The sequence below is a fragment of the Neolamprologus brichardi genome, chromosome 5, assembly GCF_056152115.1.
Source record: "Neolamprologus brichardi isolate AB-2024 chromosome 5, ASM5615211v1, whole genome shotgun sequence".
In the NCBI taxonomy this organism is placed as follows: Eukaryota; Metazoa; Chordata; class Actinopteri; order Cichliformes; family Cichlidae; genus Neolamprologus; species Neolamprologus brichardi.
In genome coordinates this window covers 26,938,531-27,050,854 of record NC_142108.1, presented here as the reverse complement: position 1 = coordinate 27,050,854, position 112,324 = coordinate 26,938,531, and the positions used below count along the sequence as shown (strand labels likewise).

The 112,324-nt window shown below is 39.5% G+C and overlaps 6 protein-coding genes across 8 annotated transcripts in view; 2 read left to right on the top strand and 4 right to left on the bottom strand.

Moving 5' to 3' along the window:
• The first annotated feature begins 702 nt into the window (after positions 1-702).
• On the top strand, positions 703-11,501 carry nudt3b (nudix (nucleoside diphosphate linked moiety X)-type motif 3b). 2 transcript variants are annotated; one of them, XM_006782859.3, is made up of 5 exons: positions 703-1,057; positions 2,292-2,402; positions 6,842-6,886; positions 6,979-7,063; positions 7,378-11,501. In XM_006782859.3, the coding sequence occupies exons 1-5, from the start codon at positions 959-961 to the stop codon at positions 7,572-7,574; spliced, it is 537 nt and encodes a 178-aa protein (XP_006782922.1). In that variant the 5' UTR covers positions 703-958; the 3' UTR covers positions 7,575-11,501. The 2 variants fall into 2 exon arrangements, with proteins under 2 accessions (XP_006782922.1, XP_035760468.1); XM_035904575.2 differs by lacking the exon at positions 703-1,057 and adding an exon at positions 1,703-1,735.
• A 1,010-nt stretch (positions 11,502-12,511) lies between these two features.
• rps10 (ribosomal protein S10) lies at positions 12,512-17,017 on the bottom strand. Its single transcript, XM_006782861.2, has 6 exons — positions 16,904-17,017; positions 16,292-16,441; positions 14,659-14,833; positions 13,941-14,018; positions 12,859-12,914; positions 12,512-12,597 (listed from the first exon to the last, which is right to left on the bottom strand). Exons 2-6 carry the CDS (start codon positions 16,439-16,441, stop codon positions 12,556-12,558), a joined length of 501 nt encoding a protein of 166 aa, XP_006782924.1. The 5' UTR covers positions 16,904-17,017; the 3' UTR covers positions 12,512-12,555.
• A 1,049-nt stretch (positions 17,018-18,066) lies between these two features.
• On the top strand, positions 18,067-59,968 carry pacsin1b (protein kinase C and casein kinase substrate in neurons 1b). The gene is made up of 10 exons (XM_087840954.1): positions 18,067-18,229; positions 37,424-37,549; positions 49,060-49,216; positions 50,887-51,122; positions 51,218-51,373; positions 52,944-53,119; positions 53,207-53,327; positions 55,822-55,940; positions 56,038-56,234; positions 56,394-59,968. Exons 2-10 carry the CDS (start codon positions 37,490-37,492, stop codon positions 56,501-56,503), a joined length of 1,332 nt encoding a protein of 443 aa, XP_087697080.1. The 5' UTR covers positions 18,067-18,229; positions 37,424-37,489; the 3' UTR covers positions 56,504-59,968.
• Positions 53,332-55,796, bottom strand: LOC148102806 (uncharacterized). The gene is made up of 5 exons (XM_087841180.1): positions 55,786-55,796; positions 54,825-55,097; positions 54,457-54,739; positions 53,895-54,365; positions 53,332-53,343 (listed from the first exon to the last, which is right to left on the bottom strand). The coding sequence occupies exons 1-5, from the start codon at positions 55,794-55,796 to the stop codon at positions 53,332-53,334; spliced, it is 1,050 nt and encodes a 349-aa protein (XP_087697306.1).
• A 5,994-nt stretch (positions 59,969-65,962) lies between the features above and the next one.
• On the bottom strand, positions 65,963-75,036 carry spdef (SAM pointed domain containing ets transcription factor). Of its 2 annotated transcripts, none has more exons than XM_006782863.3 (6): positions 74,700-75,036; positions 69,246-69,698; positions 68,350-68,547; positions 68,111-68,158; positions 67,718-67,852; positions 65,963-66,931 (listed from the first exon to the last, which is right to left on the bottom strand). In XM_006782863.3, exons 2-6 carry the CDS (start codon positions 69,688-69,690, stop codon positions 66,753-66,755), a joined length of 1,005 nt encoding a protein of 334 aa, XP_006782926.1. In that variant the 5' UTR covers positions 69,691-69,698; positions 74,700-75,036; the 3' UTR covers positions 65,963-66,752. The 2 variants fall into 2 exon arrangements, with proteins under 2 accessions (XP_006782926.1, XP_035760514.1); XM_035904621.2 differs by lacking the exon at positions 74,700-75,036 and adding an exon at positions 69,953-70,163.
• A 27,952-nt stretch (positions 75,037-102,988) lies between these two features.
• ilrun (inflammation and lipid regulator with UBA-like and NBR1-like domains) overlaps positions 102,989-112,324 on the bottom strand; it is an 11,520-nt gene continuing 2,184 nt past the window's right edge. Inside the window, exons 2-5 of the mRNA XM_006782864.3 lie at positions 111,694-111,848; positions 111,373-111,570; positions 109,354-109,658; positions 102,989-106,560 (exon numbers count right to left, since the gene is read on the bottom strand). Coding sequence (XP_006782927.1) covers positions 106,534-106,560; positions 109,354-109,658; positions 111,373-111,570; positions 111,694-111,848 — 685 coding nt within the window. The 3' untranslated portion in view covers positions 102,989-106,533. The remainder of the gene's footprint in view (positions 106,561-109,353; positions 109,659-111,372; positions 111,571-111,693; positions 111,849-112,324) is intronic.

Here is a 112,324-nt window from a genome sequence, read left to right as displayed (position 1 = left end):
GCATTAGATAGTACTAGATGAAGAATAAAAGAAGATTAGTGGAGGACTTTCAAATGTATTTTTTTAACCTGTATAAAACGTCTAGAGAGACCCAAGGCCATTACAGTGTGTAATTATAGTTTATAATGTATTATTAGAAAATGTGTTTTGACAAGCATCTGAGCAATTAAATACTAAAATTCCCATGTAGGGATAACAAGGTTGAAAATCAACATGGTAGTAGACTATCCACCTTAATTAAAATATAATTTTATTATAGGTCAATCCAGTTTTACTCTTTATAATTTATTAACAATTTCTATTATTTAGGCATTTTTGCAGCTATTTTCCATTTGAAGTATAGTAGGATTTGACAAAAATACATTTGAAGACTTAGTTGAATTTTGTGTTTGCCTAAAAACAGCTTTTCTCACGTTATATGCTTACATTGTCGGATCTATTTTGAGGGCCATTCCTGCGCTGTCCATTACCTGCGGTGCTGAAACTGATGAATTAACCTGGTGTCTCTTTTTCTAATGTGAGCAGCAAACTAATTTGATTACGCTAAATACGATGTTTCCCCAAATAAAAAGTCATATAAATTAATATCGGCATCAGATAAGTAGACCGGGCCATCTAGTTGGAGCCTCAAGTGCCAGTTCCCTTTACCGGCTCACTCCAGTCAGAGCGTGGTGCTGCGTTTTCCCCCACGCTTCGTTGCCCTAATTCTTCAACCCCTGGTAGGTACATTTCTTACGCTCGCCAAGCTACTAATGGTTAAACTACGTCGTGGGCGTAGCGGCTCCTTGTAATGGCGACCGTGCCGTAGATGTTCCCAGGTTTGTGAAAATGAAGCGAAGAAGAAGTTATTTCTTTTAAGTAAAACGCCGAGGTTCCCCGCAGGAGGACTTTGCGTCTACAATCATCGTCTTTATAAGTGGCAAATATAGCTGTACTTTTGAACTTTTACGCTCCCGAAATGATGAAGCTCAAGTCAAACCAAACCCGGACGTACGACGGCGATGGCTACAAGAAGCGGGCCGCTTGCCTGTGCTTCAGGAGCGAGAGCGAGGAGGAGGTGAGTTCGGTGATGTGAACTGTCTGGAGGGCCAAGCTAATATTAGCATCCGTAGGTTTTATCCAGCCTTTTCTGTTGTGTGTAGATCGAGACGTTTATCAGCACGGCTTTGGTTTTATCCCAGCTGGTAAATGATTTCTTTTATTCTCGTGTCGACTCCCGACGTTTTGATTATTCACTATTTTTCAGCTGGTACTTACCCGAGTGTTATGTAAGCCTCTTTAGCAGTGCAGATAGCAGCCTCGGTTATGACCAGACTTACTAGCTCCGCGCTAATGCTAACGCTAACGTTAGCTTGCTAACTACCCGGGTTGCTGCCGTGGGCAGCCGGCTATCGGCCAGCAACCACAGCCCACAGTACAGGCTGTGGTGAGTGCTGACTCTATCATTACCAGCTGTCGGATGGACAGAGAATATTTAGTATTTAAAGCGACAGCTAAGATATGTATCTGCTCGCGTTACAGATAGTTTGGCGAGCTAAGTGTATTGTGTTAATGCAACTGGTATTACTAGCCAAACATTGTACTGCTATGTAGCTAGTAGCTATCCTAGTTTAAGCCAGAAGATGACTCTGGCAGTGATAGCCGGCTTGTATCACTTGTGTATTTTGATTAGTTTGTTTGCGAAATTGACACTGTTGATATTTGGAGCACCAGCTTAATGGAAGCGTCGAGCCCTGTGCGCACATTTTACAATATCGCTTATTAATGCTATTTGTGTATTTATCGCTCTTATCTAGCCGTATCAGAAAAAGCGAAAACGTGTTGTGGATTACTTGAGCTCAGTCGCGATTTGGGGCGCTCACGTACAGTCAAAAGGAGACACAAAGATGTCTTTGTACTTACAACATTTTACTAGGGGAGGAGATGGGACCAAACCAATTCCTCATTTTGGTTAAAGTAAAGGCCAGACTGTGTAGACAGGGGTTGTTGATTACAGGAAACGTATCAGCATTACCAGCACCAAAGTGGAAACCTTTACCTAAAACTGTAGTTTATCTGACTGGCAGCCAGGGGTTCCACAGCTCATCTCCACTAAGAACCCAACATCTAAACTAGTTCACTAGCTATGATTTATTGACAGTAATAAAAGCACTAGTTATTTTAAACCCAATGGGTTATCATTTTCATTTTTCTTGAAGTTGTATTTTTCGATGTCCCAGTTGATATTATGTGAACAGTAACTCAGAGTTGGACTGTCATACCTGACCAGTATTGTATGGGGTGTTTTGCAGGTGCTACTGGTGAGCAGTAGTCGACATCCTGACAAGTGGATAGTTCCTGGAGGGGGAATGGAGCCCGAAGAGGAGCCCAATGTTGCAGCAGCTCGAGAAGTGTGTGAAGAGGTTGGTTGTGTCACTCAATATTGTTATATCTTTTTTAAGCCTGTAGTATGATGGCCTTTTCTCTTTGGTTTTCCAAGTGACAGATGTTGTCTCTATGTATACTGCGTACTGGGAACCTTAACGTGATCCTTTTCAGAAATGTCAGTAGCTGGAAATATAATTCTCAGAAAGTGTGGCAAATTTGTTTGAGTATAGACTCATAAGATGTATTGTATTACAGTTCTGTTAACTTGTCTGTATTTAACACTGAGCCTGATACCTTGTTCTCAAAATCCATTTTGTCAATGCAGTCATCCTGTTTGCATGGACAGTAAGAGAGAGAGCCTAGCAACATGTAAGCTGTATCATAGCATCATGTTACAAAGCAGTCTTTAGGTGTCAAAGGAGGTCACACAGAGATTGAACACTGGCTGCACAGCAGTTTGACTGCAGTACAGTCAAGTAACACAAACGCAGAAAATGACAACAATTGAGTTGTCATGTTCTCATAGCTATATATATTAGTATACAGTAGTGGTCACATTACAAGGGCAGCTTGGAGGACACAACATGTTGTTTATTGGGGTGGATGGGTAGTAATTAGTAAACAGTTCTGAAGCTAATTGGAAATCAATATCCTACTTATGCTGCCTACGCCTGTTTGTTAAATCAGGTATTCTTCCACTCTGCATGCTGTTCATCCTTTGGATATTTTGATCAGAACGGACACAGGGCACATAAGACACTGAATCTCACCCAGCGGTTGGCTCCTAGTGGGCTGCTGACCTTATAAAGCCTATCCTCTCTGTGTGATCCGTCACACTGATGGATGCTGATATCATCCCTTATCCTGGCTCCTGCTGATTGGTAGCTTTGGTGGTTGCAGGACACTTAGGCCTGCCAGCAAATTTCCACAGGGTCAAAAGCAATGTCACATCACTGCTCAGGCTCCTTATGTGCTAAAAGGCTACATTCAGAAACTCTGTGGTGACTGAGTGCTGCTTGATACATCACCAACTACAATGGCTTTCTTAGCCTTTTATTGGACGTTGGTGTAGCAGGACATATCCTAATCCTGGTGAGCCTGTTCTGATCACCGTATGAGTGATGAGTGATTGCTTATGCTTATTGGTTTGGAGTCTCTCCAGGGATGAGAGTGAAGACAAGGCATGCAGTAGCAAGCCAAAATTTACAGAGGGTTTCTTTGTTAAACTGTTCACTATCTTTGTTAATCCTTGTATCTTGGAGATGCACCCCGACCCTGCAACCTGAAGACGCATTGCATAACTGGTAACGAAGTCTCAGCTGTACATCCTCTTCCCAAGTGTTGCCCAGTAGTCTTGTGTTACATGAATGCCAGAGCTGGGAGACTTTTTACATCTCATAAAAACAAACAGGTTGACTTTTGGCCTATTACTTAATCCCTGGCTCGTCTTTGGAGTTTCTAGTGGTGTGCCTGCTCTTTACCATATGATCAAGCTGAAGGCCTTAGGAGTGCAATACCGAGGCATTGGTACAGTGTGTGGAGTCAACATTTATTTATAGAGTGAAACTGGAAACTGAGGAAGAAGCTGCAGAGATGTCAGTGAGAGGCCTGGTGCTGTATCAAAACCTGACCTACTGTTCACCTCTGGGAGTTAAAATCTTGGAGATGATTTTTGGTGTTAAAATTTTCTCAACAATATTAAGCTCTCAGAGACCTTAAAGTTTCTCTATGACAGAAAGGTTGTGACATTTATATGGCTCTGAGTTTAGGATTGTGAGAAAAGGTATAATAACTTGCAAAGTTTTTATTCATCTGCTTTTTTTCCTGACCTTTTACATGACGAAACTAAAAACTATTTTGAGAGAGAGGCTGTCAAAAAGTGCCAAAAGTTGAGAGAGGGTTATTTTTCAGATGTATAAGTCAATTTTAAAAATCAGTTGATCAGTAAATCAGGAACCTTTTTCCCCACTAATCTGGCACTTTGCGAGAAAACTGTGGCTTCAGCCTCTGAAAAATGTTTTACTGTTTTTGTTGAATATTATGTTTTATGAAGTTTAGTTTTTTGACTAGTAGTTGGACATCTGAGACTGGGCTCTGAGAGATTGTGAATTTGTTTTTCCTCACTATATTATTGTTTTGTATTTGTTTATTTTGTCAGTTGCTTGATTAATGTTAAACATTTTTGTCAGAAGAAATCAATGACAATTATCAATGCTTTTAATAGTAATTTCATTGCTGTAGAAGTCATTTATGTCCAGTCATTATGAGGGGGGAACCTGACATTGACCTACTTTGTGAATTGATCCCTTTTTTAGGGATGTTAGCTTTTTCAGCTAGGAGAGTGTTTTCCAAGTGGTGCACCAATTCTTTTTGTTTTTGTTTGTGAGGATCATACGTTTTTGCAGTTTAGAACTACAAAAAAAAAAACAAAAAAAAACGAGAGCCAAATCCCTGGCAATTTGCATATATGGGAGCCTAATAGGGGAAAAATATAGTGCTTTGTTTTGTGGGAAAACAAAGTTTACAGTTAAGGGGAGATGGGTGAAAAATACCTGTCATATGACTTCTGCTGGACCAGCAATGTCAACGACTGTTAGCCCAAGTGTGTTATCTGTTGGGCGAAGTTGGGTAATGATAACATGGTATCTAAAGAGAAACTTGGAAACCAATCCCTTCTAGGAAAAAACAAACAAACTGGTTTTGAAGTTGAGGCAGCAAAAACCTTGTTTTTGTTTTGCTTTGTTTTTTTCTCGGCTTTTTTTCTTTTTTTGGCTTGTGTTAAAGCTAAAGGAGGCAAGATATATGCTAGTGGCTCCTGACACTGTTGGACAGCAAATGGGCTGTCAAAAGCATGCTTTACAGTGTAATCAAAAGAAGAACAACATGTCATATGACATACAGTCATATGAAAAGAGTTTTCATCGGACTAAGCAGTCCTGCGATAAACTGAAGTACACTCAGCAATAAGTACACAGCAGCAAGTAATCATTTTCTGTTTGACTTTGTCAGTTTCACATTATTGTCGAGGAATTTGGTCCCACTCTTCTTTACAATGTTTTTTTTCACCTCATTGAGGTTTGCGGGTATTTTCTATGCACAGATCTTTTATGATTCTGTCACGTTGAGGTCCTGACTTCGACTGTTCCATTGCAACACCTTGAGTCCTTTCTTTGTAAATTTGTTGTAGATGTGCTGGTATTCTTTGGATCATTGTCCTGTTGCATGACCCAATTTTGGCCAAGTTTTAGGCGTTGTTAGTGGTATCAGAGGTTTGTGCTGATATCTTGTGTTTGGGTTTTATCCAAATGTGGCGTTTTGTATTATGGTAATAAAAATCTTCACTTTGGTCTCATCTGTTGAAAGGACATTATTCCACAAGTGTGTGGTTTGTTCATATGCAACTTTGCAAACCTAAACCCAAGTTGTGTTGCCATGTTCTTTTTACAGAGATTAATCTTTCTCCTGGCAACCCTTCCAAACAACCCATACATGTTCAAACTTCTTCACACTTGCATACCCACTTAATTAGTAGCACCTGGCTTCTGCTTACCCTCTTAATTCCTTTGGAGGCAGAAAGGGTGTACTTTGGTTTTCACAAGACTCACATGACTGTATTTTGTAGGAATGTGCACAATCAGTTGACTGGACAGTTGAACATTGCTGCCCTGGCTTGTCAGCAGTGAAAATTTCTGTCAGTGAGGCTAATATTTCTTTAATGTGCAACACTCAGCCGTAGCAAAAGACAACGTGCAACACTAGTGCCAGTGGACACTAAAGGGCAATGTGGACTCCCAAGTTTGTGAATGAGATAACTCGAGAACAAAGCAATGTAGGATATTCAAATTGATGCCATAGGTATGTGCTAAAAATCTTGGATGAGATTGAATATGTTACCTTGATCTCAAGGGCAAGGTCATAGGTCAAATTTTCAGAAAATCTTGTAAATGCCATAACTTGAGAAGGAAGTCAAAATGGATATGATAAGTGTATCTACTAAAATCTCTCTTGCCTATTTGGTTAGTGTACAAGAACATCCCCAATTGTTTTTGTTTTACAGCCCTAAATAATGTGCCTCGTTGCAGGAAAGTGCATGCAGAACATGACTTCAGTCTTTGTATATGCTGTATATTGTTTTTATTTTGTGGACTCAAAAACCACAATCCAGGATTTAGATGGAGTGAATGTGTGGGGATAAACACAATCTTATGATGTAATGTAATCCAGTGCACAACAAACACCATTTCCAATTACCGTACAAATTAAATCAGCTCTATTTGAAACTATTTCAACTAAACACTATAAGGTTCAAATGGGTGTTTATTGTTAGGCTGTTGGAGTGCATTAAATTATACAAGTGTTTTTGCGTAGACCTCAATCTCTTCATATTGAACGAAAAGCCTTTAATCGTCTGTTGTGACTTCATCCTGTGACAGTATTTACTGAGCATTTCATCATTTTTTCATTCATTTTACAGGCTGGTGTGAAGGGGACTTTAGGTCGCTTGGTGGGAATATTTGAGGTGAGCCGCTATGTGTTGACTTTTTTGGAGGGGGGGTGTCTTCAAGTGTCACCTTACTGTTTGGTTAATTATGCAAATGTTTTCTTCCACAGAACCAGGAGAGGAAACACAGGACCTATGTGTATGTTCTTATTGTAACGGAGGTGCTGGAGGACTGGGAGGACTCAGTCAACATTGGTAAAGCACTGTTTGTTTACTTGTCAGAATGGGGATCATACGGACAAAGTTCTCAGGCAGTCACATGCTTGACTGTAGCTTTTTTTTTTTGTTTGCCTGGCCTTAGTGATATTACAGTTTTTAGTGTATGTTTACTGGGGAAGATTATAAAACCAGCTTTGTTCCTGCCCTTGTGATTTTCACTTTAGCTGTGTGTACAGTACTAATAATCAGTCAAAACCCATTTTTCATAATGACTTTTTTCACCCCGTGTGTTGTTGTTTTTTTCTTGCATGTTAACCTTCTCCACAATGCTTTCTTTTTCTGCAAAACAGGGAGAAAAAGGGAATGGTTTAAAATAGACGATGCCATACAAGTGTTGCAGTGTCACAAGCCTGTGCAGGCCACCTACTTTGAGGCTCTCCAGGAGAGTTGTCTGACCAGTAATGGAACTCCACTGGTGACCACGATAGGTGGGGACCTCTCCCCTACCTACAGCATCAATCAGAGCTCTGTTTCTGGGATCAGATAACTAAAACCACAACTCTGAAGGAGCTTTCGCCACCACCTGCGCTCTTACTTGTGTTATTTCTCTTCTCTTCTCTTCTCTTCTCTTCTCTTCTCTTCTCTTCTCTTCTCTTCTCTTCTCTCAGTAACATGGTTTGCCTTGCCAACTCCTTTGTGCCAGAAATATGGCGCAGACTCAACAAGTGTTGGATAAATAGTCCAAAACACTTTGTAAATGTAATTTTTGACCCCTCTTCTTTTTTGTTTTTCTTTTTACTGACAACTGCATGAAGTGTCTCCTCATTCCCTTTTCCTTAACACACCCTTAGCGTGGTGTTTATTGAATGCAAGAACTACTTTTTACTGTTGTAATGTAAAAGTGTATACTTAGTGCTTAAGCTGAAGGCTTTTGGTGGTCTTTTTAATGTCTCCATCTTTTTTTTGTTTGTTTGTTTATTTTTCTGTGAATGAATGTGCCCATAATAAGTGTACTCCCTCCCCTGTTTTAAGGATAGGAAAAATTGTATCTGAACGAAAAGAATTGTGGGAAGTGACTTGTCTTGCATGAGCGCTATTGTTGTTGCGTTTCACTCACTCGAGTGACCTGATGCTGACTGTGTGACAGACAGGGTAAGGTCTTTTGGCTTTTCTTCACTCTTCTCCCTGTTGTAGTTGTTCTTGTTATGTTTTTTTTGTGGTTTTGTTTTGTTGTGTTTTTTTTAACCTGAAGGATACAGCCCCTTAATTTCAATATTCTTTCCATTTCTGTTTTCAGCTGTGTTTCTTTCCTATTTGGGAAGCTAGCCAAGCACTACAGGTTTCAATTTCAAAGCATGCATATATGTATATATGTATATGCGCTGCACAGTGACTGAAAGAATGTCAGCAGACAATGTAAAAACCATCTTTGTCCTCACTCTTCTCTTTTTGATCCCTTTTTGTTTTCTTTGTTAAAACGCTTTCATGTGACTGACTACAGAGTCTTCCTCCAAACACTGAGAGGGTGGAAATGGTAGATTTCAGAATCATGGACTTGTGTAATTTCAAAGTGCAGCACATATCACTTAAGTTATTAAAACAATTTCCATATTTTACTCCTCACATTCAGTTTGGTTAAAAGCAATTGTTTACATTGTGTTTGTAACATAGTACAGGTGAATTTAGCGGGCACTTTTCATTATGGTCATGACCTTTTTTTTTTTTTTTTTTTTTTAAACCTTCCCTCCTTAGTATTTATTCTGCATCCCCTAAAATACTCAAAACACCTGCTTGACATTAAACTGATGTCAAACTGATTTTGGCAAGATGCAGAACAAACAAGCCTTGTACAGTTTGAGACCTTGTTTTTAACATGTAAAATGCTTTTTGGATACTATTTTTTTTTGTTTTGTTTTGTTTTTTTTCTCCTCTCTAACGTTTGGCAAAAGTCTCTTTAGCTCAGCTGCGTCACTTGGCTGCGATGTGGCGTGAAGCAGCTGGCTCAATACTGTGAAACTGGAGGCGCTGTAGATAGCATGTAAGAGGTTTTTATTGTAAATTGTTTATTTCTGTATAGATCAAAGATGAGAATACAAATGACAAAACACCTCTTACACATCTGTGAGTGCTACATGTCATTTCAGTTGAGGCTGGAAAACCTGATTGAACTCACTGCGTTGGCTTTAAAGCTGTGGGGAATTTTCTCTTGAGATAGCATTCAGTACATCAGAGGCTAAAGAACAAGGAATGTGGCTGTGGGTGAGATGAAAGAGCCTATTTATAATAGAAAATTGTAACAACCTTAATGTTTTTGTTTTAGACCAAAATTAATTGGTAATTTTTTTTCTTTCTTTGTTTATCGTCTTTAGTCAAACTATGAAATGAAGTATAACTGCATCCTGAGTTGGAAAGCCTGAAGTCTTTTCCTCCTCTGTACCACTAGGTTTAATCAGTGAATTTTCCCCTAGAGGGTTTCTTTCATTGATCTCTCCACTTTGGTGTTCTGCCTTTTTTTTCCACATTGATAAATTTGGAAAAATTTGCACAAGCAAATCTGATACATTTCACCTTCCAAGTTTATAGGACACAAAATTTGCACATCCAACAGATAAAAACATTTGCATTTGTTTGGAGTTGTCTTTTTCTAACTGGTGAATTTCATTCAGTTGTGTTTTTCCTTTTATTAATCTTTTGTTTGCTCTCCCTTATCTCTTTCTGACTAGTTTATAACCCCGCCACTACTTTCACCAGCTGGCTGTTTACTCTGTTTTTGCTAAGCAGCTGCAGCTGAAAACTATGCTACAACAATATAAATGCAGGCAATGTGGGACTGCAGGCTGGAAAACCACAAGAAGGAGCTAAAAGATGCTGAATAATAGTGTAAAGTTGAGTTTGAGTACATAGGCAAAAGGTCTTTGATTCTTGCATAAGAGAGACACAGTTTACATTAAAAAAAAATCATGTTAACAAAAAACTGATTATAGCCACATTAAAAAAGTATTTGATGCCCATAGATTTAAAAAGATTTCATTAGGGTTTGTTGGGAAAGACTTGGCAGTACTTATGTATTTAACAATGAATATGCACAGAAAACTCCAGTCTAATGATTCACAATCTGATGAGAAACCCTTTAATAGGAAATGAGAACTGAAAGCAAGCAGAGCAAAGTTTATCTAGACAAAGAGCAGGGTGGCTTTTAGTGGTGGACTGAGTCTTTTCTTCCATGTTTATGATTATGGTGGAAATCACCACATGCTAGCACAGCTGCTAACACTGCCCTGCGATAATCCAGGAATTCAGATCTCTTCCGAATGACAGTTAAGGTGAAAAGGGTCTAAAGTCTCCTCCAGCCTGAGACTTTGGACTGTTTTTACTGCTGTTTTAGAAAGGTGTGGTGGTCAAAGTCTTGCTTTATGATGCTCTACCTGGCACTTGAAATGAGATTTTGTGTTGATTAGACTTTTTAGTCATCATCTAAAGGTACAATTAAATAGAAATGGGATGAAACTACATATGGCAGAAAACAAAAGCCTAATAAACTAATGATTAAAATGGCTCTCTAGTTTGATGTGGGTGACAGGTACTGTCAAAATGAATGTGAGGAGGATTTCCACAAGTAAACAGCCAGTCATTTTTAATTATTAATAACCACTTATTCCTTATCCTGTTTTTTTTTTTTTTTTTTTTTTTTTGTCTTTCTTCTCTTGTTACTGACAACCTGATGTCGTGTATATAGGTAACACAGCAATCTGATAGCCAGAGAATGCACTCTGGCTTTGGTCCTAAAGGATTATTGTAATTTTTTTTTTTAACCCTTACTAAAATTTAAACAGTTTCTGTCACAAATTGACTTATTTAGGTTGGAGTGCTAGTGGGAAATTTGGAAGTAAAGGTTTTCACTTGAATTCCACATTAGACTGATGGTATCATTAGATGGTACAAACACATTCACCCTTTCTTGGACTTCTTGGCTATAAAATTGCTTCTTTAAAATAATGACGCTTCCTAACTTGAAACCGCTGGAGCTTAAGATAAAGTCACTTCATTTAATTTACCAAAGCGGTTTATTAATGTGTTGCCATGTCAGTTAGTTGGGCCCCATCTTGTGGCCAAAGCAAAAGAATAAAAGAAAGCACATCACTTAGCAGCTGAGGATTTGTAACATTCAATTTTCCTTTAGCACAATGATGACCGTTTCACCTGCTAAATGACTGGAAAAATATGTTAATTAAAAAAAAAAAAGACAGCTGCCATCTCTGAAAAACAACCAAACAAACTCTGAATTTGATAACTTTACTTTTGAACTGTTGACCTCAGCCTTGAAGTTACATATCTGTATTTGTGTTCAAGGTCTATGTGTCACTGGAATTTTTTTTTTTCCTCTTTTGTCATTTGGGACTGTGGAATAAGACCAGTGTGAGAAGACTGAAGATTGTAATATAAATGTGCCAACAAATAAACACCAGTATTTCACATTCAGGCTGGTGTCTGTGTGTTCAATACGTCTCCAAGTGTGCTCTCTGTAGAGTATGTAGGTATTTACAACAACTGGAATATTGTAACTCTGTAGCTAACTCACCCATCAGTTTGTTTTAACTCTTGAGGTTCATGTGCAAAAAGAGTTGTTAGGTCTACTTTCAAGATGTCAGCAGCAGGACATCTCAGGACTGTCAAGACACTTTCTTTCATTAGATAAATCTGCTTCTAAGCAGATTTGTCAAGTCAGATTTGTGTTGAAACATCGTAGAAATGCCAGATAAAATTAAAAGAAACTGGTTAACATTTTGTGAGTCTTCAGTTGCAGCTACAACCTAATTGGGTTTCTCATGGTCAAGTATAGTTCCTGACATATTCAGTAGTATCAGGGTAGATTGACATCCTTTCCAGGGTTGGTAGTACTTTTTGTCAACATAGGAAAATCAATCCATCCATTTTCTTCCACTTATCCAATTTAGGGTCGCACTACACCCTGGATAGGGTACCAGTCCATCACACACAAGAGCCCAGATCCATCTTTGCTTTCAAGAAAACTATGAGTCAATGTTAAAAACTTTAAAAATAAATTTTCCCCAGTGTAAAAAGGTTCTGTTGGGTTAATTATAACTTTGGCAAAAAGGCCTAATTTAGTATGCAGGTGAGTCATCGAGTCCTAGATCATTTCAACTTGACGTTACCATAACCACCTAATGTTTTCTGTGTGGACTAACAGTGAGGGAGATAACTGTAAAAATGACCCTCCACAAAATTTACCCACCAGACTAACATCCTGCCAAAAACAAAGGCATTTGGGATTTCATTTGACACAATCTCAGTCTCACTGTGGCACCTCTCTTGACACAGTCATTAATTATCAAAGTATTTTAAGACTCAATTAATCCTGAGCTGGTCCACCATCACATTGCTCAAATTTATAACCAACATATGTGGACATTCGCCTGCTCATCTTACAAAATACTTTAAAAAGAAAAGCACAAACAGACCGAGTTGTATTTGGATTTTCTTTATTGTACACAAAGAGAGAGTGAAATTTACTGAGGCTGCTGTCCTCTGCCGCGTCCAAAGCCACCTCTCTGCAACAGAAAAATGTTGTCAGTCGACCAACATGTTCAATACAAGTTTTCCAGCTGCACTGTATAAACCACATTTAGCTTTCTGACATTCCTTTTTAAAACCCATGTAAAACCGCACCCACAAATTTAGGGAGGAGTGCCTTTGTTGTTCTGCTGTAGAAAACAATTCTTATAACAGAAAAACATTAAAGATCAAGACAAGGTTTTTGTTGCCAGCCCATTTCTCAAAATACCCGCATGAAACAAAGGAAATGTACTTACGAACTGGAACTCTGTGGCAGCTCCAGCACCGGCCTCTGCCTTCTTGTCAGCACCAGCTAAAGGAGAAGTTATGAGTTAAGAGGTCAGCCAGTAACTTTCAGAAATGTCAAACTTGTTAAAACTTCATCATAACATGTCAAATATATACCAAAATTAGACCGGGGGGAGGTTGGGGGTAGTAATAATAATTTTTACTGTTGTTTTCTTTGCAGATGTTTTTGATAAACAAGTTTAAAGTTCACACCAGCAAATTGCCTTCTGAACATCAGAATGATGTGATGGGAGTTTCATATGCCTCATTTTTAAAATCCAAATCCTCCACATACATTGATTTTTGTCTTTGTCATATAAGCTCAATCCTTTCAATAATATATATTCGATAACATGTCATTACCCATGTTATGATTTCATCTGAATCATTGTGATCATTTTGTTGTAGAACAGTTTTCTAAAGGAAACATGATTTAGATTCTCACCTAAGAACATATTTAACATGTCATTTGCTTTTGTTTTGGCACAAGCACTACTGGTTTGGAAACAGGTTGTGATTTGGCTTAAAACAAACCATTTTACAACATTACATTTACCATTAACGTTTAACATTTTCCAGGGCATTGGTTTCTACCGCCATCTAAAGGTGACATAGCCAGTGTAAAGTTTTTACATGCAGTGATTCAGACAGCCACTAGAGGTCCTCCAACTTTAACATTTTATACAAATCTACTCAAAGTTTATCAAGGCGCTCAGATGTCTGCAGATGCCTGTAGTTTTTGGAGGCAGGTAATTACAGAGCTTTGTGCGGTTAAAACTATTGATGTTAATATCTGAGTGACCAGCCTATAAGAATTAGGACTGAGGTGCTCATTCAGACAAGAGTAGACAAACTATAGGAACATGTGATGGGTCACATCACTGCATTTTCACATTTCACTCTGAAAAATCAAGACATTTTATTAATGCATAACACCACCGTATGATTTAATGATCCAAAATTACCATTTTAGTTTGCATCATTCATGTAAACATCACAAGACCACAAGAGCAACTCATAATGTGACTAGTGTAGTTGGTGTTATACGTACGGGGTGCAGCAGATCGCCTGTAAGCATCTCTGTCAGCCTCCCCACGGTTAAGGCGGGCGGGCCTCTCTCCTTCCACTCCTGCAGGTAAAAAGATGACAAAACATTAAGCTCCAGTTTTCCTAGCTTTCCAAAAGAGGAAATTCAATAGGCTTTAAAATTCTTTAATTTTAATGCTAACAATTCTCACTAAATATGAGTCTTTGGACTCCGGGGTCCCTCTTTTGAGTTTATTAATGAACTACTTAAATTTGTATGCTTTACAACACCCTCTAACAGCAAGAGGACACCATAACATTTTATGTGGCACTTAATTGCTGAAACCTCTTTTGCATATTTTCATAAGATCCAATTGAAGATGCCAATTGAAACTGCAACTTCAGCTTCAACGAAAGGCAAGGAAATGATGAAATGAGATTGTTATGATGTAGTTCAGAAGTCAATCAAAAAATTTTCATTGATAAAGAGAAAAAAATAAACCTTATTTAGAACAGATCACACTCAGGATCCAGAACTCTAAAACAATGTGCTGAAGTTTAGATTAGCAACTTCGATTTCTGGAAAACTGTGTCTAAGCACCAGATTTTTTCACAATCAGCTTCAATATCATATATAACCTCAGGAAGCATTAACATATTAAATACCTTTACTAGTATTTCTGGCTTCAGGAAATGAAAAATTAAAACTTATTAGAAACAAGCATGTATGATAGATGTTTTACCCTTGGGCCTGGGCCTTGCGGTCTCAGGGCGGGTCTGGCGGCGCAGGGTGGCGGGCACGATCTCAGGGGGAAGATGGAGGAAGTCTCTCAGGTACTGGATGCCCTCATTGGTGAGGTACCAGTAGAAATGGCGCCAGGCAAATTGCTCCTTGACGTACCCACAGGACTTCAGAGACTGCACGGAAAAGCACAATTATTATACTGACTACCACAATAAATCAGTACAAAATCTAGGTTGGTATGGCAGGACTGTGCAGAAAGTATCTTTAGGCTTCTTGCTCAGGTAAGTGCACAGAAAGCAAGTAAGTGCACAGCAGTGCTAACCACCACACACCATACTGCCCTACAATCATTCCAAAAGATAAAAATGAACTCAGATGCAATAAATTCTGAGCCGACACCAACACCCATGTGAAAAATGTCGCAAAAAAAAAAAAAAGTATTTCTCGTTGTCATTTACTCCCCTCATCATGCCATGGAACCAAAATTATCTTCAATTTAAAAAAATAACTCTTTCCATGAGTTTAGGCCTGTCACGCATCTTTGAAAGAGCAAATAATCAGCCACACAGCTTTACGAAACCCGAGAGGGCACAAAAGATACACATCAGTAACATCCTACTGTAAATGCCATTTGCCATGAGTGTGACGGCAGTAAAAATCTGCTAAATGTTACATCTTCTGTGAAAGCCGAAGAAGAAAAATAAAATAAAAAATAAACAGATACATGCTGATTTTTTCCCCACATACAACAGTGGACCAAATCAAACCGTCTATTAAAAACTGGTGGGGCACACAAAGAGGGGACAGGTCCTGACATTTTGTTTCTATTATGGCAGGCACTGCATAAAACACTGGGATGTGAGCGCCATGCACAAGGTGGCGATGGCATCAGCCATTTGTATACATTACACAGTAAACTCTACAAAAGACACACTGCAGAGGTCTAAACCAAGGACTTATAGGTGTACCAGATGACCACATGCCACAGAACTAAATGCAGCAGCCTAGGTTTGCCTTAAAGCCAAGTCCTTTTGCTGCATGCATTCCCTTACTTCCTCTCTTCTTAACGGCTCTATATTATAAATACAAAAAGAAAAGTCTAAATCTGCACTCACTCCCACTCTTCTGGGAGGATAGGAAGAGAGTCCCAAACTAGAGTATCCTGAATTTGCCTCGGGTTTAGCCACCCCAATCTGGACCACGCCTAAACAAAAATCTTCCCGAAGAGGTGTAATAACAACATGCCCAAACCATCTAAATTGGCTCATTTTGATGCAGAGGAGCTTCACTTCAGAATTAATTGCTGAAAAGAAATATAATTCTCATCCCTCAACTTTCTCTAACCCAAACATGTAAGGGGGACATTGTCCAGACAGCATGGTACTGTCAAACTACTAAACAACTTTCACAGGTACACAACCAGGACTTGATATCTGGACTGACAAATGACGTCTTTCCACTTAAAAACACATAAACCCAGAACTCCTAAGTGATGGTCAAAACACATTCATGATCACTTTGTCACATGCCTCCCACTTTCTTCTGCCCACGAGCCCATTTACAGTCACTACATCTCAGTTAATTCTAGTCTTGGTGAGAACTTTACAAGCTGGAGCTTCGTTCTTTCTCACCTGCATCGCTTTCATCACGTGAAGGTTGGGTACATTCTTGTCAGCAAGCTCAGGATGCTTGGCCAGGTGGACGTCTTTCTTGGCCACCATGACTCCCTCCTTGAAGAGGAGCTCGTAGATAGCAATGCGGTTCTTCTTGGGCATCAGCATCTGCATTAAGAGACAACGTGCAAACGTGCATGAGCTCCCTGGAACTCAACCCATACTTACAGCAGCCTCAATAATAGCATGCTAACTGGCTAGCGTGCTAAGACACATCTAGTAATGAAAATCAAATCGCTGAAGAGATAATCAGCGGACGCTTTAATAACTCAACACATCGGGAATGTTTGGACACATTCACATCAACAGCCCCTCTGTTTTATAGAAATTAAAAGCTAATATCTGAAGACCGCGTCACAGGAGAAAAATGGCAACCGTTCGTGAACGCCGAAACCGGGGTTACTTCTCCACTTCTAAGCCGAATATCAACGACTGAGAGGCGTTTAAGGCTAAAATACGCATATGTCTCCATTTATAATTTTAATAACAATGAAAAAACGATTATTTTTATTTCACAAAATCTGAGATGGTGAAGATATATTTGGATTATTACGCTGGGTCTTACTTTACCTTTCCACTTGTTAAGGGACCGGAGCCGGAAGGAAAGTTTCTCTTCGATCAGGAAAGTTTATGCTGTGGCGCGGGCCGGCTGGGAAGGCTCGCCCTCTGCTGGTGTGGAGGGGAAACGTATCCTGTGTTCAATATGTAGCTGCAAAGTTTGGGGACATCCTTTAAAACCAGCTGCACGAGCTGATCAGCGACTTCTTCTTAGTTTAAAAAAGACGTGAGGGGTATTTCAAAACTCAACAAAATCATCCACTAGTGCTCTGTGCTTCTTCTCCTTCTGTATGACTTTGTTTATTTGTATTATTAATATTACAAATAATAAATAAATAAATACGGTAAATTTTTTTACACAGCAGTGATTCAAAGGCTTCAGAAACATGGACCCTGGATAGCAAGATGCAGCTCTCCAAGAAAAGAAAGTTACTCCTGCAGAAAATCTTCATATCTACCTGGAATATTTTTAAATATGCATAAGAGCAGACAGACCTTTGTTTTACTGAAGGGATGTGGCATTTAAAAGAAATGTGTTGTATGCAGTCCATTTATTTGCATGGAAGCTTCTTTCAGAATAAAGAAGTAAAAATTTCGGGGTATTTTCCCAACCTGACTCGAAATACATTTGGTCTGTTTCATACATACATACTTTTCCTTTAAGAGTAAATAGTATTATGGGCTATTTCTACTCCATTTTTACTTTATTTTTACACAGACTACACACAGTCACAGTGTGTTAACACACAGGCAATGAAGTATATTCAGTATAATACATATATAGCAAATAATTAGATTTTTTGTCAGTTCAGTTACATCACAAAGCTTGGTATAAGTGAATGATAATTTTGTGGCAGTCATGTCTGCAAGAGTGAGTAATCAAAGAAGAAATAAAAATAAGATTATCTGGATAACAGCAATTTGCCACTGTCCAAAAATACTTGTTCTTAGTACAGTGAAAATTAGAAAACATGTGCTTTCGGCTTCTCTAATACAAGGATTCCATCTTATACATATTTTGACACAGTTTCCTGGAAACTTTGTAATAATAATAACAACAACAACAACAACAATAACAATAATAATGATAATAATAATGATGATAATAATAATAATAATAGGAAGAAGAAAATTGGGCATTTATTTTGAAAGACCTTCCCGGAAAACAACCCCTCCGTTACGGTTGGTTTGATTTGAGCCGTCTCACCCTCCCCCATCTGGCGGCTCCTCTCAGCGGCGCGTTTACCGGCGACAGAAAGGAGGCAGTCTCGGGTGATGAATGGAATTATTACATTTTGAGAGCTCAAAGGAAGCTGGATTATCAATTCGTATAAATTCGTAAGTTATTCTTGATTTCTTTCATAACCGCGTGTCTGCTATCAACAGCTAGCCACCGGCGGTTGATTTTTGTGATGAAGTAGCTTAATTCAGAGCAAATATTACTGCTGTCGGCGATAACGAGGCAGCAAGCGACCGCGACGATTGCCAACGAGATTCAATTAAAGTCCACAGATTTAAAAGTTATTTTTTTTATAAAAGAAATACAAGTCTGCCTAAGATTTGTTATTATTTGCCTCCCTTATCTGTGCCTAAAACCCGCAGTTTGTATCTAACACCGCTGCTCTGTTCTGCTGCTTCATGACACTTATTCATATAAAGAATGAGCAAAGATCAGCACATTTACAATCTGAGTCCTTAGTAGGAGTTTCTGTGAAGAAAGTGCATGAAGCATTGGAGAGCCGGCCGGCAGCAGCCTGTGCGGGCTACTGCAGAGGGCAGGGAGGGACGTCTGAAGTAAAAAGCTTGTCTCTGGGCAAAAGCCCGTGCTTCCTCCAGACCAGCACATTTCTTTGATTTTTTGCTGGAGATCAGCTGGTGGTAAATCAGGCCAGACAGGGCTGCTGACCTCCCCCTGAGCAGAGGCTCTCATCTCTAAGTGTTAGCGAGCTCTGTCCACGGTTCTGAACTCAGATCTTTGGTAGGCTCTGTACAGACAGACCGCGAGAGATCAGACCACTGGAGACTGTGCATCTGGAATGCAAAAGGGAAAAAGTTGTGTAAGAACCATAGATTAAAATGTGCATCATACATCAATTTAATGTGCAATTAAAAAAGAAACACTCCAAGAACAGTTTTGCCTTTTTTCACTTCCTGTGGTTCTGAAGGCAGCTATTAGAAACCTTCTCAGTTTGATCTTGCAAACTCCAAAGTCTGTCATTTTACCAGGAGGACTAACAGTTACATAAACATGTTCATACTGTAAGGATAAAAGTGCTGTATAAACGTGTGCGTGATTGGCTGAATGAGACTTACCAAAAGTAGAGAAGTGCCCGAATTGAGTAGAAAGGCACTGTGGAAGTACCACTCCATTTACTATGTGCTTTAATATCTGGCTGAATAGTTGTGTATTAAACTGACAACTGGTGTTGCCTGCAGCTCTTCTAATCCATTACCAGAAAGATGTCGAGGGTGTACTGCTAATTTGATTTTGAACTTCCTGAAGTAATTATTTCCCAAAATACTCTTTTAAAGTCACTTTTATTTTATTTTTTACAAAAAAAACCCCACTTCTTCTACATTACAGAAAGCTTACTGTGTACATGTGGGTAGATGTCCTTTGCTATATGTTAAACTGGTCAGTTAATTAACCAATAATTAGGTGACAACAGTGTCAATTATTCATTAATTATTCACATTATTTGTCAATTTGAGGATCTGATGTTTTATCTTCTCCATAATTGTAAACACTTGAGATTTGACAGTTAAAAGTTGGATAAAACACAGCATTTGTGACACTTTTCTGGAGAATTGATGAAATTGTGATTTTTTCTTTATTTTTGTTTTTTACAAATAAACATTTACAGATTAAACCTTAATTATTATCCAAGCACAGTCTTGTTCATCCAGTGGACTGAGCTTTGCTTTGAGTCTATAAGCTTATTCAAAATCCTTTGCCTCTCATGTTGTTTACTATAAGGAAGTCTTTGCAGCTCATTTCTCATCATCAAACTCACCATCCTGCTATGACAAGGCTTAAACAAACACTGCCCTGTCATAACAGGCACCATTTGCATGAGAAAACACTGCAAGCGAGTTGGTACTCTAATTTTTTAATGATGAACTCCTGAAGGAATGTGATCTTTCATTGTGGGTAAAATTTCTTGACACTAAAAAGTGTTATTTATATTTATTTTGTTTTATTCTTTTTTATTTGAAATTACTTTTCTCTTATTAAGATGTGTATTTTGTCCTTTTTTATTCTATTCTTCTAACAGTTGTACCAAGGAAATCTCCCACATTTTGGGTGTATTGTCTATAAACTTATTATGTGAATATTAGGAAGGTTTATTCAGCTACGATGACTGGAGCAGTAATGAAAATACTAAAGACATGATAGCAGCTCAGTCCATTTAGGCATGTAGACACTGGGATTTTTTCACAACCTTTAACTTTAAGCTGAAAGGAGAGCACTTATTATAACCAAGGTATGCAGAAGAGCGTCTCTGAGTGCACGACACATTGAACTTTGAAGCAGATGGGCTGCAACAGCAGAAGACCACGCTAGGTGCCACAGATGTTAGATAAGAACAGCAAACTAAGGTTGTAATTTGCATGGGCTCACCAACATCAGATAACAGAAGACTGGAAAAACCTTGTCTCATCTGATGAGTCTTGATTTTTAGCGTCAGAATTTGGTGTAAACAATATAAAAGCATGGATCCACCCTAGTTTATATCATCAGATTAGGCTGATAGTGCTGGCGAAATGATGTGGGGGGGATTCTCAGCACACTTTGATCCCAACCCTTTAGTACCAATTGAGCATCATTTAAATGTAAATGCCACAGCCTGCCTGAATATTGATGCTGACCATGTATAGCTCTTTATGAGTGTACCTATTTTCTGGTTGCTGCTTCCAGCAGGATAATGTGCCATGTCACAAAGCTCATATCATCTCAAACTGATTTTGAACTTGACGATGAGTTCACTGCAATCAAATGGCCTCCACAGTCACCAGATCTTAATCCAACAGAGCACCTTTGCTATTTGGAGAAATGGAAGATCCTCATTGTCTATTTGCAGCCAACAAAACTGCACGAACTGCGTGATGCTATCATCTCAATATGGATCAAAATGTCTGAGGAATGTTTCCACCACCTTTTTGGATCTATACCAAGAAGAGTTAAGGCAGTTCTGCTGGCAAAATGAGATCCAATTGAGTACTAACAAGGTGTAGTTAATGAAGTTGCCAGCAAGTGTAATATATCATGAATTGATGCTTCACCACAACAGTGAGGTCTGCCCCACAGTTTATGAGGACCACAAACTTAAAGAGGGAGGCCTGAGTGCACACATGTTAAAGAGCTTTCATTTGAGTGCCAGCTTGGATTAGTTTATCTGAAAAATTAGTGACACTCATTTGATTTGCTGCTGGTGGTTCAGCCCCTCTCCATTTTTGTAGGAAGGGTGACAGATGAAGTATCACTGTTAATGTAATCAATTAGACTAAAACCTAGCCCGTCTTTGCTTTTTGTATGAATAATTAGGGATATGTCATTCCCAGTGGGAATAGACACAACAGTTTGCTTCCAGTTGTCATTTGTACTTTCCATGATTGGCACGTCACATCTGGTGCACCCTGCCGATGTTAGACGATTGGAAGAAAGCAATTAAGCTTGAGTATTTCTTTCTATGTGTCCCTTTAGCCTTTGTAACCTAGAATATGGCTTCAGACATCCTAAGCTACTCCATCTATGTCTGGCTTTGGATGAATGCAATTAAAATTTTAATTTCATCTTAGTTGCTCTGAGAATTACCCCGACTTTAAATAGATTGTACATGTAATTGTTCCTGAGTTACATATTTGCTCTCTAGCAAAACAGATGAGTGCTTTTGCTGAATGTTTTGAAAAGTGCTGTGTGTTTGGACAAACTCTCCGGGTAATTATTTCCGTCGCTAAATGGAAGGGATCCACTTATAGCTATCTCAATACATTTTTAGTGGCTCAGGCTTTTAGGTAAACGGTTGAGAGAGCAGGGCCTTCGATTCTGCTGTGAACTAGAAGGTAATTGGTGTCTCTGATAGGATCCTCACAGGGGATCATGAGAGAAAGCAGGGCTGTTTTGCAAACCCTTAAAAGTTTGTATCCTCCATCCTTTAGAGCTGAAGTGACACATGAAATGATTTGTGTTGTTAGCTTCTCCTTAAATACCTGTAGATGAGTTGTGTTGTTTTGTGATCCAGTTGTTTTCGTGTAGTGTGGTTTCAACTAGAAAAAGGGCAGAAAAAGTATAATTTTGCTAGTTTTTTTCTGCTGCTGTTCCAATAGTAAGATGGCTCATGTCTGCTATCTGGATCTCTTTTAAGACTAAGTTTTGAGAGCTTTGGTCAAAACTGACTTTGTTCATGATTTTTCTGTAGACCGACTAATCAGTCAGCAAATCTGTTCAGCTTAATAGATGTTTTAAAGGAAGCATCTGCCTGTACATATGTGGTTTGGTATGAACCTCTCAGATCCCCCTTTAAAGCAAACCAGTAATGAAAGCCAAATCTATTGTATTTATTTACCTGGGTAATATGTTAATGACTCATTTTCTGTTTCAAAATTGCCCAGCCACTGCTTGTGTTTAGGTACTGTCTGACTTCACTGCACTGTGCCTTTAGATTCTTAATCAACACAGTCTGACAGTGACTGTGCAGTGCAGATCAGCTCCTAGCACAATCCAGTCATCACATTTATACTCCTATAAATTCAGTTCTTCAGCTGCTCTTTCATTACCATGAACTAGAAGTGCTTTTAAAACAGACATGTTAGAAGCAAAATATTTTAGACATTACCTTTTCTCAGTTCTGATTTTTTTCCTTTTGTGAGAAAAGGTATTTTAAAGGTAAATGGGTGATTTTATAGGTTTATATTCTGTTTTTTGTGTATGATTTGTTAACTTGACTCAGCCTTTCCCCCCTAGAGGTTTAAAGCGCTACAGACCAAACAGTTAATGGAAAAAAAAATTAACTACATGCAGCCCAAGCCTAACATTTAATTTAAAAAGGCATTGAGGAAAATAATACTTAGTTGCAGTCTTTATGAAAATCTGTATTTCAAACTGGGGCTCAGGGCGCTGAAAGTTGTCCCAAGTTAAATGGATCTAAAAATAATTATAGACAAAAGCAATTATTTTTCTTGCTTTTCCTCAAATTCTAATTCATTTGCAAATTGTTTTTACCCATTAGGGCAGTACAGTCTTTCAGTCAGATGCCTCTGAAATGTAATAATTTCATCAGGCACAGTATTTTTCCCGAGAAGACATTCTTTAGCTGTAGTTTACCACAACTCAGGCTTTTGTGAGTATCAGTGAGAGCTTCACTGAGCAAATGCACTTGGATAAGTTGATGTGATATGTGTCACGTGATGTGCATGCCTCTATTTACTGGAGTGTAATATATCAGTGCGTATCTCTGGGGCATCTTTATTGTAGGTGTTATGTTACAAAAGGAGCTCACAGCTTTAGGGGAACAAGAAGAAGCTATTAGAGGTTGTTGGCTGGAGGTTTGCTTCGGTCCTCTGAGGTTCCAGCCATCAGATTTATAGCATCAGTGAAGAGCTTAAGAGTCAAATGAGAAGGAAGGAAGAGGGCTTGATGTTGCCATAGTGACTGGGTTTGTGAAAGATGGGGTCTGTGTTTGTGTATGAAAATATATGTGTGTTTGTATGGATTAGAACTGCACCAGTTAATTTAATGACTTAAAAAGATACATGTCAGAAGATACATTTACATTAAAAAAAAAATGAAGCCTCTGAATTGGTGTTTTGTCCAAACAATAACACACATTTACATATAATAAACATCCTGTTGTAGTTAACATCATGTAAAATCATCAAAGCAGAACAATAGCTAAGATATTGTCAGATGTTCCAAGGCCAAAAATGAGCTTTAAACTGGCTTACTGAAAGACCCAGAAATACTCAATTCAGTGTTTTTCCAGTGTCAAAAGGGTTTTATGACAGAGAAAGCTTAACAGTAATGAACTGTCTTCTGATAATATTTTTATTAGATTAACTCTAAACCTAAGTGTTTCTTCGGCTTGTGTCAATGGGCTGCACTGTGTGCGTTTGAAAAGGATGTTTCTTTCTTCTGCATGGAAAAAGTTAATTAATTAATTAAACCTACATGTTGTGTTCATAAACCATATGTGCACTGCAGAACCGAATTTGAATATAAAAGATTCCAACTTGACTGCCCCAAAGTTGCCGGTTGAACAGCAGCCTGCATAGTTTGCACTCACCTGATTGTATCACTGATGGTGTATCCTCTGAGTTGCTCTCACTTCTAGCTGCGTGAAACGTTTATTCATGAGATCAACAGCAGAGGCCTGTGTGCATCTCATAGCTTTTAGCAGCTGCACTGAATCAGTAACTTCCATTTTCCTGCCCAGCATCAGCTTTGCTCAGTCCAGGCTTCAGTGTGTGTGTGTGGTTCACACTTTAACCCCAGCAGCTGAACCAGGGATCTTCAATAAAAAGCTCACACTGCCTCTCTGCTGTGGATGATGAAAAAAAAAAGAGTATTCATTGCAAAAAACTGCCATGGAGAGCACTGGGGTCCTCAAAACTTGCCCTGGATTATTGATTGAATTCTTTGAAAGAAAACTGGCTCAGCTCTGAACACTTAATGGCATTTAAAAACCACAAGGTTGGACATAATATTTTTCACCGCTTGTCATCAAAACATTATGCAGAATTAAAGAGGCACTAGCTCGTGAGTATTATAATGAAAGTAAATGTACTGTGACTTTCATTCTAGCCAGACTTTACTAGGCTGCTTTTATGTCTTCAATGAATCAATAAAACCAAAATATTCAAAGAGTTTTACCAGTGCTGCACACACATCCATGCCCCAGCACAATAATAAAAAAGAAATTGTCAAATCACAGCAGGAAAAAAAGACTGCATTACAAGATTGTGTTTTTTGTACAGGGGCATAGAGCCAGACCTCTAGCCCTTTCAGTTTTTATTTGCCAGCACACTGGTGATAAATTACTTTGTGCAATTATGGGATATAACACTGGGGTCAAACAGAGCAGTCGCCCCCTGGGAAAAGCACGAGTAGATGACCCACAGATGGCACGTACAGAGGAGATGAGTGCCTGTCTGTGTGGATAGGCAGTTAGCTTTCTTTGATTCTGGGATCCCTGCATGTTGTTATCTGCTGCTGTTTATGGCTGATGTTGAAGCACGTAAGCACACCTGCTTGCTCTGAGTCCTCTTATTCACAGCATCATGCTAAATCACAGAAGAGCTATTTAGAATTTTCCTAAAATGTGTTGCGGCACTCATTATCATTCAGTTTTTTTCATGCACCATTCTAAAAGAAATGTTATGGCTCAGACTGCAGCGTTCACATCAGCAAATCTGTATTGATTGAGTGGATGCAGCGCAGCTGAAATGTTACCCTGATGTTGACTCATCCCTGTCTGTGCTCCGCAGATCAGACTTTATCTGACCACCCGTGTGACTGTCTCCTCCCTTTGTCCTTTCTGCCCGTTTTAATCCCTGTGACGAGTAATTTTCTGCCTTCCCTCTATCAGTCGGCCTTCCTTTAGATATGCAGTATCAGTTGTGCCTGGTTACAAGGTGCCTTTTAAGGAACGACAGTCTCCACCCTCTCTCGCGTTCAGCTAATTATTGATGGCGTAATGTGTCTTCTCAGGCATACGTCAAAGTTCACTCTTGCAGTGTGTGTTTGTAAAAGGCGTGGTAGACTGCAGGATGTGTCAGAGTTGCAGGTAAACAGACACTGTCTTTCAGTGTCAGGTGTCAGTTCTGTCAGAATTTCTCGAGGCAACGCTGTCGAGGACTGAGAGGCCACAAAGACGATAAACCAGGTTTAGTAGCCACTATGATCTGCACTGATGTGTCTGAATGTCTGCTTTTAGTCTGCCGCGTGTGTGTATTTAATGTGAAATTGCAGTGGAGGGTTTTGTTTTGTGGTTTTTTTATGACTGATCCTGTGCCACACTTTAATTATGAATGGGCATTATTTTGCATGCCTTCAAATACCATTTTATTAGTAGCATTAAAGACCAATGTAACCTGTGACGTTGTCAGACAACAGTTTTAAATAAATGTTCATACTTCATACATTATGCAATTCAACTACCAACATTTTGTTCATACATTTATGTTTATTACTATTTGGTACTTGTGACTAACCTAGGGCCAAAGTGTCTGGTAAGCTGCCTTTTAATGACTGTGTAACTGCTGCAGGTATTTCAGACTCCACACAGTCACCTCTGGATTCACAAAAGTCTCTGCAATTTTTCTGTATAATGCCTGCAGCTAGACTTTGATCTCTAGTGCCACTGTAAGTATTCACAGTGGCTTCTTAGTGATATAACCACAGACAATTTCCATATTAAATTAGGGGAACAGACAGAATAATAGCACAAATAAGGTGTTTCCAGCTACTAAATGAGTCATGTCTGCTTTTGTTTATTTTCTGGCTCTGTTGATGACCATCTGTAGCTATATTTCATTTGTGGATAAGTAACCTTAGAGTTAGTAAACACCTTTTTTCTCCTACTCGTCAATCAGATGTTTAACTGCTAACAATCTGTTTGCATCCTACTGATCATACCTGAAATGTACACCTACTTTTCTTTTCCTTATTTCCTGTGATGTATATTGTTATAAAGGTGGCTTGTCCTATAAAACATGGCTAGATATTTGAATAATGAAACCAAATGCTTAGGCTTTAGGTGGTATGGACCATTCTTTTTCTTCTGCTCAAGGCTCTGTGTGATGTTAGTGTGAATTAACATCCTTAAAATGGTTAATCCTTAATATCTAGGATGCCCCGGTCTGGTTGAGTAGAGGAGCTCTCAAACCTGATGCTCCAATCTTCTGTGTGGGCCAGGGCATCAGTCCGCTGAAAACTGGCTTAAAAGAAAGGTAGCCTTAAAGAGAGTGGAGATAGAACTGCTTGTTTTAGACAGATGCTCAACTGAGGGGCTTCACAAAGAACAGTATGACATACCTATGAATTATTTTCATAAAAATAGTTTGGTGCAGGCCAAGAATTAAACTATAGAAGAAATTAACATAATGCATGTGGCTTCAAAACTAGGCCTAGAAGATTTGAGCTGACAGACTGCCTTGTTCTCGTTAATTTCAAGTTCATTCTTTTAGAACTCTTTAGGTTTGGAGTATGTTTTGCTATGGTATAAACACTGTTTTTGTTTTCCATTTGTTTGACTGAGTAAAGAATTTTTTAACATATTTGTACCGGGGAATGGTAAAACAGTCACACAGGAGAAGTGCCTCTCGTCAAGGCTTATTTTGTTATAACAGCAGCTGTTAAGGGAGGCAAGAGGCATCCAGATTCTCTTTGATCATACACATTTTATTTACTTGCAGACTTCGTGTTTTCAGCTGAGACATCGGCTGTGATTCCAGAGTATTTTGCAGAGCTGGAGTCATGTTGTTTGTAGAGTAAAGTTTGTACTAGGATTCAAATCTAACTTTCTTCAAGATGTAAAATACTTTTACATGTAAATGTTATGTGTAGGCCCGTTGGAGTGCACCTGTATTATATTGATCTCTTTGTCTTTACAGTGATGTGAGATCACAGAGTTTCTCCACGTGAGGTGGGGTTGTTCATCTCGTCTAACTGTTTACACAGCAGTGTGAATAATTGATGAATGTGTTTCTATTTATAGGACTTGAATGTGATGAGGGCAGCATGAACAGGTTGGTTCTGAGGGAAGAAAAAGAGTTGAATTTGAATAATGTGGACTGTACATGAGCTGAGAGGGGCAGAGGATGTGTGTTAGAGCAGCGGTCCCCAATCCCCGTGCCTCAAACCAGTACCGGTCCGTGAGTCGTTTGGTACTGCGAGAGTTGAGGCTCAGGTGTGAAATGTATGGTTTTCAGGGTTTTTATCAGTTTTCAGCGTTATTTTGTTATCGTTTTTATCGTTAACTCGGTTTTCCTGGGTCTTTTCACGTGTGTTATGAATAAATCTTCTTTTTTTCGGTACCGGTACTAGTTTTATTTTGTTGTATTTATCCGTGACACCTTAAAGGCCAGTCCGTGAAAATAATGTCGGGCATAAACCGGTCCGTGGCGCAAAAAAGGTTGGGGACCGCTGTGTTAGAGTGTATTAAAATGTCACATAGTGGACATCATTATTTGATCTTTGTCTAACTGGCTTCATAAGGCAAGGTGCAGTGTTGCTAATCTTTTGTCAGCTTTCTTTCGTTAATTTTGTCAGCTTTTTGTAACAAATCAAGAGTCTCACATATATAGATTGTGAGGAACTGAGTTGTTGGCCTATATTACATATTACACACATATTTTTATATGCATAAAAAATTTAAATGACTACAAAACTTAAAAACTGAGTTTCAGCATCAACAGAAATGAGCTAACAAGACATTCGAGGGGGATCAAGTAAGACTATTGTAAAGAATAACAAAGCAAACAATTAGCAAAAATATGAAGAAGTGAACAAACTGCCCTTCCATCCCCAGTGCCAGAATAACACAGTGCAATCCAATTAACAGCAAACACCAATTAGGCAGCTCTTTTGCAGCTGGGGCTCACTAGCCTGCCATCTCTAACTGTAACCACCCAGCAGCTGATAAACAAAAAAATAATAATTAATGTTCAGTTATATGCTTCAGAGCTTTTGTTCTGAATTCCTTGTTAATTATTAAATATTTTATAGCTGCCTTGTTAGTAGCAGAGGAATGCTCTCTGGCCATCATGCAAATTCCCAACAGCTTACGTCAGTCTATCTCAGGGTCACCTACACACTTAGTATCATTGTAATCTCCCTATGACATAATCAATACTTGCCTTTTACTGCAGTCTACTGAAGGAATTAATGCCGTAATAAAATTAAGCTTTTTTTTTCTTTTTTACTTCTGAAGGATTTGTTTTAAATCTTAAAAATAGTTTGGTCCTTCCTAGTTCTGTAGCTTTTCCTTCTGATCTTCCCTTCCTCCTTTTGTTTAGAAATCAGAACTAACTTTGACGTTGCATCATCTTCTCAGCCTTTGTGTAGCTATGAAGCCTTTGTGTGGGTCGTGGAGCAGTACAGTTAACACTGTGATCACCCATTTTAAATGTCAACAACAGATCACACGGACAATTTATGATTAATGCCTTGCTGAACTAGCGTAGGAGTAGCGTTATGAACTGTGATTTAATCATTTTTTTTAATATAAGTCCATTTATTCAAATACAGAAACAGAAAAACAGCTCTACAAAATGTGACATTGATTCATCTGTAGGTTGCAATTTCATACCTGTTAATCTCTTATCTTGAACACAACTTTATCAGGAATGGGTTGGGTCTGCCTTATAAGTTATAGTGAAGTACTCAAGTAAGAAGCTTCCTTGTACAGACCTTTAATCATCCTGTTTGTTTAGTCGAGCTTTTCAGGTTCCTTGGTATATATTGATCTCCTTCTCTGTCAATTTAGTGTTAGTATACCCTGTATTAATATATGCTTTTAGACTGATTTATAGACGTTGCCTTTTGCCTTACTTCCATTTCTGTGTATGACCACTGTGTGCTCGGATTTTTGACTATGCTTTCCCTCTCCTTGCCCTGTATTTGCATCCTCCCCTTGCAACCTGGTTAGTTAGACACAGGTTTTTCTTACAATTGGACATTGAGAGTCAGTAGCATCACAGTCATAGCAGTTGCACTTTTGCGTACCTGAATCTTTTTTTCTGTTTCTACACTGTGTACAGACTCGCTTAACAACACGATGCTAAAGACCTCCGTAGGTGAACTTTTTTTTTTCTTTTACACAGAAAACTGATCAGAAATCAATAAAGAATCAGACTTGTAGAACTGATAATGGTATTGGTGTCACTGAAATCTTATCCATATACATATATATATATATTCTGGGACAATCTAAACAAGCAAGGCCCACTTAAAGACCCAAGACCTCAACACCACCTGTTGGAACCTGAGAGTAACAGTGTCTGTATTAATGATTAAATCATATATGATTATGATATATATGATTAAAGCATATAGGACTGTGGTGGAGCTTGGTTGCAAAGAGGCTTGCAGATTCACAGCAACTGTTAGCAGGATAAAGCAGCTTAAATACTTTATAATTGTCAGCTGTATGTTCTGAAGGGTTTCAGTTGATGGGGGCTGGTGGGGAGATCACGTGATCTGTCACATTTGCTGTAGAAGTTGACTTTGTAAGCTTCATAAGCTTGACTTATGCCACACTACAAAGCTCCTCCAGTATTGGTCTAAAGAAATGTGACTTTAGGTTTCTGCCTGTACTAAATCTGAAAAAAGTCCAATTATCAACTTCAATAATCATTTTATAGTCATTTCGTGCTTTTATACAATCATATAGATGTCTCTCTTTTGCTGAATAGTCTTATTTTAACATGACCAAAGGTTACCTAAACACTATCTTTGTATGCATTTTATTTAACAATATGATCACTGAACACCTCACACACCAAAGTAAAGCATCCCCAGTGCTCAGCCCTGCAGCCTATCTCCCCCCACCCTGCGTTTTCTCTTCCTCTTCTCTATCCTCTGCTACTCTGTCTGAGCCATTCAGGCACAACACCATAGGATTATCTCTCTCTCAGTGAGGCAGGCACACACGTAAAGTTTGCTGATCATATCAGAGATTTGAGTTCTCGGCTCCTGTTTTCCTGCTATGCAAACTGATGCACCGTGGCTTTGTCAGACAGAGAGGACGGCAGGCAGCACTGAGCAATAATAAACAGATGCGAGGGGTGGAGAGGAGGAGACGGGCTGCCTTCTGGAGAAGCCCACGTGTCTTTTTTTTCTCCTAGCCATTAGCCGCTGTTAATGCAGGACTCGGGGTAAGCTTTTGTTGCTTCTCGGTGGGCTGTGCTTTCTTACTCTTGGGGTCTTTTGACAGCCTTTGTCTGGGGGTTTTACTCTTTTGATGCGTTGATGCCACTGGCTTTTCACCCTGGAAATTGTAATGCTTTTTGATGCTTATGCACTTGCAGTGAAGGGATAGGAATTCCTGATGCTCTTCCTTGTTTTTTGAGGATGCGGATCCAAGATTGCAGGTTATACTTGGGAAAAAGTCAAGAGTTAAACAAAGCAGCGTGATGGTAATTAATTTTGGAGGTTGCCGCCACTCTTTGAGGTTGTATATGCATGTGCGGGTCGGTATGAATGCATTGTTTCTGCTCACAATGAATAACTCACTGCATGATTTTACTTCAATTTAGATACAGTCATATTTATATAATAATGTCTGTGTCGCCTTTATCGCTACTTGACTTTAATGAAAAGTGGGAGAAGCTGGTCAGCGGTTGTTTTCCCGCACTGCGATCTGCCTTTATGCACGCGAAGCAAAGGGCTATCCACAACAAAAGCCCCTCTCGGCATGTAGCTAATGGATTAACCAGGCATGATAAACACCCACTTCTTTACCCCACTCCCCACGCTGCATTGCTGCCCAGTTTCTTTTGCCCCGATTTGCCAGGTTACATCATAGCAGAAATTCCCCTTGATTATTTGTTTATTTATGGAGTAGTAAGCTCTGGGGGTGGGGGTGTCCAACCAATTTCCTCCCTCACTTCATCTCGGCTTTTTATTGTCAAAGGTGTCACTCCATCCTTTTCTCCATGGTTGACCCAAATAACCACGCAGCTTCTGCCCCTCCCCCTGACTTCTTATCAAAACACATCACTGGTGCTTCTCTTTCCATTGTTTCATATTCTTCTCTGAGGCATCAAACATTTTGCTCTTAATAGCTTTTGCATCGTTTTTGTTGTTTAATGCAACAGTAATCTGTCTGCTAATATATTGAGCTTTCCCAAAACAGGTTTTAATTTGGTTTCCATATTCACAGTGTGTGGAACAAAATGATGTAAATAATTTAACATGTCAAGAAAAGTGCTTTTTCTTGCCAATCATTACATGTTGCCACTCTCATTTGTTTGTGGTCAAATTTAGATTTGCATAAACACTGGAAGCAGGTGGAAACAGCCGGCCTGCTCTTTCCAAAACACATTAGCCATCCACATAATATGTCAGGTTTGTGTAATCCTTACAAGACAAAATGTAAATATTACAAGCTGTGGTTTCATGCTGAGTTAGAGGTAGGACTGTTTCTTTGCTTTTTACCTGGCAATCGTACACAGCCCCCTCATGAAACAATAACCTTAAACAAACATAATATAATTTGTTTTAAATGGAGCCAAAGTTAGCTATGGATTTTCCCTTTTGCACTGTTTCGCCCGGTTTCCAATCTACTTCGCAAAGCCAAGTCATTAGCTTCATGTTTAGCAAGAGTCATTAAAGCAGTGTTGATCTATATCCATATAGATCCGTATAGATCTATGTATATATAACTCAGAGAAAGAGAGAAAATGAGAATATTTCTCAAAATGTTCGTTTAACATACAAAGTTTGTCATTCCTGACAGATTCACTGGTCCATTTCTCTGCATTCCTGGTTAGTCCCTACAAAATACATGTAAAAATAAATTGCTCCATATTTAACAGCCAGTGCATCAATACAGTGTCACAGAGGAAATTAGAGTCTCTGACTGTAACATGACTTGTCGGTTGATGTTTTGTCTTCCCACAGTGGCTGTAGATGACATTTTACTTGCATTTCATGTTCATATCATTTGCGTTTTATCTTGATCAGCATTCCAAATATTGTGGTTTGTTTGTAAATGTTGTTTGTTGGTCTTGTTTCATATGCAGACATTCACATCTTGCTACATATATTTATTAAAAAGGAAGCCCCTGTGTCTCTGATGCTTGCAAATATCTAAAGAAAATTAAGTTTGGAATGTTTTGATCAATATGCAGTGGAACAAACTAGCAGCCTATGCCTACGCAAGCAGTCTGGTTTCTCCCAGAGGAGATTATCCTGCAGTTATTGCTACAACGGCTAATCCAGGATTCTGTTTTATGTGCTTCCTTTTGTCCAGACTGAAGTGTTTTAAACGATTGTCTGTAAAACTGAAATTGACCAAATTCCCAACCCTATGCGGTTACAATTACAAGAAGGCTAAAAGAGTGCCAATCAGGACTGATGAGTTTGTGTTTGGCAACCTACCCAAAAAAACAGCAAAGCGATATCATTTTTGTTGGTACCTTCTCAAACATGGGAATTTCTCATTACACAGGCTGTCAGTTAGTGTACAAGTGTAGAAGTGTAGAAGTATTGCAAAAGTAAACTGAGTAGTTTTCAGGCACATTTATTGAAATATTAAAGATATATTTCCAAAACGAGATAGAGGAGCTGCTGCAAAACACTCTAATTAACCTAATAAATGCCTCAAACCTTCAGTTTAACAACAAAACAACAAGTTCCTTTGACCATCAAATAGTCATGTTTTTAGTTTGCATGATAGGAAGTGTGTTCATTGTCTTTTAATTTCCTAAAAGTATTGTCTTTCATATTTTTTGACTAATAAAAGTGGATATTCTTTAAATGTGCTGCAGTAGTCATACACCACAGTGCAACATAGGAAACTACAGTAAACACAAAAAAAATTACAAAGCACTGAAACAACAACAATGTAGCATAAAAATATATGTACAGTTTAAACAGTGTGTATACATCATGCCCTGTTAGAGTTTTTTGTCGTCAAGCCTTTTTTGCACTTTAGCTGGGGAGTAATTAATGTTCATGCCACAACCAGATGCACTCTCCTGCATCTCCCTGTGTTCTGTTTTCTTGCCCCTTTCAACATGTCACCACACATCGACACTCCTTTCCCCGTTTCATAGGCAGTCTCTTGCACCCACAAAATGTCTATCTGAGCATTTTAAATACATTTCACATTACTCATATCATGACTTACACCTGTAGGCTCTCCAGATTTTGCAGACTAGATGGCCGGTTCTGCTTGTGCACAATGAAAAAAGCACTTTCTGTCGTGTAGAAGTGACAAAACATTGTAGATAAAAGCCATAAGTCTTAATCCAACTGATAATCTGAAATATGTGTTTCTGGCTGAAATTGATCTATAACCTTAGTATGGTTCATTACCTGAAGCCATAGATTCTCAGAGTTTTTCTCAAAATCCTCACATCCCATACGAAAGTGACCAAGATCAGATTTGAAAATATCAGATTTGTGCCGTTCACACTGTCATACCATGATCGGATATGGGTCACATAGGGTCGAAAAAGTCGGATTTGATGCGCTTTCGCCTGCAGTGTGAACATAGCCCTATTATCGGGGGATATTGAAGTTTTCCCTACTCAGTAGAGAGAGGTAATCTCTCTCTAATCTATGCGTTGGTATTTTGTTGTGAAACACTTGATGTTTTTTTGTTTTTTTCTTGAAAGGTGCTATAGAAGTTGATTTTATTTACTTACTTATATTGCTGGTTTACGACTTTAATTCCATCCGGTGGTATGCTGTGTGGCAGTTTGACAGTGTAGTCTTTCTGAAACTGCAATTTGTATTGTGTACTGAACCTGGTGGGCGTGAGGCATGAGCTTAAATACTGTTAGGCAGTCTGTGTGCTTAGTAATTATGCTGAGGGTTTGTAATCTGGTGAATATAGATATAAATATTAGCTATTTTCAGACAAATAGAAAATCTTGTGCCATCACTAGTAGCCACAACTGATTAACTTCTGCAGCAGGTGTTCCAGTAAGGCCGTGGGATAATATTAACTGACCATAATGAGTGAAGATTACCCTGCAATTTTACAGCAGTGTTCTGATAATAGCCGCCTGAGTCTATGCCACTGAAAATTAATAGCTAGTCATTAAATCTATTGACAGAGTAATCTCACGAGAGCAGGTAGAAAATAGCTGGAAGCATTCAGGCTATAAGGGTAAGACTGCATTTAAGTTCACCTGATATCAGCATGTATAAAGTAACCTGCTTGATTGACTAACCTTTGATGTCCCTTGATGCCAATCTCTATTTTCCTTTGGTTTGTACATTGTAATAAAGTTTATTAGCATATTATTGTAGTTTTTGTGGCAGCACTTTTTATTACAGTAGTAGTGGAGTAACAAAGCAGAAAAAATTACATAATAATGTGGTAATTTCAGAGTTATTACAATGCAATTACAAAGTAATAACAGTTAATATCAAGCAATATCATTGTAGCAACAGTGGTTACAGTTGAGTAATATTACACTCAAACTAGGGCTGGGCGATATGGCCAATTATATCGCGATATAATTTGAAGCACGTGCGGTAACAATATATATCGCGATATATTCTTTTCTTCTGTATAACATATTTTTGACACTATAAGGCACACTTAAAATCCTTTAATTTTCTCAAAAATCGAGAGTGTGCCTTATGTATGAATTCTGGTTGTGCTTACTGACCTCAAACCAATTTTGGCGTGCAGAAATCTGCTAAAAAATGTTTTAGTACAACTTTGGTAAGCCGCACTGCTCGATGGATTGTCAGAGCATTACGGCTGCCATAGTGAGGAGCTTTGCGGAGTAATCTGGGTCCAAAACTTCGTCCCCTTCAGGTCCCAAAGTCAAACAAACACTAAGAGTTAAAAACTGTCTAAATTCTTTCATCTTTAATAAAATCATCAGCGTTGCTGCTTTACCAGGTGTAACAATTAAGTTTAACATCCAGGCATCCATGAAAACAGAATCTATTAAATTTAACGGAGTTAGAAGTTAACAGGAAGTTAGCTCGCTGGTTTCCACCTAAACATGACAGGTCAGGGACAAATGCAATCGCATAGCAGGATGCTATACACGGGGCAAACTTCAGTCAGGAGAACAACTGAGATTATTCATCCACAATACGAGGTTAGTTATTAATATACTGCAACAACATGGGAACAGAACAGCTGCAAGAGAATTCAACATTAATGAATCAATGTTACGGAAGTGGAGGAAGCGCAGTTTTTGGCTTTCCCCATATTTCAAAAGTGCTTCATCTCTTTGCTATGACTGTTGCCCGGCATAATTTGCAAATGATAATGGTTGTAGCCGCTGCGACGCTTTCGGCCAAAACAGGCGCAGCTTGATGACATCATCAACGTGCGCTATCGCGGTAGAGCAGTATAGTCAAAATCTCTATTGTTGGCCAAATTTATCTCGTTTCTATTGTATATCATTTATATCTCCCACCCCTAACTCAAACTGATGTAACTGGATAATAAGGGGGGTAATAATGTGGAAATAAAGGCATCCCAGTGATAGTAATAGTATAGTAATAGTAATTAGTAATAGTAGGATAATACCTTGGTAACAACATGATAACCTGCTAGAAATAAGAAGGTAATCTTCACATTTTTATACAGAGTTTAAATTGTAATAACCTCATAATAATAATGTAATTTTGACCATTTTTTTTACCATATTGGATAGTATTACTATATTATATTCATTGAATTTATTATACCATAGATTTCCAACACCCTGCTGGTTTTAAAAGCAATAATGTAAATATTATGCTGCAAAATTCAAACCCACCTGTTTCTATTTAGTAACATATTAGTAACCATGTTAACAACCTTTTAAAACAAACGAACAGGACCACCTTTCACAGCATATTTTATATCTGGATGACAACACGTAACATGGTAAAAATATTTCAGGTAGGAAGGAAAGTGATCATGGAATGCATATTTCAAATGTCCAGTATACAAAAATAGGATCTCATCCATGTTCTCCCGCTTATCCAATTCAGGTTTGTAGGGGGGCTGCGCCGTCTTCTTCACTGATCTCTAACCGTCCAAAGATCCAGCCTCTCTTGCAGCAAGTAGCACCAGACTGCCCACTTGCATACTGTAAATGAGAAGTTTTGAAAGAAGAATAATGTTAAAGCAAGCATGATGTAATTGGCAGTTCTTTGAGCAACCATTTCAGAGATACTGATTGCCTTATTAAAAAGAAAAAAAAGAAAAAATCCACTATTATAATTTGTGTATACAGTAAAATAATTAACTTATCTTTTTTTCTTTTCTTCCCAAAATAGTATATTGGAACACATTTGAATATTTAATGTGTATTATTAGAAATAAACCACAGCAAAATTCACTAGGGATGGATAGCTATATTCTGAGTTCACCACACCTCTAACACTCTCACCTAAACTGTTGAAACTGGAGTGCTTACTTTTTGGGTGAATACTTTAAATAACAGTATAACTAACCACATCTAGTTCTTTGTCAGTATTTTCAATAATTGTCAGCTATTTTGAGAAACCTTACTTTTATGCAACCTTAGTTTTTATTCTGTTAGTCAAATAAGCTAATAGGATATGGTTTAAGTTAATAAGTACACGGTCCCAAATATAACTATAACTCTTAAATCACCGACATTACCTTCTTATTTCTAGCAGGTTATCATATTGTTACCAAGGTATTATGCTACTATTACTAATTGGTTTTGCTTTAAACAATGTTTTTCAGTGAATCTCACTGCAGATGCTGGATTTGTTCTAATCGGATTTATAAATTCTAAAAGAGTTTTGAACTGAGTTTTTATGTGTCTCACACATCAGAGGGTTTTACATTCCTCTGCGCTTGTCTTGTCTTACAGTGCATAAGGAGAGTTATTTTGCTGCAGACTACCACAGCCTAAAGCCACCCTGCCAAATCGGGGACCATGTCTGGAGCCTACGACGAGTCCGCCAGTCTGGAGGAGACCACAGACAGTTTCTGGGAGGTGAGACAGCTAGGAGCAACATTTGACAGATTAAACTTAACTGGGAAGTGACACGACCTAGTAATGAACTCTCAGTAAACCTACTTTATCTGAGAGAAAGATACAGGGCCTCATTTGTCAGCCGTTTGGAGATTTGCACGTAAATCAGTCAAGTACTTGCCACTGCGCATAGCAACAGATTTATCGACCGGGCTGGATCACTGAGCTGCGGGTGCCTCAAACTCAGATCAGAAAATGACGCACACATTTCCTCAGCATGACAAATTACTCTATGTTGGTGCCATTATTTCTGATTGACTCGATTTATCAAGCCACATCTTGTATTATGGCACAGTTAAAATGAAAGGAAAAACAGAAATATTTCATTGTTGGCCCAACCTGTGCTCTCAAAGTGTAAGAATTAAGAACTCCTCACCAGTAGTCCTTTGTTTTGTCCTGTGTATCTTTGTGGACAAGTCACCTTAAACAGCTGTTCCTCAGGAGGTAGACCAAGTCCGCCTTTAATCAGGTGTTTCAAACCCAACTCCTCCACTGTGCACGCGGGAGTGCTCTTGAACCACTTCAAGTGGTCCATTAGACTAGAAAAGTGGTGCATAAATGCCAGCCCATTTACCCGTTTGATTGCCAAACTGTGATCCTGATGAGACATCAAGCTGAAATGTGTCACCATATATTAAAATGCTCATCAGAAAATGAAGGAAAAGAAATACAAATAAAATCAGCACAAGAACTAAAATAAAAATGCTTAGCTTATAAACCCAATGTGTCTTTAGCTGCCTTTTAAAACAATCCACAGAAAGAGCAAAACCTCCGGGGTTTGATCAAAGGTTTGATCAGCCCAGGCACTTAGGGCATGAGGGGACAGTTTGTTGAGTTGTGGTTATCTTTGTTAAATGGAAAATAAATGGGCCTGTTTCACATGAAACATAGCAAGAGCATGTACACACAGTAATGAATGAGTACCTACCTACACTGACTCTTTGGACTAATAAACACAAATTAAAGGTAAATACAGTTCACTTTACCATAAAATGTTGCAAACAAGAGCAATGAAGGGGTTAGATGAGGGGTGAAAAGATAAAAGCTCCCTGGCACTGTACATTAATCTTGGACGACCTGTCAATGCAAGTGGAATTTGACCAGCATATTTATAAAAAAAAGGAAAGAGGAAAAGGTGAGCCAGTGGGTGTGGGATATCAGATGAACAGGAAAGATGGGACAAACTGGGGTTAATGCAGGGCAGAATCGGAAATAACAGGAGGGTTACGCTGGGTTCAGAAAACACTATTTCTAAATGGTAGCATTCCAAGCTGTGATTGGCTCATTGTCCATGTCTCTCAGCCAAGTCAGAGTGAGATTTTATAATCTCTGAATTTGGCACCAGTATAGACTAGAGATGGACCGATCCGATATTACCTATCGGTATCGGTCTGATACTGACCTAAATTACTGGATCGGATATAAAAGAGAAATAAAAAATGTAAGTCAATCCATTACATATCAAAAAAGCACCTCACAAAACTTGCGACATGGCGTAACTCGGCTCATAACCATAGCACATCGCAGCAGTATGCGTCACGTGATAGAACGGCTGTGTGTATTTGTAGCCTTGCTACCAATCCGGCATTTCATCTCCGAGGAAGTTATCCCAGAGAGAAGTAAAGCAAGTGTGTAAGTTCATCTCTGAATGTTTGTAAAGCATTCCCGCGTTAAGCTTAACAACCAATAATAATAATAATGGATTGGATTTATATAGCGCTTTTCAAGGCACCCAAAGCGCTTTACAATGCCACTATTCATTCACTCTCGCATTCACACACTGGTGGAGGCAGCTACGGTTGTAGCCACAGCTTCCCTGGGGCAGACTGACAGAAGCGAGGCTGCCATATCGCGCCATCAGCCCCTCTGGCCAACACCAGTAGGCGGTAGGGTAAAGTGTCTTGCCCAAGGACACAACGACCAGGACAGAGAGCCCGGGGATCGAACCGGCGATCTTCCGGTTACAGATAGGCCAACCCCCTGAGCCACGGTATATGGAGCGACTGCCTCTTCTCTCCCCCTCCCTCTCCTGCCGCTACTTCAATCATGAAACTGATCAATGATCAGCTGATCGGCTTTTCTGTCGTGAGTCCGTCTCTGTTGTTTGTTTATCACCCACTTTGCGCCAGAAAGAGGAAACCAGCGGCTGAACAACAGCAGCACGTTTAAGCTTGATCAGCTGTTGTTAGAATTCATTTAATATTACTTTCTACACCAGGATCTTTTTCTACGTAGCTGACGGCTGGTAACTGTGCAGGGGCGGATCTAGCAAAGGGGGGCCGATAGGGCATTAACAGGGAAAAGGGGGCACAAAGACATACTTTTCTTTCTTATTCTCATTTAAAATGTCTAGCTTTTAATAAATAATTATCCGAATCTTACACCCAAAGTTTTAATCTGATGTAAAACGTATAGAAGTCCATTACTGTATATAGTAACTATTAAGTCTAATATACCCTAGTAAGCTATACTACTTTTTCCTTTGGGAAGGTACCATCTGTGCAATCTGCAGTTCTGCTGAAGAAAGATGTTGAATCTATTTAATTATTTTTGAAAAATAATTTATTTCTGGGCATTTTTTTCACACTGCATCAAATTGAAGTTGACTACGTCAAGTAAGCATCATGAGGTGGAGGGTGGGTCCTTTTTTTTTTTTTTTTTTTTTGCTGGGAGTTTTAGAACCCTATTAGTTAGGTTGCTTAGTCTTTAAAATACCAGAATAGGGAGGATGGAGTAGGTTTAAGTTTATTAGATTGATCAGTATTGCGGAACTATGAAATATTTTGGGTGCAGTGTATTTTTTGCATACAGGTATAACAGAATAGCTTTAGTGTTTGTTTGTTTTTTAACTTCCCATGATGCACTGAGTGTTTCTTCTGTCCCTGTGGTCTCCTGTCCTGTCGGTGGCGCTGTCACTTGGTGTTCGCTCGCTCTGTGGTATAGTATCGCTTCCTGTTCCTGCTCAAACACAGTGGTGTTTCTGAGTAGCTTATTTGCTTAGCAGTTTAATTAACAACTTTTAAATACATTCTTTTTTTTCCCACAGTATAATCTTCACGTGCTTCATCCGAAGCACACTTTCTGTGTACTCACTACCTAATTTATAGCCAAAGTATTCACTCACTGTCTCTGTACTGTTTCGCTAGCTTAGCTCGTAGCCGAACCGTTAGCACCATGGCTACTTCACCTGTCCCTTCTGCACTTTCTTGCTCATTGTGTCAGATGTTTAGTTACTCCTCGGCCTCCTTTAGCAGTAATGATATCTGTAACAAATGTAGCATATTTGCAGCTCTGGAGGCCAGGATTACTGATCTGGAGACTCGGCTTTGCACCCTTCTCTCACCCTTAGCTAGCCAGGCCCCTGTAGCTGGTGCAGCCGAAGATAGCGTAGGCCCCGCTAGCTGTTCCCCGGCAAATCCCAAGCAGCTGCGGAAAGAAGGCGGCTGGGTAACGGTGAGGAGGAAGCATAGTCCTAAACAGAAGCCCCAGGTACACCACCAACCTGTTCATGTGTCTAACCGTTTTTCCCCACTCGGTGACACACCCGCTGGGGGTCAAACTCTGGTAATTGGTGATTCTGTTCTCAGACATGTGAAGCTAGAGACACCGGCAACCATAGTCAATTGTCTTCCAGGGGCCAGAGCAGGCGACATTGAAGGAAATTTAAAACTGCTGGCTAAGGGTAAACGTAAATTCAATAAAATCATAATTCACGTCGGCAGTAATGACACCCGGTTACGCCAATCGGAGGTCACTAAAATCAATATTGAATCGGTGTGTAACTTTGCCAAAACAATGTCGGACTCTGTAGTTTTCTCTGGTCCCCTCCCCAATCAGACCAGGAGTGACATGTTTAGCCGCATGTTCTCCTTAAATTGCTGGCTGTCTGAGTGGTGTCCCAGAAATGATGTGGGCTTCATAGATAATTGGCAAACCTTCTGGAGGAAACCTGGTCTTGTTAGGAGAGATGGCATCCATCCCACTTTGGATGGAGCAGCTCTCATTTCTAGAAATATCGACAAATTTATTAAACCCCTCAAAATATGACTATCCAGAGTTGGGACCAGGAAGCAGAGTTGCAGTCTTACACGCCTCTCTGCAGCTTCCCTCCTCCTGCTACCCCCCCAAAAACCCATCTCCATAGAGACTGTGTCTGCTTCCAAAAAGACAAAAAACAAACTAAAAACCAGCAACAAACAACTTAAACATTTACAAAGAAAGAACAATACAGTATCCACATCTGAACCAAAGAGTAAAACAGTGAAATGTGGATTATTAAATATTAGGTCTCTCTCCTCCAAGTCTCTGTTAGTACATGACTTAATAATTGATCAACAAATTGATTTACTCTGCCTTACAGAAACCTGGTTGCAGCAGGATGATTATGTTAGTTTAAATGAATCAACACCCCCGAGTCATTCTAACTACCAGAAATCTCGAAGCACAGGTCGAGGGGGCGGTTTGGCAGCAATTTTTCACACCAGTCTATTAATTAATGAAAGACCAAGACAGACTTTTAATTCATTTGAAAGCCTGATGCTTAACATTGTCCACCCCAGCTGTGAAACTCAGAAACCAGTCTTACTTGTTATCATCTATCGTCCACCTGGGCCTTACACAGAGTTTCTGTCTGATTTCTCAGACTTTATATCTAATTTAGTTCTGAGCTCAGATAAAATAATTATTGTGGGTGATTTTAACATCCATGTTGATGCTAAAAATGACAGCCTCAACATGGCATTTAATCTGTTGTTAGACTCAATTGGTTTCTCTCAAAATGTAAAAGAACCCACCCACCACTTTAATCACACTCTAGATCTTGTTTTAACATATGGCATAGAAACTGAACATTTAACAGTGTTTCCTGAAAACCCTCTCCTGTCTGATCATTTCTTGATAACATTTACATTTACAATAATTGATTACGCAGCAGTGGAGAGTGGACTTTATCAAAGTAGATGTCTTTCTGAAAGCGCTGTAACTAAGTTTAAGAATATAATCCAGCCACTGTTATCATCGTCAATGCCCTGTACCAACACAGAGCAGAGCAGCTATCTGAACGCTACCCCAACAGAGGTCGATTATCTTGTTAATAATTTCACCTCCTCACTACGTACGACTCTGGATACTGTAGCTCCGGTGAAAACTAAGGCCTCTAATCAGAAGTACCTGACTCCGTGGTATAATTCTCAAACACGTACCCTAAAGCAGATGACTCGTAATCTGGAGAGGAAATGGCGTGTCACAAATTTAGAGGATCATCATTTAGCCTGGAGAAATAGTTTGTTGCTTTATAAGAAAGCCCTCCGCAAAGCCAGAACAGCTTACTACTCATCACTGATTGAAGAAAATAAGAACAACCCCAGGTTTCTCTTCAGCACTGTAGCCAGGCTGACAAAAAGTCAGAGCTCTTTTGAGCCAACCATCCCTTTAACGTTAACTAGTGATGACTTCATGAACTTCTTCACAAATAAAATTTTTATCATTAGAGAAAAAATTACCAATAATCATCCCACAGATGTAATATTATCTATAGCTACTCTTAGTTCCATTGATGTTAAGTTAGACTCTTTTTCTCCAATCGATCTTTCTGAGTTAACTTCAATAATTACTTCCTCCAAACCATCAACGTGTCTTTTAGACCCCATTCCTACAAAACTGCTCAAAGAAGTCCTGCCATTGATTAATTCTTCGATCTTATATATGATCAACCTATCTCTAATAATCGGCTATGTACCACAGGCCTTCAAGGTGGCTGCAGTTAAACCTTTACTCAAAAAGCCATCTCTAGACCCAGCAGTCTTAGCTAATTATAGGCCAATCTCCAACCTTCCTTTCATATCAAAAATCCTTGAAAGAGTAGTTGTCAAACAGCTAACAGATCATCTGCAGAGGAATGGTTTATTTGAAGAGTTTCAGTCAGGTTTCAGAGTTCATCACAGCACAGAAACAGCTTTAGTGAAGGTTACAAATGATCTTCTTATGGCCTCTGACAGTGGACTCATCTCTGTGCTTGTCCTTCTTGACCTTAGTGCAGCATTCGATACTGTTGACCATAATATCCTGTTAGAGCGATTAGAACATGCTGTAGGTATTACAGGTATTGCACTGCATTGGTTTGTATCATATCTATCTAATAGACTCCAATTTGTGCATGTAAATGGAGAGTCCTCTTCACACACTGAGGTTAATTATGGAGTTCCACAGGGTTCAGTGCTAGGACCAATTCTGTTTACATTATACATGCTTCCCCTAGGCAGCATCATTAGATGACATAGCATACATTTTCACTGCTATGCAGATGACACCCAGCTCTATCTGTCCATAAAGCCAGATAACACACACCAATTAGTTAAACTGCAGGAATGTCTTAAAGACATAAAGACTTGGATGGCCACTAACTTTCTGCTTCTTAACTCAGATAAAACTGAGGTTATTGTACTCGGCGCTGAAAAGCTTAGAAATATGGTATCTAACCAGATTCTTACTCTGGATGGCATTACCTTGGCCTCCAGTAACACTGTGAGGAACCTTGGAGTCATTTTTGACCAGGATATGTCCTTCAACGCACATATTAAACAGATATGTAAGACTGCGTTCTTCCATTTGCGCAACATCTCTAAAATTAGAAATATCCTGTCTCAGAGTGATGCTGAAAAACTAGTTCATGCATTTATTACTTCCAGGCTGGACTACTGCAATTCATTATTATCAGGATGTCCAAAAAACTCACTGAAAAGCCTTCAGTTAATCCAAAATGCTGCAGCAAGAGTACTGACAGGGACTAGAAAGAGAGAGCATATTTCTCCTGTTTTGGCTTCCCTTCATTGGCTTCCTGTTAAATCCAGAATTGAATTCAAAATCCTGCTCCTCACATACAAGGTCTTAAATAATCAGGCCCCATCTTATCTTAATGACCTTGTAGTACCATATTACCCTATTAGAGCACTTCGCTCCCGCTCTGCAGGCCTACTTGTTGTTCCTAGAGTATTTAAAAGTAGAATGGGAGGGAGAGCCTTCAGTTTTCAGGCCCCTCTTCTGTGGAACCAGCTTCCAGTTTGGATTCGGGAGACAGATACTATCTCTACTTTTAAGATTAGGCTTAAAACTTTCCTTTTTTCTAAAGCATATAGTTAGGGCTGGACCAGGTGACCCTGAATCCTCCCTTAGTTATGCTGCAATAGATGTAGGCTGCCGGGGGATTCCCATGATGCATTGAGTTTTTCCTTTCCAGTCACCTTTCTCACTCACTATGTGTTAATAGACCTCTCTGTATTGAATCATATCTGTTATTAATCTCTGTCTCTCTTCCACAGCATGTCTTTTATCCTGTCTTCCTTCTCTCACCCCAACCGGTCGCAGCAGATGGCCGCCCCTCCCTGAGCCTGGTTCTGCCAGAGGTTTCTTCCTGTTAAAAGGGAGTTTTTCCTTCCCACTGTCGCCAAAGTGCTTGCTCATAGGGGGTCATATGATTGTTGGGCTTTTCTCTGTATCTATGAAGCGCCTTGAGGCGACATTTGTTGTGATTTGGCGCTATATAAATAAAATTGAATTGAATTGAATTGAATTAACTTGAGTATGAACTAATACAAAAGCAGCAAAATATTAAAAAAACATTTTTATTGATTAAAAAACACACTATATTGGATTCATATCGGTATCGGCCAATATCCAAATTTATGATATCGGTATCGGTATCGGACATAAAAAAGTGGTATTGTGCCATCTCTAGTATAGACAAAGGCAGTCCAAACGATGGATTAATAGAGATGGGATGAGGATGAGTTATCTATGGGACAAATCACCTTATTCCAGATCATCCCAGTGAAAAAGGTACTGTGTTTGGTCCCAACAGGTTGATAGTTTATCACTGTAGATCAGTCTTACTTTGTTTGATTAATCTGTTGTTTTCTGTATATGAAAAATAGGAAAACAACTTCCTATGGTTTCTTTGTTGCTTATTTCATCTGTCTGTCAGATCAAAGATTTTCAGTGTACCATCTGCTAAGTTGAAGGATTGCACCATTTTGTCAAAACTGAAATGCTGGAAGTAGGCGATTTTCTGCATAGAATGGCGTAAATATTAATGGTTCATCAAGGATTAAATTTCTGCTTGTCTGTTGTTTCAATTGCAGTTTGTTGCTCTGGGTTTTTCCCACAAGATTACATCAGCTGCAACCTCTCCTGAGCAAAAACAGCCCTGAGTAATTTGAGATACAAGCCAATACATGCCAAGAAGCTCATTTATTATATATGAGAGGTGCTGACTCAGGTGAGGTGGTGAGGTAGCAATTTGCTGTTGAAATTATTCACCTCATCAGTACAGACTGTCCTGTTGCTTTATGTTCAGATGCAGGAGTTTGTTTGATGAATGTACTCAGAAGGTGCTTTAGACAGAAGACTTCATACATTCGGGTTTTATAATCGATCTCCTCTCAGACTCGGTTCAGTCTTATCCTCATCATGTCTCTTCATGTTCGGGAGTCAGGTGGAGGAGCAGAGGTATTTGCTTCCAGCACATAGTCACTTCATCACAGTCAGCCACTGCATTACTGCTGTGGAGCTGCTGCAGTGCTGCCTGCTGATCGCTGACTCAGCTCACTGCTGCTCCAGCAGAAGCCTGGTGTGGAATGCAATCATTTGCTCCCCCCAGCTGCTTTCATTTAGTTCCGATCTGAGGCTTGTTGGATGTTACTTTCAAGGTGTATTACAGTTTTTTCTGAATGCTTAAACCCTAACTGTGATTCTTATAGCACAATTCCTAAAACTATTAATACTTATAGCAAAACCACTCACTGAGTTTGCAAATCTAAAAGCACAAACACTGCTTTGCACTCAGTTTGCAATTTTGTAACACACACTTTGCAAAACTGTAGGCACAACTCACTGCTTACACTCAATTACCAAATTTCCAACACACTCCTAGCAAAATTATACACATGTATGGCTATCATTAACACTATTTTGCCAACTGTCTGGCACACTTTCACTTGTGAAAACTTTTTTAGATAATTAGTTCACTTTGCAATCAGCCTAAGCACTATAATACAGGTAAGCTCTGTGTGTGGAGTACAATGGAGGGAGCAGGAAGAGTGAGAAGTAGAGGAGGCCGAGGAAGAGGACGTGGAGGTGAAGAAGTAGGATGAAGAGGACGACAAGGACAAGGAGGAGCAAGAGGAGGATGAGAAGGGGGGAGAGGAGGACGAGGAGGGGGGAGAGGAAGGGTAAGAAGAGTAAGAAATAGAATTGCTGATGACATCAGAGCTACAATAGTGGACCATGTAATCAACCGTGGAATGACCCTGAGGGAAGCTGGCCAACGGGTTCAGCCTAACTCGAGCCACTACTCTGTAGCAAGCATCATAAGGACATTTTGAAATGAGAATCAGTTAGTACAGTCACTTTGCACTAAGATTTGTAGCACAACAATACCATAGATGTAAAAATACTGAAATTGTTACTTTACAGAATTGCTAGACGACCAGATGCTGGGGGCAGAGGAAGCATGTTCACTGCAGAACAAGAAACCCATATAGTCAATATGGCGATTGCAAATAATCCTATACTTGGAAATAAACACTTATGTTTGTTTTGATGTGTGTGAATAATAGTACTTGAAGTTAACTGACATAGCCTACCTTGTGCACAGAGAAAGCAAAAGCCAGATGTGTTTTTTATTCATACCATCAGTGTGCAGTTAGCGCATTGTGTGCTTAGTAGATGATGGCTTGTGTGTACTGTTTGATACGAAAACACCATTTTTACGAAGGTGTGAAGAGTTAATCTAGCTGTGTTCGCTTTTGCAAGAGAACTACAATGTTTTGATAATTGGGTGACAGGTTTTCTTATTTGTGTGTAGAGTTTTGCAAAAATAGCCAATAGTTACAAAAAATGTGCTTAAGCAATCAGAAAAAACTGTAAGTGTAAACATCTAGTGCCTGTTCAGCAAAGATGCAGTCCTGCTAAAAGTGTAAAATGAAGCCAGTAAACTGGGGTTCAGCTTCTGTGTAGCTCTCTCTCTCTCTCTCAGGGGCTCTGTCTCTCAGCAGAGCTCTCCATGAGGTTGCTGCTCCTGCATCCATGGAGAGTTGTACATTATATGACATTAACCCATCCCCTGCTTTCATTGCATAACTTTGCACAGCAGCAGCAGCCATTTCCCTGCTGATCCTCCTGCTTCACCGACAGGCTTTTGGGGTTTTTTTTCAAGGTGCACCAAATAACAGTAGAAGTACACAGGTCATTTAAATCCATTATCACTGTAATACCAATCCTTTATATAGCTGTAGCTAGAACCAGAAAAGACCCATATTTTAGGAGATAGTCTGAGACAATTTTTGTAATATATATATATATATATATATATATATATATATATTTAGGCATTTATTCAAATGTGTAGAGTTGACATGACAGCAAATAACCGTGTGACATTGGTCCACAGTTGCAAGTAGTTTTAGTGAAACTTGTTTTTACAAACAAAGGGGGTATCTGAAAACTGTCTGAAATCACAGAGTATGGGTCCTAATAACCCAGTGATACTCTGCTATGGGAATTCTGATGTCTTGATTTGAACATTTTAGGACACATTTAAGTTTAAGGAGACCTATTGTGCAAATTTTCAAACACGTTTTTATTCTTGGACCCTACCAGAGTGACTTTGCATGAAATGCAGTTTAGAATAATCTTTATTTATCATATACTCGGCCTTTGTGCAGCCCTTCAGTTCACCTTGTGACTGAAACAAGCTATTTTAGCTCCCCTCCCTTTAAGTTAACTTTTATCCGATTGGCTGGGACATGTGTGTGGGGTTGCAATGCTCAAGGCCACTGAACCATCCTTGTTCAGCTCCACTTCAGCATCCACTTCAGGCTCACTTCAGATTGAATCCACCCATCATTTGTTTGTGGTACGAGTCTTTCTGCCAGTTCTTCACTTTCTCAAAGTGAAGAACTGTGAACCAAATGAGTAAACTAAAGAGCACTGAGGTGGACTGAGGATGTTTTAAGCCAGCAAACAGTTTGTGTCACTTGCTATGCGGTTAACTGACAAGTTTGTGTAAAAAGGATTATTGGACTAACAGTCTATTTATTGTGATACCTAAAAGATGTCTGCAGCCTTTTTTGACTAGCAGCTTTTCATAGAAAGCTGTTGGTCTGAACTGATTATAAATTAACTACATCTCACAGCTTAAAGCCTTAGGTGATGAATTTTCTTCCAAGAACACAAATATTTTAAGAACATAATCATTAGTGATCCCCACAGCAGATGGCGGTCCCTCCCCGAGCCCACTTCTGCCGGGGGATTCTTCCTGTTAAAAAAAGAGTTTTTCCTTCCCACTGCCACCAAGTACTTGCTCTGTTATAACAAAATTAAATGCCATCAGGCAACAGTTGGGATTTGGTTGTGTATAAATACAACTGGGTGAGTAACCTGAATGTCACTGTGATGTTTATTTGTTTTTATATAAGGTTGGGAACTACAAACGCACGGTGAAGCGGATTGATGATGGTCATCGGCTCTGCAATGATCTGATGAACTGCATCCAAGAGCGTGCCAAAATTGAGAAATCCTACGCACAGCAACTGACCGAGTGGTCCAAGAGATGGAAGCAGCTGGTAGACAAAGGTGAGAGATCATTTTACCCAATTCCAAAAAACATTGGATACTTTGTAAAAATAAAAACAGAATGCAAAGATTTGCAGTTCTGATAAACCCATATTTTATTTAAGACAGAGCACAGAAAACGTATCAAGTGTTTAAATTGATAAAATGTGCATTTTGATGATATCTGATTTTATATAAAATGATGTTGTAAACGGGAGATATTCAAAATCTTTGCAATTTTATGTTGAGGGCCATTATTCTGACGTTGTTTCATAATTTGTGAATGTAGTTTTTTGCAAACTGATGAGTCGATGGCAATCTTTAATTCTATGAAACTCTGCCTCGCAGAGGTATTTTTTTTATTTCCATTAATAAAACCCATTTATACTCATGTTACTGATCTGCTGTTAGTTACTCCAACTGTTCTTTAGTACCAGATACCTTTCCAGAGACAAATTGTTGCCAACAAATTCAAAATCAGCTATTATTATTCATGAAATAGTGAAATGTCGCAGTTTAAGCTTTTGAGATTTTTTGTTCTATTGTGATTCATTGCATTATGTTTTAATTGACATTTTACACAGGGTCCCAACTTTTTCAGAGTTGGGTTTGTATTTCATATTAACATGGAGATACATTACTAGTCTTTATTTACAAATTGCCTTCAAAGTGCATCTTTTGCATTTAATATGGGAACAGTTTTCCTCAATACCCATTTATAGATTTTAGGGAATATACCGATCAAAGGAGCTTGCAAAGAAAAGCGTCTGGACTTCTTTAAGTTGCTTGAAGACGTTTCACCTCTTATCCGAGAAGCTTCTTCAGTTCTAAGGTCAAATGGTGGGGAGTCCCAGATTTAAACCTAGTGGGAGTATCCCCCCACAGAGGGACAAAAGGACCCCCTGATGATCCTCTAAACGTCTGAGCCAAGGTGTGAAACTGGGTGTGGGTCCCAATCAGCCAGAGTTTCGGGTGAGCTCATTGTGAAACCTGGCCCCACCTTATCATGTGAATTCCTGAGGTCAGATGGCCCAGGATGTGAGTGGGCGTTAAGGTGTCTGGGGAGGGAACTCAAAACTGGATTATAGATGGCAGACAGTTGGTGTCGTAAACCACCGCCTCTGTTCAAAGATGGTCGCTCACAGTGGACATAGATGGCTTCTTTCACTCCTCTTTCAAACCATCTGTCCTCTCTGTCCAAAATGTGAACATTGGCATCCTCGAAAGAGTGTCCTTTATCCTTAAGATGCAGATGGACAGCTGAGTCTTGTCCTGTGAAGGTGGCTCTTCTATGTTGTGCCATGCGCTTGTGAAGTGGCTGTTTGGTGGTCCTGGCTGAGTTTCACACCTTGGCTCAGGCGATTAGAGGATCATCAGGGGGTCCTTTTGTCCCTCTGTGGGGGGACACTCCCACTAGGTTTAAATCTGGGACTCCCCACCATTTGACCTTAGAACTGAAGAAGCTTCTCGGATGAGAGTTGAAACGTCTTCAAGCAACTTAAAGAAGTCCACATGCTTTTCTTTGCAAGCTCCTTTGACTACAATGACCTGGATAACTGAGAACCTTCACAGACGGAATAGACCAATCCTTCCTCTAGGCTTCTGTTCTCAGTGTCGTCTTTCACTCCCCAGATCTGACTCCATGTCAAATAAAGTTTTGATACTTTACCCACACTTCCTTCTTTCACTAGGGCCTCAGTACGGCACAGTAGAACGAGCTTGGATGGCGATGATGACAGAGGCCGAGAACGTGAGCGAGCTCCATCAGGACATAAAGAACTACCTGATCAATGAGGACTTTGAGAAAGTGAAGAACTGGCAGAAAGACTCGTACCACAAACAAATGATGGGTGGATTCAAGGAAACCAAAGAGGCAGAGGAAGGCTTCAAGAAGGCTCAGAAACCATGGGCCAAAAAGCTGAAAGAGGTGAGGGAGTGTGAACTTTACGAGGACTCGTTTTAAATCTTCAAAGTCTGATTACATACTGCTTTCTTCTGTTTATGTTGAATTTCCTTCTTCAGCTCGAGGCTGCCAAGAAAACATACCACATGACCTGCAAAGAGGAGAAGCTGGCTACCACCAGAGAGGCCAACATCAAGGGAGAGTCATCTGTGGCAGCTGATCAGCAGAAGAAACTCCATGAGAAAGTGGACAAATGTAAACAGGACTCACAGAAGGTGAGAACATCAGCTGCCGCTGCTCCAGCATCATTATGCAAAAGATATTTTCTGCAATAATGCCAAAGGCAAATAAGGCTATTTTAAGGCTGTCTGGTTGGAGCCAGTGCAGCATTGTTAATATGTGACAGTATGCCACTCCTTCAGTCAGTAACTCTCATTCACTGCTCTTGAAATGGACTCTAGTCTCATTTTACTGCCTCAGTGCTGGAACATTTGATACTATTCTCTTAAGATTAGTCCATTTCAAATTGACTCCATAAATGAAACTTATATGAACACGTGGAATACGTGTGTTATTAAAACAATGGTCACCCCAAGTTATTTTGATCTTATTACAGACTTAAATATAAATAATTGTAATCATTTTTTAAAAGCAGCTCAGTCGCATTATCTGTTTTTGTTGTTGTTGTTTTTTGGGGGGTGGAGCTTAAAACAGGAGACAGGAGAAAGCTGACATTAGTTAGACTGGTTCTTTGGCACCAGAAGTAGAAGAACTTCTGGTTAAACAGAATTAAACTGACATTGTACCACTAATCTAGAACCAGTGTTATTAATTTCAGCTAACAAATAGGCTAATGCCAGTGCTCAAAAATGGCTGGACCTAAAGTTTGAAACACTGATATAACTGCCTCTAGGAGGTGCTGCATCAAAACATTCACAGGGTCATTTACAGATGCAGCCTTCTTCTCGTGGTACCAGCCACTACTGCCATTCATATAATGGTTCAGGTACCGTGATAAAGCAACCAATTGTGTGTGTTGATTGTAGGGGAGCAATGTCAATAGGGATAGGATTTATTTTAATTGTTTTTGGACATCAGTAGAGTAGTATGCCACAGACATATAAGCCAAAATTAATAAACTACAATAAGCAGGATGCTTTCTTTGTTCTTTTTGGTTATTTGTCCATGACAAGAAACAATTTCTGATCAGTCAGATTTTATTTGTAACCTTACCTGAACCTCATGCTAGGTAACGTTGCTAAATGTGCTTCAGAAGTGACTGAGGACAGGAAAATATAATAAAACAAGCAGATAATATACACAGATAAGCAATTTAGCCTAAGTTAAAAAAAAAAAAAAAACATTGCAGAGAGTGTGATACGATATGATAAAATTAACAACAATTAAAAAGCAGGGAAGTTGAAACCACAGGCTGCATGTTGGATGGATGGATGGATGGATGGATGGATGGATGGAGAGTCGCTAATTGCTAAGTAAAACTAAAAAGTAAAAATTAAGAGGCATAAAGACTTGAATCAAGAAATAAGAATAAAAGTACAAATTAGATCAAATAAAAACAGTACATGAAATAAAAAATAAAGTGATGTCTGTAAAATATACCAAGTGAAAAGCCACACTGACGAGGTAAGTTTAAACATTTTAACACTTCCAGCTGCTCTCAGGTCATCTGGCAGTCTGATGCCATGGTTCAGGGGTGCCAAGGGTACTTTGCAACGATTAGCATATTAATGCCAGAGGTTTATACATGGAAGCATGAGACCGTGAAGAGCTTTGCTTCTGGAATGATTCTTTAATCATGTTATGTCCGTGTGTGTTGCAACACAGGCTAAGGAGAAGTATGAGAAGGCTCTGGATGAGCTGAGTAAATGCACCCCTTCATACATGGAGAACATGGAGCAGGTGTTCGACCAGTGCCAGCAGTTTGAAGAGAAGAGGCTGAGTTTCCTCAGGGAGGTGCTGCTGGATGTCAAACGCCACCTCAACCTCACAGAGAACCAAAGGTCCGACATGACTGAAAGTGTTACGATAACAAGACAGCAATCATGTAAACATTACCCATTCACCAAATCCCCACTCTCTGTTCACAGTTATGCTACAGTGTACAGAGAGCTTGAACGCACCATCACATCAGCCAGCCCACAAGAAGATCTGAAGTGGTTCAGCAACGCTCACGGCCCCGGCATGCACATGAACTGGCCACAGTTTGAGGTAATTACAGTTTTTTCTGATTGCTTAAGCACATTTTTTGTAACTATTGGCTATTTTTGCAAAACTCTACACACAAATAAGAAAACCTGTCACCCAATTATCAAAACATTGTAGTTCTCTTGCAAAAGCGAACACAGCTAGATTAACTCTTCACACCTTCGTAAAAATGGTGTTTTCGTATCAAACAGTACACACAAGCCATCATCTACTAAGCACACAATGCGCCAACTGCACACTGATGGTATGAATACAAAACACATCTGGCTTTTGCTTTCTCTGTGTACAGATGTCAATTTGAGGTCACACTTTTGTCATAGTGTCATGTAAACATACAAGGATCCAAACTTCAAGTATTGGTGTTTATTCACACTCATCAAAACCAAGACAAAGTCAGAACACAAAATAGGAATTTCACAAAAAAAAGGGAAAAAAAAGACAATCAGCCTACATCATGTCGTCTTTCTGGGTCCGGCCACAAAAATATCTCCTTGAATGCCGTATCCAGGCCTGACATGATGCCTGGTCAATATCTCCACATGCCTCCTCCATTGCCTGTAAAAGGGCTACCTGTTGATGAGGATGACGGTCGTACACTTTCCAGGGCCAGGCAGAGAAGAACTCCTCGATGGGATTTAAGAATGGAGAGTATGGAGGGAGGTTGAGTGCCATGAAGGATGGGTGGTCTGTAAACCAGTTGCGGACCAAAGCAGCCCTATGGAAACTAACATTGTCCCATATGATGACATATCGGGTCTGCTCTGGTCTCTGAACAGTGAGCATGTCATGCAAGGTGTCCAGGAATGCAATAATGTGTGCAGTGTTGTATGGGCCTATGGTTGCATGATGGTGAACAACACCATTTTGGCTTATAGCTGCACACATGGTTATGTTACCACCACGTTGTCCTGGGACATTGATGATGGCACGGTGTCCAATAATGTTCCTGCCACGTCTCCTGGTTTTACTGAGGTTAAAACCGGCCTCATCTACAAAAAGTAGCTCATGTCCCGTTGCATCTGCTTCTAGTTCCATCACTCTCTGGACAAGACAAAACAAATGCAACACATCAGGCCCATGCACAGCACTACAGCATGCACTTCCAAATTCAGAACCAATGACAGTAGCTTACCTGCACATAGTCATATCGCAGTTGCTTTACACGTTCTGTGTTTCTCTCGAAAGGAACTCTGTAAATTTGCTTCATTCTTATTCTGTGGCGCGCAAGTACACGACTTAGTGCAGAAATGCTTGCACTGTGTATATTTTGAAAGATGGTGTCATTATCAATTATGCGCTGCTGTATTTCGCGCAGTCTTATTGCATTATTGGCAATCACCATGTTCACTATATGGGTCTCTTGCTCTGGAGTGAACATTCTGCCTCTGCCCCCAACATCTGGACGTTTAGCAATTCTGTAAAGTAACAATTTCAGTATTTTTGCATGTATGGTACTGTTGTGTTTCTCATTAGAGTATGGCAGTGCTACAAAGTACTTACCGATTCTCATTTCGAAATGTCCTAATGATGCTTGCCACAGTGTAGCGGCTCAGTTTAGGCTGAACCCGTTGGCCAGCTTCCCTCAGGGTCATCCCATGGTTGATGACATGGTCCACTATTGTAGCCCTGATGTCATCAGTTATTCTGTTTCTTACTCTTCTTACCCTTCCTCTTTCCCCTCCTCGTCCTCTTCTTGCTCCTCCTTGTCCTCTTCCTCTAACTTCCTCTAACCCTCTTGCTTCTTCACCTCCACGTCCTCTCCCTCGGCCTCCTCTGATTCTCACTCTTCTCACTCTTACTGCTCCTTCCATTGTACTCCACATAGACAGCTTACCTGTGGGCTGTTTATAGTGCTTAGGCTGATTGCAAAGTGGACTAATTATCTAAAACAGTTTTCACATGTGAAAGTGTGCCAGACAGTTGGCAAAATAGTGTTAATGATAGCCATACATGTGTATAATTTTGCTAGGAGTGTGTTGGAAATTTGGTAATTGAGTGTAAGCAGTGAGTTGTGTTTAAAGTTCTGCAAAAAGAGTGCTGTGCAGTGAATTGTGCCTACAGTTTTGCAAAGTGTGTGTTACAAAATTGCAAACTGAGTGCAAAGCAGTGTTTGTGCTTTTAGTTTTGCAAACTCAGTGAGTGGTTTTGCTATAAGTATTAATAGTTTTAGGAATTGTGCTATAAGAATCACAGTTAGGGTTTAAGCATTCAGAAAAAACTGTAAACACTAGAACAGGCTGCACGGGTGCGGGTGGACCATTACAGAGAAATAATGATTTATAAAGCAGTATATGGATGAAGCAGGGTGTTAAATATTTATTACATATTAGAAAAAACAATACTATATATAGTTATGTTTATATTCAGCATATCCCTGAATATATATGAGATTGTATAATAAAAAAGATGTATATGATTAATATGAAATCCAACTCTAAATCTATTAAATCCAAATCTAAACCCTTTTTCCATCTTTTTCTGTTTTGTTTTTTTGCAGGAATACAACCCAGACCTCGTCCATAACATCTCTAAGAAAGAAAAGTCAAAGAAAGGAAATGATGTAGTCATGCTGACTCATGTTACAACAGCAGGAGACCACGCTGTAGACCGAGGAAGGTAACAGCTTACCAGTTATCAGTGCTTTAATGCATATCCTAATCCACATCATCCTCTGAGTGCCTTTTGTATTGTTTGTGAAAAAAATGTCTTTCAGTGTAAGCAGCTACGATAAAAACCAGCCGTACACAGCCTCCACAGAGTGGTCAGACGAGGACCAGACAGCCCCGAACTCAGGCAACGACACCAACGGAGGGATGAACCCCTTCGATGAAGATGTGGGCACAGGTGTGAGAGTGAGAGCGCTGTATGACTATGATGGCCAAGAGCAGGACGAGCTCAGCTTCAGAGTCGGTGAGTGAGACGAAATGGTTAATGTTATGAAAACCACAGGAAAAGCTTTTGAGGATCCTGCGTGACGCCGCGGGTTTTTTTTTTATCTGAGATCAGCAGTGTTTTTGTAATTTTATTGCACATTGGCGTTGTTTCTCAGACTCTCTTCCTCTGTTAAAGGTGATGAGCTGACAAAACTGGAGGATGAGGATGATCAGGGCTGGTGTAAAGGTCGCCTGGACAACGGCAAGCTCGGTCTTTACCCAGCCAATTACGTGGAGACAATTTAGAAGTTCCAGCTGAGGACGTTTCCTCATCAAACCCAGACTGAACCGTCCGGTCATAACTGCACATTGCCAGAGACCTGAAATCAAATCAAAGCCTTCTCTTCCTGTCAGGCACAGTGAGCTGTCTTCATCTCTGCACTCATGGTGGGGAAGACTGACAGCTCAATCTGTTCAGGATCACTTCACCTCCAGATACTGCAACTGAAGCAAAATATTATTGTGTCTTTCGTGTGTAGCTGTGTTTGACACCGGTTGTGACGCTAACACGCCATACAAGATGTTCTCTCATTGTATTATTGATGTGGTAACGTCAGCTGTGCCTGGATAGCGAGAATGAGCTGTGCGTTGTGCATTTCATGTATATATTTTTTTAACAGTCGGGATGCTTGTACAGTTTTTTTCCTCACTGAGTACGGTGTTTTCTTTCTCAGTATTTACACATTTAGCCTTTGAGGAATAATTTGACATTTTGGGAAATGCGCATGTTCGCTTTCGTCCTGACTGACAAGATGAGAAGATTTATGCTGCTTGAATGTGAGTCTGAAAACAGCTCGTTGTTCAAACTCAAAAGAGATAGGTATATCTTTTGGCTAAAATCTCAGCAAATTAGATATATAGTTATGTTACAGTCACACTAGGGAAAGCAGTGGTTTAAGCCTCCCAAAACGTTTTGCGACTGCAGTGAACTTGTGATCTTGTCGCCTTTGAAGTGGTTTTTTAAAGACCAGATTCAGATTGATTGCAACATTGTTGCAGTGTGGCTGAATTTCCCCTTGTGGGACTAATAAAGGTATATCAAATCAAATCAAATTTATTAATTAGATGATAGTTATTTGTAAAAATACACCAAACTTTCTCAGAGTGACTGCAGTCGAGTCTGACTGTGAAGTCAGGTTGCCTCCACCATTCAACCTGTGCAGTCTACATGCAATCGAAAGTGGCCAGCTACTGGAGTTGGCGGCGTTGCATACAACCAGTTGGTCACTGTACTTTCAGTTGGTTTCTGACACCTGAAAAATGAAATGCAACCACCAGGCAACCACTGCTTTTTCCTAGTCAAAAGTAGGTTGCTGTCCTGTTGTTACTCTAGTGTGTCTGAACCCTTGGCAACTGTCAGCAATTGCAACCACTCTGTCAACCTTTGCCCCTTTACTCCACAAATACTCTCTTCTCTGGTGTAAGTTAGTTCTTCCAAATTGCATCTATTTAAGTTGGAACAAAATGAAGGCTACAAACACAAAGTGTTCATCTCAGCTTAGTGCTTTTTAACAACATACTATCAACAACATACTACTACTAGCAGGTCAACCTGTTGCTTACCTATAAAAACCTGAGAAAAACTAGAATCCAATCTTCTTCGACAGGCTATTAGCGCACTTAACCACATAGTGAGCCATGTTCAACAGATAATTTCATTAAATGCTCCAAAAGGCACCAAGAGATGCCACCTAACAAACAGCTGGATAGTATGAATTTAAGCCCTTATATGATTTAAAGGGTTGAGCAATATAAAAGCAGTGGCTTCATATTTCACCCGTGAAAGTTTACAATGGTTTAACACACAGCTAATACATGCAATTCGTCCAGTTCCTCAAACCTCAGACAAAAAAAGTAAAAGCTACTTTTGGCTGGCTTGTCACAAGGGGTCGCCACAGCAGGTTGCTCTGTAAGCATGATTTGGCAGATTTGACGCAACCTTGAAGAGGATTTGTTTCTCTGGCTGGAATCGAACCAGCTGCAATAGCCCAAGAGGTTATTTAGAGGTTTTGAGTTAATGTAAAATACAAACACAAGAGATGTGTCAATCTTCTCATCTTACTGTTTGCAAGAAAGCAAGAAGCATATTTTCCCAGAATGCTGAACTGATTCTTTAATGCCTTGACTTGTTTTCGTGCTCCACTCTGCAGCATGTCTCTGAATTAGCATTTTGAAACCAGATAAAAGACTGCTCCCCATCAGTACAAAAACACACACGCACACCACAGCCACTCTAAGCCGATCTTGTCTTTGAAATGGTAATATGTACTCTACCAGACACTGCGAGGATTGTTTACATTAACCTCCGCTGTCCCGCCCTTCTACAGCAGTGTGTCTGTTTAAGACTTTTACCTTCCACCAAGCTTCTCCTAATCTACGTGTGTTAATAACGTCAACAGCACGAGCTAAAACCTGTCTGGAGATATAAAGCTGCAGCTGTTTTGTGCGGAGATTTGAGTGAATGTGAGTGTTTTGGCATTATCAGCTCCGTGATTAGGTGCATGCTGATGCTCTCACACACTGCTTGCTCATCTTGTCTGAACTGAAGCAGTGCATGGCCTTGATGAGTTTCCACCAAATTATCAACTGAATTTTGATTAAATTAATACTCCTAGGCTGTCGGCATTATTAGCACCTCTGCAGACTGTATTCAGTTGTGTGTCTTTCTGTTTAAATATTTTGAATTCACAGTGTGTGTGGACCCACGGTACGTGGTTTCGATTGCTTTACTACTGGTGAAGACTGCTCTCTTGTCAGTGAGGAAGGCAGGTGTTCTTTTACTGATGCAGCTAGAGAAAGCTCCAATGTGAAAAGCGGAAAGAGGATCCGTCTCTGAAATATTGATGAGACAGTCGCCTTTTCTGCTGCATGAACTAAATTCATTTCCATGGGATCCAGAAGGGAAATGTCTCTTGTTGTCGTATTAATGCCTCTGTGTGCTATTTTTTAAGCATTGCCTCTGTTAACACTGGATTCAGAGCGAAATATGTACTGCCTTACCAAAATCTACCATCTTGCCACTCTTGCCGCCGCCTTCAATGAAGTGAAAGAGAGCTCATCACCAGAGAATCTGACTCCAGCTTATGAAGATCACTTTACACCAACATGACACGCAGACACTCTTTGACTGATTGAAGATTATATAAATTTAAACGCTACAGCATCTTTACTGTCTCAGTGTATCTTTATATTGGAAGCTGAATGGGACTATTTACAAGTTTAATGAAAAGGGAGGGAAAGCTACAGCTGCAGCATCCACTGTGAAACTCCTGAAGGATGGGAAAGCATATTTTAAAACGCTCAAGCACCTCCAACTCCTCTTTTGTCTGTTTAGTGCTCATGCTGCAAATTAGAGGGCTTTCTTGATTTTTTTTCTTTTTTCATTTAGCATAGTGCTGTAATTTTCCAACTGTAGTGCCTGTTCAAGCAAAAATAAAAGATGTCATCGGAAAACTGAGGCACACACAGAGTCTGAGTCAAAGATTAATCACAAAGGTTAGATTCATCGCCGGACCAAAACAAGTGATGCTGCACATAAACATGGATATTATGGTGCAATTTAATATGAATGAGAAAGCGGAAATACCCTGCAGCGAAAGGTCCAGCATTCAAAGTGACGTGGCATTATAGCGAGGTATAAAGGTTAAATTGACCAGTGTGCAGAAAAATGGCCTCTGTTAGCATAAAGAGATTGATTACTGTGAATGTGGAAATTAAAGTTTAGCCACTTTGAACAAAAATTATATGTTGGTGTTAAAGCGTCATGTTTTTATACTCTATCTGGCTGTCAGATGAATTAAGGAAAGCACAAAATTACAGGTTGGCTTCACACCAATTATTTGTTTTGGGAGATGCTCAAACCATTTATGATCAGTCATCACAAATACTTTATTTTCGTGGCATGCAGTGTACCTGGGTATTGTTGCCGACCACGTCAAACCCTTTGTGACCACAGTGTGGTCAGCTGTGATGGACAAAGTGGGATTCTTAGTTTTCTGCTTTTGCATTGTCGACACACGGTAAAAAAAAAAAATTCCAAACCAAAAGGGGAAAAAAATCAAAATATCTTTAATGAGAGGGGCTCGTTTATAAACAGCAACTAGCAGTGTATTTCATAATGATTTTCATCATTTAATATGATTTCAAAAAAAATCTGCAGCCTGCCACAAGAGGGCAGCATAACCCAAGATTCACTAAAGATGTTCCAACAAATAGTCATAGAACATATATTCTAATTTCATCTATCCAACAAAAGCAGCAGTGAAAAAAACAAAAAGTAAAACAGCACTTCCAAGCCAAGTGATTTATGATGTAGAGGAAAGTAGTTATTTGTCACTTGTTTATTCTGCAATCACTTATACAGCACTTTCTAGTCTTACTGACAACATTATGCTCCAAGCCATATTTGGCCTTTTCATATATATTCATGCAGCACGTTTGTCTGTGTTGTTAAACTCTTCATCCACCTTGCATTAAACCTATGGCCAAGCCCGAATCACCAGTTAACCTAAAGTAACCTATATCACTGTGGGGAGAGCTCGGAGTGCCCAGAGGAAATCAATGCAGACTCCACACAGAAGGGACAGGAGATGAGAACATTCAAACACAGAGCTCTCTTAATGTGAGGCAAAGGTGCTAATCACTGTCAGTTCGCTGATGGAGCTACTGATCAAATTTGTGGTAATACTTTTTCACATTACAGATGTCACATAACTTACAGGGAAATTCAGCAATGGAAAAAAAACTGTTACAAAACTAGTCTCTGTCTTTTGTGGTTGGGTGGATGTTTCTTTCTCCTCACTGGCAGCTGGCTAAACAGACAACAGCACATCTTATTGGTAGTCCTAACACCTACCAGACACTGACACGTTTTGCTATAGGTTTATCTTGTATTTGATCTTCTATCTTGTCAGAAGGGTTAAAAAAATACTGTAATTTTCTGAAGCTTTACATTACCTATCTGTCACTTCAGCATGGTGAAGATGACTAAAGTAATCACAGATATCACACAGTCATAGCTTTTGACTCAAAGGATGACATGGTAATTCCACTTAAGCCTTTTAAAACATGTGTCCCTATGTGTCAAACTACCCAGAGGGAAACATGGATCAAGGGGCTCATGAGCCTATCCCAACGTGTATACAACACGTTCGGATAGGCTCAGCTCTTATTCATCAAAAGAACCGCTTTTCATCCACAACAGTAAACTGGTCCGCATAGCTCCGGGCCACCTCGTTTTGGCAGATGTTCACCCTCTGACTCACTGCAAGATTGAGTGCAATTGTGAAATCTCTCAAAACCTGTTGGACTTCTTGAGAGCACAGTTGGAGGTGGGAAAAGTTAACATGACAGTAAGGACATGAACCGGAAAAGAATATACAGAAAAAGTAATTAGATGATAAGAGTTGAGCCTTTTAGGAACTTCACAAAGCTGATTTTACATTCACTTCATTTACTTAGACACAGCAAACAGATCCAGTCAACAACAAAAAAAAAGTTTGAACAAAGAGTTTTGATCCCACAGATGTTTGCTTAGACCAGACCTTCCCAAAGTGTGTGGCCCGCCCCCTAGGGGGGCGCAGAGCCATTGCAGGGGGGGCGGGGGCAGCATGAAAAGGGAAAAAACAACGCTTGGACAGGCTAGCATGGGGCGCCCACACAAATGCAAAGCAGGACCTGAATATGTTTCCAAACCAACTTCATTCTAAGCCAAAGACTAGAAAATATGGTGAAGCATATCTTCCCTTTGGCTTCACCTGCACAAGTGCCAAGGTAGGTCTCCCCTGCAGAATTGGTTTTCCCTGCATCGAGAGCATGTGCTGGGCTCTTCAAATCACGGACAAACATTATCCCACATTCTTGATTTTTAGTTCACAAACACTTGTTGTAATAAATAACTACTCCTGACATTTTGGAGATATTAGCTCTTTATACAGTAAAGTTACAGTGGGATACAAATGATATCAGGCTGATCCTGCCAGGATTTGTTCCCCCTGTCCAAACCAAGGACAAACAGCATCCCACAGTTGTTTATGTTTTTAAACCCATTTTGCACAGAGAGGCATTTTTTGAAAAATGTATTGATAGCAATGTTGAATATTATTACACAGGGAAAAAAAAACAACTACATGTAAAATAATTACACTGTGACGCCTCTGCCTTTCTAAATAGAGGGACAGTAACTGCATGTGTAAATGTAAGCGTGTAAAACCTGAAGATAGAGACAAAATACTGTTAATCTGACTATCTGCCATTCTGCAATTCATCTCTTGTAAACAATAACGTGGCGCACAGCGTGATGTGGAAGAAGGCACCTTTAACATTGCGATGAACTCTGTATTCCTCATCCACACATAAATCCCCAAAAGGAGTTTTAAAAAATCTCCGTTTTCGGTGATTCCAAACGCCATTTACGTGTGGACAAAACAGCTGCGTTTTCAAAATCACCCGTGTACGTGCAGACGCAGTGTAAAAGAGTTAGTAGTTTTTTTTCTTACTACCTTCAGATTACTTGTATTTGCTTAATTGTTTACTAAATGTTTGAGGTGTGAAATAAACCGCAATGGAGCAAAATATGGGTGTGTGTGGTTGGAGGATGTGTTTGTGCGTGTGTGCGTGCGCGCGCACGGGGGGGGTATTTTTCTTGTAAAACAAAGGGAGGCCCAGCAAAAAAAGTTTGGGAACCACTGGCTTAGACATTTCTAGATGTGTTAAACTGGTGTGAAAGAGCTAAATCAGAGTACATGGAACTAAAATAAACTTCAAGTAGATGTTCACATGAACATAGTTGTGGGGTGGAGCATCTTTTAGTCTCGTGTGAATTTCTATCAGACAGAAGTGATGTGTGCCCTCTAGAGAGTTTACAGGTATGTGTGTGCTAACACAACGCAGAGGAGGAGAGACATCAAGAATGATGTCAGAGCAGATATCGTTGCTGTCAATCAATTTGGGAGGGCTTGTAAAAAATTGCTTTCAGCTACTCATCGAGTCACAAGAGGTCATGGTGGTATGTAGCTCCAAATATTTGATTTGGTAGATTTTGACGCGGTTCCTGATGCAACCCCCCACCCCTCCCCCAGCCACCCAGGGATTTGTATCCCCTCCCATTGAATGAAAAAGAAATCAAATCAAATTCAAGTCTGAAAAGTGAAGTCCTCAAAGGGCGAGTTCTTTGGTTGACCTTAATAAAAAACAAACAAAAAAAAAACAACCTTTTCTCGTAACATTCTGGGTTCGGTCACTAGTTTCACATCCTGCTGAATAAAATATGAAATTTATCTTGCAATGCCCAATCATTCTCAGAGTCAGTGAGGAGGATTATCAAGGATATGCTTATTGGCTAAAGGCCTACCATGATGACTGATACAGAAGCTGCCTGTAAATAAACAGTATTTCATTACTGCTTCTTATTTAGGCGATATTGCACTTTCAGAAAAACATAAAGAAGAATAAACTTGCAAATGAGACCTATTAAATATTTATTGGCTATTTTTTGAACATTCTAATAATATGTGTGTGTGATGCTCACATTCAGGCACTTAAGCAGCTACTCTCTGTAAGCAGAGCCTGTGAGTTAAAGAGACAATATTGGCAACAGGAATGTCACTGATCACCACATGTAAGCACATTTGCATAGGTTATGTGTGCAAAATGAATCAACTGTGTTATGACATATGGACATTGTGTCTCTGGGGGTTTGAACATCATTGAAAGGTTCTGGCAGAGACCAAGTATGAAATTGTATGGGGGGGGGGGTCGCTTGGCCTTTTTAGTGTTCTATACTTAAGTGTAAATTAATTATTTATGGCTGGTGTTGGTGACAGCTTTCATTATAGTTTATAATATAAGACATTTTTACATCGCTTTTGTGAAAAAAACATGATACAAGCAAAGTGAGGCTCATTAGCAGGTGTTTCCCAATTAGTGATTGTTGCTGGTAGAAACCACGAGAGCTGTGTAAATGTAATGCCTGGCAAATTCATTTGTAGATTAAACAAAAGCAGGCCTGCACCATATCTGCTGCCATGGGCCTAGCCTTGGTTTTTATCGACCATTTGGCCAGTTATCACACATCTATGTTCTGGTAAAGAAAACTCAGAAAAATTACACATTGTTTTTTTTAAGTGCTCTAAGGAAGGCTAAGTTCATGTGCTACATTCTTGTTCCCTCAGGAGCAACAGAAAGCATCTGGCATGAGCAGGGTGACCCGGTGTCCTACTGTATTGCACATTTTGTTTTTCTCTCTTGGCTCTAGTTTAATTTGCTCCTGTTTGCAAAGTCAACATGTGAGTCACAAGGCACCTTTGGCTCAAAACACTGCCAATCTGTGGAAGAGCAGTTAACTGTTTTTACAGTTATTGGGACATAAAAGGGGAGAGAGGGGTGTAAGAATACAAGAAAAACAAAAAAACAGCTGCATCAATACTTTGGGACCATGCGCAGCTTTAGCTCAAGCCGCATCTTGTCCTTCACAAACGTATTCTTTGTGCCACATTAGTTTGTAGAGATCGGCTTCCCAGGACCGTTTTGAAGGGTAGGTTTTTGTGCAGATCTCAATGGACCCTATAAAGAAATACTCGCCACAGCCACAATCTTTTCACCCTGCTGCCGTCCGCAACAACAGAACAAACTGCTACTAAAGCTCCAGTGCAGCTCCCTTATGGGAGATTATTAAACTCTGTGTCCAGACTTTATGGCAAGAATAACATGCTAAACTTTCGAAATTTTTATTTCAAAAGTTTGCCTACAGTTTTGTTGTCATGGTGCAGTTGAATTATTTTTTTATCTTGACTTTTTTGATTGTTTAACAGGTGCAGCAGTAAGTTGACACTGAGATCAGAATCAGAATCAGAATCGTGTTTATTGGCCAAGTATATGTGCAGACACATACAAGCAATTTGGTTCCGGTAGATGGTGGCTCTCAAGCACAGCAATGTAAATCACACACACACGCACACACACACACACACACACACACGTGTCTATATATACACATTACACATACATACACATACATACACAAAGCTGTGTAAACCAACTATAAATAACTAATCTAAACTTATGTACGTAAAATACAGAAATGAAATGATCGTGACATCGTTTGACAATTAAGCATTTAAAAACAAAAGTTAACCCGTGACTCGCAGCGGTTTCTAGTGGTTGCCTGGGACCTCTCTGTGTTTCATTTGCATGTTCGCCCTGTGCTTGCCCAACTTTATAAGTAAAAAAACCCCAACTTATTAAAAATGCATCATGGGTTATCATAATAGAACCAGCAAAATGTTTGTTCAGCTTATTTTTCACTTCATATTTTTGCCCTGCTAGGCTAGGTCCCAGCTAAAGAGGCTCTGTGTTTGAGGATATACTAAGATAAGATAAGATAAAACTTTGTTAATCCCTCGGGTGGGTTCCTCTGGGAAATTCGGTACTACTGAGTTAACTGGTGATCCTAACTTGGCTGCAGGTGTGAATGAGTATGACTAGTTGGTGACAGACTGGCAACCTGTCCAGGGTGTTCTCTGATCCTATGACAGCTGGGAGCTCCAGCTCTCTGCCATCCAAAGATGCATAAATAACTAATAAAACAGAATGAAAAAAAAAGTTTTAATAATTTATCCCGTGTTTCAAGTTGCCAACCAGTGCAATGACTGAGCAAAATCATTTCATATTCCAGGAATGATGAATTTGTGCAACATGTCACGTCAATTCTCAGGTAAAACTTTATTTTTTTGCATATTTTGTCTCCATTTGTATATGATTATTCATTTCAAGTCTTTTTGGTTTATTACATTTTGAAAACTTTGGGTTTCAAAGACCCACAGCATTAACTGCAGTATACGGCTGTGTAAATGGACCAGGCAGGGTAAACTATATAAAGGTATTCAAAGAGGAATGCATCACACTTCAGAAGTTATACATTAGAAAACAAACATATATACAAGGGTCCCTAGTACACTTCCACAGCAGGATTTGAGGCAATTCCTAAAAAGAGGAAGTCCATTTCTCAGGTGCTTCAAGATGAGATAAGAAGAGTTTCCTGTTCAGACAAAGCCAGTGCAGCTGTAGACGCTTTTACCGAAGAGCCATCAGTTGTAACGCTTTGATTTGAGCTCAAGATATTTGGAAATTACATTAGGGAAACATCAACAGGCAGATCATGCAAATAATAAGGCAGTTCATGTACTGTTTTTCTGTTTTGCTTTGTCTATGTTTTTTTTATTCTGTTGTCTTTTTAATTTTGCAGCAGGAAAAAGCCTCAACAGCTACACTGTTTTTGTCTCTTCCTGTCTGGCTTTGCACCGATAAGACTGCAGCAGCTGCCAGCTGTTATTCAGTGTTGGCAGTCAGGTGTGTACCATTGGGGTAATTCAGTGCACATGTTCCATGTCACCTTTTCATCTCAGGAATTAGGTGTTCAGGTGCATGGTGACACAGTTTGTCTTTTTAGTTCCCATCTCATCGTCCTCTGCCTTCTCCTCCCACTTTGCTTGCAGTCTCATACTGGGTGAACAAACTGGTAGACCAGTCTCTGAGACACGTCGGGCTTGCGGATGATGCCTTTCTTGTAGTACTGACGTATGGAACGGCTCAGCTTGTCGTAGTTCATTGCAGGTCGATTCTTTCGTTGTCCCCACAGTCTCGCCACGTGAGCAGAGTCTTCGATTTTGAAAATACCTGGTGGGAATCAAAAGCCGTTATTACCACACAACACAACACGTGCAAAACAGTGGATGATTACACTTTATGTGCACACATAAAAAGTCCGCCACTTGGACTCATATTTCATTTGGCATGCTTTTTGCCTTTCAGGCATCAACAAACCAAATAAGCGAAACCCTGACATACATCTGGCATTCATTCCATTGCGGTTTCACTTTAAATACGCTTTAATGATGTATGATGTAATGTTTGTACCAATTTGTACCATTGCACTACAGGTTGTGAAAAAAAGGAGGTAGGCCTGCACACTATTAGATTCTGATTTAAATCTGCCTTAAAATAAGAACAGTGAATGAAATAACTATATTTGTTCTACTAATTTTCACACACATAGCCCCCTTATGTAGTGTTGTCCTACAATTATTACTTTTAAATTGTAATAATGCAAATTTATTGAAAACTTTTACTCTCATTCAAAATATTTCCTGTTTGTTTTTTGATTTTTTTAAATTAATGTGTCAAGATTTTGGAGCATCAAAGCAGTATGATGAGCCTATAAAACAGTAGATCAACTAATAAGAGATAAAAGCAGTTGCGACAAAAATTGAAATGTAAAATCTTTTTAAAAACATTTTGTTTTAAGCTGAAGAATAAAAGAAGAAAGCACTTAAATTGTAATAGCACAATGTCATACACATTTTTCTGCTTTTATTTAAAAACACCAGGTAAATTAAGTTTTATTCATTTGTTTAAGGACTAAATAGAGCAAATAAAGAAGAAATGAAATGAAAATGAAAGTACCCTTTTCTTTATTGAGCCAGCGAATGCAACGTCCATAGTTGTGGGGTTTGAGCAGGAGCTCTCTGAGAAACTGCCACAGATGAATTGGTTGACCTGAGCAAGATGAATCTGCCTCAGACCAAAGCTCCTCGCTGCCTGCACAGCAAAACAAAACCATTCAGTCCTCAGGGTTCTTGTGCATTGTTTTATTGAAAAAGCTCTGTACCGTGAGGGACCAAAAGATCAAGGAGACACTGAAAATACACAATGCAAAAGCCTGATTTTTCACTGAAATTCTGCAGCATATAGTTATTAGCGTCTATGTAAAATACAGTGTTAAAATTATACTGTGCGTTGGATTTTTTTGTGTGAATGCAACTTGCATGACAGCTTATGCAAACATAAGAATCTTACCTGTAGTTTTAGTCTCTCCAATGGAAAACCGCTCTTTCATCCATGCAGCTGGAAAGTAAACAGATGCAGAAAAGTTAAAGAAAAGGCGAGAACTTCAAATAATCCCACCCAAACACACATGAACGCAATAATAAAATTTGCACCCGCTCAAAAGTTCACAGCAGCCAAATATCCGATAATAAAATCATCACAGGGGGTGCAGCAGGTTGCACATGTTGAACATGTTAAATAAATATTACCTGACTTCCATATGTCCAGGTGTGCGTGCAGCGTGTCTCCACACTGCGGGGAACGCTGGCGAAACTCCTCCTCGCTCATGGCGCACAGATCCTTTCCCGTCAGCTCCTGGAAGGCCTTTCCCGCATGGGGCAATCTGTAGAGATGTTCAGTCCAGAGCAGCCACTTCTGGACATTCCCAGTGTTCCACTCTATCGGATCTGCAGGCGGAAATAGATATGAAATCAGTGAGAAAACTTCCAGCTGCCAATGCAATAAATGACCTTATCTCGGACCATTTCTTTAGTGACACTAATGTCATATGGATCAAGATAAGTCATTTATATATCAATATTGTTTTCACCTTTACCCTGTCTGTATTTTGTTTGCCTTTGACTCATAATAAATCTGCTGAAACCACAAGATAATCAAGCTTTTATGCCACAACAGTTTTAATCAGTAGAACAGACGATTGGGGATTGCATAGGTTTATAACAGCTAGAAGCCATACAATACATGAAAAACGCTTCCTCTGTTTGCTTTATGAGCAGGAGAGGCCTCGCCCTTAAGACTGTGTACACGTCTACTGGCAGGCAAGAACCATCACTATTACAATCCAGGAGTACCTTTGCAAAGGTCAGGATTAAACAGATCCTGGAGCAGGCAAACACAGCTTTGCGTCAGTAAGGATATGATTTAGGAGTTCTGTCATCCTGTGTCCACACAAATATGTGTTGATTTTGCGAGTAAGATCCAGTAGCTTAAGTATCTGAATGAATACTTCTATATTTGCAAATACAGAGAAACACTTCAGCATTTTGGGGGAGATGAAATATGTTTTGTTTAAGGTCAGCTTCTTTGTCAGTTATACGCTGTAATACACTCGCCACAGCTGCAGGTGTGCTGGAAAGCAGCCTACCTGGGGTGATGTTGAGCAGTTTGCAGGCTGTTTCAATGTCCTTCAGTACTTCTCCCACAACCATGCTCTGCACCTGCTCCAGGGATCGCTCCTCCTCCTGCCCCTCCAGGCCAGGAGAGATCCCCTGTTCCTGGCTATCAATGACCGGGCACTGCTCCGGTTCCTCCCGGGGTTCTACGCGGTTCATGGGTAAAGCCAGTGCTGAAGAGGCCTCTGAAACTTTCACCAGCCAAGTAGCATCTTCTGTGAGGAGCATGTCGAAGCAGGAGAGGTAGACGCCTGGCATGCCCCGCTCCAGGGCTTCCACGTTTGGTTTGGTTTCCCCCATCTCCCAGGGGTCTTCGCAGCCTCTGCTTTGCTCCAAGATGGAGAGGGAGTCCTCTGTCATCCCAATCCGAGACCCATACGATGTGGTTTCTGGTACTCTGCCCACTGGGTTTGACATAACTGGTCCTGAGAGAGAGAGAGAAAAAGAAACACAAAAAGCCACATTAAACTTCTATGCTGTGAACTGCAAATGAAGTGAGACGTGATTTAAAAGTTTGTAACTATTCGGCGTAGCATAAAATCTGAAAGATCTCTCTGTCACACAAGCCCATGGTAACAGGTGTGCATGCCACTTAAATCTGCAACAGACATTAGTTCATTTTAAGTAATTTAATCAAACAAATATGCAAAAAAAAAATCATGATTTAAGTCATGGTTACCTTTTCAAACAGGTCCTCTCCTTTGTTTCTCAAGATACTAAAATGACAGCTGCTTTACTTTTGCAATGATCTCCATCAGAGTTGTGCATGAATGTGCAGAGAACTGAGGTTAGACTGTGCTGGTGTAGGCTCTATAAGAAGCTCTATAAGTCTAATGGAGATACTGACCCTCAAAACAGTTAAAACACACACAGCGCTGACAGGCGTGGGGCAAAATGGAATCTGACTGAGTCTCTTATTTGAGGGTCACTGGCCCAGAATGATTCGTTTCATGGGGGTAGGTGACTTGTATTGAGAGCCGAAACAGCTCTGCTGTCTGCCCGGGCTTTCAAGGTGCCGTCTCTGCAGCCCTCTGTCTCCACTGTCAGCTGGAGATTTTAATCAAATCGAAGTTAGATAATGTGGAGAGAAGAGCGTGCATAAAATCTGCCCAGCCAAAATGTCTGTTTTATGAAGAGTAGGCTTTATGAAAACAGCCCTTTAATAGGAGGTGGCCTTTAAAAGTGTACACTTATGAAGGTTTGTAAGCTGTAGCACAAGTGTAATCTTGATTATGACACCCATAATGCTTACCTGCCACAGCTGGTAAATGGGAGGACACAGCAGCAGGTTATCAGCAGCTGTGGCTGATGCCACAGTAAAGGAAGTAAACTCCCACAGAGTACACGTTCAGGGAGAGTCACCATGTAAATTGTCAAAGTGCAAACAATTAAAGTCTCGTAAAATTTGCAAAAGTGATATATAGCATCCACCGAGTCAAAACCAACAATAAGGGTAACTTTGAAATAAACCACGGAGACATGAGAGCTCTCGAAAGAAAAATAATCCATTTAGTTTGCAAACCTTTAACAAACGTGAATTTCTCAGCCGTGGTCTTATCTGTTTTGTTGCTTATGCTGTTTGTACCTTTGATTTTTTTTCCTACTCTTGTTCTTGTTAAAATGCTTTTACTTGTCATTACCAGTTCTCAAAATAAACCAACTCAGTGGAGAATTATTGTCTGTTATGTGGGATTTCAGATTACACACTCCCTGAAGCTGCTGTCTGAACTGGTCTCCTATTAAGGTCAGGCGCGTCAGCCTGCAATAGGAAAACGTGGATTGCGTGGCTATATTCACCTAAAAAGAAATGTAAAATCTGAACAAGCTAAAACTGTATTTCCACTATTGCCAAACACAACTAAATGAAAATTCAACTGCAAAAAGAAAAAAAAAATCCCCTTCTAGCTCTTGGACCTCAGCATGCCATTGATAAATAGCCTCCACAGTCTTCCTTTTATCTCTAAACTTCTCGTAAATATCACCCACCCTGCCTTTTACTCCATCAGTCTGTCAGATTAAAAGCCACTGGTATCCAAGCCTGCTGCTGTGTGTCAACTCTGCTCTGTAACAGCTTGCGCTAAGCCCATTAGCAAAGCAAATTTAGCCATATTACCTTCTTCCAAAAGGAAGCTGGGACACCAGAGAAAGACACAAACACCCACCCCTGCAGAGAGGGATTAAGGCCCTGACTGATCTCTAAATGAGTTTGGTCAAGACACTGATATTCATTTCAGGAGCATTAGAGCTTGCTCCATTTACTCAGCAAAGTCAGCCTTGGAATCAGAAGGAATGGGACTCCATCTATGCTGGCGCCCTCCCTGGGAACCATATTTTTTCCACCTGCTTGGTCTTATTTAACATAAATACAGTGATTATGTGAGGTGAAGTTTGTATCACTGCCTTAAGTTTTGTATGGTTATAGCTGCACAAAGAGATTTTTTTAATCTGAATTGTCCTTTGCCCAACCTGTGGGTCATATTTTTATGTGGAAAAATTCTTTTCCTAAAATGAAAGTGGTGAAATTTCCAAACCAGTGGAGCCAATCTAGCTAAATATTAACCTGCGAGCCAATTCAGCATTGTTGAACAGTTTTGTGAAAGAAGACAGGTGACTGTTATAGTTAATGAGTAGTGATTAAAACAACTCTAAATGTCTGGTCTTGTTTAACTTGGATGAATCTATTCAAGCACCAAAAAAGAGAAAAGGTCAGCGATTAGATCTGATGCCATCTATCAAGGCATGATCAAAACACACTGAGTGTTATGCTGGTAGTGTTTCAGTCTGGTATTAAAGAAGCGTATACAGCCAAGAGTGACTGTTTGCCATGTGACACCCCCCGCCCCTTTTTTCCCCCCTGTTATTGTTCCTCATGGGAAATTTGGTCCTGCTCATGAAGTCATTGTTCAGAGAAAAACGGAAGGAATTTCATCTTCCTCCTACTTAATATGACTGTTGCTCTGAAAGAAACGCCTGCTGGTTGGAAGAGGAGATTTAGATCTGCAGATTGCTCCCTTAGGGAATTTTTTATTGCAGCAGTGACATGTGCAGGTGCTCTGTTCACGTTATAAAATAGCTTCAGTTTATGTGCTTATTTTATGCAATAAAGGTTTATTTCATGTGCTTGTACTTACATTGCCTTATAATACTGATCCCATTAAACTCTGTTTTTAACAAATTTTTCCAACCACCCACACTGCTAGGGGATGTATGGTGATTCATATCTGCTGTTAGTCAGGTGTGCAGGCATTAAGCCAATATCCAAGGAAAATGGCTTTGATGTTGGTCTAAATTAATCTTGACAAAGAGTCTACTTAGAGCTAATTATGCTGGTAATAAACCTCATTTAATTGGGGTTGGACCTAAAGATTGGAAAACTTGAAAATGGGATAAAAAAAAAATAAACCTGTCACTGTTCTAGACAGATATAAGGGCTGCCGTTATGTGGCCTCGGGGGTTTCTTGAGCGCTGGGTTTAAATTGTAAATCATCACAAGATTAAAGAAAAAAAAAAAAAACAACCCAAACAAGCAAAAAAACAACAACAGTTTTTTAAATGTTAAACACAAGGATGACCCTTTTCATCAGCTGCCTTACAAAGTGTGATGATATATGTTATTTGAGACACAATTCACAACCCATAACTTTATCAGATCATAGCACACGCTGGCAAACAGGCACTCTGGTTAACCTTTAAATACTAGAAATAAAAATTAAAAACAAAACAAACAAAGAAAGAAAAAAATACAGAAACTATCGGACAATTTTGCACTTGACCCAACATAACTGAAGTCCTGCAAGTCTGAGGGAAATGGGCTGTGAAGCCACTGAGGAGAAAAACGTAAGAAGGAACAAGGAACAAATCCAGTATGTCTAGCAGGGCATATGTAGAGGATTTGGTTGAACCATCAACTTGTTTTTCTAGATGCAACTAGTTCATATTTGCATATGACCGGTTCATGGGAACATGAATCTTTTACTTTTTGTTTATTTAATGTAATTTTGAACTTGTGTGGGTTTGAAACTTATTGCAAATCTGAAATAGCTGTCAGCAAACTGTCAACGTGCTTCTTTAGAAGAGAATTCCGGATAATTTTCAGTCTCCCGAGCGATCGGAGGCAGCAGATTGTTCATGAGAAGTCAGGTCTCACCGCCCCCCCCCCCCCCCCCCCCCCCCCCCCCCCATGGAAGTGAAAAAGGAGCTAGGGTTTGTTCTCTCTTTATACAATCATCACTGTTACCTTTCACGTGTACTGATTGCAAAGCTATGAAATTGTGTGCCATTATTTCTGTGTTTATATGATATGATATCTGTTTCAAAGCTTTAAAAACACTTTTGACTTCAGACCTGGTCCGACAACCAGGAAAGAACTACTATTTGATTGTGTAAAAACCTGCCCCAGTATTTCACACCAAACCTCCTGAATCAAGTAACCAAGTATTGCATGAAATTATCAGGAGATGTTGTTTATATATTTTGATAAAGGGAGAATAGCAAATTTTTTTGGGGGGGGGAATAGAAAGGTCTTTTCTGTTTTTCTTACCCCACTGTTTGTACAATGTTATGCCTTACGTGTGATTATGTGTGCTATCTTGTTATCTGTGCCATGAATTAAAAAGATTTTAATTAAACTGTGGCTTTAAACACAGACAAAAATAATTTCATACATTTCTATACTAACAAGGTCACAAGGCCTCTGAGAAATAATCGATTAGCTTGACATGAAAAGGAATATAAATGCACCTGTACCCTTGGAAGAAACAGAGCAGACAATCCGCTTCTGTTATTCCTCTTTGGAATTTCTCTTCTTTCTGTCTCAGGTAGTTGCAGTCGTATTTGATTTCCACCTTTGATTAAAACCACAGTGAAATTCCCCGTCTCATCCCACAGTGACAGCAGAAAGAAATCTGTTGGGTTTTTTGTGTTTGTTTCAAAGTCAGTCTATTGCTGTGGTTTATAGCATCTAACTGACAACAGCATTTTATCTGACCACATTTTGCATATTTCCTTTCTGAATGGAAACTTTCAGATTTGCATGAGATTTATGAAAGAAGAAGAACAGGTCTCAGTCTCTTTTTCCTTTTATATTTGACTGGGTATTTATTTATTTGCTTAATCTGACTTGCAGTTGGTTCAGGAATGTTTGAATGTTTCTTTTCAATATTTTTACTCTTAACTTTCATATTATGAACAGGGAATGTATTTAATAATTAAACTTTTCCCTTTAATAACTGTTGCTTTTTAACAGAGTCAAAATCTCTGGATTTCACTAATTAGGTTACACGACCTGTTCAAGACTACTAAGAAAACTATAGACACACACACATATATATCTCAGATATACAGCTTATGTCCTATAAATCATGGGCCTATAATAAGATTGTGCTACAGAAACATCCAAGACCCTGTTTAAGAGAGCAACGTCTTACCCCAGCAATGATGCTCTGATGTTCTTGAGTCAATGACTTGGCTGGATGCTGGCAGATGCAGTGCTGTTTCCAGCCAGTGGCCAGTTGCTGCCTGAAGGTGAGGCGCAACAGGCAGCGGGCAACCTTCAGTCGGCTTCTTGCTGATGACTGTCACTGAGCCCCAAACCCAGGTCTCCTCAAATCTTCTCAGGCTTTTTTGTTTGGTTGGTTGGTTTTTGGTTTTGGCAGAATTATACTTAACCTGAAAGTCACAGCCTAAAACACAACTGCACACTTAGTTCAAAAAGCACCTGCTACGGGCGTGTTCAAAGTGAAGCCAAGAGGACTAGTGGCTGGGTGAGTGAGTGCAAAGGAATTCCACCTCCATTGACTGCAATTTATATTTATAAGGCAGCCATGTTTACTTATGCAGACAACTCTCTCTCTCTCTCTCTCTCTCTCTCTCTCTGTGTGTGTGTGTGTGTGTGTGTGTGTGTGTGTCTTTGCCGATTAGCTCAGACCTCCTCAAACACTGCAAGCCAACCTTAGTGTTTAGGTGAGAGAGAATTCAAAGTGATCAGATTAAATAAATAAATAAATATTGCTGTTTAAGTAAGTAAGTAAGTGATTATGTAGCCAAATACAAAATTGTAGTTAGGAATACTTTTCTTATCACGTTTCCATGTGTTGCTGGTTTTTGTTTGTACTCCTACTTTTTACTTCACTACCGTTTGAAGACTTTAATTACAAACTTACCATTTTTATGCCGTTGATGTTAAAAATAGGAAACATATTATTATTGATGTCTGAGCTGTGAGTAGTAACTTCTCACATAGTGACAATCATTGGCTTCTGTTTCCCATGACTTCAGGGAGCACTTTCCTGAATGCAAGCTCAAGGGGTGACTGAAAACAACATGCTGTTCATTTTGTACGTTGTAGTCCTGATTGTCATCACAAGGAAGTTAGAGCTGGAGGTAAGTGATAAGTCGCCAACATAAGTGCACCATGCATGCCAGATTCACGCCTCACTTGTGACATCTAGTTTTAAACAGCAATGACAATGAGAGGAAAAATACTGGGCTCTAGGTTTCAAAACCAGACTTTGCAGAACATGGTAGCTATGCCGATCTTTGATATAAAGTATATTAGCAAACCCCTGTCCCCAGTATGGATGATAATAAACAGCTGCTTCTTCTCAAAACTCTAATAATGCCATACTTAATGACTCATTGTTTTCTACAGCACTGCTGTTATTGGTTATGCTGTAAGAACATTTTTAATCTAATATGTTAGTCACCACAAATTAAGTGAGATTTTAAATGTGTGTCACTTTAATGTAAATCACTAATCTGAGTATTTCCATCACTGTCTACTCAAGAACATGGAAGGAGATTCTGTTTAAACAAAAACATTAATTACTAAACACTTAAGATAATAATGTTTGTATATACCATTAAAGTCACAGTTTGGTGTTAACATGTTAGCGCTCCGGTGTGCTCACATACAAAGCTGGTGTAATATTTCATTTAGCTTCTAAAATGATTTCCGTGTAAGAAACCCAAGAGAAACCATAGACTCTTTTCTGTGTTGAGAATATTTGCACAGGCATCCACTGAAGTAATATGATGCTTCAGCAGAATGAAATTTAATATTACCTACAGTTAGTGTTTGCTTGTGTTTCTCCACTGAGATGCAAAAAGGGAGATATTGAATAGTAAAATAATTCTGGCTTACGCATTTGCCTAACTCAGACTGCTCTTCACTACATGTCTGGTTTTTCCATTTGAATAACTATTTGGAAAAAATTACTGATGCTTTCCTCCCAAAACCTACTTTCTTTGAGATGGGGTCTTCTTGTGGCTTGTTTAAATAATTAAAGTGGTTTCAGCTGTCATATGGGAGGGTTGCGCCTAAAAAATACAAACCTGTTGAGAATTAGCTAAATAACCTCTCAAAAGCAGATTTACTTTGTATTATTATTACTGCCCCCATAAGCAGCAATTTTAAGATTCTGCACATTAACACCATTGTTGCGTGGACATGACATCACTCTTACTCACCCGAGTTTATTTGCAAGTCATTCTTCTTCTTTAATGCCATGTTGTAATTTATAATCCAGTTAAACTTTGTTTTTCTTAACAATTTACTTATTATTCCTTTGTGATAATGTGCTTAGTTTCAACAGTGGTTTCTCAGCTAAGATATCATGAAACCCAAATAATTCATAACACCTGTGTGGGTGTGCCGGGCTTTCACAATATAACCGACAGAGCTGGAGGTCATTTTTTAACTGCTGAATACTGTTTATCATTATCATCACGTTTTTTCCCCTTATTATTATATTATTAAATGGCAATCAAAAAAGTACAGTCACGTGAAAAAGAAGGTACACCTGTTTTATTTCTTACATTAGGTAAAACCTTAGAGGAACTACGACATATGACATACTAAACTGTCTTATTTAACAAAGACTAAGCTAAAATACAAAAGCAGTTAGTAAAAGCCTCAGTAAAGCCTTACTGCTTCCATTAGAATTAAGAGGGTAAGTAGCAGCCAGTTGCTGATAATCACATTCACATGATTAACTGACGATCAGCAAGTGTGAGCACCTCCATAAAAGCAGAAATGTTGGCAGTTTGCTGGTCTGGGACATTCACATGTCTGTTAACACAGTGCTGAGGGAGAAAGGTTTTAGCAGTGAGCTTAAACAAACATCTGTTACTTCCCATCAATCCAAGAAGGGTTATAAGGTAATTTCCAAACAATTTGACCTCCGTCATTCTGTACTGAGAGAGATTATTCGCAAGTGGAAAAGAATCAAATCACATGACTCTCTTCCCAGGTTTGGACGTAAAAGCAAATTTAACCTAACATCAGATCATGCAACAATCAGAGAAACTGCAAAAAGCCCAGGAGCTATAACTCAGAATCTGCAGGACTCACTTGCTAAATGTTAAAGACAAATATGTTAAAGTACAATCAGAAAAAGACTGAACAAGTATGAGTTGTTTGGAGAGCCTGTCAGAAGAAAGCGTTTTCTCTCTACAAAGAACATGACAGCACAGCTGTGGTTTGCATAGTTGCATCAGAATAAACTACAAGGCTTCTGGAACAATGTCCTTTGGGTAGAAATAACCAAAATGCAGATGAAAATGCACCACAAAGAGCTCATACCAGGTAGGGATGGCAATTGATAAGAATTTAGCAATTTCAATTCTATTATCAATATCACTTATCGATTCTCATTGGGTTTGCATTGGCTGCACTTTGAAAGCCACCACCATCGCTAAGGAGCATATCAGACATTACATTCATGCAAATTAACTGCATGTACAAAGTAATGCCTTGCACATACTACACAGAACAGTTTTCTTAAAAGTACTGGAGTAATTAATTACTCCCAGGAGAAAGTAACTACTCTTTACATTAATTGACAATGTATTGTCTCATTATTACCATTAAACAATATAAACATATAAGCTACAATCCCACTGGTCAACACAAATTCCTATCCTAATGAGGTACACATACGATCTTTCTCTTAGTATTTAGGTATGAAGCCGACAGCACAAAGCAAAGATGGAAACTCACCACAGTGATTCTGCTTTAGAAACATGAACAGGTAGAAAAAGCGGCTGCAGCCTGACTGCTTATCAATTTGTTACCTGTTGAGGTTCAGGGTCTGGCTGCTGGGCAGGGGTCGGCATTCACTCAGGTTTGGCATTGCTTTGGCTTCTTGGATGGCTTAACATTAGCATGCTGTCTGTGCAGGTGCTTGCAAAGAGCTGAAGTTGTGTTAGCAACATAAAGTGATTGTTTCTGTCCTGGATGCAGTTTGCACTTAACCACCCCACGCTCTTCCTTTTGTGCAATAAAAATAAAAGTAATAAAAGTGTCCATATCCACTCTGCAGACTGCCACGGGAACTGAAATCAGCTGTGCGCAGGTGCAAGTGGATCCGATAAGCGGGATCAATGACAGACTAACAAATCCAAATAATTGAACTACTGCTGGTCCAGAGTAGTGCAGGCCTTAAAATTCACTAAGTAGCTACATATAGTGCACTGCTGGATGGAGCAATCATATTTTTGTATTTGTATGACAGTCCCAGATGTAAATCATGATCCAGGGAACTCCATAAACACTATATTTAAGTTCAAACCGAGATCTTTTTTTTTTTTCATGAACACAAATCAGTGCATTAAATTATCCATCCATCCATTCGCTTCCGCTTATCCTTTTCAGGGTCGCGGGGGGCGCTGGAGCCTATCCCAGCTGTCATAGGGCGAGAGGCGGGGTACACCCTGGACAGGTCGCCAGTCTGTCGCAGGGCCAACAGACAGAGACAGACAACCATTCGCACTCACATTCACACCTAATGACAATTTGGATTATCCAATTAACCTATCCCCACAAGCTGCATGTCTTTGGACGGTGGGAGGAAGCCGGAGTACCCGGAGGGAACCCACGCAAACACGGGGAGAACATGTAAACTCCACACAGAAAGACCCCGGCCTGATGTTGGAATTGAACTCAGGACCTTCTTGCTGTGCGGCAACAGTGCTAACCACCGTGCCACCGTGCTGCCCCATTAAATTATCCATTTCACAATTTGAAGTGACACTGCATTGCATTTACTACATACTGCTGAATAGCAATATTAACGACTTCTCTGAACAAATAAATAACCTGATGAAGTTAGTCCACTTTTGTTTCCTACTGCACAGACAAGATAAAAAAAATAAAAAATAAATAAAATGTTTTCATATGGATGACTGCATGGACTTTGTTTTTATAGTTCATGCATAGAAAAAACAGGTGAAACGATCCCCCAAATAATTCCTATTTTTATTACTTGACAGCTATGTGTTAAATGTTAACATTGCACAGGTTTTATTAAGCTTTTACATAATACTTTGCACTAATGATGAGTATTTTATGATTTCTTATGCAGATCCTGGCTTGAAAATAATATTAGCACACTTGTTGTACCTTGACCCGAAAACGGCTCCCAAAATATTGTCAGAGAAACATGAAATATAGACATTTCACACAGAAAAGGTTTTGCAGCAACATAGACAACAAAGTGATATTATGAACATCAATAACAATTGCAGAAAACAAACATAATTTCCCAAACTGTACTTACCTGAAGCACCATATCTCTGCTTTTAAACATTTAATTTATTTAGAATCTGCGAATCTCAACCAAAATTCAGAAAACTCTTTGTGTAATTGTGTTTGCTTTAACTGCAAAGTGACTGTAATTAAAAATAAAACCTCTTTCTGCTGGAGGAGTGCTTTGTGTAATTTTAGCCTGTTTGAACAATGTGGATCTCTCAAAACCATAGAAACAGGTGTTTGTGAAAGGGCATTCAATGAAAGCTTGTTATTAGCAGAACAGTGGTAACCCACAACAATAAAAGTACTACTTTATATCTAATCTTTCCCAACTAATCTTGCTTTTAATTTATCGTTGCTAAATGGCCCGTCCTCTGATAGCACCCAGGAAATTCTAAAGATTCCTGTTCTTTTTCAATCCCCAAACACATTTTCTATTCTTTGATTTAGAATGCAAGAGCTCTGAGTTTGATATGGTGAGCCAAACAGTTTGAATGGATTGATTGTGAGATATGGAGAGGGTGTGCACAAACTGCGTCAAGGCTTCTCAGCAACCAAGTGTTTGTAGACACACCAAATCAAACTGTGAGAGATGACAGCCACCATTCATAAGACAGCTCACTTTGAAACTAAATACGAACGTGTGCATTTGTGCATGGCATAAATGTGCAAACGTGCATTTAATTACCTAGTATACGAGTGCAAACCTGTGTATGCACACGATAATACAAAGCTGCATTTTACTAATTAAAAACTGGCTTATAGTTGAAGTTAAATTTGTAACATTATTCTAAAAGATAACATTTAAAAAAAATTCTTTCATTAAATGGAAATGATTGGAGATTTGCAGGAAGAAAAATATTTGTTTGCTTTTGGCTTTGCCCACATCCATTCCATGAGCAAAATTTGCATGGCAGTTTCTCTAACTAGCGTTTGCTTTTTTCCTTGGCTCTAGAACAATATTCTCATGGTTGAAAGACAATGAGCTAAAAGAAACTAACAGACTAAATGTCAAACACAAAGACACAATCGGTCCATGATGATCTTGATATGACTAATGATTGTGCAGGTGTCCTTACAGTAAACAGGTGCCAATGACCCACCTAAGTTGTCTTAGCAGTGTCAATAAACCCCTGTAGTTGGCCTCAGTGTAATCTTTGTTGCATGAATTTGCTTCATACTGTCATGAATACAAAGTCAGTTGTCTTTCAACTGTTTGGGAGCTTAGTAAGCTGAAAAACGAATTTCACATTGGAAAAATGAAGCATCCCGATGCCTCATTATTAGTGTATGGCCTTATTTAGTGACTCCTTCTAAAAATAGAGAGATTTATTCACCGAGCTACGCAGTAGATCTCTAGACACTTCCTAGAGATCTACTGCAAACTGGCAGCCTGCCAAGGTGCTGTGCAGCCTGTAAATTACTTGGCCTGCAGGAACATGCCTGATGCTGACTTTGTGCAAAACCCAACTGATTTAAGGTGATTTGGTGTGGAACGTTATGTAATCATTTCATTATAGAAGTGTAAGAGCTATTAATGAGAAAGAACACAATGTACATGCTTTGGTGGAAGTGTATCAAGGCCTTTAAATTCTTCAGGCAGGCCTTAAGTTTTTGCAAAATACATTAGCTGCAGTGAGAAGATGAAATGAAATTAACAACAGGTTCATTTGAGGGGCAGCAATGAGACAACCATGAAAACAGGACTGGTTTTACAAGTGGAGGCCGCTGGCATTTTTTCCCTCCTCATCTTCTCTGTCTGGTTTTTTTTTTCACTGGTTTTGTATTTGGCTAGTGTTGGTTTCACTATTGGCAACATCAGGCGATACTTGGATCCTACAGAGGTTGCACAGTTAGTCCAACTCCTCCAGCCTGGCATATCAATGTGTGCCATTGCCAGAGATTCCTCCTCCATGCACTGTGGCCTAAGGACCCAACTCCCTAAGTTGGCCCTGTGCGCACTGTCTAGCACTGTGGAACCCAACTGGCATTGCCATAGAATACCAGAATTGGCAGGTTCACCAATGGTACCATGTGCTTTTCATAGTTCAGAGATGCCAGTAACATTGCTCATCACATTTGGGGGTGGATCAATGATAATCTGATAAGACATTATCGTGAACAGAGACATAGGCCTCTATGTGCTAGGCAACAAAACCCTGACTGCCATTAGGTATCAAAATGAAAGACCCATTGTCTGGCCCTACAGTGCTGCAGTGGGTCCTTGGTTCTTCCTACTGTGCAACAATACCCAGCCTCTTGTGGCGAGAGTATGGGGACCCTTCCTGGAGAATGAAGAAATTGATACCACATCCCAGACGTGTTGTACTGGATTTAGGCCACCACGCTTTCCTGACCTAAATCTAGTACAACACCTCTGGGATGATTCCGTCTGTTTGATGCTGTAAGGTTAGACTGTCCAGAAGCTCAGTCCAGAAGTGGGAGGCAATCCCCCAGGACCCCTTCCATTGTCTTGAGGACATTTATCAGGAATGCATACAAGCAGCCATGAGCCATGCAAACTACTGAATACAATTTTGAATTGCTGCAATAAAAAATGTCAGCAAAGCATTTACCGTCTTGTCTGGTTTTCACTTTCGTTTTCAGGGTGTCAATGAGTTCAGCCCTCTGTTAGTTGATCAAACAGCTTCAAACAATTTCTTTCATAGCCAACACCGTGAAAGAGCAATTCGTAATTCTACATTTCATTTTTAACCTTCATAATCACACTGACCCTTCGCTCATCAAAACACCAATGTGACAGTATATAAAATGTTCAGGTGTAGGCTTCATAATGGTATGGTGATGGGGTTGTTAGTTTAAAAAGTTGTGTATAAGCCATTTCTTTTTCCTTAAAAGTAACACAATGCATTACTTACATGACAGTACATCACATTACTATCAAAGTGATTTGATAGTAATGGATAGTAAAGTGATTTGTTACACTACTTGATACATTACTTTCTCATTACTCCGTAGAATAAACTGAAATGCAAATCCATATCATAATGAAGACATACATGCAATCTTTCTATGGTGTTAAAACACAAAACAAAGTTGATAACCAGCCTAAAAGGACTTCATAATGATTCTTCTGCACAAACATGTATTAGTAGAAATGCAAACTGTTACGGATTCAAATATTGGGAATGGATACAAGAGGAAAACCAAAATAACAACACTGGTCCGGCCGGGTCAAGTCAAACGATGATTTAATGAACACACGCGTGGGAGATGGACACCATACACAGACAGCATCAGATCTCAAAATGGTGGAGCCTTGATCAAACTCTTATAGCCTCTAGTGGCCCCCACCTAATCATCAGAGCCTAAACATTCTTTCTCACACAGCGCCTAAGCTACGACCTTGGCTCCCTGTTTATCTGCTCCTGATGAAATGGGGCAGTATGCTCTGTTCTCTTCTAATCAGACAAATGAGACGATGACTTTCTGTGAACAGTATTTCTTATAACTCAGCAGTATAATGCATCATAAAACAATATCATTCATTCACAATAAATCAACAGTCTAATGTAATGCAAATCAGTTTACCAAATGTAATAATTATCACCTTCTTCTAGTTCAGGAGCATAATGCAAACTGAAACTACATAATAATTCACAATCTTTAATTAGGGGTCTAACATGGCATAAAATAATATCATAATCCCACAATTCCCCCTGTTGAGCTCTTTAGACATAAAGAGCTCACTTACACCCTGCAATCCAGTGTTGCCGGGTTCATTTCTCCTTACTCCTGAGGCCTTTTGTCCCCCTGTTGGGTGAACCATATGTGAGATGACCTCTGTGTTTGCGCAGTTCAGATGCAAGAAAAACTTTTATTACAACAACAATAGTAGGTACCGATGACACTCCCATCACTCCCCAGTTCTCCCACAGCTTTATTTCAGTGCTACCTTATACCCTCCAAACGTACTCGGACTAGAACCTCTGTCCGAGGAGCTTTTAACCTTTATTTTATTGCTGTAGGCACCAGTGTCTTCCAGTCGGTTATTCTCTGCTCTTGTTTCCTTCAACCTCAGGGGTTAGACAACCCTTCAGTCGTTGCACAGATCAGGGGATTATTCTGCCCCGATTTCAAACAATGATCTGTGTATTCTGGGATCACAGCTGTGTTCCCCAGGAAAAGGAACAGAAAGGTGTTCTCCTTATGACCAACAGCCTCTCGAACGTCGTTGGTGTGGTGTTCCTGGATTTCCGTTAACCCCTTCATGATTATTGCTGTGTTTATGGTATCCATCCTTTTTCAGGTGACTAACTGGAGCCCAAAATGCCATGACACTTGAACCCCGTTGATGTTTCAGCAGTCACCGTGTCTGTCTCTGCTGCCAAGGATCCTCGTATATCTGTGACCTCGTCTGGTGTCTGTTCCTTTCTCTGTAAGAGACAGAAAACCAAAACACCTCTCTTCCTAGCTCTAACAATCTAATGTTGCTGTCTACTGATCTTTTGGTGATTCAGAATTTGTTTAAAATATTCAGAATGTCTCAAGGACTTATCGTAATTCAGTGTATGTGTGTGTAAGCGTGTTTGCATGTAACCCGCTGCACTCAAGGCATTTCTTACACTTTATCAGTCCGGACTATCGCCGAACGAAGCTTATGACCTTCAAAAGACCGAGTGCCAACTCATTATAAGCACATTTGCAAGATATATATAAAAATGATTAAAACCACTCATTCTAATAAAAGACATAAAAAACAAATTAGCCATTTCTAATTCTAACATGTGTCCATTCAATTAAGCTAGAAAATTAAAAAACAAGGTTAGTGAGCTCATATCTTAGAAAGTATCAGACTTTCTCCTATCCAGTGTCGTTGGTCCAATCTTGTTATCCTGTGTTACGGAATGAAATCAATTTAATTGTCATGTTAGATCTGTTCAACACCTGGCTCCGCCCAGAGCCTGCGTCTTCACAATTGTCTACAAACAAAACCTGTATTATTATGAACTTCACTTCAACATGAACTTGTTGACTACTTTTGACACCTGTAAATAGAAGATTAACATGGGGTTATAACAATCACTGTAATACAAATGTTAATATGTCAATAGCTTCAATAAATGTTCAATGCAATGCTTGTTATATGATTCTGATGTAACAATAATGCTGATGCTAAAATAACAGTAAAACACACCCTTTTTATCCCTTACTGACCACAGCAGGGGCCTCTATGTTTTGATTCAGCCATGAAGCTCACCTGATTCATCACTGAGCCCCACCGGCACTGGCATTTGACAGGGTGGTGCTGCATATTCTTCCTTTAATGTCACTATTTTCAATCTGTTAATTAGAGTGCTTAAACATGAAGTAGACTACGTCCACTACAAGTCAATACAACTATAAATGTGGCCAATTATCAATCTATTACCAATCAATAACAAAAAATAGCTTTTATTTTATGCATGCTTTTAGTCAACCACTCACCCACAGGATCTCCAATCCCAGAGAATTCCTTCTCCTCATTTAATAAGTCTGTCCTCCTTCCATGCCCTGGTAACTGGTCCATCCAGAGCTGTATCATTATGAAATATACATACAACAAGCCAAACCACACCTTGGTCACACCAACCCTTTTCCGCCCTGAAGATGTCCAACGCCATCTTAGTCTGGACTGTCAAAGGTGATTTTAACGCTGATTGTTCCGACAATCCATTTATAACATTTCCTGGTCAGATTAGCCAATCCCTGCACACTGGAATAAACATAATCAACATGATCAACATTTTTCCTGCGTGTTATTTCCCCATCTTATTGATTCCAACGCTCCATCCTTATGTGATTTGTTGCATTATGTTTATCTAGAACTCCACTCTGTCTCTAAATGTTTTGAAGAATTTTTCATGTTTTGGGTCAAGTTTTAAGAATTTGACCATACGTGAAATTAATGGTGTTATTGTAACATGGTAGACTAGTGTGCCTGTGTTAATTCAGCTCCATATTATTGTGTGAAGTTGCACTGGGTTGGGAGTGGTTTTTTGTGTGTGTGTCACATTTTTGGTTAGCCAATGGCTGGAATGGGGTTGGACTAATTAGAGGCAGGTGTACTTGATTGCACTGATACACCTGTCTACTTATAGCCCACACTACAAACACTGCTGTGTCATTTTGTCTCTCTGTGCATGTATGTAATGTGATAATCTGATATGTTTGGGATGGATGGGTTTTGTGCTATGAATTTTATACTGAAGGTGTCATTTTGTCTCTCTGTGCAGGCCAGGGCCTATTATATGCCACAGCCTAAAGGCAGCAGAGTTTCATAGGTTTGAGTGATCACTGGCTATATGCTTGCAGGGTAGTGGGTCTCCAAGGACAACTTCTACCCCTGTTAAAGGCAACATGTGGAGTGCAACTGGCCGTGTGGCATAGCTGGCTCTGGCCTTGGGACTGTGTGTTTTTATTTGATTCATAAATGGGACACTGGACTGTTTTATCTTTTATCTCTTGATATTTTTAGTCACTAAATTATCTTTTAGAATTTTATTGACTGTCATCGTTTTGCCCACGACTGAGACGGTTGGTCAGACCTGAAATCTTTCTTTGGGTGTGTTACATTATCACCCCCATCGGGGCTTACCTTTCCCACTTCTGATGATATTCCTCCCTATTCTTTGCAAGTTCCCCCTTTTTTGTGGCGAGAAACTGTTGGTGTGGTCAAGTGGGCGCTGTAAAAATAAAAGCTCAGGACAGAACAGTTATCAGTCATGTACTTCATACAAAATTAGCATATATTGAATTTCATATTGATCCTCTGAGTGTAATGGTACATTTTAATTTTAATTTATCAAAGCTAAACACAATAATTTTTCTTTATTTTGCTCTTGTTCTTGTGCAGCACCACATGCCCCTGTCGGTTCTATCTTACTTTTCTAAATTATTGACTATTTCAATGGAGAACCTAAATGACGTGGACCAAGGTTTGTCATTACATATCTCTATTTTGAATGTGACAAGTCTATCATTCCCCTGTTATTCATACACAGCAAATTCAAAAGTGTTAAATGTTTTGGTGTTAGTAGTCTTAGAGTTAATTTTACTCTGAGTAGAGTCACATTCTTTTAATGTAACTCTGAGGTGTAAAATGATAGTAGTTAAAATCGAGTGTTAAAAATGAGTGTTTCTATTTCAAATCTGGAGGTGTTACAATGGAAACATTAACGCTTGACCTCTTAACTCTGAACTCCTACAGGGGCTATGACACCAATAGAGTAAATTCACAGACTCCGCCCCCAGCACGGCTCCAATCGAAGCTGAAGTGAAGCCGTTTCAAAACATTTTGCTCTACATATTTGAGTTGTTTGCCATGCTTGGTAAGTCATGTTTTCAAAGATTGTTTCAATTATTGTTATTAGCTTTTACTTCTGTGGCTCTTTGGAGTTGAGACAAAGCTGTGTGAAAGGCATTAGCCATGTTGCTCGCTGATAGCATAATATTCTGTTTTAGCTAGCTGAAAGGTATTGTTTGCGGGCAAATACCACAGCCTTGAAAAAAAAGCTTGCATGTGAATTTTCAGTCAAATTTCTTGGTCAAATACACTTAAAACAATGTCTAGAATGTGAAATGTTGATATAATGGTGCTACTTGAAACCTGAAAACGATCTCCCATAAAAAAAAAACCGAGCAAACAGCAGTAGCAGATGTCCCAAGTCCCGACTGGGTTCTACGTTAGCACTTAGATCCCTCCAGAGTTTTGTGCACACGGTTTTAGGTAAAAATGAAAAAGGTTGAGGTTTTACATTTAGTTCAGTATTACCTGTTGTCTGTGTCCTTGTCTTTTGGGAAAATACTTTACACAGGTAATGGCTCAAAAAGGATTCCTTTTTTTTTTTTTTTTTTTTAACTGTGCTGCAATTGATTTGTGCCATTAATTAGTGTCAACTAATTTTTATTCAATCTCCACATAGGATATGCTTGTGAAGATGGAATATGGGGGAGAGCAGAAGTGCGTTCAAGTTCCACAAAGTGATGAATTAAGGACATGCATATTGTATTTTGTATTTATTGAAATAAGTGATGAGAATGCTGTTATTTGCATTTACCAGCTCACCTATGTCAGACCTTTTGATAAACGAAATTCTAATGAAAGTGAGAACATGTACACTGTTACATCTTTCAGAAAATGTTTTGAAATTGTGGTGCACAGTTCAGAATAAATGTTTTTCAAAAACCATTGCGTCTTTTTAATAAATGTTTATTTCCAAAAGAAATTTCTAGAAGTTCAGAACAGTAAAATTCCCGCTTCTTAGAATTAATTAGAAGATAACTCCTACGTAGCTAAACTAAAATACTCTTTGAGAGTTAATATATAAACTCTTAACACCAAGTGCCAAATTATCAACTCCAGAGAGATTTGGTGTCTAACACTAAATCAGAGTTAACGTACCAACTCTCCAAAAAGAGTCAAATTAACACTCTCTGGTGTCCACCCATATAGACACTTTAAAAGTGTTGAAATCAAATCTGACAGTGTTAATTTAGACATGCTGGATTTGCTGTGTAGGTATCAATAGAGTTTTTTCTTGCTTTTTCTATCAAAATTGATTGACTTTTTACAGTGGCCCGCTATGGTTAATAATAACATGTTCAGTCATGAGTGAAATCAAAGCTTCTCTTCACTTTAGCATTTAACATTCCCAACAATATAATGTGCTACATTAATCGAAACACAGCTAATAAAACACAATTTTCTTGATGGAAACATCAGTAGCTCAAAATTAGCAACCAAAGGGTTAAGTCTGCAGTTCACACTCATGTGAAGCTACAGCCTCCCCCCCTAGTCTCTGTCCTCCTACTCCTGCAAAAACAAAACAAAGCGAGACAAAACATCCACCCTTCTTTTACAAGCTGGGTGAATTGTTTGTAGACATGTACTAATCCTAAAGTCGGTACCGTTTTTGTCTCAGTGTCAAGTCAGTTTAAACATTTAGTCGTCAGTCCATCACAGTCCAGTCACATGCATACATTCACACACATTCATACCAGATATTGCTGATAATGGAGTCTCACGCGCAACCTAATCAAGCCTCCATCACCAGCAAGATGACGTCATCATTTTAAAGGAAAACAGTTCCTTGTTTTTTGACTGGATTGACTCGCTGCAATCCTTTTAGGCTCAGGACTTCTCATGTGATCAATGTCCCATATAAGTGAATTTCTCCAGAGCCCATTATAATTATGGAGAAAAATACTTTGCAACTGTTTCTAGTAATCATGTTTTATAGCGCTTTAAAGTTCCATCTCTCAGGCCTGGATTAAAGAGCTGATTTGTTAAATCAGGAACTCACAAAATACCAAAATATCACCACCGGTGGATCACTCCTCTCAGATGTTCTTATTTCAGTGCACTGTAACAAAAGCAAAGACAAACGTAACCAATAAAATACTCATATAATAACAAATACTGGGGCCCGTTGGAAACATGTCCAAGCATAAAACCATCTTTCTCTCTCTTAGAGAAAGAAAACAATCCAAACCTCACTGATAAAATCAACCCAGTGTTAAGCAAAACCCAAAATCAACCAAAACTTCACCAGAAAGTTTTTCTCCGTCCCGGGACAATATTGTGTAAGCATACAGGTACCGTAACTTCTTTTTTGCACTGACAAAAACATGTTGGACTTATTTCAGTCAATAGTGGACACTAGTTGCACACAAATGTTTTGCTTTGGTAGAAACTTAAACAACTGAGTTAAATCAACACAACCTTTTCATTTTCAGTTAACCTGTGCATTTTGAGTTCATATTACACGATTAAGACATGTTCAGATGGAGTAAGTTAAGCTCCTGGAATATTTTAATTCTTCACAATTCTGTCATTTTATTTCAACACTACTCAATAATTTTTATCCAAATTCTACTTGGTCCCTTAAATACTACATGTTGTCTTCATATTACCTACGGTTCAACAAAGTCTAAATTCTGGTTACCATAAAAATTGAATGGGTCTACAACAACTACCATCCTCCTATCTTTATCCTAATTGCACGAGGGCTGGGAAATAACTCTAAAGTGATAGGTTACGAGGCAGGGTGCACCCCGAACCGGTCACCAGTCTATCACCTAAAAACAAACAACCATTTACACTTACATTCACGGATAATTTAGAATCATCAATTAACCTAGCTCTAACAGCTGCATGACTTTTCACTGTGGCAGGAAACCAGAATACCCAGAGAGAAACCACTGCAAACTAGCCAGACTGTGGACTTGCACCCAGGACCTTCTTACTGTAGAGCAACAGCACTCACCAGCATGCCAACAATTTAGGAAATACAGGGAAGCTATGATTTCCTGTTGAATTTTATACAAATCTTTAAAGCCCGAGGCAATTGTGTTAAATACATGTGGGATGCTTACATAAATCCAAGGGCTGGCCCCCTTTTCTTCTTTTATTTTTTTATTATTATTTTTTTTAGTGTGTTCCTCCTTCAATTAAATCTCAATCACAAAAATGTGGTGCTCCGAAATAAGGCTCACACTGTTAATTCATCATTTTCACTCTGTACCACTGCTCCTTATCAGGCTGTGTGAAGCACAGTAAACAATTCAGTCGAGGCCTTGAGCCATAAACAGACATCACTCACAGACATTGTTTTCATAACCAAACTGCTCTAGACCCTGTCCCCTAAATCTACACAAATGCCCTCTGGGTGACATGAAATGCATTTAACCAATTAACAATCAATGGCTTCTTGTTGTTGTAACAAATTCTGTATTTGGACGTTTGTGTGCAGCATTTTGCGTATCAGCATAGCATTTGTTAGTAAAGCATTCTTCATTGCAGCAGCGTGTGTGTATCACTCTTCATTGCACAAACATGTGTATGTGTGTGTGGATCACTTCTCCGTGAATTGAATCAGCATTTTGATTTGTGTGCGTGCGTGTGTGTCATTTCTCAGTCAATCAACAAGTGCATATGTGTTCATATGTGTGTTTCTCTTGATTCTGAGTCAGTGTATGTAGATGTGTGTGTTTGTGTGTGTGTGTGTTTGTGTTCATCACTTTCCTGTTCTGGTGTTCTGGGTAAACCATGGCCTGAAGCGTGCTCTGGGGTCCTGCCCTCCCCCTTTTCAGTCCGTTTGGGTCCATTGGTGCTGCTGCCCAAAGTTCTCTCCATACTGGTTCTGGCCCCAATTGAGGCAGTCCTTTTCTCCAGTGTCCTGCATCTTCTCCTTGTCCAGCTCCTCCTTAACTTGACCCTTTTTGCTTCTGTAGGTCTTTCAGGGTTTGCTCCTGGTGTTGGAGCTTCTCGTCAGGTTTGACAACCTCCTGCTCCAGCAAGCTCCGGGCTGATTTCAAGTCCTGTATCTGGGACTCTAAGCCTGACTGATGGGTTCGATTAGCAGCCAGCTCCTCCTGAGCCATGCTCAGTTTCTGCTCTGATGTCTTGAGCTCTCACTGAGGGCAGAAACCTCACGAGTCTTTTCCGTACACGTCAGATTGAAGTTTTTGATGTTTTCCTTGCTTTGCTCCACGGCCTTCTGCAGCTCTGCTGTTCGGCTCTTCTCAGAGGTCAGCTCCTGACCGAGCCCCGACACCTGTGCCTTCAGCTTATGTTCTTCTGCTGCTTTTGTCCAATCTGAGGTGCCTTCTGACCTCAGTTACTCCTCGTGTCTCTGGCACGCCCTTTTTGCTGCCCGATCCTCCGTGTTGGTCCATCACTGTCCTGCACAGTTTTAATGCAGAGTTGTTAAGGTCAGCATTCTTTTGCTCGGCCTCACTTTTCATCCGGGCTTAATAGGCGTCTCGTCACAGCTCTGTCAGCTGAAGCTGTCTGGAAATCTCCCCCGTGTAGTGAAACGGGCCTTGGATTTAACGTTCTCCGTCTCCGCTGCATGAGATCGCTTTCCTGCAGCACTGTTGACATTCTCAGGCTGTTGTTGTGGGTCCAGCTGCTTTAGCATTTGGTCAGGGTCACATCAAAAATGGTAGAAGGGAGAGCCAAGATGGTAGAGGGGAGAGCAGGAGTCCAGGTCAGCCTCGGCTTTCCGGGCCGACAAAGCAGCCTGTAATTAAGCATAAAGAGAAAAAACAAAAACAAAACAAAAACAGACGAACAGGAAAATGATGTTGTTTGAAAATAATGTTGTTTTGGCTGTGTTATTCAGAGAGGGGCCAGGCCCTGTGTCAGCCTTCTCCCCCCCTTTTTTTTGTTTTTTCTCACTATATAATCAACTCATAACCCACCAAGTTGACAGGACAACACAGGTACACGTTAAAATTCTTAAGATCATGTTTAATAATTCAAAAAAGGAATTTTATTTCATTCAGTAATCACTTATATTAATCAATCAGAGGAAAACATGTCACAATTTGACTCTTTTAACCACTAAATTTGTTGTTTCATCACTGGTTTGTGATTTACCAGTGTCTGTCTTTTTGAAGTCAAGTTGTTGTCCTGCAACCCAGAGAGTTTAATTGTTAGTAGTGGATAGACTTTATCATTTAACAACAGGTGTATGTTAAGTTTTGCTGCTTTAACCTTGCTGGAAAATCTTCACGTGTTTATGAGTGTAAGCTGTTTCTTCATTGCGTGTATGTGCGTTTGTGGGTGGGATATTTTAACTTTTTTTCTCAAACAAGGCATTTCTCTAATTGTGTATGTTTTTAATTTTGTTTCCCAAATTTTGATTTCCCACCTTAAATAACAGCATTCCATGTCTTCAGCCAGGAATTAGAGCTTGCTTGTGAGATTCAGGGACACATGGTGCCAAAAACAATTCAGTGAAAAACTTGCCTGAAAATTTCCAGTGATGGTAACCGATAACTGGAGGAGAAGATGTCCTTTAAGCTTCTTTTTCGGGTGGGGACAAAGTGATAGGTCAACCTGTAAAATTTTGAGCCAGAGTTTGGCATGTGTGTCGTCCCAATTTTATTAATCTATCCTTTTGCTGCTGTACTCAGGTCTCCTGGTTGAGAGAAATCCACCTGTATTAAGAGACTAAAACATTCATTTACTATTTTTCTTACAACATCCATTTAATTCATCCACCTAGATTTTACTCTCTCTTGGTGCATAGTTCACACAGTCAGGCAGCTGCCTTTTATGGGCATGCAAGTTTCCGGTCACTTACCCCCAACAGCTGCGAAGCCGTCTCTCCCATATCAAAACTCAGCCAAACATCAAACATTCACCGTAGTCATTCAAAACTTTATTTGTAATATTATAATCAGCAAAATCAGCGTTTTAATTACAGGCATGTATCATTATTTGCAAATTATACTTATAAAACTCAATAACACGCTAAACAGGAAGTCCTCTGTGGGCTTCACAGCAGCCACCTCATTTGCATGTTCACACACTATCTAAAAATAGCTCGCAGCGCGCTGTCGTCACACACAGCCTCGTTTCACACTCAACTCTCTATGTTATTTTACAAAGACGTCTTATATTTACAATCACTCTCAGGCCTGAAAGTTTTAGCGCCTACACAATTTTGACAAATTTAAGATAACGGGTCCAACCGAAGAAAGTCCAACTTTTTTGTAATCAATTAACCAGTATCAGACTTTAACTGTATCTGGCCTCATCTCTAAAATCCCTAAGTCAATTTACAGTGCCCAAAAAAGCGCAGATAAGGAGACTCTAACTCCTAGCTTGTTCCAGGATGCCCTGTACCCCACAGTCAAGCCAACTGAACTAACCCTGTTCGCCGACAGGTCAAGGTCGCGCGTCCGCGGCCAGGAGGGAGCGTAACCTCCGGGCTATGCGCCTCTTAGTGGACTCCAACCACCGTTCTAACAAAATTTATAATACTTTTAAACAACAGACAACACCCAAAAACAAGAGTATGACTGATGCAGATGCAACGTTATCGACATTGGAGACTCTAACTCGCAAAATGACCAACACAGATGCAATCTTTAGACCAATGGAGACTCTAACTCCCAAACTGACCAATTCCCTATCCATCTACCTGAGACTCTAACTCAGTATTATTACCTTTACCTGAGACTCTAACTCAGTATTTTTACCTTTACCTGAGACTCTAACTCAGTATTTTTACCTTTACCTGAGACTCTAACTCAGTATTTTTACCTTTACCTGAGACTCTAACTCAGTATTTTTACCTTTAAGCTTATTTCAAGTTTCAAAACTCATGAGATTTTCATCACAATCAAAACAGACACTCACCGGCAACTTTTACTGAATAGACATTTAATTTCATCGTCCAATTCAGCACACTTCGGATCAAATCAACAGGCCTGTGCCTACCTCTTTTATAAAGGCGCCTGTCCACTCAGTTCGATTGCCGGATAATGTCTGCCCGTCTGACCACCTCGGACCGTCCAAGCCTCCAAAACTTCCATCCCAATACCACAGGACGAGCCCCCAAAACTGTTACGGATTCAAATATTGGGAATGGATACAAGAGGAAAACCAAAATAACAACACTGGTCCGGCCGGGTCAAGTCAAACGATGATTTAATGAACACACGCGTGGGAGATGGACACCATACACAGACAGCATCAGATCTCAAAATGGTGGAGCCTTGATCAAACTCTTATAGCCTCTAGTGGCCCCCACCTAATCATCAGAGCCTAAACATTCTTTCTCACACAGCGCCTAAGCTACGACCTTGGCTCCCTGTTTATCTGCTCCTGATGAAATGGGGCAGTATGCTCTGTTCTCTTCTAATCAGACAAATGAGACGATGACTTTCTGTGAACAGTATTTCTTATAACTCAGCAGTATAATGCATCATAAAACAATATCATTCATTCACAATAAATCAACAGTCTAATGTAATGCAAATCAGTTTACCAAATGTAATAATTATCACCTTCTTCTAGTTCAGGAGCATAATGCAAACTGAAACTACATAATAATTCACAATCTTTAATTAGGGGTCTAACATGGCATAAAATAATATCATAATCCCACAAAACCTAACCTCTCATCACTTACTCGGTTACCTGTTGAACATCATGCTCTGGCTGCTGGGCTAGGGTCAGCATGAACTCAGCTTTCTAGCTTTGGGTTAGCATGCTATCTGTGGTGTCTGACCTGTCTCTGTAGATGCTTGCAAAACCTGGATTTTAGAGGCAACAATTAATCTATTTTTTAAGTTGAATAACAGTCAGCTGTTAGTGGTAATATAACAAAGTGGATTCTATTGAGAACAGCAGCAACTCAGTCAGGAAATGGCCACAAAAAATCACAGAGCTGATGCTCAGGCATCAATTTCCTACCAAGTCAATTGCTACAGACCTCCAAACTTCGTGTGGCCTTCAGATTAGCTTAAGAACAGTGTGCAGAGCTCTACATAGAATGTGTTTCCTAATTTAATGTGTTTACTAGAAAAAGATAGCATATTTCTCCTAGTTTGGCTTCTCTTGATTGGCTCAATGTTAAATCCAGAATCTAATTTAAAATCCTGCTCCTCACATACAAGGTCTTGAATAACCAGGCCCCATCTTACCTTAATGACCTTATGGTACCACATCACCTCATTAGAGCTCTTACACTGCAGGCTTACTTGTGGTTCCTAGCATATTTAAAAGTCGAACAGCATAGCATAGCATCTTTATTTATAACGCAGTTTACATCCAACAATGTTGGCCAAAGTGCTACAAATATAAAACAAGAGAAAACAGTTAAATTACATATAGAATACCTTAAAAATAAAAAAATAATATGATTAATAACAAACAGATTAAGAGACATCAACAAGTCCTGCTGTGCTGAAAGCCAAGGTAAATAAAAATGTTTTAAGACGTGATTTAAAAACAGATAAGGAAGGTGCCTGTCTAACATGTAAAGGCAACTCATTCCACAATTTTGGTGCTGCCACAGCAAATGCCCGATCCCCTCTGAGCTTACGATTAGTCCTGGGCACACTCAGGAGGAGCTGGTCTGCCGACCTGAGGGACCGGGAAGGTATGTATGGATGAAGAAGCTCAGAGAGGTACAGAGGGGCAGGATTGGACACACATTTAAAAACAAATAAAAGCAGCTTAAAATGGATCCTAAAATGCACGGGCAGCCAATGAAGTGAATATATAACTGGGCTCGCATGTACGAGTGCCAGTTAAAAGACGTGCAGCAGCATTCTGAACTAGCTGCAGTCGAAAAGCAGAAGATCGACTCACCCCATAATAAAGAGAATTACAGTAATCCAGCCGAACAGTCAGAAAGGCATGGATTACTGTTTCAAACTGCTGTCATGCAAGAAAGTGCTTAATTTTGGCCAGCTGCCTCAGATGAAAGAAACTAGACCTTACAACCGACCAGATCTGGCTTTCAAGCTTAAGTTCAAGATCCATTTTAAAACCCAGATTTACAATCTCTTAGTTATTGATAATATCTGGCTCTCTTCCATAGCATGTCTTTGTCTTCATCCACTCACCCCCAAATGGTTGCAGCAAATGGCCACCCCTCCCTGAGCCTGGTTGTGTTGGAGGTTTCGTGTTAAGAGGGAGGTTTTCCTTCCCACTGTCACCAAAGCACTTGCTCACAAAGGGTCATATAATTGTCGGGGTTTTTGTCTCTTTTCTTTTTATTATTGCAGGGTCTTTAACTTACAATATAATGCGCAAAAGGAGAACAGTACTTGTCTGATTGCATTGTGCCAAGTGTAAATTTTGGTGGAAGGTGCACTTATAGAATGTGGTTATTTTTCAGGACTTGAATCCACCCCCTTAGTACTAGTGAAAGGAACTTTTAATGCTTCACCATACCAAGACATTTTGGACAACTTCATGCTCCAAATTTTGTGAAAAAATTGGGGATGGCCCCTTTGTTTTCCACCATGACTGTGGACCAGTGCACAAAGCAAGTGCACTAATGAAATTCTGGAAGAATGGTCGAAAGCCTTCCTTGGAGAGCTGGAGCAGCAAAGGGTGGACCGACATCATATTAAAGTTTTTAATTTTCATTGTTTTAAGTTAATATCATTTAAATTAAATTTGCTGGAATAGGGTGGAGAACTGTAATTAATTCAATTCAATTCAATTCAATTTTATTTATATAGCGCCAAATCACAACAATAATTACTATCACTGATGGAGCAGGATCACTTCCTGCTTCAGGGAAAATAATTTGCATTAGTATACATATATCCGTGTTTGAAGGCGACTCGTGCTAAGGGAATGTTTACTTAAAAGAACTTATTTTGACATGTTTTGTTTTGTTTTGTTTTTTAAGCAGAAACTGAGGGGGAAAGGGGCATTCAGGAAGTTATAACCGTTTGCGGATCAGGACATGTAACATAATGTTTATGTATATAAGATGCCCAGGTGCTGTCTTCTTGTTAAACACACTCGCTGCTCTCTGGCTCTCTTCTGTCTCAGGCTTGGAATTTATTAGCTGTTCTTCATATGAGATTGAAGAGCCTTTCAGCCTGTTGCAGCAATACTTTGAAATACTCTACCACTCCGGCTCTGTTTATAATGATTAATCCGAGTTTTCGTTTATTTCGTTTTACAGGCTTTCTGACAAGATTTCTGTGAAAAGCGCTTGTAATTAAACGTTACTTACATGATATTTACTTCCTTGGTGCTGAAATACTGTGTTTGGGTTTCACCAAACGTGATGCTGTGCATTATGGCCAAACATCTCCACTTTGGACTCATCTAAGTGACATTGTTCCAGAAATCTTGTGGTTAGTTCATGTGGAAAACAAAGATGTTTTCCACATGAAAAACAAAAGAAAAAACAAAGAAAACAAAGCTCTTTTTAGAGAGAAAAGGTCAAGTCTTCCAAACAAGCCGTACTGGTTCAGTGTTTTTCTAATTGCATTGTCATGAACTTTAACTTTTAACATGCTTAATGACACCTTGGTATTGGTAGGTCTTGTTTTTTTTTAAAATATATTGCATTTTCTCTGAGCATTGCAGTGTCTGACCTTTAGGAGAATTTTCTGAAACTTCCACCCCTAAAGATTATCATCTAAACTGAATATATTTTCACAATTGAATAAACCTTTGTTATTCTGGAATGACAGATCAAATTGTTTAGGAATGGTCTTACGTTTGTAAGACTGTAAGACCATTAGTAAGTCCTGATTATTTGGCAGCAACAACTGTGTTAACACACACCTGAATGTCAGCAAAGCTGCAAATTTCTCCTGTTATAGAGGTGGTCTTCTGGATGTTCACTTACTCAAATGCATTTTGTTTATTTACAGTAGGATGCAAAAGTTAATAGTCATTATTTTCCTGTATAAATCGTTGGTTGTTACAATAAAAAAAAATGTCAGTTAAATATATCATATAGGAGACACACACAGTGAAATGAAGTTTATTGGATTTACAGAAAGTGTGCAATAATTGTTTAAACAAAAATCAGGCAGGTGCATAAATTTGGGCACCACAAAAAAAAGAAGTGAAATCAATATTTAGTAGATACGCCTTTTGCCGAAATTACAGCCTCTAAACGCCTCCTGTAGGTTCCAATGAGAGTCTGGATTGTGGTTTACAAAACATCTCTAGTTCATTCAGGTTTGATAGCTTCTGAGCATGGACAGCTCTCTTTAACTCACCTCACAGATTTTCAATAATATTCAGGTCTGGGGACTGAGATGGCCATTCCAGAACATTGTACTTGTTCCTCTGCATGAATGCCTTTTTGAGCAGTGTTTCGGGTCATTGTCTTGAAAGATCCAGCCCCGGCGCAGCTTCAGCTTTGTCACTGATTCCTGGACATTGGTCTCCAGAATCTGCTGATACTGAGTGGAATCCATGTGTCCCTCAACTTTGACAAGATTCCCAGTCCCTGCACTGGCCACACAGCCTCACAGCATGATGGAACCACCGCCATATTTTACTGTAAGTAGCAGGTGTTTTTCTTGGGATGCTGTGTTCTTTTTCCTCCATGCATAACGCCCCTTGTTATGCCCAAATAACTCAATTTTAGTTTCTTCAGTCCACAGCATCTTATTCCAGAATGAAGCTGGCTTGTCCAAATGTGCTTTAGCAAACCTCAAGTGGCTCTGTTTGTGCTGTGGGCGGAGAAAAGGCTTCCTCTGCATCGCTCTCGCATACAGCATCTCCTTGTGTAAAGTGCGCCGAATGGTTGAACGATGCACAGTGACTCCATCCAACGATTTATACAGGAAAATAATGACTATTAACAAGGTTGCCCAAACTTTTGCATCCCATTGTATGTAACGCCTGGGTTTTACTTGCCTTCTTTAGTCCTATGGAATCAGTACTGGTTTGTCTAGGTTTTAACTCACTGCTGCTTCATTTTAGCTTAATTTTTGTTAAATAAATAAAGACAAGATCTAATATATTATGCGTTGTTGTTCATCTGAGGTTGTATTTTCCTTATTCTTGACCATTTTTGTTCTGTCCTGACACCTTGTTAAAATAACTGACGTTACTCACTGTGCCCGTTTGTACACTGCTCAAAAAATAAAGGGAACACAAAAACAAGACATCCCAGATCTGAATTAATGAAATATTCTTATTAAATACTCTGGTCTTTACATACTTGAATGTGCTGACAGCAAATCACACAATGGGAATCAAATTTAGCAACCCACAGAGGTCTGGATTTGGAGTTACATTCAAAATTAAAGTGGAAAAAACACACTACATGTGGATCCAAATTTGATGTAATGTCCTTAAAACAAGTCAAAATGAGGCTCAGTAGTGTGTGTGGCCTCCACGTGCCTGTATGACCTCCCTAAAATGCCTGGGCATACTCTTGATGAGATCTCCTCCCAGAAATGGACTAAAGCATCCGCCAACTCCTGGATAGTCTGTTGTGCAACGTGGAGTTGGTGGATGGAACGAGACATGATGTCCCAGATGTGCCTAATTGGACTCAGGTCTGGGGAACAGGGTCAGGTCAGTCCATAGCATCAATGCCTTCGTCTTGCAGGAACTGCTGACACACTCTAGCCACATGAGATCTAGCATTGTCCTGGATTAGGAGGAACCCTGGACCAACCGTACAAACATATGAGCTGTGTCCAAATTCATGGGCTGCATCCTCCTGAGGACCCGGCCTTCGCGGTCTACGTGGGCCGGGTCCTCAGAAGGTCGGGTAGGCAGGAAGTAAACGGCTGGGGAAATTAGACGGTCTAGCCTTCTGATTAGCGTCACCGCTGTCTCGGTGGAGTTTAACAAACTTGGCCGTCTGCTCCTTGCTACCTAAAATATAACAGGACACTGGCGTAAATTCTCGACCATCTCACACTTCTGTTTAATCAGTTTTCTGTTTGACGTTTATTCAGCTGAGTAAAAACCAAGGAAGAACCCACCCGGGGGATTAATAAAGTTTTATTTTATCTAATCTAATAACTTTAAACTCAGCCAAACCGATTTACTCACGAACAAATAAAACACTGAAAAAAAGACAAACAATAACATTTTTTAGGGCAGAATGCTACAGGCATAGCCCTAAAGAATGTAGCCTCATGGGCAGTGTAGGCTGTGCTGCAGGGAGAATGGACCGCCATACCCGTTATGTGTCTGTGAGCGCGAGCAGGGAGAAAAAGGAGAGTGGAAAAGTACGAGCTGTCATTGAGCAGAAACGGGAGCTGGAAGCATGTAAATATAATAATAACCACTGCAGCCAAGAAGAGTGCCTGACGAGCCCAGTTGTAAGTAAGCTATTAAGACTTGACTGTACACTGTGTTCGTGTTTTCCTCCGAAACAATAAGTTCCGTTGGAGCAGCCTTTCAACGCCTCTCTCTGTCTCTCTGTCTCAAACTTGACCCAGACAACAAAGTAAAGCTATTTTTCGGATTTTACGAGCCCAACACGGAACCCGACGTATTAGCGAGAGGTCCCGTTACTACGGTTCGGAGCCGCGGACCTTCAGTAACAGTAATAAATCACATTCATGTAGTTGTAAACAGCATGATAATATATTAAGTAATGCAAAGTATTCAGAATACGTTACTCTCATTGAGTAACGTAAGGGAATACGTTACAAAATACATTTTGGGACATGTATTCTGTAATTTGTAGTGGAATACATTTTAAAAGTAACCTTCCCAACACTGGTTATAATCCATTTTATAAAAATGCTGATTTCAGTACAGTGACACAACGCCTGGTTTCTCGGGTATTTAAAAATTATATGTTTAAATCTGCAGCTGCAGGATAATAAGAGGCTACGTGACATTTTTCAAGTGAGCAAATTTTCTTGTAAGCAGTACTGTTTAACTTCAGGAAATGCTTTTCCACTATTTACTTTTCGTAGTTCCCGATGCTCAAGACTTACCATCATTTAAAGTTGCCTGTCATTTATAATGCCTGCAGTGCTCCCCACCCACACAAATAAAATCTGTAATCTAATCACATTGATAGCTCCAAAGGCAGCAAATTCCCCATTAACCAGATGGTGTTTGAAAACATATGGCAGCTTCCTGTCCCTAACGCTGACTCTCTCTCTTTTTTTTTATTGTACTAAAAATGCAAGAGTTGTACTTTAAACCTTTATTTTATATTAAATGGCTGACTTTGAGGGCTCTCGTCACATGTTACATGTCACTGACAAGAGATCCCCAGGAAAAACTGCAGCAAGCTATTCTTCTTTAAACATTTTATATAAATTCGAGTTGTAAACATACCGTCCTAAATATAAATATGACAAATTAAAACATATTATCTATAACCACAGACATTTTTTTAACATTAACTTAAAACCAAGTCAGTAAAATGTATTCCATTTTAATTATTTTAATATTAAATTAAAGTTTTCAAGACAAAACCATTATCTGTCACATCTGACTTTCATTCTTTCACTAAAACAGTTGAAGCCTCACATTAAAGACCTTGTTGAATTAATAGAAATGACAGGCAGATATCCAAAAAAAAAAAGAAAAAAGAAAAACAGTGACTCAAGTGCAATGAGAGATGATAGACATGATGGGATGTTTGTTGAATTAATATTGCAAAAGTCAATATTTGTCCTCAGTCACCCTGGCACACAAGACACATTCAAACAATTGCCTCAGTGCCGGCTTGCCTGAATGCACATGGACATCTCGCCTTCCCACACATAAACACACACACCTTAATATACTGCCAAAATAATAGATACAGACATAGACATAGCACACCTTATCAACATATCTTATCACCATAAGACTAGCGGCTGTCATATGAGGCTTTCGTGCAAAAAGATTTCACTCTATGCAGTCCTGCTTAAAAAAAAAGGAAAAATAACCTTACTGCTTCCATAGGAATTAAGATGATATCAGTAGTCATGTGCTGCTAGCTGATGAACGGCAAGTGTGAGCAAGACCTGCAAGACTTCTATTAAATAAAAGCAATGTTGGCAATTCGCATGTCTTAAGCATTCACATATATGATAACACAATGTCACATTCACAGCAAATTTATCCCAAGATCAGACCGTGCGCATTTAGAGAAAATGCAAAAAGATCCAAGAGCTGCATGCAGACTCCAGTTATGTTAACTGTTAGAGTTCATGACAGTACAACGAGAAAAAAACCCCTGAACAATTATGGCTTGTTTGGAAGTTTTGCCTTCTCTCTAAAAATAACACGGCAGCACAGGTCAAAATTAAAAATAATGAAAAAAAAAACAATGAAAAAAATAGAACACCATAATAACTCTGCCAATACATGCACACACACTATCTTGAAGATAGGTGTGGCCCCAAAACACACTGGCATCAAAGCCTGACAGCTCAACCACGATGACTGACAGATGTGCTGACATTGGCAGCTGTAGGTGCTGCGCATCCCTGGTGTTAATTAAAATCACTGATCTGCACCTGTTTACCATGTGCGTGCTAATGGTGCCTTTTTAATGAAACACAATGTGGCTCTGTGTGTGACACACATCATCCAAGAGGTTTTGGTTTTGTGGTTGAAATTTTATTACTATTTAATAATTAGCTTGGCATTAATTAAAGAACATGTGTCTATGTGTTGTACTTTTTGTGTTAATGGATGCAGCTTGCTAACAAACCTTAAAACTCCACACGTTCATCCAAGTACAGTAAGCTGTGGTTAAAACTAATCTTGAAGATCTGAAGTGGGACTTTGCGTGATGTTACTGTGGCTACACAATGCATCTTTTGTGCTGTCGATGGATGTGAAACTGTAGCTCAACGATTACATGATACTGTTTGTGTTGGGTGTAGCTTAAGGTTAAAGCGGCAGCTGGAGTATAGAGTGGTTTTATGCAAAGATGGCATTTACTTTGACCCCATGAAAAACAAACAAACACTGAAGTCATTGTTTCAGTGTTAATTTAATCATACAAATGCTTAATTATAGTTACAGGAGGAAAAAAAAACCAACTTAATTTTGACAATTTCTCTTCAGATAAATGTGCTATCTTAGGACTATGTAAACTTTCATCTCATCCACTCACTCTGCCACCCATCTCAAGTCCAAACATAGTCACAAACTAAAACTAAAGAATGGATCCAGCAGTATTTTCTAACCATTTTTTCTCTTCCTCACACACACACACACACACACACATGCAAGCCAACACGAAGGAAGCGCACGCACGCATGCACGCACACATGCACGCACACACGAAAAGAAGGAAAAGACACGTGAATAATCGAAGCAGTGCAGAACAGTGTATACTGTTTGGGAGGAGGACTGTCAGATGACTCAATACAAACAGAGAAGAGCTGCAACACAGAATGCTGGTGAATTTTAAAGATAAACAAACATTATAATAGAAGAAACAATCCCCTTGATAATTAACCATCAAAAGTTGTTTAAAGGACTTTAAAATCAAAATATTAAAAGTTTCTAATAATCCTGTTTGAACACTTCCTTATAAAAACGGTAACACTATAATGGCGTTCTATGGACCACCCATTTTATTTTTAGGCCAAAAAGATACACAGAAAAAAAAAACGAAAAAAAAAACAAAACATGGACATAATGAAGGTAGCAAAGCTGAAGTAGAAATTCAGGTGTAACAGCAGACAAACTCATTCATGTGATCAGAAGAGAAAAACAAACAAACATACAATAACTTTCACGTTCAACATCAGACACTGGTGCAGGAATGAAACTAGTGTTTAACATTGAAACCTTTCATTTCAGGATATATAAAAACAAAAACCTGAAGCTGTGAGGAATACACAAATCAATAAAATATTTTGAGGAGGGGGGAATGCTGGTGTCACGATCCACAATAAGCCAAAGAAAACCTCAACTGACCCTCAGTGCTAACAATGCTGATAACAAACATCTACATTCTTCAGACAATCTGCTAGGCTCACACTACAACTCATCACCTTTCCCCCCTCATTCAGTATACTCAGCACTCATGACAAGTCTGGTGTAGTTTGGTCTTCTGATTTTTAGCACCACCTGCTGGCTATGAATGGGAATTATTAAATTTGCAGCACAGACAAAAAGACAAAATAAATAACATCTGGGACATTTTTGATGCGTGAATTTTTGGTGCAGAATCACTCAAAAATACTTCTGAGGTACACACTTATTAAAGCTCTCTCAGTAATGATGTGCATGTGTCAAGTCATCCTTTCCCCAAGTAGTATACACCATTTATGTCAGTTCAATCCAAAGAGAAACCATTAACATTTACACGCACACACGCACCAGGCAGGCACATACATAGACATGGACTCAGATACTACAGTCATTCACCAGGCAAAATAGATTTAGATGGCTTTATCAACCTTTCCTCACAACTCACAAATTCAAGCTTACTCACATCCATTTGCGCTTCAGCCTCCATTAAAAGCGAAACCCACCCTAAACAAAACAAAACAAAAATAATAAAATAAACTCCACCCTTGTCCCATGCAGTTTCAATTATGCACCTGCAGACTATGCAGTGGATGATGCCACCCATTAGTGTCTGGTCTCTCTGGATTTTGTCTTTGGAAGAAACTGGGTTCCTACACAAGAATGACAAATATTTATATGCAGAAGGGCAGGAAGTCTTAGCTTTTAATAGTCTATGTAAACTTGGACAATAAGACTTGTTTCTTTAGATATTTTGTCAGACGACACAAGTCAAATGCATGTTGTCTGACTTGAATTGAATGGCATCCTGGATTCACAAAGTCCAACCCTGCTTAGTTTGAAGTTAACTGCAGTAATGAGAAAAAACGGCTTCTGTTGGAAGCATCCAAGCCATCTTACAGTGCAAATCTGTATGACAGCAGAACATAAAATCTCCAAATTATCAAGGGTGAGTACTAAACTCAAATCAAGGACTGCAAAGAAAAGGGGAAAAAAGTGACTGTATGTGGAGCAATCAGTCTAACAAGCCAAGTCGTAGCAGGGGGGAAAGTGTGTTGCTGCAATGCAGTAACTGCTGGAGTCATATTGGAGTTTTGAGAATTTCACGTTTCCAGCTTGTGAATTTCTTAAAATTTGAATTACAAATGGAAATGTGTGATTTTTCTAAAAGCTCCCATATTTCTGGAGCTTTAACCAAACAAATACGGACGACTCACTTTAGCCAAAGTCAGATATTCAATGTTGCCAAAGCCAAAATTAAAGTGCCCCTATTGTGCTTTCTCCTTCCCTCCAGTGTGTTACATATGTTCTGCGCACGTAAATAGTTTGCAGAGTTAAAAAGGCCAAACTGAATTATTCCAACTCCAAAAAAAGCTGTCCCCATTTACACATTTCATACATGTAATAGTGACACAAACACAGCACAGTACAGGACTAATCAGCCATTTTTCACAAGGCTAAAAATCCTTGTGTTTTAACAGCAACGATCAACATTATCATAGCTAGAAGACAACAGCTGTGCTGATGAGTTAAAGTAAAAGGCAGAAGTGATACAATGTATTTCTAACAGTTTTAAAAACCTTTTGTTAGCAGTCAACAGCTTTCAGACGGTTCCCTCACTTCTCATAAAGGGGCCTCAAAAAGCTGTGAGCGTGCCAAAAAATCTGAACATTATTTTGAACACTGAACTCATATAAAACAATTCAGGCTGTAAATGAGCATAACAGGGGCACTTTAGACATAGTGTTACATTTTAAACATGGCATCACCATATCCATTACTACCAGTTGTCTGGTGATGTAAAATTGGTTGATGATGGGAAAGATTCCCATCTCTCTCATACATGAATGCAACTTTGAGGCTTACATTTTTATACGCACTTAAGTGATGATTTTCCAGAGCTGGCAAAGACCTGTGCATGTTTTCTTTCTTTCCTTTCTTATGTGTAGTTTTCTGCTTCTGTGTTTTACCTAAAGGAGTTTGAAACTTCTGCACATTTAGATTTTTTACATTTTTTTTGAGGGGGATGGTGAATAAAAGATAACATCTTTTTTGAAACACTGTGTAAAACTTCAACATGAATGACCACTAGAATTTCCTGTACTACTCTAACATATTTTAAAAAAAAATATTTCTAGACCTGGGTAGGAACCCAAAAGAGAGAAAGCATTCAACTGCCCACGGGAATACCAAACTGTTTAGGGTGACTTTCACTTTAACTAGGCACGTTTTTACCACGTAAATAAAAAATAGTCAGGTGTATCTATTCGTAAAGGTTTATAGCACTCTTAAATGAAGCATTCACACATGCGAGTCCAGGTGTTGATGTCAGGTGGGATGTTTCACGGCAGCTGATGTAATCCATCGCCTCACTGTCCTCTGTGTTTCTGTGGAAAGGGCCACGGGTTGTTTTTGGAAGAGGGTTGTCATGAGTCAATATAAAACAACTGTTCCTCTCCCCCTCCAACTCCTCTGTGTTTAAGGACTCCCAGGGTGCTAAGCTCTTCATTCACCATGGGGGAGAGGGGTCTTTGTCATTCTAGCTCTGTCCAAATGGGTAGGGTCCCTGTGGGGGAAGACAAAAAAAAATAAGAGAAAGCCTTTTGGTTTAGTTTCTATTACAACACAAAGGGGAAAGAAAAGCGTAAGCTCCACCATGTCTGTGTTTATCTTCAGTTTCAGGGCAGTAATAAAAGGTGACAAAACCAAACCGCCCAGGCAGTCTTCTTTCGAATTAATGCATCGCTTAAAAAGCCACAAAAGATTCACACAGCTAATTGACTCTAATCATTCCAGTGTAACAAACCCTGAAAAGGTTGAGAGGTCAAACTGTGAACAAAGCTTTGCCTATGAAAAGTACTGGATCACACCTCTTAACCTTTGAATTCGGATATTTGCATTTCTACAGGTGTATAAGATGATGGACGTAGCCATTCAGTGTGCCTTTACAAGCATTTATAAAATAATGGGTTGTTCTAAAGAGTGTGGTACTGTAACAGGATGCCACCACTGCAACAAGTCGGCTCATGCAAATTTCTTCCCTCCTAGATAGTCCATGATCGGCTTTAAGTGGAAAGTGGAAGCATTGCGGAACCACAGCGCATCAGCCATGTGCATAAAAGTCGCCAGCTCTCTGCTGACCCAGAAAGTGCAGACGCCAAAACTTCCACTGGCATAAACATCAGCATAATAACTGCGTGCATGGAGCTTCGTGGCATGGACGATCAGCTCCTCCAGGTGTAATGTGTAGATAGTTCAGTCCATACAGCATTTGAGGAGATAATACCATAGAACAAAAAGGTCTCATCTAAAAGATTTAACTGTGATTTTTTCTTCAACAAAGACCACTGAGGGAGTTTAACAACGCTGTAACATAGAGGTTTACACATGTCACAAATAATTACCTGTTAGCCAAACTGTAGCAATACTTACATGTTGGCAACAATGCATATCATCTCTGATTTTAACAGGATGTTTGGCCACACTAGAATTGCAATTACAGTAATTAAGAATAAAAGTAAGAACTTAACAAGAAATGAGGACCTGGCTTTGCTTTTCTCTGATACTTACCACCAACACTGCAAGAAAATACAAAACCTGGCCAAAAGTAAAACTCTATAGCATTCCCAGTTGAAAAAGTGGGGCTTTTCATTCCTTTGGAATGTTCAGGCCTTCCACTGTAATTAAAAAATATATATTTAAGTGAGGTTTATTTACTCAAACTCAAACAAAAAAAAAAGGGAAAAAGGTTTTGGTTTTAACCATTTGCAGACCAACCGCTGATTTGAATGTAGCTACCGCCAAAACACACACACACACAAAAAACCCTGCTTTGTCTGTAAAATTAGAACTTTTTTTTTAATATTCAAACTTTGTTCTGCATCATCATAGCTCAAGCTGTGCTTAATAAGATTATTGTTTTGTGTGTTAGTATCACAGCATTTCAGCTGTCATCAAAGTACTGAATTTTTTCTTCATCTACAGTGTTCAAAATAGAACTCGAACATAATTTGTTTTTCTCATGACTGTCAAAATATTTCACTCTGGACTAAAGTGTTTAACATAGAAACTGCGATGCACATTATCAAATGCCAACATTAAACCAAGATTTTAGAGTTATAATCACTTCTATATAACAGGACAAAAAAATATCCCCACTGACTCCTAGAAACCAGACGATTGCGCAATATGCTTCGCCAAACTGTACTGTAAAACTAAAATGGATTAAGTCACAGGAATTCTTTTCTGTTTTAAGTAATCCATCTCAAGTTACAACTAATTAGAATAAAGTTTTAAACCCTGAGGCTCGTCTAACTGTCCACAACTTGATATGCCGACAGCTGCAGAGCAGACTGCCAAAAAGACGGTTAGTGTCTAACCACAATCCCCCGAGTAAAGATATCTAATCATCTAATTACTCATGTGAACTTTCCTTTCGCAACATTTTAGTCAGTAGGACGTATATGTAGGTGAATTGAATATATTAAATTTGTGTTAAAATGTGTGCAAATATATGTAGTCCCAAGAGGAAGAAAATGATAAACGCAATTATCACATTCAAGCCCATAAAAAGAGAGAGAGGAAAAAAAGACATCTGATACTTGGGACCAGCTTCACAGGTTAAGTGATAATGTAATAGAATTTAATTTTACAGAGAAATAATGACCATTATCGCTTTTTTGTATAAAGAAAAAAAACCCACGTAGCATTGCTGAAAGAAGGTTTCAGTCTCACAATTCAGCACTGATATGATTTCCACATCTCCTTCTTGGTGGGACAGCACGTAAAGGTTACTTAGTGCTTTGTTTAAATGGATCAAGTTTAAGATCTCTAATGTGCAGCTGTCACTTTATAAATAAACAGCAACATGGAGGGTACACGAGTGGTAAAATAAATAATAGCTTACAAATTCCAGAGATTAATCTTTTTCTTGCCAGCACTGCTCTCTTATTTGCAACGCCAGTGTTGCATTTTTCCATTATATTCTTTGTTATAATCTCTAGTGAGCACAGGCAGAATCCAAACATGTGTTAACAAAGAAAGCTGATAACTGCCACTGTTGTACCTGTCAGGGGTTTGAGGTTTATGTGAAACACACAGATGCAAAGACAGTCTGGCAATGTCGAACACTTTGTAAGCTACACCCTATAGAGCCATAGAACTGCATAAAGCTCAATATTTAAACATTTTGTACAAGTCAAAACAACTGCTCATCTGCTGCCCATCACCTGTAGAACAGAGAATGTAGCTTTTACAAAAACTTGCATATGGTACTTAAAAGTATAAAGGAGTGAATGTAGTGATGTAGGTTTAAAGATGAGAGTAGATCTGTGATGAGTTCATTTTTACATATACATACCTGTCCATAAGTTACCACAGAAAGATTAGTTTGGAGACCATTTGACGCCCTATTTACAGCATTATGAGACAGTCCATTCTGATCTTGCTGGATTGGCTCTTGCGTGCGTTCCCAGGCTCCACCTGGATCTCTGAAGCTGTTGTCAGTGGCATCATGCTTGTTCTTCTGTGGTGAGGCAAAAGGGTTGAAGTCTCCCTGCACATTGCGCTGGGGCTGAGTGTTGAATTCTGTCTCGAAGGAAGATAGCTGCTGGGTCACTCCAAGAAGACCTCCAACTTCTACACTAAGAATCACCCATATTACATCTGTGGAGATAACAAACGAGCACAAAAGTGACCTGACTGTGTAAGACTCAAATGTTTTGCCAGTTTGACAACTTTCTTAGTGTTAAATTGCCATTAAGAGAATATGTAGAATCACAATTGCTTTTATTACCAAGCTTGTACACAAACAGGAATTTGTTGCCATGTGTTGGTGCCAAACCCCCCCCCAAAAAAGAGTATGCGGTTTAGTTTGTAAACTAAAATTAGGTTTTTAACAGGTAACTTTTCTGCTCTTTTCCAACTCTTTATATAGATTTCTGTACTCTTTTAGAGCATTTTTGCATGCTTTACAGCTGGTGAACCTTTGGTTTTTGGAGGATATCCCCTAAAGCATGCACTGCATTGCTGTTTTGAAGCTTTTAGAAAATAATTACTGAAACTATTCTCTTCCACTTTGTATCGTGACCTCTTCCAAAAGAACAAGGAAAAAGGGAAAACAATGAACCTGTCAAAGCTAACTAACACTGTTACCAGCAATGTAACTAATGGTGCTGACATAATTGCATAATTTCCTTAGGGATTAATACAGTTTTCTGATTCTGATAACAACAACAAGGGAGAGGTAGATGTAAGCACAGGAGTGCATGATGAGGAAGGAGATAAGGGACTGCTGTGAAAAGGTTTCACAGGCTGAGGTGTGATTATCTACAGCTGAGGGTGATGTTGATTCCCTGCTGGGCATTTGTGGAGCCCCCCAGGTGACCTTCTGTCAGAAACATGCAGATTTCACTCCCTTCCCCCTTCCCTTTAAACCAGCTTTCTTCTGATTGTCTGTCCCTCTAAAACAAAAGACTGAGATAGCGGGTGGGACCTCTGTGCTCACAGCCAGAGCTACATGCCTGAGACAACAATATGAAGTAGGTTTGTTACAAGTCTCAAATGAAGGCTTAAACCACGGGCATCCTCAACATTGTCTGGTGTCTGGTTAAAGCCTGACAGTCTGATGAAATTTTGTTGTTCGTCTTATTTTATGAGAAACTGAAGTATAAACTAAGGCAGTTCAATTATGGCAAAAGTCATAATCATGGGGGGTGAGAAACAGTGTTAGGCCTTGACCAGGGGGCAATTTTTGTAAAGCCAGTCTCCGGTAGCTATTGGTTTCTGCCAACCTGCCTCCGCTGTGGGAAGTCTGCCGGCACAGATGGAGGCCAAGAAGGCACAGAGTGACAGTGAGCTCACGTGGCTCAGAGACCTGCAAAGCAGTCACAGAGGCGAGAAAAAAACAAAGCCGACAGCAAACTGTCGCACACTGTTGAAAGTGGGCTGAGTGAAAGACCGTCGGATCTGCAGAAACAGGGAGCCACACACAACTGATAATCCTGCAGTTTTTGACCACAAAAACTTGAGTCTTACTTCCTCTAGATTGACGTATCTTAATGATCTTTTCTGAAGCTGCAGTAAAAAGCGACTGACTTTAAGTTATTAGGATGAGCAAAGAACACAGCTATGAAGAAAAGGGGAGCCTAATGTAATACAGAGTACCTAAACAAGACCTTTGTTCTGAACATGAAAGCAAAATACTAACAGTTATATTATAATGTTGTTTTTAATCATCACAGGAACTGAAAATTGTAAATGAGATTTAAATCTGATTAATTATCTTGGCTTAGTATGAACTGAAATTATTATTTACTATTATTAGTCATAGGTCTCATAAATGTACTTGATAGTTAATCAAAGCAGTAGTGGTTCTTACCTCCATAAAATAATCCAGTGGCAGTACACATCCTCCACTGGCCCTGGTACATGCCAGGAGTTGTGGGACTTCGCATCTGCACACTCACATCTGATATTTCCTGGGGATCTAGTGACTTCACCATAACTGTGTTTACATGCCCAAACTGATCGCCTCCAATGTACTTGAGACAAACGCCCGGTGGCCACGACTCGGCACCTACAAGACACCAAGAAGAATTCATTCAAAATACATCTCAACAAAATCCATGAACATGTTACAGATTTATAAAGACTATCTACATGTATACAATGTGAAGGTGTAAATGTAAAGCCCATATACCTGTGTTTTGTATCCTCCAGGTCTTAGTGAACAGCGTATCTGGAGGGACAGACTCTCCTTCCCCAATTGTCACATCCTCAACAAAGGACATAGATGGGGTGTTGACATTGGGACTTTCAAAGTCATAATATGCACCAATAGCAGCCTGCAGATTCCTGTTCCAATGCAAAAGAAGGAGCATAGAGTTAATACACATCAGCAATACCTATCGATCCTGGTTATTAATCTTGAAATCATAGTGCTGAAGTATAAAGTCAAATCTGTCCTAGTGTTTTTGTTTGTCTTTGCAAAGGCTGCCCTACTTTTACAATTAGCATTATTTGTAACATATTTACCAGGTCAGCTTGTCCTCATAACATATTTGACTACTTCAACATGCACCTTCTGAGTACAGTACTGTTAAAAAGTATCTGCCTCTTCTGATTTCTTACGTTTTGGATATTACACTTACATGTTTTCAGATCAAACAAATTTTAATTAGTCAAAAAGAACAAATACATTTTAAATGATGATTTCATTTATTTTAGGGGGGGGGGGCTATCCAAACTAAAATTCCTCCAAGAACACATTCACGACTCATCCTGGAGGTTGCAAAAGGACCCAGAACATCATCTAAGGAACTGCAGGCCAC

What these genes read in the sequence shown, in the direction of transcription:
- nudt3b (XM_006782859.3), top strand. Translation starts at nt 959, where the DNA reads ATGATGAAGCTCAAGTCAAACCAAACCCGGACGTACGACGGCGATGGC. An exon ending in GCTTGGTGGGAATATTTGAG is followed by an intron (nt 6,887 to 6,978) that starts GTGAGCCGCTAT and finishes TTTCTTCCACAG; the next exon opens with AACCAGGAGAGGAAACACAG. An exon ending in GGAGGACTCAGTCAACATTG is followed by an intron (nt 7,064 to 7,377) that starts GTAAAGCACTGT and finishes TCTGCAAAACAG; the next exon opens with GGAGAAAAAGGGAATGGTTT.
- rps10 (XM_006782861.2), bottom strand. Translation starts at nt 16,441, where the DNA reads ATGCTGATGCCCAAGAAGAACCGCATTGCTATCTACGAGCTCCTCTTC. An exon ending in ACGTGATGAAAGCGATGCAG is followed by an intron (nt 14,834 to 16,291) that starts GTGAGAAAGAAC and finishes TTTTCCGTGCAG; the next exon opens with TCTCTGAAGTCCTGTGGGTA. An exon ending in CTGCCACAGAGTTCCAGTTC is followed by an intron (nt 12,598 to 12,858) that starts GTAAGTACATTT and finishes TTTCTGTTGCAG; the next exon opens with AGAGGTGGCTTTGGACGCGG.
- pacsin1b (XM_087840954.1), top strand. Translation starts at nt 37,490, where the DNA reads ATGTCTGGAGCCTACGACGAGTCCGCCAGTCTGGAGGAGACCACAGAC. An exon ending in GAAGCAGCTGGTAGACAAAG is followed by an intron (nt 49,217 to 50,886) that starts GTGAGAGATCAT and finishes TTCTTTCACTAG; the next exon opens with GGCCTCAGTACGGCACAGTA. An exon ending in GGGCCAAAAAGCTGAAAGAG is followed by an intron (nt 51,123 to 51,217) that starts GTGAGGGAGTGT and finishes TTCCTTCTTCAG; the next exon opens with CTCGAGGCTGCCAAGAAAAC.
- LOC148102806 (XM_087841180.1), bottom strand. An exon ending in ACATTTCGAAATGAGAATCG is followed by an intron (nt 54,740 to 54,824) that starts GTAAGTACTTTG and finishes GTTACTTTACAG; the next exon opens with AATTGCTAAACGTCCAGATG. An exon ending in TGCGATATGACTATGTGCAG is followed by an intron (nt 54,366 to 54,456) that starts GTAAGCTACTGT and finishes TGTCTTGTCCAG; the next exon opens with AGAGTGATGGAACTAGAAGC.
- spdef (XM_006782863.3), bottom strand. Translation starts at nt 69,690, where the DNA reads ATGTCAAACCCAGTGGGCAGAGTACCAGAAACCACATCGTATGGGTCT. An exon ending in CCTGGACATATGGAAGTCAG is followed by an intron (nt 68,159 to 68,349) that starts GTAATATTTATT and finishes TTTACTTTCCAG; the next exon opens with CTGCATGGATGAAAGAGCGG. An exon ending in TGGAGAGACTAAAACTACAG is followed by an intron (nt 67,853 to 68,110) that starts GTAAGATTCTTA and finishes TTTGCTGTGCAG; the next exon opens with GCAGCGAGGAGCTTTGGTCT.